The sequence below is a fragment of the Biomphalaria glabrata genome, chromosome 1, assembly GCF_947242115.1.
Source record: "Biomphalaria glabrata chromosome 1, xgBioGlab47.1, whole genome shotgun sequence".
NCBI lineage: Eukaryota > Metazoa > Mollusca > Gastropoda > Planorbidae > Biomphalaria > Biomphalaria glabrata.
The window spans coordinates 1151318-1295496 of record NC_074711.1 but is presented as its reverse complement, the minus strand read 5'-3'; the positions used below and the strand labels follow the sequence as shown (position 1 = coordinate 1295496).

Here is a 144179-nt window from a genome sequence, read left to right as displayed (position 1 = left end):
TTAAGACGAGTTCAATCATTAGATTAAGACGAGTTCAATCATTAGATTAAGACGAGTTCAATCATTAGATTTAGACGAGTTTAATCATTAGATTAAGTCGTTCATGATTTCAATCATTAGATTTAGACGAGTTCAATCATTAGATTAAGACGAGTTCAATCATTAGATTAAGACGTTTATGAGTTCAATCAACGGCATTGCAAGTTAGTAGATAAAGACGTTCACGAATTAACCCATTGTCTACTAGTTAATAGATGCAGGCTTCAGTTGGGCTGATGGGTCATCATGTCCTTCAAGTCATGGTGTGAGGCAAGGGTTAAAAGGTACTCTGTGAAACTTGTGGCGTCTTTTAGAAGTTTACCCCCCCCCCTTTTCCCAATCCTATTCGCTCCTGCAGGCCTCTTGGCGCGCACATGTCCACCCTACTCCACCTGAGGCCTATCTCACTCCACCCTTTCACTGGATGGTTTGATTAGCTTTTGAACTTCAATCCCCCCCAAAAAAATGTCAGATTTTATTTTTAAATGAGAAGATAGATGAAGATAAATATTCTCTGAGTTCATTCAATAAGAGCAAACCTTTGTAAAATGTTTTACATGTTTCGGATGTTCCTTCAGAGTTGAAGATAGTTTACTTCCTAGTCCAAACCTCCTGCAGGACGACGGGGGGATGGGAGCGGGCAGGATTTGAACCCTCGACCATCGATAAATCCGAACGACAGTCCAGCGCGCAAACCGCACGACCAGGCAGGTGGGTAATCAATAGTAATTACAAAAGTTATGTATATCAAAGACTTTTTATTGATCCTTAAGAGGTCGATTGGTCAACGAATTTTTATTGATATTTAAAAAATCGAAATTAATATTAGATATGACTTGGCATTCCACGAAGTCCAACCAGTAAGAAAGAGTGTACAAGTCACGTGGCCTACCACTTTTGGGTTTCGGGTCTACACAAAGGGTCCATTGAAAGATGATTAATTGGGGCTGGTATTTGAACTATCTGGCTTAATACCAACTAGATCTACTATATTAGAAGTACTTCCGCCTTCTGTGTATAATTACGATATCTATCTATCTATATACCCATATATCTATCTATACCATGGGCGTAGCCAGGATATTTTTTCGGGGGGGGGGTTTGGGGGAGTGAATTTTTTTCTCCCCCCCCCCCCGAGAAAAAAAATTATATGTATTTATGTGTGTGTGTGTGTACATAATCTTTATTACATTCTGACCCTTCATTCTTTCGGAAGACGTTAATTGTGCCCTAGAATAGGTTCTTCCATGAGTTAGTGGAAAAATTGTAGATTCCCCGACATTACTAGCAAAGGGGTCTAGTGGAGTGCTAGGAGCTCCCCCAGCGGGGCGAAGCCCCGCTCCAAGCACTATTTCTGATATTGAAAGCCAACAAAATGCATATTCTGAGGTATCTACAGTGCATTTTCCTGATATTAAAAAGTTTTATTTCAAAAACCTAATGTGCTATTCTTACTGACTTAGACCCTACCGCGCCGTTCGGAGCATTTGACGTCATGCTGTTTCCATAAAAATCTGTCACTGGTAATGTCTGAAGCCTCATCCCACCTACCATGAGGACCTCCATGAATGTGTGGCGTCAAGTTGTACTAGAATATCATTGCAACTCTTCTTATGCGTAATTCATTTTGTCGGAGAACATGTCCCGCAAACCTCATGCGTCGTTCTCTCACAATCTTACTAAGGGGTCGACTCCCAGTTTGGCATAGGATTTCCTTGATTTAGACCCGATCTCTATAACTGACTCCTAAAATCTGTCTTAGCCATCTTTGTTGAGCTACATTTAGTGTTTTTCGATTTCGGTAGATGACTATTCACTGCAGTTTATTAATGGAGCCCTGCCACTGGTAAAAATGTGTAACCTCTCTTGAATACACTCTTGGAATTAAGTGACTGTAGTTTGCTTTAGATTTTATATCGAAAAGAGAAGTTTTATCTTCTGTTGGGGGTTTTCCACCTCAAAATGCTCTGTAGGGGGATCTTAGACTCAAAACCATCTGGAGGGGTTTTAAACTTTAAAAAAAAAGCCATCTGTAGTGGAAGGGTTTAAACTCAAAACCTCCGATTGGCTTGGCTACGCTCAAATAATTTTAGTGTGTAATTTGCTTTTTTTTTATATTGAAGATGTATTTTTAGCACCAAACCCCTCTGAATGGGGGTTTAAACCCAAAACCCCTTTCGGCAACGCTCATAGCATTTTGAGTGCGTAATTTTTTCTTACACTGAAGATGTATTTTTTATCCTCAAACCCCCCTGGCGGGGGGTTTAAACTCAAAACCCATTTGACTACGCTCATAGATTTTAGAGTGAGTAATTTTCTTTTATTTATATTGAAGAGGTACTTTTTAGCTTCAAACTCCACTGGAGGGGAGTTTAAACTCAAAACCCCTTTGACTACACTCATAACATTTTTAATGTATAATTTGCTTTGTTTTTATTATTAAAGAGGTATTTTTTACCTTCAAACCCCGCTGAAGTGGGGTTTTAACTCAAAACTGAGTCAAAACCCATTTAGCTACGCTCATAACATTTTGAGTGCGTAATTAGCTTTTTTTTATATTAAAAAGGGGGTTTATCGTAAATTTTAGACGGGGTTTTAAAATCAAAATCTTCCTTAACTGTGCTCTTGGAATTAGGGGATTTTCGTTTGCATTTTTTTTTTGTTTTGTTTTATAGAAGAGGGGGAGTTAACTGCAAAAACCCCAGGTAGGGAGTTTAAAACTCAATACTCCTGGTAGGGGGTTTTAAACTCAAAACCCCTAGTAGGGGTTTTTAAACTCGAACCCCTCTGGTAGGGGTTTTAAACTGGATCCCCCCGGTAGGGGTTTTTAAACTCGAACCCCCCTGGTAGAGGGTTTTAAACTCAAAACCCCTTTAGTTGTGCTGGGCAAGTGATGGTTTAGTATTTAAATCTCACCTAAAATAAACAGAATCAAAGCAAAAAATCAGTCACTAAATTCCGACTCCCCCCCTTTGGGGGGGGGGGATTTCATTTCCGGGGGGGTTTGAACCCCAAACCCTCCCCCTGGCTACGCCCATGATCTATACAATATATAGTTTGTAAACAATTTCATTTAATTTATAAAAGTATATATTAAATCATCATAATGCAAATTAAAATATTTTTCTTTTGTTAATAACTGATCTTGTCAACAATATTTTAATCCAATTTAGTACACCTCAAACAAATGCACAATAACATTGAACATTTCAGCTGTTTGTAAATGCAGGCGCAGACAGATCTGTTTTAGTTTTTCATAAACCTTATAAAACGAGCTTCGTGGTGTCACTAACACGGGACGGGGGGGGGGGATAATGTAGTTAAACAAGGAAGGGAACTACAGAGCGTATAAAATGAAAATAGCCTAGGGCCAGAGATGACCACCGGAAAGAAGTAATAATCTCTTCCTACTTCCCCCCTCTCCCCATCTCCATTTGTTTTATTATGTCAACGCCCATGAGAATCAGCAACCATTACAAGAGAGAGAGAGAGAGAGAGAGAAAGAGAGAGTACTTGGCTAATGCCTATTATCCAAACACTCAACTATTACATTTCGACACATAATTAAATTCCTCCCGGGCCAATAGAGGTAGAACCTAATTTAATCCAGGCTGCTGTCCAACCATAGCAGTGAGTCAAGGGGGAAAAATCTCTCTCTCTCACACACACATTCACTATTTCATACGAACACGGTCGACAATATTTTTGTTGGCATCTCATTTACCTTCCTTTAAAAATATCAGAATGTGCCAAATTTCTAGACAGTTCACATATCGAGGCATTAAAAAGCCAATGATATAGACAACGATTGATATAGACGCTCATGATGAATAGCTGTGATGGACGGCTGTGGTGGACGGCTGTGATGGACGGCTGTGATGGGTGATACAATGTTCAAGGATTTGTATTACATAGTGCTATGTGGCATAGATAAGATCTTCCAAAGACATTCTTACACATTTGAGAACTGCTTAGATTATAACCATAATCGAAGTCCTTACAAAGATATCTCTTGGTTTACACCCTTACAAAGACATCTCATGGCTCACATCCTTACAAAGACATCTCATGGCTCACATCCTTACATAGACATCTCATGGCCTCACATCCTTACAAAGACATCTCATGGCTCACATCCTTACAAAGACATCTCATGGCTCACATCCTTACAAAGACATCTCATGGCCTCACATCCTTCCAAAGACATCTCATGGCTCACATCCATACAAAGACATCTCATGGCTCACATCCTTCCAAAGACATCTCATGGCTCACATCCTTACAAAGACATCTCATGGCTCACATCCATACAAAGACATCTCATGGCTCACATCCTTCCAAAGACATCTCATGACGCACATCCTTACAAAGACATGTTTTGTAAAATGTTTTACTTATTTCGGATGTTCCTTCAGAGTTGAAGATAATTACTTCCTAATCCAAAACTCCCGCAGGACGGCGGGGGATGGGAGCGGGCAGGGTTTGAACCCGGAACCATCGATAAGTCCGAACGACAGTCCAGCGTGCAAACCGCACGACCAGGCAGCCATCCTATGACATCTCATGACGCACATCCTTACAAAGACATCTCATGGCACACATCCTTACAAAGACATCTCATGACGCACATCCTTACAAAGACTTGTAGCGGTATTTATGATAATTTATGTTTGAGTTCCTAATTCTTGAACTGAGGGATAACCATGGCAACACGTGGTGTAGTTTAAAATAGATACCCATCTTCCCCCCCCCCCATCCCACACACACAGTCCAAGCAGGTCCCTCGTTTCCATGTTGTAATCATTCTGTGAACAAGCCCGCTAGAGAATAGTTCTAAATTTAGCTGCCAACTCTTAGCGGAGATCCGATATTGAATTTTGTGTTGACATTCGTCTGAGTGTGGGCTCTACGTTGGGCAATAATGTCTTGGGGCAACTCATTCAAGGAAACCAAATTTTGGGCTTTTTCTCATCTGAAGTGATAACAAGTACACTGAGGAACCCAGCAGAACTATTACAAGCTCGATCATAGACACAACGTGCTGCAAAGGCAAATCTTGATTTCAAATAGTGCCAGGGTGTTGCGTGGACAAAACAACGCTCTGGATAGTATGCTTTGTTTCTAAACTCATAAAAATTCTCAACATTGTGCGCAAGAGACTTGAGCCTTTACAAGGTCGTAACTGAATCGCAATTCGGGGCAGAAACAGTGGCGTAGCTAGGGTGGGGGGAGGAGGGGGGAGAATTTGAAAATCCCCCCGGGCCCCCACTTGATGGGGGGCCTAAATTAGTGTTTTTTTACATTATAAATTAATAATTATTTCAAAAGCAGGGTACCCCCCCAAAAAAGGTCAAGCCCCCCCCCCCCGGGCCCCCAACGATGGAAAATTCCTAGCTACACCCCCGGGCAGAAAATAGAAGGGCATAACTCCAGTCATTCGTATGCGGGGTCCTCAGTATTCATATGTGTTGGTGAGGCCAAATGCGATTGAACTTGGCTTGGCTACCTAGAAGGGGCTCGAGGTTCGACACCCGACTCTGGCAGAGTTGTGTTTACTGAGCGCCCAAAGGCAGCACGGAAAACCAACCCCTAGATACCCCCCCCCCCCACTGGTCCACAAATGAGATTGGACCAAAGCGCTCTAAGCATGCTATAAGCATGAAAGTAGCGCTATATAAAAGCTATAAATATACACACCCACGACGCCACAACGTTGAAGGACTTGCCAGCTTCTAAAGTTGTACAAGTCGGCATTATTGTTATACCTAATGCAGTTACCATTGTCCGCTTGATTGCTTCTTAAATGAACGTGTTCTTATCTGACCCAAGTGTCCTGGGACTCGAGCCATTGATTATAGGGATGCAATAATTTACTTCTGTAGCTAAACCTATGTAGTAACCTTAGAATACTACGAAGACATGTCACTTTCATAGGCTTTATAATAAAAGAATGACAAAACAGTTTATAATAACACAGTACACACACACACACATTGCTGTCCTAGACACCAAGCCAATTTGACACACCAGTACAGACCACACACAACAAGAAACATAAATACACATGTCAAGAAATAGGACACTCACGCACTGTTGACAGTAATACATATTTCTGTTTCACTTAACTAGCTGTGGACCGAATTTCGAAACCAGATTAATGAGTTACAAGCACAAGACTTGAGACTATTTCTTGGAGGCCGTGACATCACCAAATTCATCTATAAGCTTGAAACGGGATTTCCAAGAGTTGAGACAATGGAAATAATTCGGCGATATCTGCAGAGTATTACCGTTCCCTTGTCTGCTGACTAACTAGTCAGTGCGAATCCGAAACTAACTGGCAATCTGGCATAATTACATGTATCACAGTATTTTAGAAATAAAAGACACAGTTGAAGGTGACAAACCAATTCCCTGCCACTGTTGCCGCCCCGAAAAAACACATCTGATTGGGCGAGGATTTAAAAGGTAGTAATAGGATTAAAAGACAATATTCTAGAGTTTGGTTTAGTGACATGCCTACAGATCTAGACTTAGACTTAGACAGTGTGCAAAATGTTCCTGAACATCTATTTATTTCATTCTTTAATTCCTGGGAATATCAGCTGACGTTCAAGATAAAGATTTTCTAGCCAAATTTAATTATGAGATGATACTATAAAAAAATCAAACAAAGCATTAGGATTTATTAAAAGAAATTTCTATAAATCAAATAAGAACATAAAACTAAAATGTTATTTAACCTTGGTTAGGCCAATAATAGAATATGCATCCTCCGTTTGGGACCCCTCAACCCATGATAACATTAAGAAACTGGAACAGACACAAAATAGAGCAGTGAGATTCATAACAAACGAATATTCACACTTAACCAGAGTAACAGCTGTAGTAAAATCACTAAATTTAGAAAGCCTTCAGGACAGAAGACTCAGAAGTAAAGTAGTAACTATACATAAAACACTGAACCATTATCTTCAAATACAAAAACAAAATTTAATAAAATACTCTGAAAGACACAAAGATAAAGGCACATTCCTCGTCCCATATGCTAGGACAAATTTGTACAAATACTCCTTCTTCCCTAGTGCTATTAGAGCATGGAATGGGTTGCCTGAGCTAGCCAGGAAAACCAGTGACTTGGCAGAATTTAAGTCATTGGTTAATTTGCATGACTAAATGCATGACGCGTAGGATGTAATCATCTTCTTTTTTGAAGTAACGTCTGCATTATATAAGATAAGATAAGATTGCATTATTATTATATATTTTTCCAGTGTAGCTGGTAATTCTTTTCCCGAAGATATACATAAATAGTCAAATTTCTAGGAAAATCGTAATAGAGTCGTATTCGAGAACCATTTCAAGGTTCCAGGTTTTGCCGATGAATTTGCAAGCTGAATAGAGGAATTGTAATGATAAACTATTGACTACTGGACGTTGTATTTGTTTAATCTTAATCTGGTTAATAGAAAGACGGGGATGTCTGTAATCTGTACAGACAATTACACCGCAACGAAAGAGACGAGTTCCTAGTCCTGTAATTTTTCCGACATGAAATGAACTCAATCTAAAAGTTACCCGAGATGTCAATGAACGACAAGACCGTCGTCCAACATACATAGATGGATACACTCCTCATCACACATGGATGGCTACACTTCATTTACACATGGGTAGCCACACTCCGCATCACAAATGGATGGCTACACTCCACATCACACACGAATGGCTACCGTTCCTCATCCCTCCTTCTTTATTTTCATTTTCTCCCTCCAATTTTCCAGCAAACGCCTATCCTCCGGACAAACTGACCCTCTCCCTCCTACTCCTGGGTCCCAGTGCATACATAAAGCACTGCCCAATCGATACAATGGGAGCATGGCCAGAGCTCTCCACCCAATACCCCTCTTCGTTTCCATCCATTTTTCTTTGGTTCTGAGTAGCGGTTATAGAATTTCAGCCGAAACTAGTGGACATTATTAGCCCCAATATACGTAATACGTTTCAGAAGTAGCTGATTGATAATTGAAAGCGTTTTGTCCATCAACACTGAGGTATTAGTTCATCTACAATGAACATGGTTGTGTTTACGAATGAAGAGAGAGAAAGAGAGAGAGAAAGAAAGAGTAAGAGAGAGAGAAAGAGAGAGACAGAAAGAGAAAGAGAGAAAAAGAAAGAGAGAGAGAGAAAGAAAGAGAGAGATAGAGAGTAAGAGAGAGAGAGAGAGAAAGAAAGAAAGAAAGAGAGAGAGAGAGAAAGAAAGAGAGAGTAAGAGAGAAAGAGAGAGAGAAAGAAAGAGAGAGAAATAAAGAAAGAGAGAGAGAAAGAAAGAGAGAGAGAAAGAAAGAGAGAGTAAGAGAGAGAAAGAGAGAAAGAAAGAGAGAGAGAAAGAAAGAGAGAGAGAAAGAGAGAGAGAAAGAAAGAGAGAGAGAAAGAAAGAGAGAAAGAGAGAGAGAAAGAAAGATAGAGGGAGAAAGAGAAAAAGAGAGAGTAAGAGAGAGAGAGAAAGAGAGAGAGAGAAAGATAGAGAGGGTGTTGGCTTATTATAATATGTGTCTGATCAAATAATGTCACTAACACTTGTTATAGCCTGTCCAGTAAAGTTAATAGTACTAAGTCCATCGAATGACACTTACACTAGTCACAGTTGAAATGTCACTGTCACTAATCACAGTTAAGATGTCACTGACGCTAGTCACAGTTCAAATGTCCCTGGAACTTACCCCACTTTAAATGTCGCTGACACTAGTCACAGTTCAAATGTCACTGGCACTAATCACAGTTAAAATATCACTGACACTAGTCAGTTCAGAGGTCACTGGCACTAACCGAAGTTAAAGTGTCACTGGAACTAATCACAGTTAAAATGTCACTGACACTAGTTAGTTAAAATGTTACTGGAACTAATCACAGCTCAAATGACACTGGCACTAGTCAGCTGAAATGTCTCTAGCACTAGTGTGTAATGTCGCTAAATCGAGGCCCAAAGAGTTGGGTTGCTTAGATGGAGAGAATTACATAAAAGAAAACACTGTGCACATTCTGAGTATTTAGCGGAACACTTGCATATTTTAAGAGATTAACTCATGTGGTGATTTACTAGTTGAATTATTCAAGCAGTTCGTGGAACACCTATTCAGGCCTCGTGGAACACTAAGGTTATCTTATATCGCCCTCACATTTCTTCATATTGGTTTCTCTTCTTTTCCTATGTTGCAGTATTTTATTGATTATAGAATGTAGATTATGTAGATCGTGTCTTAATCATGGGACTTAATCCCCACTATCGCTAGACAGCATTGTATCCATTAGCTTTACTTATTAAAAAAACAACAACACAAAACTAAATTTTAAAAACCTAAACAAAATACTCAAAATGTCAAAAGATTAACCAAGAATGATCCCCAACATGTGACGTCATAATATTCTTACTACGTCATTAATCCGCCTTTTGGCCACACTTTGAAATCCAGTCTGTAAACATCTCCAATAACAAAACAGCGACGAAGCACGGCTCAGAGATATCCGCTTATCCAGTGCAAGCGAAATCGATCCGCATCAACGAAAACGATACAGAGAATCCTTCAGCTTTTAAGTGCGAAGTATCGATCCTGATGGAACACGCCAAGTCGATTATATCTAGTCCCATAACACCGATGGTTAATTTCTTAAACAACTATTTGTATTTGTCGATGCCTAAAAGGAGTTCGACCTTCATTAAGATATTAACCAATAGTGTAAACAAAGTGCAGGTTGAACTAGGTGCATGAGTTGTAGCAGCTTTGGGACATGGGAGTTACCGAAATACAATTTACAATGCAGAAACTGACTAATGCTAAAATCTGATCCACAGTATTAAGTCTTGAAATACTATTTACAATGCAGAAACTGACTAATGCTAAAATCTGATCCACAGTATTAAGTCTTGGACCAACAGATCTTTTTACTTTTCCAAGATACCGGTACTTTGCTTTGGGCCTACATAGTTTTATACTCCAAATATATTTACAAAATATTCTCAAGACCTAAAATAGGTTTGTATAGTTCTCTCATGCCTTGCAGATGGTTAATGAGTGTGTGTGTGTATGTGTTTATATATACTGACGGTGGGAAGAGGTTAGCGATTGGTTGTGAATGATGAAACATGGGTGTCATTGTCGTCATTTGGTCTTAGTTAGGGGGGAGACGACTCCAGAACGTGAGACTGAAAGGTGTTATTGTAGTGAGTTAGATTTTTGTTAAAGATTATCATTACTAAAGTCTGCTACAGTTATTTTATCTCATTTCAACTTGATTTTCTTTATCTTATAAATGCAGTTATTATTTAGTGATTTAGTGTGTTCACAAAAGGAAGTTATTCAAGTGATTCGAAGTTTTATTAGATACATAACGCCTATGGTTTAGTTGTCTACGAGCAGTTTGGTGCTACAGGTCAACTTCCGGTAACAACACAGATGATGAAAGGTCATCTGTTTCTGTGGCACACGGTCAACGAGGGTGTCGTAAGGGCAGCACAACGACCAACCACCTTTACTTTTCCTCAATTATTGGTTAGGTACCCATTAGAGATGGGTGGACTCAAAGGCGCCCTAAACACCACGAAATTAAAAATCCCAGTCTTCATAAGGATTCGAACCCCGGACCTCTTGGTTTAGAATCCTGGCGCTTTACCATTCAACCACCGCGCGTCCATACATTCGTAAACTTCGAATGCATTTTGTCTTCGACAAACAGGTCTTTCTATATTAAGAATTCTCTCAGGCTTCTATTTTTTTTAGTTATTGCCCTTTTATTTCAGTTCTTTTGTTATGGTTGTGTCTTGTCCGTTTCAGTAGCTGTCCTAAGCAAAATATGAAGAGAGTGGCCGGTCCATTCTATTACGTTGTCCAGCCAGCTTTTCTTTGGACAGCTCCTTCTTCGTGCTCCATCTAAGCACCTTGCAGGATGACTTTCGACAGCGGGTCGAACCAGCTCAGCTTTCATCTCCTCGCAATATTGAGAGGTCCCTCCTTTTCGCCAGCCAGCCTTGACGTGTAAAAGTACAAATTCTTTTTGTTTTCATTTCCTGCTATCTGATACCCAGCCAGTTTTCTGTAGCATTTACTCTCAAAGGTTTGAAGTCTTCTTTCAGCCTCAGTGTTCAGTGTCCAACTTTCACAACCATATAGAAGTGTAGAGACCACTAAAGAAGAATACAGTTTTAATTTTACTTGGAAGCTAATGTTACTCTTCCAGATTTTACAAAGTTTACTCAATACGTCAAATTCTAAACTCAAATAGGCTTTTATCTTTTAGTGTTTAACCAACTGTTTAACTCGTTTAACCGAGTCAACTTCTAATGTTTGGCCATTCAACTGTATGCAATCTCTTGTATTATCTCCACCACGAACAAGTATTTGTCTGAGTTTGGTTTCTGCACAATATCTAGATCACAGCTAGGACTGTGTAGCCACGTGAAACAATGCAATACTTCACAATCTTCGGGGACTCGAACACAAGCCTTGTAGTACTGCAGGTTAGAATGGTCTTAACAAAAGACTCTGTATGAAAAAAAGATTGGGAGTCGCAATGCAGGGAGTTGCTCTGCGTCGTGACTGACGCATGGTTTACAAAGTATAACTGCCTTTTTCGTGTAATGTTTAATGAGGTACTTAAAAGTCTGCACCCAAACTCGATTTGCCTAACAAACATTCAGTGACCATATTAAAATACTAGATCTAGTTCAGTGATTGCCAGGTTTATATGACTCGATGGCTATAAAAATGACTGACACATGAGTTGAGGGCCTCATCGCAACCAAATATAATCGAGTCAAATGGAGTCTCTGTGACTTGCCGGTTTTATTATTCATGGTCCACAGGAGTATCGAGGTGCCGGATATCAGTTGACCAGATAGAACGCTTGCCGTAGTTTGTGTTTCACTAATCTTGTATGCTAAGTCTAAGCAAGGTCCAATTTGAAATTCATGTGTAGTTGAGATTACTAAACAAATTAAAACATTAACCACAGTATTCAGAGAGCCTTAATAGACCACCGGAGCTCAACGATTATGTCTGCTCTGAGTGTGGCAAAATATGTAGGTCGCAGCTGGGACTGCTTGAAATGCAGCTCACCTCATTATCTTAGGACTCGAGGACAAGCCTTATTAATTGTAAAAACAGTATTTTAAGAAGTTTGAGTTTTGTAAACTGTGCAACCCATCGGTTGTTCTACGGGACGATTCCATTACAATCACTTCCAAGGGAATTAAGTTTCAATTTGATGTATAACTTATGAATTAAAACTTTCTTTTAAAATCAAGAAGCGATTTTTAAAAAAATCGACTTAGTAGAGCCAATCAACCAAAAACTAACAAATAAATATGTTTAGCACTTTACTTGTTTTAATTTATATTTAAAAAACCCAAATTTGTTTTAAGATGACGTCTTTCCATTGCTTGAAACAAAAAAAAAAAAGAGATTTTAGTAATTATCCCGCTTAGCTGTATTTTTAAAATTACTCTTTTTTTTTTTTTTTTTTTCACTAGTCGTTATGAGATGAAGTTGTAGTATGGTGTCAAGTTTGCAGACGTCTGGGAGCTCATTTGCCGCCAACTTTTCATTTTTCATAATAAAAGTAAAACTATATCTATATATATATATATATATGTTAAATTAAAATAGAATTATTAGTTGTCAAGTTTTATTTTGGATTTGAAATATTTTTTGGCCCATTGTAAACAATCGAATAGTGGTTTAAATGACCAGCGATTAAATGACTTTTATTCAAATGCTATTCCTTAGTAAGCGCTGATTTAATAATACATTTTTTATGTTTATGTTATATGATATACAATATTACAATAATACATTATAGACGCCAAAAAAAAAAATAAATAAAAAGTTGAAAAGCAAAGAGAAGATAATCGGTGGATACCATTGTGATACTAAAAATAGAACCACGTAGGTGGATACTAAAAGAATACAAAATAAATACCCTTTTTTTTTTACTAATATTATTTTATTTACTTTAATATTTATTTTACTAATATATTACTAATATACGCAGTAACAATGGTCTTCAAAGTTTAGGTTATATGACAAATGGTCTACAGAAAGTATGCCTACTTAATGTTTGTTTGTAAAAATCCATGTTTTGGATGTTCTTTAGGATCTGTAGATAATTTCATCTTAGCCCAGAACTACCGCAGGATGATGGTGGATGGCCGTGGGCAGGGTATGAACCCTTGGACAATCGATACCACTTGAACGACAGTCCACTGCACAAACCACACAACCATGCATTCTTCCAGGCAGTCATATTAAGGTGATCCTCAAAGTGTAAGCGTATGACAGTGGTCCCAAACGAGGGCGCATTATAGTGGTCCCAAAACGAGGGGGCATTATAGTGGTCCTCAAATAAGTAGGTCTATTCCAGAGGTCCCTAAAGTGTGGTTTAAGTAGTTCCCAATATGTCTACAGCTAGTAAATTATTTCTTTTAATTCTATTGGCTGTGATTTCATTTTCTTTAAATTTGAGCGCGAAAAAAAAACACGTCACAGCTTTTCCCCGCCTTCTGCTTGCATTGATTGATGCTTGCGCAAGGGAGACAAGCGCTTTTTTTTTTTAAAACCTCAAGATCTAGATCTAATAGATCAATTCAAAGCGCGCAGAAGTGTCAACCCAAACGATGTCCAGACATGATAAAAAAAAATAATTTCAAAGCCTGGCGAGTTTTCAAAAAAATTTTTTTTTTCACAGAGGTTGATAAATGACAATTCGCTTTCCTACCCATCCCTTGAACCTACATGCACGAACACACACACAGGGCGTAAGCACAGACTCACACACACAATGTGGTGATAAGCTTAATATAATTATATAGCCGCCAAAGATAGATAGTCCTATAATATCATTTTTTTTAAAGAGATGGAAAGTCCACAATCCAATATGTACCGATCATACACAACAGCGTCAATTAATTTTTAATTGATAAAAAATCAAGTCAACAAAAAAAAAATGGCATTCATTGTTAATTTTATAAACTTAGCTGAGCTGGGTCTTAGTAAAGTTTCCCTTTCAGACCTTGGGATATATGGGGCAGATGATGGTAAAGGCTAATGTGTTGCCAATGAAAATAGAAGATTGTATAGTTATCTTTTGGTTGTCACAAACTTACTTTAAAGCGGTGACCTAGTTCAGCTTACACCAAGTACAATTTCTTCCCTTGTTTGAGATACTAAAAACAAAAAATTAACAATAGTTAATTAATTGGTTAACTTTTTTTTCTTGATTCTTGATTCAGCTTCATCCGAGAGAAATAACGTGTACAAACCTTTTAACAAACACACAGAGTGAGTTGATAATAAGCTTTGAAAAAATATACGCAAATATTATATATAAGCTGTCACAAAATGTGACATTATCATTAGCAGTTTGACAGGTTCGCACAAAGGCGCTAAAACCGAAAAAGAAAGACAACAAAATGTTAAAATCTTGCATGTAACAGAATGGAAGTATCGTATTGTGTCTGGATGTCTAGACAGCAACCATTTAATTTACTTACATTTCACATAGTGGAATAACTGAAGGGAGGCAACTCAACGAGACATAGGTGTCTATTTACATGGAGACATGACAAACACATAGGACAACTGCCTTGAATACAGCATCTTGATAGCAGCTCTAGACTTGGGCGGAAATCGTTCTCTCATCTTCTACTGTCAACAACCTTCCAAGTACTTATAGTGCGCACCTTCTGCTCTATCTTGGATGGCGGTGTGCATAGCAAGGTTATAACAATATAATCAATGGAAACAAAATACTATGTCGGCAAACGACAAAGAGATTATATCAACTCTTCATGGAGTCTTCCGTTTGACCATATTGATTCATTTCTTTACTCACTTTATAAATAGATCCTAGTTTCATGCCATACCATAACTGTTAAGTCCACTGCTTACACGGAAAAACGTTTTCTCAGAGAAGTTGAGTCTAATATACGTATTGAACTAAACGCAGGATACAGCATTTTTGGATCACGATTACAGCATTTTTGGATCACGATTACAGCATTTTTGGATCACGATTACAGCATTTTTGGATCACGATTACTGCATTGTTGGATCACGATTACTGCATTGTTGGATCACGATTACTCCATTGTTGGATCACGATTACAGCATTTTTGGATCACGATTACTGCATTGTTGGATCACGATTACTGCATTGTTGGATCACGATTACTGCATTGTTGGATCACGATTACAGCATTGTTGGATCACGATTACAGCATTGTTGGATCACGATTACAGCATTGTTGGATCACGATTACTGCATTGTTGGATCACGATTACTGCATTGTTGGATCACGATTACAGCATTGTTGGATCACGATTACTGCATTGTTTTATCACGATTACAGCATTGTTGGATCACGATTACAGCATTGTTGGATTACAGCATTGTTGGGTCACGATTACAGCATTGTTGGGTCACGATTACAGCATTGTTGGATTACAGCATTGTTGGGTCACGATTACAGCATTGTTGGGTCACGATTACAGCATTGTTGGGTCACGATTACAGCATTGTTGGGTCACGATTACAGCATTGTTGGGTCACGATTACAGCATTGTTGGGTCACGATTACAGCATTGTTGGATTACAGCATTGTTGGATCACGATTACAGCATTGTTGGATTACAGCATTGTTGGATCACGATTACAGCATTGTTGGATCACGATTACAGCATTGTTGGATCACGATTACAGCATTGTTGGATTACAGCATTGTTGGATCACGATTACAGCATTGTTGGGTCACGATTACTGCATTGTTGGATCACGATTACAGCATTGTTGGATCACGATTACAGCATTGTTGGATTACAGCATTGTTGGATCACGATTACAGCATTGTTGGATTACAGCATTGTTGGATCACGATTACAGCATTGTTGGGTCACGATTACTGCATTGTTGGATCACGATTACAGCATTGTTGGATCACGATTACAGCATTGTTGGATCACGATTACAGCATTGTTGGATCACGATTACAGCATTGTTGGATCACGATGACAGCATTGTTGAATCACGATCGGGAGTGTGGTAGTTTAGTGATAAAACGTTTGGCTTCTAAACCGCGGGGTCACGAGTTTGAATCCCGGTGACGACAGGAATTATGAATTTCTGGGTTTTTAGGGCGCCCCGCGAGTCCACCTAACTCTAATGGGCAGCTGATATTAGTTGGGGAACAGTAAAGGCGGTTGGTCGTGGTGCTGGCCAAACGACACCCTCGTTAGCCGTTGGCCACAGAACAAACTACATTTACATCATCTGCCCTATAAAGGTCTAAAAAAGGACAGGAGGAAATCACGGTTACAGAGTTGTGTCAAAAGCCTTAAAAGAAAATGAATAAAGACTGGACATTGACATCGTCTCTTTGTTCTATACCAGTGGTTCTCAACCTTTAAAGCTCGGCGACCCCTTTTTACTATTCCCCACTCTGCCGCGACATAACATACACAGCAATAGAAGAATACACTAAATACAATCCATATTTTCGATGGTCTTAGGCGACCTCTGACAAATCGTCAATCGACCCCTCAAGGGGTCGCGACCCACAGGTTGAGAACCCCTGTTCTATACAATGGGAAGCAATGATCTATTTTTTTTTTCTGAAACCAAAGTTTTATAAGGAAATACGTCAATGCATTCTTGTCAAGAGTCGAATACATAACAGAGAAACACATTTGGCAAAATTTGAGACATCACACTGCTTAAAAAAAAAAAAAGTGGTTTTAAAGGTTTCTTCTTCTTGGGGCACAATCCAACTCTCAGTTTAATGCCCACATGCCCCACACTGCTTTCAATGTAAAAATCATGCAAGTCACAGAAATTTTTTCCCAGGCGAGAACACATTTCACTCCTGCCCACAATCGCATATAATTAATAACATCACGGTTGTCCAGAGTGTTGATCTGAAACCCCGTTTATGTTTTTAATTAACCATTTACCTTGAACTTTGTGCGGTTAAAAACATTTTAAAAAAAAAAAAACTAAGAGATGCCATGGAGTAGGCCTATGCCCTTATTTCCAATAGCCCTTATTAAAAGAAAATGGAGTCGAGTTCCTATTGATAGAATTGAGATCAAGATCTAGATTATATCACTTACCTGGGGTGACAAAATCTTTGATCTGAAGATGGACACCAACATTGAACATCTAGATCGAAATAATTTAATTTATAGATCTAGATACCTAGATCGAGATTCTGTCAATCTAGCTAAGCACAAAACAGCCAACGCTGTTCGTTGTTGTATTAGTGTCTAGATCTAGATCTATGATCTAGAATGCCTCACATAAAAACAAATGTTTTCAAATATTTGTTTCGGTAAATTGTGAAAAGGCGAATCAAAACAAACACACACTGGCTCCAGAAGCGGAAACTTACATGGACTTGTCACATTCGGTGCGTTTCATAAAAAAAAACTGTAAACAGACCCGCGTCTAGGGAGTGAAGAGCGAATCCTCGCACGGTGAGAGTCAAGACTGAAGAAATTGGAAGAGGGGTCAAAGTTCAAGCGTAGCAGACAACGAAAGGATAAGCGCGGGGTGGCGCGTTTGAAGCGATTGGCATTGGACAAACTGTAAAGGTGGCACCCGGGGGGGGGGGGGTAAGGAAGGAAAAGAGGTAAACGGGTGGAGAAAAAAAAAATAAAAGGGGAAAGGGGGGGTGCTTGAAGAAGGTGGCGTTCAAATGAGAAAAAGTTCAGCACTGAAGAATTAGTGTAGATCTAGATAGCATGAGGAAGATTACTAATCCAGTGAATAAGTAAGGAGGCTTAGTGCGCAGATAGGACGCGGAGTGATTTGTTAGCCGGTGATCAATTGAGGTTTTTTTTATAAGAGTTGAAAACAGGGTGAGGAGGACATTTGGTAGGAGGGAAGATTGTTGATGTTAATTATTTTAAATCTCATCAGGCAAGTTGATCGGGAAAACCAGGAGTAGATTTTATCCTGTTATAAAATGCTGGGTGGTTTTGCCTTTCAAACAACGTCTGCTGCCCAGATTTTTGCCAGAGCTGCCAGTTTTAGCACCCACTTTTTTTTTTTTTTGTGGGGCAAAAGGGAAAAATTAAAAAAAAGAGGGGGGGGGGGCGTAACCATGCAATGATGCAGTGTACAAATTAAAAGATGCAGTTTGATGAACACAGTTTGAGTGTGTGTGTTTGTGTGTGCTGTAAGTCTGGTGAGTAAGGTGAGTAAGGAGTATGAGAAAACCACGAAAACTTATGAAGAGAGAACTAGATCTATGTTAAAATACAGAATGTGACGACGTGTGTCTGTGTAAGTGAAGGAGAAGGTGAGTGAGAGAATACGAGAGAGAGAGAGGGGAGATAGAGAGAGAGAGAGAGAGAGAGCATTGAAACATACTGTCACATATTTTCAATGGAAAAATAATCTATATCTTATCTTATCTTCTATAATACAGACGTTACTTCAAAAAAGAAGATGATTACGTCCTACGCGTCATGCATTTAGTCATGCATATTAACCGATGACTTAAATTCTGCCAAGTCACTGGTTTTCCTGGCTAGCTCAGGCAACCCATTCCATGCTCTAATAGCACTAGGGAAGAAGGAGTATTTGTACAAATTTGTCCTAGCATATGGGACGAGGAATGTGCCTTTATTTATAAATATAACAAGCAACAATGAGTGTATTTAACAGTGTAACTGACAGAGAAAGTGTAACTAACAGAAAAAAAAGTGTATTTAACGGAGAAAGTGAATTTAATAATGAAATTGTATACGAGAAAGTGTATTTAACAGAGAAAATGGATTAAACAGAAAAAATAAAAAAACAGAGAAAGTGGATTAAACAGAGAAAGTGTAACTAACAGAGAAAATGGATTAAACAGGAAAAAATGTAAATAACAGAGAAAGTGGATTTAACAGAGAAAGTGGATTAAACACAGAAAGTGTAACTAACAGAGAATGTGGATTAAACAGAAAAAATGTAAATAACAGAGAAAGTGGATTAAACAGAGAAAGTGTAACTAACAGAGAAAATGGATTAAACAGGAAAAAATGTAAATAACAGAGAAAGTGGATTTAACAGAGAAAGTGGATTAAACAAAAAAAAAGTGTATTTAACAGAGAAAGTGTAACTAGCAGAGAAAGTGGATTAAACAGAGAAAGTGTAACTAGCAGAGAAAGTGGATTTAACAGAGAAAGTGTATTTAACAGAGATTGAACGTGAAAGATGGAAATAGAAAAAAAAAAGAGATATGTGCTTGTACCGTATCTGTTTTTGCCTCCAAACGGAAACGGGGAGAGAGGGGGGCCTAGACATTTGGTGTGATGATGCTGTAGTTCTCCGATCTTACTGAGAATATTCCTACTGCATTAATTAAACTACGTGTCGTGGAGGGGGCTGAAAAGGGTGTAAAGGGCGCAGGGGGAGAGAGAGAGAGAGGGGGAGCACTCGCGAGAATTGCAGCTGGCAGAGATATGCTGGATATCACATCTGTAAGTTGTCTATGGGAGGGGGGAGTGACCAACAGGGGGGCGCTTTAAGTTCTGAACGGGGTAGGCCGGAAGTGGTTTGAACGTTTCACATGTTGTTGCAAATTTAGAATTTAAAATACCAGAGCAAGCAGTTTAAAATGTCTGTCTTTAGTCACTGGTACCAAATCTGCCAAGAAGTAACATATAGACCTTTTTTTTTACACAATAAAATTTTTAAAAATGTATATAATCGATAACATCTGCATAGTTATGTAAAAAAAGTTAAGTAAATTATTTGTCTATTGCCGACGGTTAACGAGGGTGTCATGTGGCAAGCACAACGACCAACCGCTTTAATTTCCCCAACTAATGGGTACCTGACATTAGTTGATTGGGCTCAGGGTCACCCTTAAAATCTAGAAATTATAAAGCCCAGTCTACGCCGAGAACCCGGGACTTTTTATCCAAGTATTCTTGCGCTAGAAAACTTATGCTGCATCATGTCTATGGAGAATTTTTTAAAAAATTTCACCGGTGTACAGAATACGAAAGTATTGATAAGCGGTTTCATAAACTATTTTGACCAGAGAAAAGCCAAGCAGACGATTGCATAATGTATAGAACAATAAAAACAACACAAGATACAGAAATTTTACAAAGAGAATTAGACGAATTACAGAAATGGGAATCAAATTGGAGCATGTCTTTCCATCCAGAAAAATATCAGTTATGAAGAGTAACAAAAAAGCTCAAACAAATTATTTCCACTTATCTTATTCATGGCAAACCAGTAACACAGACTAAAAACGCAAAATACCTAGGTGTTATAATAAATGAAAAACTGTCATGGAATCCCCATATTGATGAAACTATAAAAAAAAAATCAAACAAAGAATCAGGGTTTATTAAAAGAAATTTCTATAAATCAAATAAGAACATAAAACTAAAATGTTATTTAACCTTGGTTAGGCCAATAATAGAATATGCATCCTCTGTTTGGGACCCCTCAACTCAAGAAAACATTAAGAAACTGGAACAGACACAAAATAGAGCAGTGAGATTCATAACAAACGAAAATTCACATTTGACTAGAGTAACACCTTTAGTAAAATCACTAAATTTAGAAAGCCTTCAAAAGTAAAGTAGCAATCATACATAAAACACTGAACCATAATTTTCAAATACAAAAAGAAAATTTAATAAAATACTCTGAAAGACACAAAGATAAAGGCACATTCCTCGTCCCATATGCTAGGACAAATTTGTACAAATACTCCTTCTTCCCTAGTGCTATTAGAGCATGGAATGGGTTGCCTGAGCTAGCCAGGAAAACCAGTGACTTGGCAGAATTTAAGTCATTGGTTAATATGCATGACTAAATGCATGACGCGTAGGACGTAATCATCTTCTTTTTTGAAGCAACGTCTGTATTATATAAGATAAGATAAGAAGAAAGCTGACAAAAATGTCGAGGACTAAACCTTTGTCTGTACAAATTATTTTGATTGCTGCTGAGTTCTTCTGGCCAGTAGTTCAGGTTTTGGTTCTTTCATCTGAGACGATCGCTCCGAGGTATTTAACTCTTTATCTCCGTAATTATTTTCCATGTTCTGACAGAATTGTTAATTTTTCACATGTGTACATTCTACACAGTTATGATCAAACTTCAATTACATTTTTATTTGTTACCAGAAAACGTTAGTTTTGGTATAGAATTGTAGGAGAATGCGTGCTCTTTTTATATAACACAAATACATCTTTGGCCAACGGTGTAATGTGACCAGCACAACGACCAACCGCCTTTACTTTCCCCAACTAGAGTCAGGTACCCATTAGAGTTTGGTGGACTCAGGGGCGAACTAAAAATCCCGAAATTCAAAATCCCAGTCTTCAACGAGATTCGAACCCAGGACCTCCAGGTTCGGAAACCAAGCGCTTAACCACTTATCAGCCGTGCCCACGGTCCTCGCGAACTGCTAAGATGGCCGCTGAATCGAGTTATGTCGCGTTTAATTACTTGACTATATATACCTTGCGGCTGATTTTTATATGGAAGAGGCTAAATAATACAATATTTGAATAGATAGCAAAATATACGATTCTGAATAGTTAAGACGAGTGCAGTGTTTTTCATAAAGCCACGCATACCTAGTTGCGACCTGCATAGTTTCCCACACAGGATGAAGACAAAGCCGTTGTCTTTACGTCTACTTCGCTTGTCTTCTAAAAGGGCTTTTCTTTGGGCCTCAAATGTGGGACCCGCAGCCTTCGTGAGAGCTTTCCAACCGTCTCTTTCTGCTCCTGTCAGCTGCTTTCCTCTATGCCAGTGAGGGCAAAATGGCGCAGAAGTGGTTCTTTTTTTAACGTTTAGGTCTGTCATCTAAGTCATCCTCCTTTCAGCTCGCCAAAAAAATATCGGCTTTGGGCATGCGGGATAAGTGTCCTAGCGGAGCTGTCGAATGGTAAGTAGTGAAGTAGTGCTTCTATACTGTCCTGTCTGCCTGGTCATGCGTTTTGTGAGCTGGACTGTGACTGTCGTTCGGACTTAAAGATGGTCGCGGGTTCAAACCCTGCCTGCTCCCATCCCCTGTCATCCTGCGGGAGGTTTGGACTAGGAAGTAAATTATCTTCAACTCTGAAGGAACATCCGAAACATTTTATAAACAGTTTACTGTCTAGACCAGCCTTTTGTGTAAGATATTCTTGCCAGCGTATGCCCCTTATAGAGGCGTTCGAAGAGCCTTAGATTCCTATTATACAGCAACCAGGCTGTTTAGAAATCTAGGTATTAATGTAGTTTGAAAATGTGTTTTTTTTTCTAAAATCCTTAAAAAAAAAATATTACACATTGATGTCCTATATTTTCGAATTCATTTTTTTTGTCCGGTTCCCACAATTTTTTTGCCCTATATTTTTTTTCCTACCCATTTGTAGATAAGCACTTGATGTGAAGTGGAGATGAATCAGTGTGACTTTGTCTAAAGTTGAAAAAAGTTTTAATTTCAAATTGAAATCTCGGTGAAATGTGACGAGCTCTTTGATGGAGTGAGGAAGATTCAAGAGGAAACCATTTTGAAACTCGTGTATATCAGTTTGATAGAAACTTGGGAAGGAAATCCTGTGTCCAGGAAGTCGTCATTGGTTGTAATGGATGTTCAGTAAGTGTGTGTGCGTATGCGTGAGTGTGTGTGTGTGTGTGAGAGAAAGAGTCTGTTGATCTCGATCCAATGAGATTATAGACTAATTTTTTGTTGGTAGATCTTGATCCCACGATGTCACTTACGGGCACAGTTTTTAGATCTCACAATGTAACTTATTGACACATTGTTTATTTGTAGATCTAGATCTAAACTGTAACTTATTGACACATTTTTAGCGGCCCCCGAAAGGGGAAAAGACGCTATTAGTTTTGTGTGGCCTGTCTGTCCGTCCGTCCCGTTTAGATCTCAGAAACTAGAAGAGAAAATGAAAATCTGAAAACATGATATTTTAGATCTTTCAAAGTTCTAATGCAATGGCTACTTTTATCTTTTCCTAAAGTGAACCATCTAATTTTTAAAATTATAAATGCAAGCAGATTTTTTCAAAAAAAAATACACAACTTTTCAATTAAAAACTTCAGGGGAAGTAAGTCTTATTAAAAAATTCATTCATAGATAAAAAAGTGCATCTAAGGTCACGATTGAAAAGGTATCAATGGATAATTATAAAATAGATCTTCCATTTATAAACTAACTCATGGAATAGAATACTGATTCAAATGTTGTTTTTAAAAAGAATTTTAATACAAACTTCGTTTCAATTGTAAGTTAAAAAAAAAAAAAGAAAAAAAAAACCTACTTTATACCGCGCAGTTTTCACACGTCCTCATTAGGCTGTACACTTGACAACAATCTAAATTACAATGACGTGTGTGAGGGGTAAAGCACTTGGAACTGGAAGTCCCGTGATCAAATCCTGGTGAAGACTCTAGGTGGACAACTTCGGGGGCCGATTTTGAGTTTGTGTTTCACACAAACTGTCTTTGTAACCTTGCTATTTGTATATCTAGATCTAATGCTGTAGCTTATTGACACAATTTTTATTTGTAGATCTAGATCTAACGATGTAGCTTATTGACACAATTTTTATTTGTATATCTAGATCTAACGATGAAGCTTATTGGCACAATTTTTATTTGTATATCTAGATCTAACGATGAAGCTTATTGGCACAATTTTTATTTGTATATCTAGATCTAACGATGAAGCTTATTGGCACAATTTTTGTTTGTAGATCTAGATCTAACGATGTAGCTTATTGACACAATTTTTTGTTTGTGTATCTCGAGCCAACAATGTAACATTTGTCGACAAAACAGTCGAATGCAAAAAGAGGTAACACTGTCATTTGCTTAGACCAATGAGACTCAAACTAGGACCCGCGGGGCATGTCCGGCCACTGACGTGGTGCTGTCCTGTCCATCAAGGTTTGAAAGTCCTGTTTAACAAAGACGCAGCCCGTGGCCCGTGTGTCGGAAGTGTACATGTTCCTTCAAAGTTGAAGTTAATCGACTTCCTAGTCCAAACCTTGTCCAGACCTCCCTCAGGACGACGAGGAATGGCAGCGGGCAGGGTATGAACCCGGGACCATCGAGACAACCAAACGACAGCGGGCATACCGCATGACCAGGCAGCCATACATGGCTTCACAGAGATGGACAGTCTGAGCACTGCAAGCCTAGACCTTGCAACTAAATCCGCTTTAGCTTAGATTCGAAAATTTCGAAGTAGCCAATGACCAGTAATGACTAATTATAATCATATTTGTTTAAATCCTATATTATCTTCTTATCTTATAAATTACAGACGTGAAATCAAAAGAGAAGATAATTACGATATATCCATGTGTCAATCTAGTTACACGTGTCAATCAATGACTTTCAACTCTGCTAAGGCGTTGGTTTTCCTGTCTGATGCAAGCAACCCTTTCCACGTTCTAACTGCAGTAGGGAATAAGGAGCCTTTTGACTTGTGACATCTATAACTCATAACAGATTCACTAATGTAAATCCCTTGTTAGAGTTCGACATTTGTCTAGATAGATTTTTACTGGTGCAGTATGTCTAAGACTTACAAGTGCAGTATGTTTAAGAGTTACTGGTGCAGTATGTCTAAGATTTGCTAGTGCTGTGTGTTTAACTTTGACTAGTGTATGTCTAAGATGGACTAGAGTTGTGTGTTTAACTTTGACTAGTGTATGTCTAAGATGGACTAGTGTTGTGTGTTTAAATTTGACTAGTGTATGTCTAAGATGGACTAGTGTTGTGTGTTTAACTTTGACTAGTGTATGTCTAAGATTGACCAGTGTTGTGTGTTTAACTTTGACTAGTGTATGTCTAAGATGGACTAGTGTTGTGTGTTTAACTTTGACTAGTGTATGTCTAAGATTGACTAGTGTAGTTTTGTCTAGGTTAAGTAGATACACGCTTAAAAAGAGGATATCTATAGTATGATTATCGTATCAGTTTAGATGCCTGCGCTTCGTGTGGCAAAATATGTAGGTCGCAGCTGGGGCTGCGTAGGTACGGGAAATACTGGATCCCGTATTAATCTTCGGACTCGAAGAAAAACTTTATTAGATGTCAGGAAACGTTTAGTTGATATAGATGACATCAAAAATGTAAGTTTCTACAACACAGATGTCATTACAGCATACATGACATCGTTAGTGTAATTGCCATATCTGTACAGATGCCATGAGTGGTGTAGATGTCATAGCTGAACAGATGAAACTAAAGCACATATATTTTTTTTAGTAATGTAGATGTCATAGGTAAAAGATGTCATAGAGGGAAAGATGGCATACAAAGTATAGATGTCATTGAAACAAAGATGTCAAAATTGACATTACTTCCAGTACAACCGTTGATATAAACACTAGAGCTTGCAGCAGACTAGCAGGGATAGATATCTCACCTAAGCCACACCTCTACCCATTAGGTACCATACTCAGGTGTGTCTCAGGTGCTACAATCCTCTCAGTTTGACTGATTGCCACCCCCCCTCCTCCTTCACACGCCTAGCAATCTCTCACAGGTGTTCTAACCATTAAATGTGTTTACAGTCTCAGTCGGTAGAGGCGTTTTTACTTAGATGAGGTAACAAACAAATTAGAGGGCATCGATGGGGGGGGGGGAGAGAGAGAGAATAAAACTGTACATATAGAGGGAAACAGTCAAGAGAGAGAGAGAGAGAGAGAGAGAAAGAGTGGAGAGAAGAGGAGAGGCAATGGTGTAACATGCTTTAAAAAAAAAGACCTATAACCAAAACTATGTAATACTGTGGTGACAGTGGAGAGTTTTGAAATCACGGACATGTGGTCATTGATGTGGCCTGGTGACAGTGTAGAGTTTTGAAATCGCAGACATATGGTCATTGATGTGGCCTGGTGACAGTGTAGAGTTTTGAAATCGCAGACATATGGTCATTGATGTGGCCTGGTGACAGTGTAGAGTTTTGAAATCGCAGACATATGGTCATTGATGTGGCCTGGTGACAGTGTAGAGTTTTGAAATCACAGACATATGGTCATTGATGTGGTCTGGTGACAGTGGAGAGTTTTGAAATCACAGACATGTGGTCATTGATGTGGTCTGGTGACAGTGGAGAGTTTTGAAATCACAGACATGTTTCTAAATCACGGACATGTGGTCATTGATGTGGCCTGGTGACAGAGTGGAGAGTTTATAAATCATACACATTTGGTCTATGTTGCGATTGTCTGGACAGGTATAGATTCATTATATCCAGTCAATAAAATAGCCCCGAGGTCATATTGTGTCAAATATTTATAGTCTTTAAATAGGGGTGGTGTGTCGTGGATCAGGATATTTTCTAACTAGCCAGGGCTGGAAGACACTCTTCAACTGGTCAGAGCTGGATACTAAGTCAGGGATTAAGATGCTCTTCAACTGGGCGTGGCTTCTCGTATATCTGTATTTCAAAGTGGACTAAAGATTTATGGACTTTTAAAGAAAAGGTCATTTGGTTTAAAATACAATCTTGTCCCCCGCCCCGTCTATTGCGCCACACACTAAAAAAAAAAAAGTAACATGTGCAACTGACCAATTTAGTCCTCTATTGCACAGTCACGTGACTTATTCCTACTGCTTAGGCTGCATTCTCTTTGGAAATGTCCTTAAAAGAGGATTGTTTGAGAGTTCTCTTCTCACTGACATGCACTTTTCCTAATATAAGAAAGCCGTACGGCAGAGATACCAACATGCTTTTAGTTTTCAGTTACTGAAGCCAGTGCCCTACTGTTTGAGGCACACATGTTGCCCTAGGCACACCTCCTTCTCCCCCACCCTTCCCCACCTCTCTACTTGCCCCACCCCACTCCTTCGAGAGAAAAAAAGTTATTGGCTCAGGTGCTTGGTTGAGGTCGCTGTGGAGGTGTCGCCCCGCGAAGGTGTTAAGAACACTTCAAATTCCAGCACCCCCCCCCCCTCTCCAGCCTCCCCCCCCCCCAACCGTGTATCCGCCAATGTTGACATAAACAACCAGCAAGTTAAACATAGGGTGCTGCCGCCCTGCATAGGCTGCTGCCTCCCCCCCCCTTTCTATCTACCCAGTACAACCCGCCCCGCTAGCTAAAACTAAGGTAAAAAATATCTAGCCCCTTCCAGTTATAATTCAAACCTGATCATTTGATTTCAAGATGAAGGTAAAATCAAATGAAACTTTTTCCAGAGGAAGGTTCTTCTAGTAGATCTGTATTCAGCCTATCCCCTCCTCTTTTTCTAATTTTACCCCCTCCCTCCTCCCGATGGGTCTACCTCTCCCCCACCCTACCCGAACTGCTAGATACAGTGCAATATTGAGGGGATCTACGATGTATTGAAGAGGGAAAATAAAGACACGAATTTAATTGAAGAGAAACTGAAATAAAATGAATGAAACATTGGCGCATAGACTCGTGAAACAAATTCAGGGATATATGGACATGAGAGAGAGAGGGAGAGAGAGAGAGAGAGAGAGGGGAGAGAGAGGATATGAAAGAGGCCCTCTTCTTCCTTCCTTTTAATCAGATCGCTTGCATGCCTTATCACACTGTATTTCAGGGGCAATAAATCCAATCCAGCCAACACAAGGGACAATAATAATATACTACAGCACGAAGTCGAGTGATCTTCCCCTGCCCTCCCGTTTCCCACCTCCCAATCATTTACAATTAGAGTGGAGAGAAAGAGAGAAAGGAGGAGAGAGAGAAAGGAGGAGAGAGAGAGAAAGGAGGAGAGAGAGAGAAAGGAGGAGAGAGAGAAAGGAGGAGAGAGAGAGAACGGAGGAGAGAGAGAGAAAGGAGGAGAGAGAGAAAGGAGGAGAGAGAAAGGAGGAGAGAGAGAAAAAAGGAGGAGAGAGAGAAAGGAGGAGAGACAGAGAGAAAGGAGGAGAGAGAGAAAGGAGGAGAGAGAGAAAGGAGGAGAGACAGAGAGAAAGGAGGAGAGAGAGAAAGGAGGAGATACAGAGAGAAAGGAGGAGAGAGAGAGAAAGGAGGAGAGAGAGAATGGAGAAGAGAGAAAGGAGGAAAGAGAGAAAAAGGAGGAGAGAGAGAAAGGAGGAGAGAGAGAGAAAGGAGGAGAGAGGGAGGAGGGAGAGAAAGGAGGAGAGAGAGAAAGGAGGAGAGAGAGAAAGGAGGAGAGAGAGAAAGGGGAAGTTAGCGGGAAAGAGATGGAAAGGGAAAGAGAAAGAGGGGGAGAGAAAGAGAGAGAGAGAGGGAGGGAGAGAGGTGGGAGGGATGAAAGAGAGAGAGAGAAAGAGAGAGGGACAATAGAGGAAAATGGAGAAAGAGAGAAAAAGAAGGAGAAAGAGAGAGAGAGAAACAAGGATAGGGGAGGAGAACTAAAAAGGAAGCCTGAGGAGGTGAAGAAAAACTATATAAAGTAAATAAGCTCGTTCTACTGTCAAGTGCGCTGTAAATAGAGGGCACTGGCGCTCACGTGACCTGCTGTAAAGTCTAACCAACTACATGTCTTGGTTGATGAAAAAATATCTTATAAAATATCTTTCAAATATTTCATATTTCATCTAATTATGCACACACGCTCAGACACACACACACACACACACATAGACACCAATATAGGCCATACCTACATAGAGAGAGATTATTTATTTATATTAGGCTAGATTAGATTAGATAAGATACATAGACACAAACAGACAGTGAGACAGACAGAGAGACAGACAGACAGACAGACAGACAGATAGATAGATAGATAGATAGATAGATAGATAGATAGATAGATAGATAGATAGATAGATATAGAGAGATAGAGAGAAAGATAGATAGATAGATAGATATAGAGAGATAGAGAGAAAGATAGATAGATATATAGAGAGATAGAGAGATAGAGAGAGATATATAGATAGATAGATAGATAGAGATAGATAGATAGATAGAGAGATAGAGAGATGGATAGATAGATAGATAGATAGATAGATAGATAGATAGATAGAAAGAGAGAGAGATAGAGAGAGATATAGATAGATAGATAGATAAATAGATATAGATAGATAGATAGATAGATAGATAGATAGAGAGATAGAGAGATAGTGATTGTATGTTGTTGAAATACACCACAAAGTTAGGCAAACACACACACACACACACACACACACACACACACACACCTCAACGCCTCTTAAAAATATTCTTTTATTTATTTCAGCTCAAACAGGTTCACTTTTTTCATTTCTTTCAAAAAACACCCCATTCACGAATGGGACAAAAAAAATATAAAAAGAAGAATTAGTTGATAGATTGTATTGGGCAGTGAAGCAGACGGTAAAAAAAAAAGTGATGCCAAAGTGGAATTTTTTTTTGCTACCTTTTTTTTTTTTATTTGCCAAGAGTTTCTATTCAAGGGCGCCAGAAGGTGGCGAAGCGTAACACTTGTAGGGGCATTTATTTACTTTGAAATCAAACTTCGAAAAAAAAAATGCTTTGAAGAATGTTTGCCATTTATCGAATCATACAATAGTAGATCTATATATTATACAAGTGAGACAGAGTTGGGTGGGGAGGGGGGTGGATGAATGGAGATGAAAAAATATAAAAAGAGGGGGGGGGGGGGGACACATTGCAATCAAATAAAAAAAAACTTTAAGATCCATACGAGTGGGTGTGGCCGCCCTCGAGGAAGTTTGAACAAGGAGTACGACTGTAGACAAAGAGCGTAGACAGCCGGTGAATACCTTGCGGTGGAGTGAGGTCTAGATGAAAGAAGCTTGGATGGTGAGATGGATAGTTCGATTAATGGTTGCAAAGCTGGATGAATGGATTCAATGGATACATGGGTATACAAAAAAAACAACAAAAAAACTGGTCGTTGTGAATAGAAAACAAAAAGTTTCCTTGAGAAGCATTTTTTTCTTGTTGTTGTTATATATGATACTGACTCAGACTAAAATTTGGTGTCAGAAGCGGTAGTTTCTACATATTATAATAGATTTTCTTTTTCTTTTCAGTCAGACTAAGGCGACATTTTTCTTTACTTTTGTATCTAAATCAGCATTGTTGCAAGTGAAATTTGCTTAGAGTCTGTGGCATTTTACGTCTCAGGGGGGCAATTTATACACACACACACACATATATATATATATATATATATATATATATATGTATATATATATATATATATTATATATATATATATATATATATATATATATATATATATATATATATATATATATATCAGTCAGTGTCACAAGCAATGTTTGGTCAATTGCCACACTGTAAGCAGGCTGTCACATGTCACATAGAAACCGTTAAACTTATTTCTTTAGCAGCGTGAAAAGTGTTTTAGAGCAGCATGTGTTTTGCCCTAGATCCAAATCTATAATTTACAAGGGCGAGTCCATAACAACTATCAAACAGGCTAACATTACAGAGCTGTTAACGCGGACACTTGAAACACCTGCCAGCAATTAAACACCAAATGCCAACAAAATCTAGGTTTTTGTACCCTAGCCGCGAAACACCGCAAATGTGCAGCAGAAGAATCACTCGAACTTGTAAGCAAAGGGGGAGAGAATTGTTCAAGAACAATGCCGTTATAAAAGTTCAAACAGGGGGACTTAATTACAGGGGGACATAAACACAACGACACGCCAACAGGGGCAGGATATCAATCTGAGGGCTGTTTAATACGTGAAGGGGGCTAACTTCATGGTATTCGAGGGAGCAATCACACGGGGGGGGGGGGGGGGGGGTGAAAAGGGTGGGGGGGGGGGTTACCACAGTAACGGCTTTTAATGGAGTCCAGATTATCCCAGCAGATCTTGGTCGACCGTTAACTAATGAACTAAGCAATTTCGTCGCTTTTAGAGCCGTTCCGTTTGGTGAGCGTTCCACTCTGGGAATGTTCCACCCGATGATCTTGCTGTTGATTTTAACCTGGTTTGTGATCTGATAACTTTGATCTAGGTCACACGTATCTAGATGTAGGTCTACTGTGGAGTCAGGGTTAGTTAAAAGAGAATCATCTATTTACGCAAATATTAGGGAGAGGCAATGAGGTCAGCTGATCAGGCGGAGAGGTCAGCTGAATTCTCATTATTATGGTATTGAAAGAGAATGAATTATGGTACTGAAAGAAAATGAATTATGGCATTGAAAGAGAATGAATTATGGTACTGAAAGAAAATGAATTATGGCATTGAAAGAGAATGAATTATGGTACTGAAAGAAAATGAATTATAGCATTGAAAGAGAATGAATTATGGTACTGAAAGAGAATGAATTATGGTACTGCAAGAAAATGAATTATAGCATTGAAAGAGAATGAATTATGGTACTGAAAGAGAATGAATTATGGTACTGCAAGAAAATGAATTATGGCATTGAAAGAGAATGAATTATGGTACTGAAAGAAAATGAATTATAGCATTGAAAGAGAATGAATTATGGTACTGAAAGAAAATGAATTATGGCATTGAAAGAGAATGAATTATGGTACTGAAAGAGAATGAATTATGGCATTGAAAGAGAATGAATTATGGTACTGAAAGAGAATCAATTATGGCATTGAAAGAGAATGAATTATGGTACTGAAAGAGAATGAATTATGGTATTGAAAGAATGAATTATGTTATTGAAAGAGATTGAATGGACCTCATTCACCATTCGTAAACAAACAACATTTAGCCACGTGGTTCTCTATCTCTTCTATACAAATTACGTAATCCATGAAGGATGTCACGTGATACGTTTTTCCCCATTGTTTTATCAATATTATCACTTGGCTAAATGTTGTTTGCTTACGATTGGTGAATGAGGCCCATTATGGTATTGAAAGAGAATGAATTATGGGTTGTAAAAAACGAATATCTGATAAAATATAATGTAACAATAGCTCTAACACACCATTAAACATTGTACTCTATCCAGAAGAAATGAAGAAACAGTGAATAAAAAAATTGAGAAATGGACAAGCTCTCATCCAAATCACAAGAAAGATGATGCCTATTATAAATCTCGACAAGACCAAAGTCTAATTTTTCATCGACTCAGGACCGGACACAACAGAGTGAGACAACATATGTACCGGAATCTCAAATTGGAACCTGTGAAATCTGCCCATGTGGAGTGTCACCGGAGAATGCTGACCATGTACTTCAGGACCGCACTCTCTACCAAGAGACCTGAACAAGACACTGGCCCCAAAACACCCCAATAGAAAGAAAACTATATGGAGAGCTCCCTGATTTGGAAACCACTGCGCAGCTCATCTCATATATTGGTCTAGTCTTCTGAACGTTTCAACATACAAATTACGAGGAAGAAGAAGAAGAAGAAGCTCTAAGAAAACACGCAGGAATATGTCCCACTTCCCATTGGGATGATGGATTAATTATCGAACTAAATTTAAGAATTAAAAAAAAAAATGTTTGGAATTATATGTATATAAGCATGTGTCTTTTCTTTTGAGGTGAGGAGTTTTGTTTCAAATCCCTTCTGAAAGCATTTAAAAAAAATGTAAACACACACACACAGTCCTTAACACACACACAGACACAGCCTTTAAACACACACACACACATGCGCGCGCCAACAAACAAAACGTTTTCAGCGTCAAAGTTTAAAAAGAGCACAATAAATACTGCTTAAAGTCATGTGACAAACACGTGGTCTAATTAATGAAGGCACTGATCTATATCAGCAGTAAAACGTGTACGATCGACGCGGCGGCCGCAGTGCAGCCATCCTTGTCACGGCGATACGTCTGCCTGATAAAGATGTCAATTAAAACCAAACAATGGCTTCTAGAGTCTTGGGGCTAACTTGGCTTTCAAATTAGGGACTTCCTTCGTCAAAGTGTTTTACAAAATTCTTGTAAACAACCGACGATGTGAACAACATAGTAGAAGAAACCATGGCTATGTAAAATATGAAGTCTTTGATTAGCGAAATTTGTTATAATTGCTGACATCAGGGCCGGCCTTAGGGAAAAATAGAATTAGAGAAAAATTGCGAAACTATTATCAAATCTCAAACATAGTAGAGGACTTGTTGTTAAATCGTTGACCAAACTGCTGGTAGACAACTAAACAGTTGTAGGCGTAATGTATCTTAACTAATAACACTTCAAAAAGCGTAAATAACTTGCTTTTGTGAATTATCTAAATAGAACTTCATTTATAATATAGACAGAATCAACTTGTGATAAATGAAATAAATGTAGTAGACTTTAGTAATAATATCTTTTTTAACAAAAATCTAACTCACAACAATCACACAACATTTCAGTCTCATGTTCATGTAGTCTCCCCCCAAAAAAGACCCAGTGACGACAAAACCACCTATGTTGCATCATTCACAATCAATCGCTTATCTCTTCCCACCGTCACCATAGAAACACACACACTCCATAACAGGGCTAAGACTCTGTTACTAAGGAAATGACGATGTACGAATTTCAGTTTTTTTGTCGAGCCTTACCTAGCAGGTTTGTAATGAATTGCGTCATTTTATTTTTGCCGATTATTTAAATTTTAATTTGGGTCACCAAATTCACGTCACTTTTGTCCTTTCAATCATCTAAGGCGACCTAGTTAACATTTTGTGCTAAAATAAACTCTGTAAAGCTACGACCAAAGACAGATGAAGGCGAAGACTTTAATTCGACCTTCCATAGACAATGGCTAGATCTATGTCTTTTCAATCAGACAAAAAGTTATTTGGTGTGGAGAGTAGATCTCTGTCTTTTCAATCAGAAATAAAGTTATTTGGTGTGGAGAGTAGATCTCTGTCTTTTCAATCAGACAAAAAGTTATTTGGTGTGGAGAGTAGATCTCTGTCTTTTCAATCAGACAAAAAGTTATTTGGTGTGGAGAGTAGATCTCTGTCTTTTCAATCAGAAATAAAGTTATTTGGTGTGGAGAGTAGATCTCTGTCTTTTCAATCAGAAATAAAGTTATTTGGTGTGGAGAGTAGATCTCTGTCTTTTCAATCAGAAATAAGCTATTTGGTGTCGAGAGTAAGACGTGCCTAATGACTCTGGTCACCTGGAGCTAATCAGAACTTAATTTAAGATTAATCACTGTTAAGAGGAATGATTATTTCCAGGTTTCTTTCTGTTTCGTGTCTTATTAAAACCAGCAAGCTAAGAATACGTCTGCACCAAATCTTCCAAACTGGAGAAAATATTTGAAGCCAACATTCTCCGAGTTGTCCCATTTCCTTCCGCTTTTGGCCTATCGCTTGGTTAAGCTTTGCGAGATTGCGCGCTTTAAAAAGTAATCCTTCTTTTATAGCGTAGCTGAGCAGAGCTCTGTGCGCTTTATGCGTATTGTATGCATGGTTGATTCGGATCTTTTTTTTTCCCTATCCTTCAATGTCATGTTATTGTCATTATTTTGTTAATTCTAGGTTTCAACGGTAGAGCCTTGAGTTGGTAGGAAGTTGGATTGAAATTAATTAAATGTATTAAGATACGCTTCAGTCGAAGTCTAATTATCTTATCTTGTAAATTACAGACGTTACTTCGAAAGATAAGATGATGATGTCATTCGCGTATCATTAATCTAGTCATGAATGTTAATCAGTGACTTAAAGTCTGATGAGTCGTTTTCCTGACTGATTCAGGCAACCCGTTCTATGCTCTAATAGGACAAAGAAAGAGGGAGAACTTGTACGAATTTGTCCTAGTATGAGAAGAAGAAATAATTAGCAAAAATTGGCTTTGTGGAGCATCACCAGAGAATGCTGACCATGTCCTTCAAAGCTGCATACTTTATCAAGAGATAGAAATAGATGTAAACAGCTGTGTTGTCTATTTGTTGTGCCATTCACGGCTGCAGTGTCTCTGTGTCACAGCTGTATTACGTAAACAGCCGTGTTGTCTAATTTGTTGTGCCATTCACAGCTGCAGTGTCATTGTGTCACAGCTGCTTTGCGTAAACAGCCGTGTTGTCTAATGTGTTGTTTCATTCACAGCTGCAGTGTCTCTGTGTCACAGCTGTATTACGTAAACAGCCGTGTTGTCTAATGTGTTGTTCCATTCACATCTGCAGTGTCTCAGTGTCACATCTGTATTACGTAAACACCCGTATTGCCTAATTTGTTGTGCCATTCACAGCTGCAGTGCCATCGTGTCACAGCTGTACTACGTAAACAGCCGTGTTGTCTAGTGCGTCGTCTCCTTCACGGCTATACAGAGCTACGAGACGTTTATGTTTTAGTTTCGAGTTTCTGGGACATTGAAGTAAACTTCGGAACGAAACACACGAAACAAAATGGCGCTGCCTCGTTGTCCCGAACTGCACAAAAATCTTTCGCGATCCACACAGAATCAAATCTTTACGAAACAAGAAGCGAAACAAAATTTGCCAAATTTTGGAGAAATCAACTGCTCACTGAAAAGAAAGAAATATTTTTCCCCCATTTTTTACCTCCCCCCCTCCCACCACCCCGCCTTTTATTTTTCTTCCAGCATGTTAAAATGATCAGGGCATTACTGAGAGGTAGGTAAACATAGTGCACCCCTTTCACTTCCCTCCCCTCATTAAAAAAAAAATTCCCTCCCCCCTCCTCCTCCTCACCCTCCCTTGTTCTTGGTGAATATACCTTCAGAGAACAGAATGTCGATATTTTCTACATATGTTCAAATCATTAAGTAGTTGGTGTCTTCCCCCCCCCCGGCCCCCCAACCCCCATTCCCAGCATGCCTGCCACAACTCCCAGAAATACACCGAGTCAAACTGAAGCCTAGTACATAGCAGTCTCTCTGGTATTCAACTCAACTAACTGCTCAGAATACTGAATGTTACACTGCGGCCGTTACTATACAGATTTTTTACCATTTTACTATTGCAAATATAAAACACGAAGTCTGTACTAGTCTACGAGACTAATACTATTCTATTGGTTAATATATGCATGACTGAATGCATGACGCGTAGGACGTAATCATCTTTTTTTGAAGTAACGTCTGTATTATATAAGATAAGATAAGATAAGAAGTACTTGTCCAATTTCCACATGGACGACTCAAGGGTAAAAAGACCATTAACTCTTTCTCTCCGTAACTATTTACCACATTCTGGTGGAATCAACGCTGGTATCGTCAGTTAGGAGAGAGGAAAGAGTTAAGTAAGTCACGTGACTCTAGTATACATATGGATAGAAATAAAAACTAACGTTGGCCATTGTCAAAGCCAATAAGACATAAAAGTGAGTACAACTATTTAGACATATCGAAGCTTGTTGAGTTTTTAACAATTTTTCTTTGATCCGAAATGTATTAAACATGTTAATTTTTGGTTTAGAGAACTCATCTCATATGTCCCTAGGTCCCTTGACTTGTTTGGAGAAAAATTTTGTGTGAAATATTTTACGTTTCGGATTTTCCTTCAGAGTTAAAGATAGTCTACTTCCTTAGTTAAAGATAGTCTACTTCCTTAGTTAAAGATAGTCTAGTTCCTTAGTTAAAGATAGTCTAGTTCCTTAGTTAAAGATAGACTACTTCCTTAGTTAAAGATATTCTACTTCCTTAGTTAAAGATAGTCTAATTCCTTAGTTAAAGATAATCTACTTCCTTAGTTAAATAGTCTACTTCCTTAGTTAAAGATAGTCTACTTCCTTAGTTAAATATAGTCTACTTCCTTAGTTAAAGATAGTCTACTTCCTTAGTTAAAGATAGTCTACTTCCTTAGTTAAAGATAGTCTACTTCCTTAGTTAAAAATAGTCTACTTCCTTAGTTAAAGATAGTCTACTTCCTAAGTTAAAGATAGTCTACTTCCTAAGTTAAAGATAGTCTACTTCCTAAGTTAAAGATAGTCTTCTTTCTTAGTTCAAGCCTCCCGCAGGACGACGGAGATGGCAGCGGGCAGGGTATGAACCCGGGATCATCGAGACGACCGAAAGACAGTCCAGCGCGCATACCGCATGGCCAGGCAACCTTCCTACGTCTTTCGATGTAGAGCAGTGATTCCCAATGTGGTACATATAGACCCCGAGGAGTCTATGAAGACTTCCAAGGGGTCTACGAAAGTGAAAAAACTAATTGGGGGTCTATGAGATGTCCCTGGGGGGGGGGGGGGGGGCTACGATAATAGATTTAATTTAAGCAGGTCGTGAATTGCATTTTTGCTTTTAATAATAATAATAATAATTGTATTTATAAAACACTGTTAACAAACAAAATGTAGGCTCAAGGCGCTGTAATAACATTACAAACACAAACACGACAGTAGAGGTAAAAAAGTAATCTAAAAAAGTTATTAACAAGTAGGTCTTAATGTTCTTTTAAAAGTGGTATAGCATGTGGTCTGTCTGAGATCAATGGGGAGTGAGTTCATTAATCACTTGATAGACACATCACGTGATCATTAATGTAAATTTTTTTCATACACTAATATATGATTTAATTTTGTCTACGTATAACTAATGTTACTTGCTAGGTAGGTAGCAAGCCAAGGCCAATGAGCCCTTCCTGCTCGAAGCTTACTGGCTTAGGAGCCAGTTACTCGCCTTTACCCCTTCTGCTGTGTGTGAAAACAGTTCTGCCGACCCAATATTTGAGCCATATGTGTCAGATCAAGAAATACACGAGAAACTCTGCGAAAACTTTTACAATGATACTTTAAAGGCAAATTAATTAATTAATATTTAATGTTTGAAGGACTACATCATAGAACAACAAATTCCTATATGGAACATAATATCCGTAGCAACGGATGATAAACCTGCAAAAAAATAAAATAATTCCAGTCTGTTTGGTGACTCCAGTAATACATATTAATTATTATTTTAATTGGATTAAATTTCAATTTTATCAATAAAAAAGATACTCTATAGCTTACAATGCAGCTTAGAAATCAGTTTTAAAAATAAGATTGATGGATTTGCAAAAATGCAATACATGTTAAGCAGGGTCTACCGAAAACCAAAAAAAAAACATGGCAAGGGGTCTACGAGACAAAAATGTTTGAGAACCACTGATGTAGAGGCTCTGTGACGATTCACGAAACCGATTCCAAGAACTCTTTCCGGCCAGCATCTGTTCTCGGCAGAATATCAAGAGAGACACGGGTCTGTTCTATTACTTCTGTTCATCCATCTTTTCTGTGGGCGTCCTTTACTTCGTGGTCCTCCCACTGTACCTTGAAGGACTAGAACTAAAACAGGGATTCTCAAACTGTAGAAATTGAAGCGATATATTTTTGTTTTTCTAGTCACCGAGATCTTTTGTTTGTCACGTGGTGTGTTTGTCACGTGGTGTTTGTCACGTGGTGTGTTTATCAAGTGGTCTGTATATCAAATGGTGTGTTTATCACGTGGCGTGTTTATCAAGTGGTGTGTTTACCACGTGGTGTGTTTATCAAGTGGTCTGTATATCAAATGGTGTGTTTATCACGTGGCGTGTTTATCACGTGGCGTGTTTATCAAGTGGTGTGTTTACCACGTGGCGTGTTTATCAAGTGGTCTGTATATCAAATGGTGTGTGTATCACGTGGCGTGTTTATCAAGTGGCGTGTTTATCACGTGGTGTGTTTATCAAGTGGCGTGTTTATCACGTGGCGTGTTTATCACGTGGTGTGCTTATCAAGTGGTGTGTGTATCACGTGGTGTGTTTATCACGTGCTGTGTTTATCAAATGGTGTGTTTATCAAGTGGTGTGTTTATCAAGTGGTCTGTATATCAAATGGTGTGTTTATCACGTGGTGTGTTTACCACGTGGTGTGTTTCTAAAGTGATGTGATTACCACGTGGTGTGTTTATCTCGTGGTGTGTTTATCAAGTGGTTTTTGTAATGTTTTGTTTTACTGAGGTATCATATTGTTTCATATCAAACTTTGTAATATTGTGTTACGCTATAATGTTAAGAAAATCTTAATCGACCACCGACGGACAATGGTTAGCTTGCCCTGGATGTGGCAAAATATGTAGGTCACAGCTTATCCAAAGGGGAAAAACTCCACCTTTAAAAGTATATCGATAATGTACACTCTATTTCCCTTATTCGATATCAAACAAAATAGTTAATTACTACTAATTAATTGACTAGTTGGGTATTTTAAAAATTGATTCATATTTTGTTAGGTACAATAAATAATTGTTTAAAATATCAACTTGATCGAAGAATGCGCGTGGGAGAAAGCGTTAACAAACTATTTAAAGGGACTAAACCCAACAGATTTAGTCATATCTGTTAATACTGAATAATTACTTTCCCTTATTGGTATGAAACAAAATAATTAATTACCAATAATTAATTGGACTACTGGGTTATGTTTTTATTGATTCATGACTTGTCTATACCAATGAATACTTGTGCGAGGTTTCAACTTCATCCGAGAATGGGTGTGGGAGAAATAACGTGTACACACTTTTTACAAGACAGACATACAGACCGACATAGTTAGTTGATAGAAGCTTTGTAATAATGGCTCTAAAAATAGTTACGCTTCTTTATGAAACTCATCAGCTTGTAAGTCAGATGACGTACGACTGACTCAACGACCGATCGCCATTAATCACGTGACTTGACAAATATCGTCAGGGCTAGGTCTCATGTACTCCTTAAATCCAGAGGAAGAAAATATTCTAGCCTTTAAGAACCCGAGACATTTGGTTTTGAAACTGTATGTGTTACACCTCAGCCACTACACAGTAAAATCGTACACTACATAGTATTATGTTCTGTCGTTAAATATTTTTAAAAAGCTCTAGGACAAAAAAAAAAAAAGAAAATCTGTAAGTTTCACCTTCTCGATGTACAAACAAAAAACACACACACAACACACAACACACAGACAACTCTATGCGCATATATTTTCTATCACATGTTATACATGCAGCTACAAGCTTCAAACTTCATTTAAGCAGCTATAAAACATATAGCTACTAGCACATATAGTTAAAAACATTTAGTTACAAACATACATAGATACAAACATACATAGATACAAGCACATATAGTTACAAACACATATAGCTACAAACACATATAGTTACTAACACATATAGTTACAAACACATTAAGCTACAAACACATATAGTTACAAACACATTAAGCTACAAACACATATAGTTACAAACACATATAGCTACAAACACATATAGTTACAAACACATATAGTTACAAACACATATAGTTACAAACACATATAGCTACAAGCACATTTAGCTACAAACACATTTAGCTACAAACACATATAGTTACAAACACATAGATACATACACATATAGCTACAAGCACATTTAGCTACAAACACATATAGTTACAAACACATAGATACATACACATATAGCAACAAACACATATAGCTACAAACACATAAAGCAACAAAGACATATAGCAACAAACACATATAGTTACAAACACATATGGCAACAAACACATATTGCAACAAACACATTTAGTTACAAACATACATAGTTACAAACACATATAGTTTCAAACACATATAGCAACAAACACATATAGCAACAAACACATAGCTACAAACACATATAGCAACAAACACATATAGCAACAAACACATAGCTACAAACACATATAGCAACAAACACATATAGCAACAAACACATATAGCTACAAACACATATAGCTACAAACACAGACGTGCAGAAAGACACACAGACATATCAGCCAGAGATGAACAGAGTGATATTTGTTGAACGTGATGGACAGAACGAAGGAGGGAGTCACGTGACACGTTCACAGACGAAGGCTACGAACTGTTGGAGAGAATAAACTGAATGAAGAGAAAGACTGAATCAAATGACTGAATGAAGAGAAAGACTGAATCAAGAGAAAGACTGAATCAAATGACTGAATCAAGAGAAAGACTGAATCAAATGACTGAATGAAGAGAAAGACTGAATCAAGAGAAAGACTGAATCAAATGACTGAATCAAGAAAAAAACTGAATCAAATGACTGAATCAAGAGAAAGACTGAATCAAATGACTGAATCAAGAGAAAGACTGAATCAAACGACTGAATCAACGGAATGACTGAATCAAATGAATGAATCAACGGATGGTTGAATCAAATGACTGAATCAAATGACTGAATTAACGGAATGACTGAATCAAATGACTGAATCAAATGACTGAATTAACGGAATCACTTTATCAACGGAATGACTGAATCAAATGACCGAATCGAATGACTGAATCAAACGAATGAATCAATGGAATGACTGAATCCAATGACTGAATCAACGGAATGACTGAATCAGATGGCTGAATCAACGGAATGACTGAATCAAAGGAATGACTGAATCCAATGACTGAATCAACGGAATGACTGAATCAATGGAATGACTGAATCCAATGACTGAATCAACGGAATGACCGAATCAAATGACTGAAACAACGGAATGACTGAATCAACGGAATGACTAAATCCAATGACTGAATCAACGGAATGACCGAATCAAATGACTGAATCAACGAAATGACTGAATCAAATGACTGAATCAGATGACTGAATCAATGGAATGACTGAATCAAATGACTGAATCAACGAAATGACTGAATCAAATGACTGAATCAGATGACTGAATCAATGGAATGACTGAATCAAATGACTGAATCAACGAAATGACTGAATCAAATGACTGAATCAGATGACTGAATCAATGGAATGACTGAATCAAATGACTGAATCAACGAAATGACAGAATCAAATGACTGAATCAGATGACTGAATCAATGGAATGACTGAATCAAATGACTGAATCAACGAAATGACTGAATCAAATGACTGAATCAAATGACTGAATCAAATGACTGAATCAAATGACTGAATCAGATGACTGAATCAATGGAATGACTGAATCAAATGACTGAATCAACGAAATGACTGAATCAAATGACTGAATCAGATGACTGAATCAATGGAATGACTGAATCAAATGACTGAATCAACGGAATGACTGAGGAAAGGTAAGTTGAAAAGAGCATTATCGACAGCAATAGAAAGATCAAGTTAATTAGAACAAGAGGTGTACAGAAACGATCCAAAATTTGATAAGAAAAAGAAGAAAAGATATATCTAGACAAAAACAAAATAGACATAAAGACAATATAGACACAATGGCAACATAAACAATAAGGCAATATAGACATAAAAACACAACTAGACATAAAAACACAACTAGACATAAAAACACAACTAGACATAAAAACACAACTAGACATAAAAACACAACAATGTTGCTTTGATCATAATGTCACCAAGGCAATGTAGACACAAAGGCAACATAAAGGCAACATAGACACAAAGGCAACAAAGAGGCAATTTAGACACAAAGGCAACATTGACGCAAAGGCAACATAGACAGAAAGGCAACATAGACACAAAGGCAACAGAAAGGCAACATAGACACAAAGGCAACAGAAAGGCAACATAGACACAAAGGCAACAGAAAGGCAACATAGACACAAAGGTAACAGAAAGGCAACATAGACACAAAGGCAACAGAAAGGCAACATAGACACAAAGCAACAGAAAGGCAACATAGACACAAAGGCAACAGAAAGGCAACATAGACACAAAGGTAACAGAAAGGCAACATAGACACAAAGGTAACAGAAAGGCAACATAGACACAAAGGCAACAGAAAGGCAACATAGACAGAAAGGCAACATAGACACAAAGGTAACAGAAAGGCAACATAGACACAAAGGCAACAGAAAGGCAACATAGACACCAAGGCAACATAGACACAAAGGCAACAGAAAGGCAACATAGACACCAGACACCAAGGCAACATAGACACAAAGGCAACACTGACACCAAGGCAATATAGACACAAAAACACAACCTATTCGAAAAACAAAATGTTCTATTGATCATAAAGCTAAAAATAGAACACACAAAAAAAATAAAATCTTTGCGGGGAAAAAAAACAACAGCACGTGACATAGACGAACGAGATAACTCCCAAACTGAGGCTATTGTAAAAAAAAATAAAAATAAAAAATGCTACCACCTGTAGAAGAGAGAGAGACCATTCCACTTGAACACCTGTAAGCTACCAATCAGAGAAATGTCTGATACCTCCCACCCACCTTTTTTTTTTTTTACAGCTGAGCTGTGCATTGGACAGGTGTGACAACAGAAGGGAACAGACCCCCACATACACCGGGTACTGGCCTAGTGTTACTTTATTTGACTTGGTTACTGTCCAGAGTTCATAAAAACAGTTTTCAAAGGCTTGCGAAAAAAAAAAATCAATAGAAAGTAGCACATCCGTTATGTTTTCGCCCTCTCTAAGCATTAGTTAGAAATTGTGTAAGATCACAAATCACAACCTAGACAGAACTATAGATCTATAGACTGGTCAAAAGGAATTGATTTCATTTGGTGAAAGACACATTATTAGGAGTATAAAAATTATGATCGTCAATTTTGAAAATACAACAGGGGTCAAATAGTCCTACCAAGAATAACTTCAAGGCAATATGCTAAAGCTGTCCAGTATAAAACCAAGAATCATCCAGGACCGCAAAGAGTACAGCTTGTCTATCAATGGACCTCATTCACCAATCGTAAACAAACAACATTTAGCCACGTGGTGCTCTATCTCTTCTATATAATTTACGATCTCATGTTTAATTCATGATGGTTGTCACGTGACAGTTTTTTCCCCGTTGTTTTATCAATAAGATCACGTGACTAAATGTTGTGTGTTTACAATTGGTGAATGAGGTCCATTGCAATGAGGCGAAAACGCACCACAAAATAAGAGCTAATAAATTACGTCACTCTAAATTATGACGATGTCACAAGGAGGAAAAAAAAAATACACAAAAAAAAAAAATACGACAAATGACGTCATCGCCTTTAGAAGAAAGCGGCGCTACCATCTCTTGAAGAGCTTTTTCATGAAAGATGCCTTTCCAAAACACTCACGATTCTTAAGGACAACCTCCACCCATTAAACCCCTGTTACATAAGATCTGAACGAAGTGGTCGTCTCCTTTCCATTAGGACTAAAACAGAAAGATATAAAAATTCCTTTATCCCACTTTCGGTCAGAGTGTTACAAGTTCATCTGTCGTCATCGAGAAGTTCATAGAAGTCTAATTCATAAAGCGCTGGTTGTGAATGTGTATGTGTTTCGTGTGTGAATGTTGTTCGTATTTGCATCTATACAGTAATTGTACAGTAGTTACGCTGATATTGTCAAACTGAATTTCCATTTGATTGGATCAATACAATTTTCTTATCTTATCTTATTTGATTGTGTACATTTTTACACACATATTCCACAACAAAACCAACTGCAACAGCCTGACAACGACCAATCGCCTTTACTTTCCTCAACTAGTGTCAGATACCCATCAGAGTTGGGTGTCTCAGGGGCGTCCTAAAAATCCCGGAATTCAAAATTCCAGTCATCACTTAGATTCCAACCCGAGACTCCTGGGTTCGGTAGCCAAGCTCTTAACCACTCAGCCACCACGGCCCTTATCACTGACTTTAACTTGACTTGGCCTCTGTTGATGTTCGATGTGTTGATAAATGTAGATGTTGGACGCGAGTTTGAACTAGATACAATCAACAGAACAGTTAATAGATAGATTGAATAACTCCTGCTGGTAACTTTAAAACAATTTAATGAATAAAAATGGGGCACAGTCTTAGTCGGCTCTCTATCTCACTCGTCCGTCCTCCTTGTCCGTTGTTTCTCTATTTCTGTTCTTACTTTTTAATGATTCGTCACGTCACTACGGAAAAACCCAATAAAACCCAAACTTCTACGCGTCTTTCTATTGTGTCATTACATCTTCAGTTGAGGGGCGGCTATAATTCATAGAAATGTGATGAAAACCTGGACACACGAGGTCAGAACGATGTCGCCCACAGCAGCCCCCTCACCCATCACATAGCTGATGTGTCCAAGAGAAGTAAATAAATTATAACAGACCAATTGAATGTTTCACGGATACAATGAGCAAGATGGACAACAAACGTCACGAAGATATTGTGTAACATAACAAACAAGAAATTTTTTTAAAAAGTTATTAAAAATTCTTCTTTTTGAAGTTGGTTATCAATAAGAGCAACTATTTCTCTCCTAATAACTAATGTCGGATAACAAATTTTTTAGCCCCCCCCCCCTTCCTTTTCGAAAATTCCTGGTTTGTTTTGTATTTGATAAGTTGGACTAAAAACTAAAGTCTTACCTTTGCGATGTGACTATATCCATTACGTTTCCTTAGCAGAAAAAAAACAACTATCCACAGCGCTAGTCTCCACAGAATCTTTTCAGACTCTATCCAAATAAAATCAGTCATCTGGACATGTTCGGTTAGGGTGATGACGTCATTTATCCAACAGAATCACACATCCGGTAGACCACCAATACTCTCCAAAATGAATGTTTTCAGATTCTATCCAAATGAAATCAGTCATCTGGACATGTTCGGTAGGGTGATGACGTCATTTATCCAACAGAATCACACATCCGGTAGACCACCAATACTCTCCAAAATGAATGTTTTCAGATTCTATCCAAATAAAATCAGTCATCGGTATGGTGATGACGTCCTTTATCCACCAGAATCACACACCGCCAATACTCTCCAAAATGAATGTTTTCAGATTCTATCCAAATGAAATCAGTCATCTGGACATGTTCGGTAAGGGTGATGACGTCATTTATCCAACAGAATCACACATCCGGTAGATCACCAATACTCTCCGAAGCCTTTTTTTTTTTTTTTCTGCTACAATGTTCACAACGCAGATGTCTGGCCACTCTTCTGTGTCATTGTATTCCCTCCCAAGTAACTTGTCACACGTGAGCAAGGCAAGAAAATCAACTTAAGCCTGTGGCAGAAATATATTAATAAAAACATTTTAGTCACGAGTTTGAATGGAAATACAGGGGGGATTATGGAAATCATTGATTTTGTCTTTCAAGAAAACTGAAGAAAAGGAAAGCATTTTCTAAACAGATCGGTGAATGGTTGAGATCGATAGTGTCTATTTAGTGCTTTTAATGATCAATAGACTGTTTACAATTCCTACCATCTGTTTCTCCGTTTTTTTTCCCCATTTTTTTTTTTGTTTATCGGTCCTTATTTTGAATACATTTTAGATAACCCTACCCTGGACAATAGTTAGTGTTGGTAATGTCAGCGTGACATTGTGATTCCAGCTACACGCAGACAGCTCATTGCTCTAATTTAGCAGAACAAAGTAACTGAGAAGAAATTCAATATAAGATCACAGGGGCACGTTCTGATTCTCAGTGTTGTCGAACTTTGCTGAAGACTTAGCTTGCTGGACAGGGTCGTGTTTAAAAGCGTTGGGCAGTCCTAGACAGGTGGACACAGCAGCGTGTTAAGTGGTGGTCAGTCAAAGTGGTAATACTGGGCCGGTGGATTGTAGCTCTAAACGGCTAGTGGGCTAGTGTTTTTTTTTTTTTTTTCATTTTAGAACTTTATATTACACAAACTTCTTTTAATAATAAATTTTAATAATAATTTTAATAATAAATTTTAATAGTAATTTTAATAATAATTTTAATAATTAATAATAATTTTATTTATAAAGCGCTGGTTAACAAACAAAAATGTAGGATCAATGTGCTGTGATAACAGTACAAACATAAACACGACAGCTAAAATGACAAACTAATCTATATATTCATTTCAAGAGAGACAACTCTAGATAACTTCTATTAAGAATATACACATATTCAACTTGAGAAGAGTTATAGACCTAATGGTTACAAAATGAAATGAAATTTGAACAAAATGTCACTGCAAATACAAGTCAGTACTCACTTACGTCCCTTGCTCGTCTCCCGTTCACCCACCAGACTTCCTAACATAAATGATGACAGACCAGCTCATGATTTCATCATTCTACACAGCTAAAAAACGAATTCTGCCTTTCATTTACCCCGAAGACACACACACACTCTATAACACAAAGACAGGCGGACACAGCAATAACTGAAGTCAATTAGCCGGTATCTTTTCGCTCACATTTTTATTTTATAGTTTGAATTTTAAAAAAATCACTAAGTAGTCAGTAAATTCGCTCTGCGACATAATTAATCTAAAATATATAATTCCACATTTCCAATATTTTAATTAAGTATATTGAAAAAAACAAGGTTACAAAGTCAGTTTGTGTGGAAACACAAACTCAAAATTGACCCCCGAAGTGGTCCACCCAGGGAGGTAAAAAGGCAGGTTTCAATATTTTCAGAAAGAATATCAGTATGAAAATCTATCAAAGGCAAATGACAGGGAAGAATGGAGAAAGAAGGCTGACAGATCCTGTGTGGTGCCCCAACGGTTCAGCAGACCAAGGGATAGGTGAAAGTAAAGGGGAAGCTATATGTGAACCTGGCCTAACTGATGTCATAAAATAATTATCTAATTGATCTAATTGTTTTGTAAAGGGTCAATCTCTTATTCAAAGTCTCAAGAAAAAAAAAAGTTAAGTTTCCTCATGCATTTCTAGACGTAGTGCAGTTCACGCGATAATATGAAAAAACTACTTAATCATTGTTGTTTAAATTTTTCCCCCCACTTATTTTTACCTATCCCTTAGTCTGTTGGACCGTTGGGGCACCAAGCAAGACTTGTCGACCGTCTTTCTCCATTCCTCCCTGTCTTTTGCCTTGTTTAGAACCTTTTTCAAGGGCAGGCCCGTCCATTCTTTTATGCTGTCCTCCCATCGCTTTCTCTGTCTGCCTCTTCTTCTTTTTCCTGGTACGGTACTCTGAGGGAAGGTGTTTGCAATCCCCGAGGATCTAGTAATATGGCCATAGATTTTGAGCTTTCCACTTATATGCATATTAAATAGATTCTTTTTTCTTTTTTTTTTTTTTTAAAAAGTAAAAATGTTTGGAAATGTAATAGTTAGTATGACGGACTGTACTTCATTTTGCAATACATTTGTAAAAAAAAAATTCTTGGCAAAAAATCTAAAACCGTTTGAATAAATGTGTTGAAAATATGGTGAAAAGTCATCTCCCTTACTAAATAGCCTCCAGTGTTTGTAACTATTAATAGTGAATAGTTTGTAAAAATGGTGTATTTTTATGAAAATAAACGTCTTGCATAGTTGTTTAAATATTAAATTTTTCGCTTTCAGAAAAGAAAAAGTAGCCGTCGGTCGCATCAGAACTTTGAATGGTCTAAAATATCATGATGTCGGTTTTTCAATATCTTTTCTAGGGTTCCACGACAATTCGTTCACTGACATTTCGTTCACGCGACTATTCGTTCACCAGACATTTCGTTCACCAGACATTTCGTTCACCCGACATATCGCTCACTGACAACTTGCTCACAGACAACTTGTTCACCGACCACTTGTTCACCGACAGTTGGTTCACGACAAATCGTTCACACGACAATTCGTTCACTGACATTTCGTTCACCGACAAATCTTTAAACAAAATTAAACACGCAACGAGAATATGCAATATTAACAACATGTTACCATCCAGTGAACGATTTGTCTGTGAACAATTTGGAAAATTTGGAAAACTCAAAGCATCAAATGAATTGATGATAATTATTTGACTTCACAAATACCAGCAATAGCATAAACCTAAGAGCAGGCTGGTCGTGACAGTCGTGTGGTAGTGCTTCGGACTGTCAGCACGACGGTACGGAGACAAACCCTGCCCGCAGCCCTCTTATAGGACGTATCTTCGTTATTAACAAGAACGTCCGAATCGTATAAAATAAGATTATATTATATAATAAAAATATAAGAGCATCATACAATAAGAACATAAGTAAATGAACATATATAACACCATAGCATAGAAGTATAGAATGAGTGCATGTCATTAATTCTGATCTGTGTAGGCACGCATAGACTAAACGAAATTAAGTTAAAATAACAGAAAACATATCGAAGCCTATTTTGTAATGATGAGTAACAGGCAGCCCGGTTTATGGTTGGCAAGCAGTAGTAATTATACAATTAAAAGCACACAATTCTATGTAATCTAATATGTATAATGTCAGGAATGAATGCCGGTACCTACCCTACGAGAAGAGCTATAGCAACAGGAGAGCGAGGCGGACCAAGGGAAATAACACGGAAATAACCATCTGTCAGGCGACATATACCACCCGTCAGGGCTTGCAGGGGGGGATAACTTTTAAAACCGTAATCGCATGATCTATCAGACACCCCCACCCGCTTTCCTTTCTTATGATACTGGAGCTGGCGCAAAAAAAAAAAAAAGAAAAAAAGGGGGGTGGGAGGGGGGTACTTGTATTTCTCGAATAGTATGATGAAAGGGGGGGGGGTGTCGTCGAGACGGGCATCTAGTAAGAGGCACCACTCTATGAAGGTGTCGCTGAGGGTTAGCAGGCAATCAACGCGACGTCTGGTCGTGGTGTCATGACTTGTGTAGATGAACCAACGAGTCTAGAGCCGAGGGCTTAGCGGCTGTTTGTGGTTTACTGTTCCCCCCCCCCTCCAGTTCTTTTTCCCCACCGTCTCCCCCCCTCCCCCATATCCTCCCCTCCCTAGCTATGTTCGGGTGGGATGTCGCCCTATATGTCTTTAAGGTAGTGTTACCTCCTTTCACTTAAAGCAGGGGCGGATACGCGGAATATTCCTTAGGGGAAAAGTGAAACGTCGCTATTAGTTTAAAATGTGTGTGTGTGTGGGGGGGGCGCAAACTGTGTTCAGACACCTCCGCCCCTGACAAGGCTCTCTGTTTCCTGTCTTGTTTGTATCACGGACCTGCCATCCACAACAGGAACACGTTCAACTTGCTCAGTTGAACTTTACATGTAACAGTGGCGGAACAAGTCGTGCGATTAGCTAACAACAGGGGCGTGCAAAAAAAAAAAAAAAAAAAAACATTATAAGGAATATGACGCGAGATGGGCTGTATCTAGACTACTCTAGAGTAGTGCACCCCGTGGTGGATGGTTCAAGTCTCTGGTAGTGGTGTTCACTGTCAGACGAATAAGAATATTGAACTTTGAACCAGTGAACTTTGGAGAGGTCATGCTTAGCAATTTAGAGCCACTTGACCAGACAAGGATGCATGGTGCATGATACATAATGGACCTCATTCACCAATCGTAAACAAACAACATTTAGCCACGTGGTGCTCTATCTCTTCTATATAATTTACGATCTCATGTTTAATTCATGATGGTTGTCACGTGACAGCTTTCCCCCGTTGTTTTATCAATAAGATCACGTGACTAAATGTTGTTTGTTTACGATTGGTGAATGAGGTCCATTTATATGTGTAAGTGTGATATATCGGTGAGGTGCCCTTTGTGTAATTTATAGACATAAAATGGAGTTCTAAGCTTTCGTCCTGAAACAAATGATCAGTAAACATATAACGACAGTACCGAGACCTTTGTTATAGCAGGCCTGAACACTGACCTGCAGCGTCACAACCTGTAGGCAGTTTAGACCAATAGCTCGTTGCCTATTTACAAGGTCTGTACGACGTGGCAACGAGCTATTGGTCTAAACTGCCCACGTGTTGTGACGTTGCAGGTCAGTGTTGAGGCCTTCCTTGACGAATGGTCTCGGCGACACTAGGGTACCATAGTTATAAAGAAAAGGAAGAAAATGGTGTACCCCTGATAAGCTCCGGCGAGGATTCGAACCTATTGTACCCAGTGTTTTAACGTTACATATCATGTTTATTAATCCATATCAAGACGTGTCTCTAAAAACAATGTTAGGGTCAAATTCAAAGTTACGTGTAAAGTTTTTACAAAGTTTATATTATCTCCGCACGTCTGGTAAAAAGTTTGTACACATTATTTCTCCCACACCCCTTCCTGGATCAATCTGAAACTTTACATGATTATCCATTGGCATAGACAAATCATGATTCAATTAAAAAAAAATTAGAGAATTAATTTATGGTAGTTAGATACCAACGAGGGAAATTAATCCTTCTGTATTCACAGATATGACTAAATATGTAGAGTTTTGTCCTCTTAAATGTTTGTTAATGATACTTACCTACAGCCATTATCGTATCAAGTAAATAGCCTACTATAAACAATTATTTCCTGAACCCAACAAATTTGAATCCATTTTACTAACATATTAAATAGTCAATTAATTATTGGTAGTTAATAATTTTGTTTGATATCGAAGAAGGAGGGAAATAAGTTCTACAATATTGAAAGATATAGTTGTAACAACTGAGATCTTTGCTTTTTAAAAAAAAGGATTTTCCTATTTTGTTTGTTTCAGAATTGAAGACTATTTCGCACTCGCCCAGAACTGTGGCAAGGGTAGGGGCGGGGGCGGTGGGCAGAGTTTGTTCGAACTGTGACCATTCGTTATAGAGGCATAGTAGTATAGTGATGTATAGTGTGTGGTTTGACCTCGGAGTGTGGTTCAACTTCGTAGTGTGGTGTGATCTCGGAGTGTGGTGTGACCTCGGAGTGTGGTGTGACCTCGATGTGTGATGTGACCTCGATGTGTGGTTTGACCTCGGAGTGTGGTGTGACCTCGATGTGTGGTTTGAACTCGGAGTGTGGTGTGACCTCGATGTGTGGTTTGAACTCGGAGTGTGGTGTGACCTCGATGTGTGGTTTGAACTCGGAGTGTGGTGTGACCTCGATGTGTGGTTTGAACTCGGAGTGTGGTGTGACCTCGATGTGTGGTTTGACCTCGGAGTGTGGTGTGACCTCGATGTATGGTTTGAACTCGGAGTGTGGTGTGACCTCGATGTGTGGTTTGACCTCGGAGTGTGGTGTGACCTCGATGTGTGGTGTGACCTCGATGTGTAGTATGACCTCTACGTGTGGTTTGACCTCAGAGTGTGGTGTGACATCGATGTGTGGTTTGACCTCGGAGTGCGGTGTGACCACTAGCGCTGCTGTCGAAGCTTTAATATGCAGTTGGCCGTTCAAGAATAAACACCAAGTTAAAAATAGAACACGACCGGAAGTCAGGATGACGTAAAGGTGTGAATCCACTGAGACCTGGTATGAGAGTAACTCCGGTCAATCTGACCTCTAATTACTTCCCTTTCTTTGACTTATCCCCCCCTTCCTTATTCCATCCGTTGGAGTATTTATTTTCAAAGTGTTTTTTTTTAAGTAACAGATATCAATATGTTTTTAAGGAGAATCAATTAATAAACAGGAATTTCAAATTAATAACTTTGTTGACTTTCCTGGTCTGTCTCTACATACATGTATACTTTTAAAAATCCCACAGTGATTTTAATGAAGCCAATTTAGCGCAGACGTTTAGGAAGTGTTTTACTGCGCAAAATTATTTCCATTCGTCTTTCTCTCGTCTATTTCGTTGCATATACACACACACACATATACATATATATATATATATATATATATATATATATATATATATATATATATATATATATATATTGTTGTAACCCTGCCTTGCACCAGTGCTTGAGGTGCGCACTAGTGAACGTAAACAGGAAGACACTAGGACAGAGAGAAGAACAGTGCATCAGGGATTGTGAAGAGTCTGAAGGCTTGGGAAACTAAGAAGCCAGCTTTTGGTGCTGCCTGAAGGTTGTAGAAAGGGACCTGGAGCGAAGCGGGGAAGGCTGTCGTTGGTCCACATTCGGGTTGCTGTCTAAAGGACTGGTCAATTAGTAGCAAGACTCTGAGGAAGTTGAAGGATGTTATGTGTTTACCCTAGTGAATAAACACCTGTCTTTATTTCCTGTTAAACTGTGTTGAGTTGCCTGCCTTTACGTTGAGTGCCTAACCTAGAGAGTTGCAACAATATATATATATATATATATATATATATATATATATATATATATATATATATATATATATATATATATATATATATATATATATAAAGGCACATTCCTCGTCCCATATGCTAGGACAAATTTGTACAAATACTCCTTCTTCCCTAGTGCTATTAGAGCATGGAATGGGTTGCCTGAGCTAGCCAGGAAAACCAGTGACTTGGCAGAATTTAAGTCATTGGTTAATATGCATGACTAAATGCATGACGCGTAGGACGTAATCATCTTCTTTTTTGAAGTAACGTCTGTATTATATAAGATAAGATAAGATATATATGTATATGTATATATATATATATATATATATATATATGCTATGTAATATAGTTATAGGTGGATTCTTACTGTGGGTATTCATGACTGAATCGATACTAGGACCACGTGAAACATATTTGTGGTTACTTCAAGGCGCCCCACTCATTTCGAACATCGAGATACGCCTCTGTCTCCAAACACGCTCCCTACTCCAGGACCACGGATACAACTCAGGCAAGGAGATATGTTGATACTTTTTCCACGTGAGTTTGTCCGTCCGGGCCACTCGAAACATCCCGCCATAATTGATTTCGCAGAAGGGATTCCACGCCATGTTCTCTTTCTCCCCCTGCTACGTGTAAAGGCGATCAGGAGTTGTCCTCCCCTGGATGAGGCCGAGCTTACCGATTGGGAGAAAATGGCACCTCCATCATTGTAAGCTCAATCAACGTGTCGGCAACCGGAGATCAGGGAGAGATAACCACGTATCATTAAATTCTGTGCACCATCAGTAGATCTACTTTCTAGCAGCTCAAGGACAAGATATATATAGACGACTATCTCTCTCTCTCTCTCTCTCTCTCTCTCTGTGTGTTTTTTCTATTAAAAACCTGTATGCAAAGCCTCTGAAAGTCTAAATGACAGCAGAAGAATTTTGTACCTCAGCAGATATGATTTAAAACCTATGGCCACATTACAAGATCTACGGGGCTCGCAAAGACCTTCCTTCAGGGAACAGTGCCAGGAAAAAAAGAAGAAGAGGCAGACAGAAAAAGCGATGGGAGGACAACATTAAAGAATGGACGGGCCTGCCATTGAGAGAGGTTCTAAACAAGGCAAAAAAAAAAAAAAAAGGGAGGAATGGAGAAAGACGGTCGACAAATCTTGCATGGTGCCCCAACGGCCCAACAGACTAAGGGATAGGTGAAGGTAAAGGTAAAAAAGATATTTTTAAAAATATATTTATTCTTAGAATTTAGAAATCCTTGTTATCTAGACAAGTTTTCGTACCTTTTTATTTGAAGACGCTCATTAAATAAAAAAGAAAATTACCGCAATTAGGCCTAATCATCTTCTTTTTTATTTTTAAGTAACATCTGTATTTTTATAAGATAACAGATACACCGTACGGGACTACGGGTATCTATTTGTGAGGCTAGTTCAATTCAATTTAGAATAAGAATTAAATCAATGTGTAGACCATTTAAGAAAAATCTCACTAATTTGACGCAGTTCTTAAATTTTCACACAAAAAAAAAATTAAATCTGAGAACTTCAAAAAACTATTTTAAAAAAAATTAATTCAGGATGTGGAAGATTGTGCGAAAAATGATGAAAACAAACAAAAAGTTATTGTGTCGATTGGGACACTCTATGTAGGGCCGGATTTAAGTAAGTGGAGGGATGGGGGCCTCAGGGCAGGTTTTTTTGTGTAGGCCCCTACAATTTTTCGAAAGCTTTAATAAAGATCCACTTATGAATGAAAATATTTTATATGAATATTTTAATTTTAAAAAGTGTAAATTTTGTTGAGTTTGTGTTGGGTAAGGCCCATGGTCAGAGGGCGTAGTTAGGGTGGGGGAGGGAGGGGTAAAATTTGAAAATCCCCCCCCCCGGGCCCCAACTTGAGGAGAGCCTAAAATGAGTGGGTTTTTTTTTTACAATAAATATTAAAATATTACTCAAAATGCAGGGGCCCCCCCGAAGAGGTCAAGCCCCCAAGGCCCCCAAAATGATGGCAAATGCCTAGCTACGCCACTGCCCGCGTTTGTAAATCCGGAGATTTACGTATTCCGAGCATGCTACAAACGTACACCATGGTCCACCATGGTAATCATTCGGAAATATTTTGTGTCTCTTTTGTGGAAGCCCCTTTCTTGTGGAGGCCCACAGGGGCTGTAGGCCCGGAATGCCCTCCCTTAAATCCAGCCCTGAGTCTATAGAGTCAGAGTGTCTACTAAAGTGTTATCGAAATTATGTTAAGTGGAAACATCACATAATGCTTGCCCTTCTTTTAATGAAGGAGGCAGGCGACTCAAAGGCAGACCCCGAATGCGATGGATAGATGACGTGGAAGCAGATCTGAAGCAGCTTGGGGTTAGGGCGCGGAGACGAAAGGCCCAGGAGAGATCTGAATGGAAGGAGGTGTTAAAGCAGGCCAGAGCCCTCCATGGGCTGTAGCGCCACTGGGATGGATGGATATATCTCAAAATGGGACAGGGAGTAGACCTCGATCAACCACAAGTAAAAAAATATAAAAATAAAATCTAGATCTTTAAAAGATTCGAATAGTGGATCAAAATCGTACGATAATTATCATATCTCCATTTTTTTCGTATCAAATCAACACATTCTTCTCTTTCCAAGGGTTAAAATAAAACAAAAAAACAACCAGTTGTAGTATTGTAGATCTAGATTTTGTTTGATTTAAAAAATTTGATTCGACTATACAAATCTAGATTTAGACTTCACAAGCTAAATAAAGCACTTTATGATTAAATGGAAAAAAAAGAAAGATTTCAGATGATAAACATGGGACGCCATTATATCTAGATAAGATTTGCCGTTAGATTGTTGAAATATATTTTCAGATTTTGACGTCTGCTAACTTTCTGCTACTTTTTTTTCTTACGTTACCACTTTCATTCATTGGACAAATTTGATTTGCCAGATTTTTAAAGACATTTAGGCCAAGAGAAAAATTGCAGAATCGAGAAAACTCACTCAGCTTTTAAAAAAAAAAAGGTTCTTGAGGAAAAAAACCAACATTGGAACAGGGACAAGGGGAGACGAGGATGGGTTAAACATATGTTGCAAATGTCCCCAGGGGCAGTCACCCAGAGGGTAACGATGCGTGGCAAAGTCGCTTAGGAGCCGAGATCGACAAGTTGAAAAAAAAACAAATCTTAAAGTTATTTTTGTTTCCACGTTTGCAATACTAGATAAACCTTGTCGACTACATCGAAATTTCGTTTATGTTTCAAATCAGGAAGTGCTATTACCAAATCCAAGTTTTACAATCAGCAGCGAAACAAAACAAGGATAAAGATCTAAATTCCAAATCGGAACCTCAATCACAGGGGTATTCAACCTGTGGGTCGCGACTCCCTTGGGGGGTCGATTGACGATTGGCCAGGGGTCGCCTAAGACCATCGAAAATGTGGATTCTTATTGTCAACTCTTCTATTGCTGTATGTGTGTGTGTGTGTGGGGGGTCACGGCAGAATGGCATATTGTAAAAAGGGGTCGCCGAGTTTAAAAGGTTGAGAACCGCTGCTCAAACAGATAGGTCGTTCATACAGCCACCAACGTTACGCTGCTACTCAACTCAAACGGAACAGCCAGAAATTTTACAAAGAGAATTAGATGAATTACAGAAACGGGAATCAAATTGGAGCATGTCTTTCCACCCAGAAAAATGTCAGTTATTAAGAGTAACAAAAAAAAAACCTAAAACAAATTAATTCCACTTATTCATGGTAAACCAGTAACACAGACTAAAAACGCAAAATACCTAGGTGTTTATAATAAAGGAAAAACTGTCATGGAATCCACATATTGATGAAACTATCAAAAAATCAAACAAAGCATTAGGGTTTATTAAATGAAATTTCTATATGTCAAATAAGAACATAAAACTAAAATATTATTTAACCTTGGTTAGGCCAATAATAGAATATGCATCCTCTGTTTGGGACCCCTTAACTAAACATTAAGAAACTAGAACAGACACAAAATAGAGCAGTGAGATTCATAACAAACGAATATTCACATTTACACCTTTAGTAAAATCACTAAATTTAGAAAGCCTTCAGGACAGAAGACATAAAAGTAAAGTAGCAATCATACATAAAACACTGAACCATAATCTTCAAATGCAAAAACGAAATTTAATAAAATACTCTGAAAGACACAAAGATAAAGGCACATTCCTCGTTCCATATGCTAGGACAAATTCGTACAAATGCTCTTTCTTCCCTAGTGCTATTAGAGCATGTTTGTTTGTAAAATGTTTTACATATTTCGGATGTTCCTTCAGAGTTGAAAATAGTTTACTTCCTAGTCCAAACCTCCCGCAGGACGACGGGGGATGGGAGCTGGCAGGGTTTGAACCCTGACCATCGATAAATCCAAACGACAATCCAGCGCGCAAACCGCACGACCAGGCAGCCGACAAGCGCTTTAAGCATGGAATGGGTTGCCTGAGCAAGCCAGGAAAACCAGTGACTTGGCTGAATTTAAGTCATTGGTTAATATGCATGACTAAATGCATGACGCGTAGGACGTAATCATCTTCTTTTTTGAAGTAACGTCTGTATTATATAAGATAAGATAAGGAACCAATGCATTTAATTAACGATTAGATTTCTAATAGAAAGCGGAAGTACTTTTGCAATACAAGTGAACTCGAGTCACATGATTAGAAGAGAGGCTGGATGGTTGAGGTTTTGTCTGGGTTTCTCCTTCTATCCACGTCCTTTGGGATGGTTGAGGTTCTGTCTGGGTTTCTCCTTCTATCCACGTCCTTTGGGATGGTTAAGGTTCTGTCTGGGTTTCTCCTTCTATCCACGTCTTTTTCTAAAATGATTGAACTTGTTGAGGTTTTAATAATTTAAATATGTTGAGACTAGAACAGAAAGATTTTAAAACTTTAACCTACTTTCAGTCAGGGTGTTTCGAGAAATACATAGAAACTTAAAGCGCTTGTCGTGTGTGTATATATGTTACACATGTGATGTTGTTAGTGTTTGCATCTAGATTGTTGTTGTTATAGTAGTAATGCTGAGGTGGGCAATTGTAGTCAAACGGAACTTTCATTTGTTTGGACAAATAAAATGATCTTATCTTTTATTGACATGATATTTTAGTTTTGGACGTTACATAAAAGATTGAAGGTTATTACGCCCTAGCCCAAATGTCCTGCAGGACAGCATGGAATGGTAGTGGGGCGGGGTTTGAACCTGGGGATATCCAAGCAGCCATCTCCAGTTAAGAATCATTGAATATACTCCATGTAAAATACTGATCTCTTGAAAAAAAACAAACTACGCCACTGAGTAAGCGCACTGAACGAATATAACATGATGGGTAGTTAGTGTTTTTTAAGTGCGTATGTGTGTGTGTGTGTGTGAGTGTGTGGTGAGGTGAATCATGCACATAAACTGAGATGCTGCTAATACAGACCTCCATACTCACCTCGTCATAATAACAAAGTGAACAGAATTTCACCAGAATCTAGAAATGTTCTTTTGGCTTAGAAAATTGCTGACAAAAAAATCTGGCAACGAGCAGACGAGCGCTGTGTTTGTGTGTTTTAGTCATTACTCTCGAGTCGTTAAGTCGAAATACAAGTTTGGAAGAAAATAGAAATGGGAGTTTGATTTTGAAAATACCTAGATTAATATTTATATAACATTATAAAAGAGTATTTTGGATTTTTTACAGCTCTGATTTTGCGAACCTTGAAAACAAATCTCCTTAAATTCTGGTAACTATAACCTGGCAAAGTCATTTTTGGCTGCCAGGTAAGCTTGTAATAGACTCTTTCCAAACTTTTAAAAATATATGTAGCACTAGCTAGTATTTCTGTATTTTTATTTAATTTTTTCCCCAAGTAGTCTAAACATTGAATTTTTATTTTTGTCGAAAAAAAAGAAAAAAAAAAAGGGGGGGGGGGTATTTTTTGGTGTATAAATTATTTTTTCATCTATTTTTTCTTACCACATATTTCACACTCTGAAAAAAAAAATTAGAAAAAAAAATAATAAAAAATTGGGTTTTGGTATCTTTGAAATCAAATGTACCCTGTAAGAAGAGAATGGCGGGTTCTGGTTCCAATGGACTCAAAGGATACCAGCTCCTGTAGTACCAACGTGGCATCGTCTTTGTTTGTTTGTTTGTTTGTAAATATGTTTTACATGTTTCGGATGTTCCTTCAGAGTGGAAGATAGTTTACTTCCTAGTCCAAACCTCCCGCAGGACGACGGGGGATGGGAGCGGGCAGGACGACAGTCCGGCGCGCAAACCGCACGACCAGGCAGCCATCCATGTCTTTGGAAACGTCCGTTAGTGGCAGTGGATAGGCGAGCTACGGGTAATGAAACTGGAGCAGCGTGGACGACCCCGGTGACGCTTCTCAGAAGTCGAGATGATTATTTTAAATTATAGATTCTACTGAGTCGATATCTCTGCTAATTATTCTCCGTTATAAGCTTAACATTCGTTCACGGTACTGCCACATTTCTCCTATTGGTTTGACGATTTAGCCAGGGCTCTACTGTCTTCTGAGTATCAATGCTGGTCTCAGTTTAGGAGAGAAAATACCATGATAGCTTTAACTACGGAAAGAAAAACAAACTACACCTCTGGCAGATTTTCATAAATGGTGACAGGATCAGTGCTTTTTTTTTTTTGTGTGATGGTACGCACCGGTTTCTGTTTGTTTTACATGTTTCGGATGTTCCTTCAGAGTTGAAGATAGTTTACTTCTTAGTCCAAACCTCCCGCAGGACGACGGGGGATGGGAGCGGGCAGGGTTTGAACCCTCGACCGTCGATAAATCCGAACGACAGTCCAGCGCGCAAACCGCACGACCAGGCAGCCATCCAATATAATCACCGGTACGGCGTACCTCACCTTTTTTAATGTAGGGAAAAATATTCCTTTTCTTGTATTTTAACATTTATTATTAATTTATTAGTAGTTAAAAGTTAGGCAGACAATCACTGAGTACCGGCACCTATTTAAAAAAAAAAAAGCACTGGACAGGATAATTTATAGTAAGTCTTTGTTTGGGTAACTGTCTTGACCAGGATTCGAACCCAGGACCCCTCGGTTCAGAAGCCAAGCGCTTTACCTTGTTTGTCTTTTTCGCTTGTTTGAATTCTACGAAGGTCTTGTGGCTCAAACGTCCGGTGTTATTACTTTGGTCTATCTTTGAATTCTACGAAGGTCTTGTGGCTCAAACGTCCGGTGTTATTACTTTGGTCTATCATGGTCTCCTATTATATTTTTTTTTATATAGTTGCTAATCCCTGAAGCAGTAAATCTGTTTATTTTCCATTTATACCGGCACCACATTTTCAATATCGCTTTATCTTTTTTTTATTGCTAAGGTAATTTAAATTAGATCTTCAAAATTAAACCGTAAAAAGTAGCGCAGACTACTGTGATTAACTTAACTAAGAAAAGCGTGGTCGAGAGGCCAAGTACGCTTGGACTTGGCTTGGCTTGGCTACCTAGAAGGGGGCTCGAGGTTCGGGCAGAGTTGTGTTTACTGAGCGCCTAAAGGCAGCACGGAAAACCAACTCCTAGATACCCCCCCCCCCCACACACACACTGGTCCACAAATGAGATTGGACCAAAGCGCTCTGAGCATGCTCTAAGCATGAAAGTAGCGCTATATAATAGCAAAATAATAATAATTCCTTTTTGGATTTGTTTTTCAAATATAATCACCAACGGATTTCGCTAACAGTTTAGAACTACAGTTCAATAAAATAGAGGAACAATAAAGGAAGAAGCAATTTAATAAAAAAAATATTGTAGGTCCTATTTGTATTAGTGCTCCTTCTTCCCTAGTGCCATTAGAGCATGGAACGGGTTGCTTGAATCAGCCAGGTAAACCATTGACTTGGTATATTTTAAGTCTCTAATTAACTTGCAAGTCTAGATTAACCTATATGGCTATGGACAAGCATCACACGTAGGATGTAATAATAGTCTTTAAAAAAAGAAAAGAAACGTCTGTGACTAATATAACATAGGCCTTCTCCTTGAAAGGGGGGGGGGGTGTAGTTGTAGTTTGCTAGAAGCTAAACATTCGCGTGACAAAAAGATCTAAATTTGGCGGGAACTAGATTGATGTCTCCGCAGATAACAAAAGCTGGGGACTAGAAGAAGGGGGAAAAAAAAAAAAAAGACCAAGCATGCGTGTCTAGACAGCGTTTCCTATTCACTGACCAAACCCTTTTTTCCTTTTTTGCCACTTGAGTACAATGTGGCAATCCTCTTTTACCTGGCATGCCTCAATAGGCTTTGTCGCCATCTTGTATCGCTGCTTGCTCGGGCAGACTTTGCCAGGGAGGCGTTCAGCCATTAAAATCCAATTAAACTTCTATTCAGACGGCCAATGCCTGTCTTCTTCTCAACGAAGTACAATTTATAGGAAAAGTAAGGCCTAGCAAAGAACTTCAAGTGGGGCCATAGGGAAACCTGGAAGGGAGGGGGGGGGGAGAGATGCAGGGGAGCAAACACATACACACATTCACTCTACTCAAGAAATGTATCAGCAGTGATTAAATAAAATGTGTTTGTATTGGTCACAAACGAAGGGTTACTACAGCGACTGGACCCCACGATGGCCTGCTCACTACTGTAAATTAAAACTCTATGGCCATATTACAAGGTCCTTGGGGCTCGAAAAGACCTTCTATTAGGGAACAGTACCAGGAAAAAGAACAAGAGGCAGACAGAGAAAGCTATGTGAAGACAGCATAAAAGATGGACGGGCCGGCCATGTAAAATAAAAAGGTTCTATCCAAGGTATAAAGACAGGAATGGAGAAAGGCGACAAATCTTGTGTGATGGCCCCAACGGTCTAACAGACTAAGAGATAGGTGAAGGTAATGGTCATTTCTAGACTCGTCGCAATCCAGCTTCAAAGTTCTCATTGAATATTCAAAGTTATTTGTACAAAGCTTCTATCAACTCACTCTCTGGCACACATTTTGAACACCTTATTTCTCTTATTAATTTCATAGTAACAGATATTCTGTTTTTATATCTTATCTTATCTTATATAATACAGACGTTACTTCAAAAAAGAAGATAATTACGTCCTGCGCGTCATGCATTTAGTCATGCATATTAACCAATGACTTAAATTCTGCCAAGTCACTGATTTTCCTGGCTAGCTCAGGCAACCCATTCCATGCTCTAATAGCACTAGGGAAGAAGGAGTATTTGTACAAATCTGTCCTAGCATATGGGACGAGGAATGTGCTATCTTAAAGAATATCAGTGCTACTGTAGGCTTCATCCTTTTAGGGCCTACACACTTAGCGATGAAAAAGCAACTTAAGGACTATATTTCTTATAAAGATATAAAGCTTGCGTACAGTTATCGATACATTATTAAACTTAACATAATGATTTTGAGGAAAGGGTAGGCCTATAATTGGAGGCCCATCGTATGATATAGAATTTATGGGCCGGTATGTATAGAAATGCTTGGGCCGATTTTGACACCCAGCCCGATCCTGCTGTAAACTTTACAGTATGGTTTTCCGTTATACAGTAAGTCAATACATTAAATTAATAGGCTAGTGTGACGTCACATAAAGAAACTCTGTAAAAAATCTGACCGCTTTGGATGCGCAGAAAAAAAAAATATATCAGAAAAACATCAATTAGTAAGTTATTATTGACAATAAAATAAAAAGAATAATATAATCATTTTCTGTAAATCAAAACAGATATTATATCAAAAAAATGTCAAAACCATCGGAATTCCCCTTTTAATGAAAGGCCTACTAAAATAGGGGTTTGGTGGCCGAGTGATAAATCGCTTGGGTTTTGAACTAAGGGTTACCAGGGGACATGTAGATCAATGTTGTGCGGCTACTTAGCGACCAACCGTGGGACCAATTGGCTTCCTGGGCGTATAGCACGCGCTACGGACTGGACTCACAAAAATACCGAATTGTAAGCCAGCCCCGTCGTCTGCTGGAGAACTGGTCTAGAACGTAATAACTATTGAAATGCGCCAAACATCTAAAATCTAAAAATTATTTATTTACAGGTAGCTGCTACCTAACGATGGTGTCTTGGTAGAGAAGTTAAATATTCAAATGTAATCAAAACATTCACACTGAAAAAAAAAATATCGGTTCAAGTTTGAAATTGCACCGGTAAGTTGTAACTTCGACAAATATAAACCTGTTGAGATATGAACGTGTCGTCTGCTAATTCAGTTTTGGCGATTTTTTTTCTTCTTCCTTTCCTATTTATTTTAGCCTCACTTTGAGAATGCATTTTTTTTTCTTTGTAAAATTGGCCTCGTTGTGGAAGAGATGACCTCAAAATGTGCCAGTTAGGCAGACGATTCCGCCATTTCTGCCATCTGAATAAACATGAAACTTGTTATTAAAAATAAAAGTAAAAATGTCCGGGACTAGGCTTGGTAATTTTTTTTTTTATTGCTCCTGGACAAAAGAAAAAATAAATAAACGAGGGAGAGGGTGGAGAAAGATGGTGTGTAAGATTGAACATTGGTAAGAATTAACATTTTTGTCTTCTCCATCTCAATGTGGTGATTTGTGTCTGTAGGCTTAATCATATATGTCTATGTGGTGGCTTGTGTCTGTAGACCTAATCATGTATGTCTATGTGGTTATTTGTGTCTGTAGGCTTAATCATGTATGTCTATGTGGTGATTTGTGTCTGTAGGCCTAATCATGTATGTCTATGTGGTGGCTTGTGTCTGTAGACCTAATCATGTATGTCTATGTGGTGATTTGTGTCTGTAGGCCTAATCATGTATGTCTATGTGGTGATTTGTGTCTGTAGGCTTAATCATATATGTCTATGTGGTGGCTTGTGTCTGTAGACCTAATCATGTATGTCTATGTGGTTATTTGTGTCTGTAGGCTTAATCATGTATGTCTATGTGGTGATTTGTGTCTGTAGGCCTAATCATGTATGTCTATGTGGTGATTTGTGTCTGTAGGCCTAATCATGTATGTCTATGTGTTGATTTGTGTCTGTAGGCCTAATCATGTATGTCTATGTGGTGGCTTGTGTCTGTAGGCTTAATCATGTATGTCTATGTGGTGATTTGTGTCTGTAGGCCTAATCATGTATGTCTATGTGGTGGCTTGTGTCTGTAGGCTTAATCATGTATGTCTATGTGGTGATTTGTGTCTGTAGGCTTAATCATATATGTCTATGTGGTGGCTTGTGTCTGTAGACCTAATCATGTATGTCTATGTGGTTATTTGTGTCTGTAGGCTTAATCATGTATGTCTATGTGGTGATTTGTGTCTGTAGGCCTAATCATGTATGTCTATGTGGTGATTTGTGTCTGTAAGCCTAATCATGTATGTCTATGTGGTGATTTGTGTCTGTAGGCCTAATCATGTATGTCTATGTGGTGGCTTGTGTCTGTAGGCTTAATCATGTATGTCTATGTGGTGATTTGTGTCTGTAGGCCTAATCATGTATGTCTATGTGGTGGCTTGTGTCTGTAGGCTTAATCATGTATGTCTATGTGGTGATTTGTGTCTGTAGGCTTAATCGTGTATGTCTATGTGGTGATTTGTGTCTGTAGGCCTAATCATGTATGTCTGTGGTGGCTTGTGTCTGTAGACCTAATCATGTATGTCTGTGGTGGCTTGTGTCTGTAGACCTAATCATGTATGTCTATGTGGTGGCTTGTGTCTGTAGGCCAAATCATGTATATCTATGTGGTGATTTGTGTCTGTAGGCTTAATCGTGTATGTCTATGTGGTGATTTGTGTCTGTAGGCCTAATCATGTATGTCTGTGGTGGCTTGTGTCTGTAGACCTAATCATGTATGTCTGTGGTGGCTTGTGTCTGTAGACCTAATCATGTATGTCTATGTGGTGGCTTGTGTCTGTAGGCCAAATCATGTATATCTATGTGGTGATTTGTGTGTGTAGGCTTAATCATGTATGTCTATGTGGTGATTTGTGTCTGTAGGCCTAATCATGTATGTCTGTGGTGGCTTGTGTCTGTAGACCTAATCATGTATGTCTGTGGTGGCTTGTGTCTGTAGACCTAATCATGTATGTCTATGTGGTGATTTGTGTCTGTAGGCCAAATCATGTATATCTATGTGGTGATTTGTGTGTGTAGGCTTAATCATGTATGTCTATGTGGTGATTTGTGTCTGTAGGCCTAATCATGTATATCTATGTGGTGATTTGTGTCTGTAGGCCTAATCATGTATATCTATGTGGTGATTTGTGTGTGTAGGCTTAATCATGTATATCTATGTGGTGATTTGTGTCTGTAGGCCTAATCATGTATATCTATGTGGTGATTTGTGTCTGTAGGCCAAATCATGTATATCTATGTGGTGATTTGTGTCTGTAGGCTTAATCATGTATGTCTATGTGGTGGTTAATGTCTTATATGATAATCTTCGTTTCACTAAGAAGGCGCGGTGGTTGAGCGATAAAGCGCTTGGCTTCCGAGCCGTGGTCTTGGTTCCTTGTGAAGACTAGGATTTTTAATTTCACTCAGCTCTAATCGGTAAAAGTAAATGCGGTTGGTCGTTGTGCTTGCCACATGTCACCCTCTTTAATCATAGAATCATCAGCCCTATAGACCACAAAGTCTGAAAGAGGAACTTCTTTTTTACTATGTCATCACTATGATGGTGTGTCTAGTAAAGTAAAGTTCCCCTTTTGGACAATGCGGTCTATAGGGCAGATGATGTTAAGGTCATCTGTTTCTTTGGCCAACGGTTAACGAGCAGGGTGTTATGTGGCCAGCACAACGATCAACCGGCTTTACTTTCCCCAACTAAAGTCAGGTACCCATTAGAATTGGGTGGACTCGGTGAGCGCCTTAAAAATCCCAGAATTCAAAATTCTAGTCTTCACCGAGATTTGAACCCAGGACCTCCAGGTTTGGAAGACAAGCTCTCAACCATTCAGCCACCGCGGTGTCTAGTGATGGATCTGTTTCTTCTTAAGAATGTTTCTTTAGTGTGATTTGTGTCTATAAATAGATCTAGTGATGATCGATATTGTGTTATATTTACTTGTATGGTGATGTAATAAGTGCAGACTCGATCCGAGTAGGGTGAAGGCTTGGGGGGGGGGGGGATGAGGGGGCTCGCAGCCCTAGACACTGGAGCGTAGGGCGCGGCAAAATGGGTATCAAAACACTACATAAATATTATACATGTATGTTTTTTTACACAATATTCGTTCGTTACCTTTTGTTTATATTATATGTAAGTTTGTATTAGCGGTGAGTGTTATTGTGTAAATATAGATTACGTACACTATTGGAAATGTGGGGTGGGGTGGGGGGGGCTAGAAAGGCACTGGATATGCTTATGGGTATTCTGGGTACAATAAATTCCGGATGTGAAAAGAAGCGGGAAGGGCTTAATTCTATAATTGCCTAACGTATATCTATTCCATTCTCCTTCCTCTCTCTCTCTCTCTCTCTCTCCCTCTCTCTCTCTCCCTCTATCTCTCTCTCTCTCCCTTCCTCTCTCTCTCCCTCTCTTTCTCTCTCTCTCCCTCTCTCTCTCCCTCTCTCTTTCTCTCTCTCTCCCTTCCTCTCTCTCTCCCTCTCTCCCCCTCTCTCTCCATCCCTCTCTCTCTCTCTCCCTTTCTCTCTCTCTATCCCTCTCTCTCTCTCTTCCCCTCTCTCCCTCTCCCTTCCTCTCTCTCTCCCTCTCTCTCTCTCCCCCTCTCCCTCTCTCTCCCTTCCTCTCTCTCTCCCTCTCTCTCTCTCCCCCTTCCTCTCTCTCTCTCTCTCACTCCCTCTCTCTCCCTCTCTCTCTCTCTCTCTCTCCCTTCCTCTCTCTCCCTCTCTCTCTCCCTCTCTCTCTCTCCCTCCCTCTCTCTCTCTCTCTCTCTCTCCCTCTCACTTCTGTTCTCTAAAGTAACAAAAACATGCGTTCAGATTCCAAGCTCCAAAAACCTCTAGCCCGCCGCCATGTTTAAACAAAGCACTAACACATTGGAAGCAAGGGCAAGGAGGTTCCTCGGCATCTGGTGTCAAAGAGTGTTGTTCAGGACCATGTGCTCTCCTCTGGCTTCATTAGCGCAGGAAAACAACAAAAACTGCGCAGTATGTCGCTCTTCTGGTTGTTTACTTTCGCGCCTCTCTTCAAAGTGGCGCGAAATGTTTAAAAAAAAAAAAAAGAAAGAAAGAACTCGCTTTCCAGATCTAGCTCCTCCATGTATTTGTTCTTCTTGACGTTTCTTTTATTGGAGAGTTCCACAATATGCTCAATGTCAAGGACGCTAAACTGAACTGTTGCCAACTAAATAAGAGAGAATTTCAGCTTTAATTTTTAACGATATCTTCAATGCATGGCAGACGACCTGCGTATCAAATCTCCTTTATTGCCGTTAGTTAACCATTTGTTTTTAAATAAAACTAAGTCTGACGTCATAGATCAAAAGTCAAATGCTTCCTTCATGGTGAAACTATTTAGTGCTAAAAAAGGAAGAGCTTAGTCAATTTGATTTCGCAGTGGTAAAAAAGCAGGGCCGGCTTTAGACCACTGCAGCCTTTACGGTCGCAGTGGGACCCGCACTCTCATAGGCCCCGCGCTATTTCTAAATCTCCTGAAAACTCGTGAAAATCTCCAGGAAAAATAGACAAAATTGGCGTTTTGGCGTTCAAAATTGAAAACGACAATTCTACACGCGATATAAAAAAAAGTTTTGTCAGTTTTCATTTAATAAAATTGTAATAATAGGGCTAATTTTAACCAAAACCAGAAGTTCCATTACCTTTTTTTTTTTAAATATAATAGTCACTGGCATAAAAATATAGATCTAAATCTATCTCGATCTCTTTTTTTTTTTAAATCAAAAGCAATATTTTTTTTTATTTGACCGTGATTTTGTAAAGTAGTAAAGAATGAATAAAATGCAAAGACGAATTTATTTCTAATACAAAATCATAGTTTTCACTTATTAACCTTATTCCTACACAGACTTGGGCCCCGCTCAATCCGTTTCGCATAAGGCCCCGCAATTGTTAGGACCGGCCATGCATGTTCGTATGCTTTAAAAAAAAAAAAAGGCTTAACGTATCAACCCTTCTATTATTTTCTACACCGGATGTACCAAAACGTTAGCTATTTATAGTTTTTACGTCAATAGGTTTACATGGGAGAACATCTCTAGACGTTTGCATGGGCATCTATAGGTTTAAGGGGAACTGGTTAGAAATTGAAGTTGAATATTTTTAACTATCGTCTGCTCTTACAAATTAAACTTTCCTTTAAGACTTACTGTATAACGGAAAGCGTTACTGTAAAGTTTACAGTAGAATCGGACTGGGTGTACACACTACCCTTTCCTCAAAATCATTCTGTTAAGTTTAACAATGTATCGATAACTGTACGCAAGCTTTATATCTTTATAAGAAATATAGGCCTTATGTTGCTTTTTCATCGCTAAGTGTGTAGGCCCTAAAAGGATGAAGCCTACAGTAGCACTGTCTACTGATGTAGGCTATTAAATTATGTTGCTTTTTCATCGCTAAGTGTGTAGGCCCTAAAAGGATGAAGCCTACAGTTGCACTGTCTACGGATGTAGGCTATTAAATTATTTCGGAAAATGTGTTAAGTTAGTATTTTAGGACCTACAATGTAGAGTCTGTAAACGATTTTTTAAAACCATGACGCTCAGAGGGCCACTTTATAAGAGAATATCATAAAACCTTTAACAATTTAATACGTGCCTTAGTTGCACTGATGAGGCCCTTTAGGTCGCCCTACGCCCATTTGGGTACCGCCCCACTGGGCATTTGCCCGAATGCCCATATAGCCAGTCCGCCCCTGGTTTACAGTCTCGTAAAAGAAATAGACCTAGGTCTATGCAGTAACAATGCAGTTAGATCAAGATTTTGTAAGCAAAGAAAAACAAAAAGGCATGTTAAGAATAGATCTACACGCTTGACTAACTAGGGCGGTGTTTATTTTCTCGCCTGACCACTCAACACACAACAAACACTATCCCTTGGATGTCGTGTCATGACCGACTACACGTAGCCTAGACTAGCCTTGCACTGACCGGTTTGTTAGCATCAATCAGACACACTATATAGTTACTTTTTCTGACAGGGAGGGGTGTAGGTGACAACGCTATTTTATTTTTTTTCCTCGAGTTGCTTATCATAATGCTTTTAGATCTATACATGTACATAACTGTATCATAGCTATGGACTAGGCCGTCACTAAGCCTAAAAGCTACTGTAAGAATGAAGCGATACGATTGGTTAGTTGTCATGTGGCCAGCACAACGACCAATCGCCTTTACTTTTCCCCAACTAGTGTCAGGTACCCATTAGACCTAGGTTGACTCAGAGGCACCCAAAGATCCCGTTATTAAAAATCCCGGGATTCGAACCCAGAGCTATACCGCTCAGCCACCGCGTCTCCCAATCGTAAATATAAAATGACCATTAAATTTGGCACATAAGAAAAACAGAAATCCTTCCAGCTTTGAATTCGATTTGCATGGAGAGAAAAATTGAAGTTCTCCTGAAAGAAAAAGTCTTTGTTTGGGAGTAAAAAAATTATAATAACTAAAATGTTATTTAACCTTGGTTAGGCCAATAATAGAATATGCATCCTCTGTTTAGGACCCCTCAGCTCAAGAAAACATTAAGAAACTGGAACAGACACAAAAATAGAGCAGTGAGATTCATAACAAACGAATATTCACATTTGACTAGAGTAACACATTTAGTAAAATCACTGAATTTAGAAAGCCTTCAGGATAGAAAACTTAAAAAGTAAAGTAGCAATGATACATAAAACACTAAACCATAATCTTCAAATACAAAAACAAAACCTAATAAAATATTCTGAAAGACACAAAGATAAAGGCACATTCCTCGTTCCATATGCTAGGACAAATTTGTACAAATGCTCCTTCTTCCCTAGTGCTATTAGAGCATGGAATGGGTTGCCTGAGCCAGCCAGGAAAACCAGTGACTTGGCAGAATTTAGGTCATTGGTTAATATGCATGACAAAATGCATGACGCGTTGGACGTAATCATCTTCTTTTTTTGGCGTCTGTGATATATACCTTTACCTTTACCTATCCCTTAGTCTGTTGGACCGTTGGGGCACCAGGCAAGATTTGTCGACCGTCTTTCTCCATTCCTCCCTTTTTTTTGCCTTGTTTAGAACCTCTCTCAATGATAGGCCCGTCCATTCTTTAATGTTGTCCTCCCATCGCTTTTTCTGTCTGCTTCTTCTTCTTTCACTGGCACTGTTCCCTAAAGGAAGGTCTTTGCGAGCCTCGTAGATCTTGTAATGTGGCCAAAGGTTTTAAGCTTTCGTCTTTTCACAATAGTTAGCAGGTCGTCATGGGTTCCGATCGCTACAGTCTCTGATTTCTTGGTTTGTGATGCGGTCTTTGAATGTGATGCCTAGGATCCTTCTGTAGCATCTCAATTCCATTGCTAGGATCCTCCTCTCAAGCTCTGCAGTCAGCGTCCACGACTCGCAAGCATATACAAATGTGGCCATGACCAGGGAGCGCATCAGTCTGATTTTGGTGCCGAAGGCTAAGCCCTTATCTTTCCATATTATTTTAAGTTTTGAAAGGGCTGCTGTGGACTGTGCTATTTGGGCCAATAATTCTGGTTTTGTTCCCTCATCTGAGATAATAGCTCCGAGGTATTTGAAGCTGTTAACACTAGTTAGCTTTTCACCTCCAATACTGATGCCCATTTAAAGCCCTGATGGCTATTGGTCATAATTTGAGTTTTTTCGGCATTTATGTGCATGCCATATGCTGCGGAAGTCTAGTCAATGCGCATCACCAGGTCAGCTAGTTCTTCTTCTGTCCCTGCTAGGCCATCAATGTCATCTGCGAAGCGCAAGTTATATAAGATAATAATTATAAAACAATAATAATTTACAAACAGAAAAACAAAACCTTGTAAAATACTCAGAAAGACACAAAGATGGAGTCACATTTCTTATTCCATATGCTAGAATAAATAAATGTAAGTGCTCGTTCTTCCCTAATGCCATTAAAGAATGGAATGGGTTGCCTGAATCAGCCAGGAAAACCAATGACTAGATTGACAAATGAAATGCGTCTGAAATCTTATAAGATAAGATAATAATTGGAGATGTTCGTACTCTATTCACAGAAATCTGTTTATAGTTTTTAATTGATCTCCGTATTCTGTACACCGGATGCACCATTAAACTTGCTATTTATAGATATGCCTCCATTTTATGAAAATCTCCAACAGCTAGCTCAAAAATTCTGAAACCGACAACATTTTTTTTTTCTTTGTCTGTTTTTCTAGGTCTGTCGTCTATCTTTCTGTCGGCCTCTCTAGCATTCTCTTCGCGTATCTATCTTACGTTTAGACTCTAAAGCACTCGATCAATCTCGATCTCGAATCACGTGACGGCAGCCATGATGTTTACTATATAAACAGGTTCGATTCAGTATCAGGCCAACGGCGTCCCTAGAGATGCACATTTCGTTTCATGGCATCCATTTCTATAGAGGATTGTGGGCGCCGGGGGAGTGGATATTTTTTAACTAACTTCTTTCTCAAGATGTTTTCTTTGCAGAGCAAGGGGAGCCAATTCTCGAAACACCCAGGGGAGCTAATTCTAGAAAGTAACAAAAACACACAAACATTCAGGCGTTTGGGTTTCAGGTGAATTCGTTGCAAGGGTTCTCACATTATAGAGCTCGGCGTCACGAATCTTATGTCATTGTCACGATTGGTCCACTAGGTCCAGACCTACTTTTCCTGTAGTCCTGTTGTGCGCATTATCACTAAAACCAGTGATGCACAAACTAAGAGCCATGGGTCACACTCGACCGGCACACACTGTTTTGCAGCCCAACATACCTCCCCTCCCCCCCCCACACACACACATCGAAAATTCTGCCCACAGGGCATAATGAAGCCGGAGAGACAGAGGCGGCAACAGCCCAGTCCCGCGCTTTGGGAAGGGGCACGATCATGAAATTCTTTGGTCTCCTTCAGCCTATCGTACACATATTCGAGGCCCTGATAGGACACTCGCCCAGGCGAGACCATTCGTAATAGAAGGCATCAACACTGACCTGCAACGTCACAAACTGTGGGCAGTTTAGACCGATAGCTCGTTGCCACGTCGTACACACATTGATTAATTTATAAGTTAATCAAGGTACCGGCCTTGAATGTATTCATTGCACTACGGTGTCAAAGAAAGGGTCAAAGCAAAGCCTTTTCAAGATCACTGACCAATAGAACACTGGAAAGACTTTCTCCTAGATTCCAGGAGTGAGAGATCGTCTCTTCGCCTCTATGTCATAGCCAGATTTTTTGGATTCAGTGAAAGAAGAATTCAAACCCAAGCAGAAGTCAATCTTACACTTCATTAGATCTGACTCCAAGCAACAGATGGTGCCATACATTTTACCACGAGTCCTCCACAACGGAGTATGCAAGGTTTAACCCTGCGCACCAACTTCGGAATTTCCCGATAAATTTGTATTGTACATTTTGTATGATGAAAGTAGCAACTCCCAAAGGCGAAGTTTTGTTCAAGCAAAGAGATAATATGAAAATCCAAACTTAGATGATATAATCGTTTTTGTCTAGATTATTTAAAGTAAGTTTTACAGATTACGTAGTTTAATCCACCGATTAGTGCAATTAGAGCCGGATGGCTGCCTGGTCGGGATGGCTGCCTGGTCGTGCGGTTTGCGCGCTGGACTGTCGTTTGAACCCTGTCCGCTCCCATCCCCCGTCGTCCTGCGGGAGGTTTGGACTAGGAAGTAAACTATCTTCAACTCTGAAGGAACATCCGAAACATGTAAAACAAAACAAACAATGGGTTGCCTGAGGCAGCCAGGAATATTAATGACTTGGCAGAATTTAAGTCATTGATTAACATGCAGGACTCGATGCATGACGCGTGGAACTAATCATCTTGTTTTTTTAAAGTAATGTCTGAATTTTTATAAGATAAGGTAAGACTAGAAATGGAACAAACCAACGCCTAGATGTAAATATGATCTTTGTTTTAAAACCTATCAGCCTTAGAAGTTAGACATGCCACCAAATCGTGTCTTAGTCTTGGCACTACGTTGTGACTAAGCTACTTGCGTTTGTTAGCACTAGGCTACATCAGTACATGCATGTGTTAGCTCTAGGCTACATCAGTACATGCATGTGTTAGCACTAGGCTACATCAGTACATGCATGTGTTAGCACTAGGCTACATCAGTACATGCATGTGTTAGCACTAGGCTACATCAGTGCATGCATGTGTTAGCACTAGGCTACACCAGTACATGCATGTGTTAGCACTAGGCTACATCAGTGCATGCATGTGTTAGCACCAGGCTACATCAGTACATGCATGTGTTAGCACTAGGCTACATCAGTACATGCATGTGTTAGCACTAGGCTACATCAGTACATGCATGTGTTAGCACTAGGCTACATCAGTACATGCATGTGTTAGCACTAGGCTACATCAGTACATGCATGTGTTAGCACTAGGCTACATCAGTGCATGCATGTGTTAGCACCAGGCTACATCAGTACATGCATGTGTTAGCACTAGGCTACATCAGTGCATGCATGTGTTAGCACTAGGCTACACCAGTACATGCATGTGTTAGCACTAGGCTACATCAGTGCATGCATGTGTTAGCACCAGGCTACATCAGTACATGCATGTGTTAGCACCAGGCTACATCAGTACATGCATGTGTTAGCACTAGGCTACATCAGTACATGCATGTGTTAGCACCAGGCTACATCAGTACATGCATGTGTTAGCACTAGGCTACATCAGTACATGCATGTGTTAGCACTAGGCTACATCAGTACATGCATGTGTTAGCACTAGGCTACATCAGTACATGTATGTGTTAGCACTAGGCTACATCAGTACATGCATGTGTTAGCACTAGGCTACATCAGTGCATGCATGTGTTAGCACCAGGCTACATCAGTACATGCATGTGTTAGCACTAGGCTACATCAGTGCATGCATGTGTTAGCACTAGGCTACACCAGTACATGCATGTGTTAGCACTAGGCTACATCAGTGCATGCATGTGTTAGCACCAGGCTACATCAGTACATGCATGTGTTAGCACTAGGCTACATCAGTACATGCATGTGTTAGCACTAGGCTACATCAGTACATGCATGTGTTAGCACTAGGCTAGGAACATTTGTTAGCACTCTGCTACTTACGTGTCTTAACAATACGCGACTTAGCAGAGTTTAAGTCACTGATTAACAAGCATAACTAGATTGACACATGAAATGCGTAGGACGTATTATTTTTTTGAAGTAACGTCTGTAATTTATAAGATAAGAGAATGTATAAGGTAAGTCATTGGTTTTCCTTGCTGATTCAGGCAATCGATTTCATGCTCTTATAGCACTAGGGAAGAAGGAGTATTTGTCGTAGCATTATAACGCAACAAGGAATATGCCTTTATCTCTGTGTTTTTTCTGACTGTCCCATTGGGTTTGTTTTTGTATTTGAAGATTCAGATATTCAGTATTTTATGTATAATTACTAAGTTTGCATGGCACGATTTGCATTAAAAAAAAAAAAAACCAATTTGAATAAATGATTAATTATTTCTAGATACACTTTCATGATTGAAACAAAAAAAAAGGGCAAAGGTATCCGGTATCCCAAAAGACCTTGGTGTAGCAAAGGCGTTATGTGGCCAGCACAACGACCAACTGCTATTTCTTCCCCTACGTATGACTAAGGGGCTTCCTAAGTCTTAACTCTTTCTCTCCTAACAGACGATACCAACGTTGATTCCACCTGAATGTGGTAAATAATTACGGAGAGAAAGAGTTAAGTGAGTTTGAATTCGAGACACCTCGCTTCGCAAGCAAACGCCCTAGTATTCAGCCACCCCTAAAAAAAAAAACAAGAAACGCTTCAAGATGTGCATGTCATCGATTAATAAAATAATTGTTTTGACGTTAAAACGTGATACTTTTCTATGGTGGGTCATTTATCTTATCTTATATAATACAGACGTTACTTCAAAAAAAGAAGATGATTACGTCCTACGCGTCATGCATTTAGTCATGCATATTAACCAATGACTTAAATTCTGCCAAGTCACTGGTTTTCCTGGCTAGCTCAGGCAACCCATTCCATGCTCTAATAGCACTAGGGAAGAAGGAGTATTTGTGCCTTTATCTTTGTGTCTTTCAGAGTATTTTATTAAATTTTGTTGTTGTATTTGAAGATTATGGTTCAGTGGTTTATGTATTATTGCTACTTTACTTTTGAGCCTTCAGTCCTGAAGGCTTTCTAAATTTAGTGATTTTTACTAAAGGTGTTACTCTAGTCAAATGTGAATATTCGTTTGTTATGAATCGCACTGCTCTATTTTGTGTCTGTTCCAGTTTCTTAAGTGTTTTCTTGAGTTGAGGGGTCCCAAACGGAGGATGCATATTCTATTATTGGCCTAACCAAGGGTTAAATAACTTTTTTATGTTCACCCTCCTACTCATTGTGTATTATTTTGTTTGTACAGCTCTGTCTGGTACAATTTTGGAGAACGTTATTTCCCCCCCCCCCTTCCATTCTCGGATCAAGTTGAAACTTAACACAATTATTTGTTGTACTTAACAAAACATAAAAATAAATAAAACATAAAAATAAATAACCAATTGGGTAATTAATTATTTTGTTTGGTATCAAACAAGGGAAATAAATGCTGCTCATTGAGCTTTGTGACTGCTTATGTGTCTTCCGAGATAGAAGGAGCTATAATGTGGAGTTATCCCCCTTAACACGTTTTGTATACGTTGAATTTCAACGTCCCATTCTCGGATCAAATTAAAATTTTGCAGTTATTCATAGTTGATGACAGTACACGAACCAATAAAAAAACAAAAAACAACAAACAATAAGTTAATCAATTAGTTGCAATTTATTTTATATATAGCAACATAGGAGCTTATATTCATACAGTATTGAGATATATACCAGTGATTTTTGCGGTTCTTTCCCTAATATAATGGTAATTTTTTAAAAGTATCATTCGATTTTGCTATAGACCGCAAGGTCTGAAAGGGAAAAAAAAAATTCGATTTTGCTTGTTAGAATTTCTTCTCTAAAGCTTTCGTCCATGGAAATGTTTTAGCATTACCCTTCATTTAATTACAATCTAAGGGCAATAACACAGAAAAAGTACTCCGTTGATTATGGACATTTATCTCCCTGTCTTTGTAAAAAAAAAATAATGTAGGAAATGTTCTCTTTGCATTTGACTTTATTTTTAAGGTTATTATTATTATTATTCATTTAATAGAGACCATTTTTTTTTGCTTTTTTCTTTTATTTAGTGTCAAATACTGCATAACTGGCCAGTCTCCTATACACTCGTTGCGACCTCTTTGATGTGGCTGCATGCAAGTCAGAGCACTCTTGCTTTAAATGGCGGTTCTTCTTCTTCCTTCCCCTGACATTCATTCTCTGTAACCCATCAGCTGTGCAGGTGTCCCTTTGAAAGACAGTGAGTAATTATTTGTGGCTAGCGACATGTTTGTTTTGGACTTTTTTTCTTCCATCTCCTCAAGTGCAATGGACTCAGTGCTTAGGCGCACCCCCCCCCCCCCTTTCCCAACGCGGGTTCTGTTTTGCTTCTCCTTGATCTAATCGTCTTCTCAAGCGACCGTTTCCACTCAAGCGCCAAGTTAAGGTTGAGAAACAGTGCCAGGGGAGATAGGGGTTACAACTTAAAACGTGATATGTGCATCAAAAACAATGTTAAATGCAGGGGAAGCAACAAATTTCTAAGGGCGTTTAGCGATTCAGAGTTCTTTCCCTTTTGTTTCCTTTAATACGAATGATCCACCTGGAAATCTCCTCACATCTCAAACAAGACTAAACTAAGAATCTTCAACTCTAATGTCAAGGCTGTCCTACTGTATGGTTCTGAAACATGGAGAACAACTGAAGCAGCAACAAAAAAGTAAAGACCTTCATCAACAGATGTCTGACAAATATCAAGCAGTGTGTCAGGTGGTTAGCACAACGACCAGCCCTCTTTACTTTCCCCAACTAGAGTCAGTCACCCATTACACTTGGGTGGACTCAAAATGCCCCGAAAATCCCAAAATTCGAAATACCAGTCTACTCCGAGATTCAAACCCCAGAACCCCAGGTTCAGAAGCCAAGCGCTTAACCACTGCGCCCCCCCCCCCATATATATATATATATATATATATATAATTATATGTTATATAACTTTTGTTACATATCTCAGACGGGCGGCAGGGCGGCATGGTATAACAGCGGGTAAAGCTCAAATGCAGGACTATCAGATGTCAATCGACCAGAAATATAAAAGCTTATCACAAATAAAAAAAATACACATATATATATATATATATATATATATATATATATATATATATATATATATATATATATATATATATATATATATATATATATATATATACAAGTACACTTTTCAGTTTTATAATATTAAAATATAAAAAAAAAAAAAAACTAACCCTAATTGTTCGTTCTCCCCAGGAGTTAATTCCCTTGGCTGCTTTAACCTAAAGAGTGAGTCAACACATCAGCTAAAAGTAAACCTGGTTCATTAAACGTATTTGACTAATTGAAAAAAATATAACTGAGAATTGTTGAATACAAATATGGGAGGCAGAATTAAGACCAAGGTTATCAAGTCTTTGAGGGATTGTGATCCGAGCGACGCCGAAGAAAATGGACCAGAGTCAGCGCGTGATCAGAATAGCAACGCCGGTCCTAGGAAACCGAGCGACAACAAAGGTGGCAGACAAACGACTTCCGGCAGAGGAAGCCAAGATGAAGACCCAATGATTCTGAACGTGGAAGAGTTCATCAGGCAGATGGTTGGAAATGCCCAACATCGCTTGCTGGCCCCAACTGACCCAAATTTGGACCTTGAAGAAATCAGGAGACTGATAACGGAATCTCAGAATGTCCAACCCAGGGACCTGTCTGACCAGTCTACCATGTCCACTGAGTTGCCAATCTACGAGAGTGACACTCCGGACACGTCCCCGAGAGGAAGAGATGCTAAAATGAAGAAGAAAACACTTCGACGAAAGCGGTTTGATCCCACCCACCAGCGACGCCCGCTCTATCGGCCTTCACCTTTTTTGACCTACATAAAACCGGAAGACTACGTCTGCGTCCCTAACAACCATAACCTTCCCACCTATTGCCATAACGCTCTACCGTTTCCTTGGGGAGTTCGTCTGCCGCTACCAAAGTCACAGAGGAACTCCCCGGATCTTCCAGTCTGTTCCCCGCTGCCCCTGTTCCCATCAGAAAACATCATCGCGTTCTCTTACCAACATTCTTCCAAACATTACCAGATCTGCGCGGACAGCAAGGCCGAACAGAAGCTGGAGTGGCTCTGACGTAGCTGTCGGCTGCTGATGAGATTGACAGTTGCCAACTCAAAAAGCAGTATACATCATACTGAAATAGCAACTAAGATTTATTTTCATTTCTTCTACGACCCAATGTTCCCCCCCACACTTCCCCATGACATTCCAAGTGATAATTAATGTATTGAATGTTAGTCTGAAAACTAAAAAAAAAATATTATAAAGAAGTAATAATAATATAATTTAATATCTATTTGTAATCTAACATCATAAATTGGTTAATTCTTTCTTTCCCGTTTTAACCCCCCCCCCCCACACACACACAGAAAGTTAAAATTCAGAAATAGTTTTTGTAAAGGGTCCTCCACAAGTGGGGTTTGAAAACTATAAAAAAAAAAAAATCTTAGTAAATCCTCTTGAGCTGACGTGAACACACCCAATATTAAGAAAACAGTTGGCACAATGTGTAGGTTTACGCCCAAGTTTAGCTGTATTCGAATATGAGTTGTTGTTTTTATCAATATGAGAGGCAAAAAAAAGTTTTATAAAGTCATGTAGACCTACGCCCTTTAAATTATTTTTTTTACTATACCTCTTAACCAAGACTTCTTTAGCAGGGTGCCTACATTGAGAATGACTTAAATATGTAGGCCAGTGATGTGTCCAGTTTTCCTATACATTATGTGCCTACTAAAAACATAGGTTGAATCTATTAAATTTGTTAACAAAAAAAAAAAAAAAAGGTTTCTTTGGTTTTCTTTCTTGCAATTTTTGTTTTTGCTTTAAAAAAAATTACTTGAATTTTTACAGTGACGAAAAAAAATGACTCTATTAGACCAACTTAAAAAAAAATGACTCTATTAGACCAACTTTAAAAAAAAATGACTCTATTAGACCAACTTTAAAAAAAAATGACTCTATTAGACCAACTTTAAAAAAAATGACTCTATTAGACCAACTTTAAAAAAAATGACTCTATCAGACCAACTTAAAAAAAAATGACTCTATTAGACCAACTTTAAAAAAAAAGACTCTATTAGACCAACTTTAAAAAAAATGACTCTATTAGACCAACTTTTAAAAAAATGACTCTATTAGACCAACTTTAAAAAAAATGACTCTATTAGACCAACTTTTAAAAAAATGACTCTATTAGACCAACTTTAAAAAAAATGACTCTATTAGACCAACTTTAAAAAAAAATGACTCTATTAGACCAACTTTAAAAAAATGACTCTATTAGACCAACTTTAAAAAAAAATGACTCTATTAGACCAACTTTAAAAAAAAATGACTCTATTAGACCAACTTAAAAAAAAAATGACTCTATTAGACCAACTTTTAAAAAAAATGACTCTATTAGACCAACTTTAAAAAAAAAAAGACTCTATTAGACCAACTTTTAAAAAAAATGACTCTATTAGACCAACTTTAAAAAAAAATGACTCTATTAGACCAACTTTTAAAAAAAATGACTCTATTAGACCAACTTTAAAAAAAATGACTCTATTAGACCAACTTTTTAAAAAAAAAAGAACAACTTAGTGAGAACCAATAAGCTTAAGTGATATTGTCTCCGAGTCGTTCATTTTTGCCCATGTTCTTTTGAAGAAAAAAAGTCATAATCACGTTCTTGTGATGTTGATCTAAAGTAAAAGTTCCTCTTTCATAACCTGCGATCTACGGGGCAGATGATGTATGTTGTGTTTTTATGTTCTTGTTGTGTGTTGTGAACTGATCTGTTCTAATGTGTCTAAATGTCATGGTGTCCAGGTCAGCTTGTGTGTGTGTGTGTGTGTGTTCTGTGTTATGGTGAACTGTTTTGTCATTTTTGTTCAATAAAGCCTAGGATCAAGACATGTCTTCCTGTAGTGTTTCACTAGGTTACTACAATGTAAAGGTAATCTATTTCGGTGGCCTAATAACGAGGGTGTCATGTGGCCAGCGCAACGACATTACTTTTCCCCAAACTTATGTCAGGTACCCACTAGAGTTGGGTGGTCTCAGAGGCCTCCTAAAACATCCCGAAATTTAAAATACAAGTCTTCACTGAGATTTGAACCTGGGACCCCTTCAGTTCTGAAGACAAACGCTTTACCAGTCAGCCACCATGACCCATACAGTACTAAGCAATGTCTTTAATCAAGTAGAGTACTACTCTATGTCTTTGTGAAGACAAAGCTTAATGTACAGTAGTATATTTCATGGGCGTAGCCAGGATTTTTTTCGGTCGGGGTGAAATTTTTTTCTCCCCTCCCCCCGCAAAAATGTGTGTGTGGGTGTACACACACACTTAATTAATCTTTATTACATTCTGACCTTTCATTCTTTCGGAAGACGTTTATTGTACCCTAAAATAGGTTCTTCCTGGAGTAAGTGGAAAAATTGTAGACTCCCCGCCCTTGCCAGCAAGGGGGTCTGGGGGAGCGCTGTGAGCTCCTCCAGCGAGTGGCGGAGCCCCACCGCCAAGCACTATTTCCGGTATTGAAATCCAACAAAATGCATATTCTGAGGTATCTACAGTGCATTATCCTGCTTTAAAAAGTTTTATTTTAAAAACCTTATGTGCTATTATTACTGACTTAGATCCTCCAGCGTCGTTTGGCGCATTGGGCGCCAAGCTACTTCCACAAAAATCTGTCATTGGCAATGTCTGAAGCCTCTTTCTGCCTGCTCTAAGGGCCTGCATGAAAGTGTGACGCTAAGTTGTACTAGGATACTAGGATGTCCCTGTTTGCGCTTTCCTTGTTATGGCCTTCATGTCATCGCAACTCTTATTATGCGTATTTCATTTTGCTGGAGAACATGTCCCGCAAACCTCATGCGACGCTCTGTCACAACTTTACTAAGGGGTCGACTCCCAGTTCAGCATATGATTTCCTTGATTGAGACCCGATCTCTATAACTGACTCCTAAAATCCGTCTTAGCCATCTTTGTTGAGCCACATTTAATCTTTTTCAATTTTGGCAGATGACTATTCACTGCACTTTATTAATGGAGCCCAATCATATAATATTTAATGGATAATTCGCTTTTTTTATATTGAAAAGGTGGTTTTTAGCTGCAAACCCCGCTGGAGAGGGTTTTAAAGACAAGCCCTCCTCGTGACTACGCTCATAGAATCTGGTGACTTATGTATGGATAGTCTTATATTTAGAGGGGGTTTTATCATAAATTTTGGAGGGGTTTCAAAATCAAAATCTTCCTTAGCAAAGCTCTTGGAATCTTGGAATGTGGGTATTGTTGTTTGCATTATTTTTGTTTTGTTTTATAGAAGAGGAGATTTTAACTGCAAAACCCCCTGCTAGGCGGTTTTAAACTCAAAACCCCTTTGGCTGCGATGGGGCAAATGATGGTTTAGTATTAAAATCTCACCTAAAATAAACAAAATAAAAGCAAAAAATCAGTCACTAAATTCCGTTCCCTCAACCCCCCCCCCCCCTGGCTACGCCATTGGTATATTTACCATGTAATGGATAGGTGGTCGCATTGTCTGGCAAAGTCCCACGCCTGGCATTGGTGGAAGCCCTGGCATTCCTGGAAACAAACATATGCTGCTGGTTGCCATACTAGCTCAGAGGCGGCCTCAAGATCCAGAAATTCGAACCCAGACGTCAGATCTGTGACGTAGCTACGAGCTCTTGGTCTAAAACCAGGGGTTCTCAACATGTGGGTCGCGACCCCCTTGGGGTCGATTGACGATTTGTCAGGGGTCGCCTAAGACCATCAACAATATGGATTGCATATTGTCTACTCTTCTATTGCTCTGTGTGAGTGGGGGGGGGGGGTCGCGGCAGAGTGGGGGATCGTAAAAAGGGGTCGCCGAGCTTAAAAGGTTGAGAACCGCTGGTCTAAACTGCCCAAAGGTTGTGACGTTGCAGGTCAGCGTTCAGGCCTTCTCGGACGATTGGTCTCGGTTTGACACAAGAATAAATTGAAGACACGAGACACGACTGAGCTGCAAGTTTCACATTAACTGACTTTTAAATACGAGCAGCAGTGTTGATAAGGGAAGTTGTTAAATCAATACTGGAAATAAGTTAAGTTTGTAAATAAGTTAAGTTTGTAAATCTTGTCTTATATAATACAGACGTTACTTCAAAAAAGAAGATGATTACGTCCTACGCGTTATGCATTTAGTCATGCATATTAAGTTAAGTTTGTAAATAAGTTAAATTTGTAAATAAGTTAAATTTTTAAATAGGTTAAGTTTGTAAATAAGTTAAATTTTTAAATAGGTTAAGTTTGTAAATAAGTTAAATTTGTAAATAAGTTAAATTTGTAAATAAGTTAAATTTGTAAATAAGTTAAGTTGGTAAATAAGTTAAATTTGTAAATAAGTTAAATTTGTAAATAGGTTAAATTTGTAAATAAGTTAAATTTGTAAATAGGTTAAATTTGTAAATAAGTTAAGTTGGTAAATAAGTTAAATTTGTAAATAAGTTAAATTTGTAAATAAGTTAAATTTTTAAATAAGTTAAGTTTGTAAATAGGTTAAGTTTGTAAATAAGTAAATTAAATTTCTAAATAAGTTAAATTTGTAAATAAGTTAAATTTGTAAATAAGATAAGTTTGTAAATAAGTTAAATTTGTAAATAAGTTAAGTTTGTAAATAGGTTAAGTTTGTAAATAAGTTAAATTTGTAAATAAGTTAAATTTGTAAATAAGTTAAGTTTGTAAATAGGTTAAGTTTGTAAATAGGTTAAGTTTGTAAATAAGTTAAGTTTGTAAATAGGTTAAGTTTGTAAATAGGTTAAGTTTGTAAATAGGTTAAGTTTGTAAATAAGTTAAGTTTGTAAATAGGTTAAGTTTGTAAATAGGTTAAGTTTGTAAATAGGTTAGTTAAGTTTGTAAATAGGTTAAGTTTGTAAATAGGTTAAGTTTGTAAATAAGTTAAGTTTGTAAATAGGTTAAGTTTGTAAATAGGTTAAGTTTGTAAATAAGTTAAGTTTGTAAATAAGTTAAGTTTGTAAATAGGTTAAGTTTGTAAATAGGTTAAGTTTGTAAATAGGTTAAGTTTGTAAATAAGTTAAATTTGTAAATAAGTTAAATTTGTAAATAAGTTAAATTTGTAAATAAGTTAAGTTTGTAAATAAGTTAAATTTGTAAATAAGTTAAATTTGTAAATAAGTTAAGTTGGTAAATAAGTTAAATTTGTAAATAAGTTAAATTTGTAAATAAGTTAAATTTGTAAATACGTTAAATATGTAAATAAGTTAAATATGTAAATAAGTTAAATTTGTAAATAAGTTAAATTTGTAAATAAGTTAAATTTGTAAATAGGCTAAGTTTGTTTTACTTATCTAACCTCTTGACATCGTTTACACCAGCATCTCAATCCTTTAGGTAGGCACGACAGCAGGGCTACTGTCTACATCATTTATAAGAGTTTGTGTGTTTTAATACAAGCGGAAAATATTTAGAATCGAATTTGCTGGAAAATAAGAAAAGCCAGATATTTTCACTTATCTTATCTTATATAGTAATAATAATAATAATAATTTTATTTATAAAGCGCTGTTAACAAACAAAATGTAGGCTCAAGGCGCTGTAACAACATTACAAACAAAAACACGAGAGCTAAAATGACAGTTAATCTAAAAAGTTTTAAACAGATAGGTCTTAATGTTCTTCTTAAAAGTAGTGTAGCATGTTGTCTGTCTGAGATCAATGGGGAGTGAGTTCCAAACCTTTGGTCCGTGAACTGAAAAAGCACACAGACCGTAGCTTTTGAGGGAGAAACGTGGCACTACTAAAAGCGTTGAGTCCATTGAGCGCAGGGCTCTCTGGGGGACATATGGAGTAATCAGTTCGCTAAGGTACAAGGGCGAGTACAGACGTTACTTCAAAAAAGAAGATGATTACGTCTTACGCGTCATGCATTTAGTCATGCAGATTAACCAATGACTTAAATTCTGCCAAGTCACTGGTTTTCCTGGCTAGCTCAGGCAACCCATTCCATGCTCTAAACTCTAATAGCACTCGGAAAGAAGTTATTGCATGCCGGACAGAAAGCGACCTCAAGACGGACATGTCCTACTTTGGCCGGACGTCTGGAAACCTTAAATGTGAGCTAAATAAGCTTAGTCATTTAGATGACAAGACGATGTCTTCAGTGTGAATGGATTCCAAATTTGGATTTTTTAATTTTTTTTTTTGTAAGTCAAGGGAAATGACTCCAAATATCGGCTAGCTGAATTGTTTACAAAAGATGGCGGACGTTTCTATCCTGGCCCTATTCGAAATATTTAGAATCTATATTAATTATAATTAGTAATATTATCTAGATCTATTGTTCAGATAACTTTTAAAGGTAGAGACATGAGTCTATATAATAGATCTATTATAGATGCAGTTATCTACATCTTGTATTAAAGTAGTATGATCTAGACTCTACTAGACTCTAGAGATCTTTCAAATCTTTGTAAAAAACTGTGTTCTTCTCTAAGTCCGAGTCTAAGTAGTCTAGATATAAGTCTAAGTCTAAATGACTTACTTATAATCATAATGAGTCTTACTCTTAGTACTCTTAGACTTAGTCTTAGACTCTTAGACTAGCAGTCACTCTAACTGTCTCAGGCTCAGATGAACTCAGATCAGTGGACAATTTAAAACTATTCTATATATTTATTCGATTTCATTATTTACTTAAACTTTGTCACTTCACTTGAGTTAGATTCTAGTCACCTAGTCCTATTCATTGATTCAGTCACTGATCTACTCGAGTTAAAGTTAAACCTTAGCAGTTTTACACTCTGGACTGTCATTTGGACTTCTCCATGGTCCGGGGTTCATAATCTGCCAGCTCCTATCCCCTATCATCTTGTGGGAGGTTTGGATTAGGAAGTAAATGATCTTCAACTCTGAAGAAACATCCGAAGCATGTAAAACATTTTAATAGCCAAAAAAATAAAGATCTCATTGATTAATAAAAATGTGCATTTGGTAACTTATAAATAAAACTCTTTATTTTAAAAAACATAAATGTTTTTTTTATTTTGAACCAATCTTTTATTTATTGAGCAGCTTGTCTGCCAGTTCAAAAAGTGAGAATGTCTTCAACTAGTTTGGTTACTGATGTGAGAGTTACCATCTTAGACAAGGTAAGCATCTCTAAAATACTTTTAATTTTTACATAGTGATAATACTGTTACGATTTTCTCTGTAAACATTGCTCAACACAGCACATGTAATACAAGAACTTGACAACAAGAATTTCAAATAACAATGTGGCGGTTTAATGACAAATACATCATGATCAACAACCAATACAACACAATTGGCTACACTAACTACAAATGCTTTCTTGTATTTAACAGAACTGCCTACTAAACATTACTAGTCTCCCTTGACTTGTATAACTACATTCTCGAGGACTCACATTGTAAAGCACTGACCTTACTGGACTCTACTGCCTTTTTTACACACCATCTCTGGTATGTGAAGGCTTTTTGATCACATGACCACAACACGGGTCATATTTGTGTCTACTAGCAATACTGTCCCTTGTCCATTGACAGACGTTGACCTGTTGTTTTGCCTGAGTCATGTGTCTCAGTAGGTCACACACACATTTGTCAATAATAATACTGGTTAAAATAGTACACTGGTTAATACACTGGTTAAATAATACCGGTTGTCTTAGATCCACTTAAATATGTCAAGGTAGTATCTCGTTTGGCTGATCGAAGGGACAAATGATAGGTAACAGGTACAACGATACCTGCCCGGACGAAGCCTCCAGATGTCAGAGGTTCTATTTATATATATATACTGCTGCTTGTCTCTTGTTATTGTTGTGTTTCTTAACTTGGTTCCTGTGGCTCACTAGGGGTTTCTTGAATATTAAATAATACTTGCTTGGTACTTTCTTGGTTACTCAATTATAATTCAATATTTGCTTAACTTAAATACGAACACTTAAATACATCAACTCTAACTCCTTGTATTCACGAATATCGATAATACTTTAATACTTAATAAAGCACACAATTATATCACTCTTATGAAATACACAAAACACCAGTCCATCAACTTATAAATATATAAATGCATAAATACCAGTCCAGGAAGTAAACGTCCAACCTTCCTGGACCGGGAGCAAGACCTTACTGACTAACACATTCTCTCGCACATTCAACGAAGACTTAATCACTCAGTTCACAACACGTGCAACACTTCGCATTCATAACAAGGGGATATACAATCATATCAAAATATCTAACTAACATTCATTCTCGCCATACCTCTCCCTGACAACATTAACCCTATTAGTCCGCCACTGGAGTTACAACAATACATAAGATACTTTTATTTTTTATATTTACAATAAATTTATCAGACTAAAATACCACTAAATTATCATAAGTTCATTAGTTTTTTAGATGTATAACTGTAAACATTACTATTCTTGAAACAAATGTATTCCAGGAAATGTTGACTAGTCAAATGAGAAAATTAAACTTAGAAAATTCTGCTCTTCAAATGGAAAATAAACTTTTAAAAGATAAAAACAACAGGGCTGCGGGTAAGTTGATGATTATCATTGAATCATTTATCATAATCCAAAAATTGTTATTTCAATATAGAAAATATTGAAACATTATTGTATTGATCAATGAGTTATCTTATATTATAAAATACACTACATCTTATCTTATCTTATAAAATACAAATGCTTCTTCATAAGAGAAGATAATTAATTGTCTTGTGTGTATCTATGTGTCTATTTAGTCATGCATGTTAATCAGTGGCTTAAACTGTGCTAAGTCGTTGGTTTTCATGGCTGACTCATGCTGTAATAGCATTTGGGAAGAAGAAGAAGAACTTGTACTAATTTATCCTAGCATATGGAATAAGAAATGTGCCTTTATCTTTGTATTTTTCTGAGTATTTTATTAGGCTTCTTATATTTGTAAATTCTGGTTCAACGTTATATGTAAAATTGCAACTTTACTTTTTAGTCTTCTGTATTGAAGAGTTAGCAGATTTAGCCTCTATCAAAGAAAAAGTGCTGATTAAAAACCAGACTTGTTGACTTCATTATCATCCCTTCAATTATCTACAAGTCTGAGTTAGATCAACTGATAACCACTTATAAACTTATTTTGGTCTTTGGTATCTAAAGCCTTAAGGCCAACAAAAAACATCAAGCAAATTCATCATTTTTAGTTGTCAAGCAGTGTCAATACAGTTTGGGGCCAGCGGTTGCGCATGCTCTGCCAAGGTGTTGCACAGAGTGCTGCAAAACTGCCAAAGGCACTTGCTTCTCCTTTGAATACATCAGCTGTGAGGAGAGGGGGGAACTGATGTGTGGGTGACATGTGCCATGCTAATGCCCAGGCATTGGTCTTATTTATATGAGATGATCCATAGTCGCTTTGTGACTGAAGGAGGTCATAATTTCCGATTCTACAGTTCTGAGAAGTCACATTCTCTTGTCTTTTAAGGAAACAAACTTACACCACACACAACTTCAGGGTTTGTGTCAACATTGGGATATGTTTTCAGTAGCTGATGCATGCAATGTTCTCAAATCAGATACTTAACAACAGACATTCCAGTGATGATCTTAACTAGATTCCAAAAAGACATCAGAAAGAATCAGGCTTGCTTCATGATCACAAAAAGGGCAAATTGAAAGAAACGCTAAACATGAATAAAGGTTGTAATGGTTTGTTTTATATTTTGGGATATTCCTTTAGAAAGGAATACTAAGCTCTAGCATTAACTTCCACTAGTATGGCAGCTGGCAGTCTCAAAACTCAGGACCTTCCTGATGACAGTCCAATATTCAAAACCACATAAATTTGATCAAACTTGTAATATTTATTTTTGAAATTGAAATTATTTGAAGTCTGCTAAGATATTTTCTCGACAATTCTGGTTTTCACATTTTAGTCAGAGTTACAGAACTTGAAACCAAGTTACAAAAAAGCCAAGAAGAAATTTATGAAATTCAGCTGAAAATGGATCAAGAATCTGGCCGAGCTTTACTTACTGCCAGGCTGGAAATGGAAAGAGAAATAGAGCAATATCAAACCAAAGCTACCAGTGCTGCCAAACAAGTTGATTTACTGAAGTCTGAGGTAAGGATTTGAATCATTAAAATACAAAATATTCATTAATTCTGAATTTCGATGTAGGCCATTAAACAGCTCATTAAAAAGTATGTGTGTGTGTGATGTGTGTGTGTGTGTTGCTGTAACAACCAATGAACTCAGTTTGTAATGATTGTTGGCAGATCTCGTATCTGGATGAACAGTTAATCACTTTACAAAGAGAATTGGAGGTCACTCGACAGGCAGCGGACAGAAGTAAGATCTATGAGACTCACCAACAAGAGGTGGAAACATTCAGGGTAAATTTTGTTATCAAGTCAATTGAATGTGACTTGAATATATCGATTAATGCTTACAATGTAGCTAGGAATGTGTTGTACATTTTTGAAAGCCTTTAAATACATTCTAAAAAGTATATTTGAAATTCATTCTAAAAAGTATATTTGAAATTCATTCTAAAAGTATATTTGAAATTCATTCTAAAAAGTATATTTGAAATTCATTCTAAAAAGTATATTTGAAATTCATTCTAAAAAGTATATTTGAAATTCATTCTAAAAAGTATATTTGAAATTCATTCAAAAATATATTTGAAATTCATTCTAAAAAGTATATTTTGAGATTTTTAGTGCACCCCTGAGTCCACCCAATGCTAATTGGTACCTGACTTTAATTGGAAAGGTAAAGGCGGTTGGTCATTGTGCTGGCCATATGACAGCCATAGGTCCAAGAAACAGATGACCTTGACATAATCTGCCATATAGATCGCAAGGTCTGAAAGGAGAACTTTACCTAGTTATACTAGGTATAGAAATTACTTTTTAAGTACTTTCCCATACATTTACACTCAATGAACAGGCAAGTTCAATGACCAGTGAGTGGTGTTAACTAGTACTGTACATATCTAAACAAAATAACTAAAAGAATTTTTTTTTTTTCAGAATGAAATTGAAAATCTTAAAAGTCTGCTGGAGCAGACGGACCACTCTTTAGAAAAAGAGATTTCAAAATGTGTTGATCTGACCAATCAGGTTCATAGACTTACAGAAGAGAACCAAATCCTGAGGTCACAATTAGAGGGAGACAATGATGATGTCAGTGTGGCTGAGAAGCAGGTGTGTGAATATGTATTTTTTTTAGTCTCAGTTTCTGCACCTGCTGCAGTGTGTGTAACTTAAGTCATAAATTTCTTAGTGGCTTAACAGTTTTGTATTAACAGTCTGAACCATGACCCGTGGCTGAATTATGAATGAATAAACTATCACCCTAGACTAAACTATGACCTTTGACTGAAATACGACCTATGAATTTTAACCTATGATTATCTTATACTGATATTATATTGCTACTTATTTCTCAGATTACATCACTTCTTTTGAGGCTTCATGTGACTGAAGAAAGATTGTCTCAAGAAAGAGCTGACAGGGCTGGCAATTTGTCACAAATTGAGGAAAAGCTTCTAACAGACAACGCCAAACTTCAGGTTTATCTTCTTTCTAGCGATGTTTTAAAAATGTTAGCATATTTTGGATGTTCCTTCAGATTTGAAGAAAATTACATCCTAGCCGAAACCTCTTGCAGGACAATTGTTGGGCAAGACATTGGGAGTTCAAACAGTGACCATTAGACAGAAGTCCAGGGCACATACCACATAACTAGGCAAGACAATCGTGGTCATTATTATAGCACAAAATTTAAATAAGACTTGATAAAAAAAGTTCACCATTTCTTAAAAAGTATCATGAAACTAGCACAAAGATTGGATATCAAAAGTATCATGAAACTAGCACAAAGATTGGATATCAAAAGTATCATGAAACTAGCACAAAGATTGGATATCAAAAGTATCATGAAACTAGCACAAAGATTGGATATCAAAAGTATCATGAAACTAGCACAAAGATTGGATATTTTTATTTTCCATAAAAAAAAAACATGGTGCTCACAATAACTTGGTAGGCTGAGTGGTAAAAAGCTTGGTGAAGACTGGGATTTTTAATTTCGGTATCTTTAGGGCATTTAATGTGTACCTGACATTATTTGTGGAAAAGTAGAGGCAGTTGGTTGTTTTGCTGGCCACATGACACCCTCATTAATGTAGGCCACAGAAACAGATGACACTTACATCATCTGCCCTATAGATTACAAGTTCTGAAAGGAGAACTTTTATCATGAAACTAGCGACAGGACTGGATATTTTTATTTCCCATTAAAAAAAATACATTGTGCTAATAATAACTTGATTAATTCAGAGATGTCAATACGCTTCATGTAAAAGAATTATTATTGTATATTTCCATTACATTCCATCTTTGGATTTATCATTGCAGACCAAGTCCAAGGAATTAGATCGTCAACTGAAACGTGAGAAAGAGAAGACAAGAGTATTGGAACAAAGACTGAAGGAGTTTCGTGAGGAGAATCTTCACCTCCGACTGTCTGTACCTGATGAGGATGAGCAAAGCTATGACCTCCCTTACATCAGACAGTCCAGAGCAGACGCTAAGAAAGTGAGTTCCAAAACTTATTTGTTTCAATGGTGCTTTCTTTTCACTCACAAGTAATGTTATTTGTGATGGGCTGTAATTAGCTTATAAAAGTAAAGTTAACCCTTTCAGACCTTATGATCAATGACAGCAGATGATGTAAAGCTCATATGTTTCTACAGCCGAGGGTTAATTATATTGAGAATACTTTATATTGTATGTGTCTAATATTAACCCTATGTAATTATAATAACTGTGAAAAGTGTGGTCGAGAGGCTAAGTACGCTTGAACTTGAACAAATTGCATGGCTACCTATGAAGGGTGCTCAAGGTGTGACATCCGACTCTAGCAGAGTTGTGTTTACTGAGCGCCTTAAGGCAACATGGAAAACCTTCTCCCAGATACCCCCTCCCACTAATGAGATTAGACCATAGCGCTCTGAGCATGAAAGTATATACAAGCTATAATTAATCACTTAGACTTCTTTTGGGTAGTTTAGTGTTTCTCAACCTTTCTCATAAATACCTTTTTGTCCTTTGCAAAATCTTTTACCTCTCCTGATCTTTTATAACAGGGGTTCTCAACCTGTGGGTCGCGACCCCCTTGGGGGTCGATTGACCATTTGCCAGGGGTCGCATAAGACCATTGAAAATATGGATTGTTATTGTCTACTCTTCTATTGCTGTGGGGAGGGGTTTCTTGGCAGAGTAGGGGAATTGTAAAAGGGGGTCGCCTAGCTTAAAAGGTTGAGAACCGCTGTTTTATAAACTGAAATAAACCTATTTATCTCTTCTTCATAAGTGTTGTAGCTATTTACCTTCTTGTGATGGAGAGCTGGGAAGGAGAATAGGGACTTGTACCTCTGCTGAAAAATGCTGAGCCTGTTGAATTTTTGAGTTACTTCTTTGTTTGATTGTCACATATCATGCTTTTTTTAAACATGTCACGTTTCATATTTGTTTCACTTGTCACATTTTAATTTTAATCACATTTATCCGTCACATATTTTTGTTTGCATGATTCACCAGCATGGGAATGACTTGACAAATATTTTACACGAGTTAGTTAAAGAGAGTGGTCTGTCCTTGGAGGAGGAAGGTCCGGACGGACTTCTGGTGTATCTCTGGCAGGAAAGACAACTCCTCCAACAAAATGTAAAGGCTTGGAGGATATGTCTTGACCAGTGGAAAAAGGAGTTAGATCAAAATGGTCACTCAGTTGAGGAGGATAGCTTTGGAAACTTGCAGGTAGAGCAAATAAAACAATCAACTTCTTGCGTCTGATTTTCAGTCAAGTTCAAGGTCATAAGCTTAAAATGTGCAATTCACTTTTGATATTGAATTTTTAAAAAATTAATAAATATTATTGCCATTTTTTGTAGATATGTAATTTCTATGTTATTAGTTCTTAAAATGGCATAGTAAATACAATGCATTCAATTAATCTTTTTTATTTCACACGTATGAAATCTCTCAATACTACAGTTTTATTTTTATTATTTCGTCTAGATGGCATTAAGCATCACCAGAGAGTCGGAGTCTCGAATGTTGAAAACAGAAGAAAACTATGAAGACATAAATGCCGAAAAAATCTCTTCAGAACAAGTTTACAGGCAGTAAGTTAGAAGCTTATTCTCATGACTAGTCATCTCCCTTAGTAGTTGGTAGCTTCAAAAGTAAGTTAGCAGCTTGTGAATATTGAAGTTTGAATTTTGTTTTGACATTTTTTTTTACGTTATGAATGAATCTCTGTGTAAATAAAGAGGAGATAGATTACATAAGTGTAAAGAAAAGATTCCAAAGATATAGTTGTTTGAAGTGACCTGATTTTGAAGATGTAGGTTAGTGAAATATTTGTTTTTTAGTTGCAAATTAATGTATATGAGGCTTCCCTTGATGCACAGATGTTATATATTGTCTATGGAAAATATATGTGATTGAAAAAAAACGTTTGACAGTGTAATCATTTAAAAGAGTTGAGATTCATAATCAGAACACAAGTTTGGAAGGATACTGAAATACATCACCTTCTTCCCTAGTGCTATTAGAGCATGGAATGGGTTGCCTGAGCCAGCCACGAAAACCAATGATTTGGTAGAATTTAAGTCATTGAGTAACATGCATGACTAGATTGACCTAAGAACATGCATAATCATCTTCTCTTTTGAAGTAACATATGTATTTTATAAGATAAGATCACCACACTCCCAAATTTCAGACCATTTAATTTGTAATTATAGGATTAACTTGTCACATTTTATTAGATCAGCCAATAATGATCTCTGAACTCTAGCGTAGACTTCTTTTATCATTATACACACTTTTTTTCAGCTTAACAAAATATTATTTATTTAATAAAGTTTATGTTGAAAGTTTACAAAATCTTTGAAATGTTATTTTTATTTTGAAAACTTAAAAAAAATCAAACTAATGTACAATAAAGGAACTCTAGTCAATAACCTTAATTTGATTTTACAATATTGTACAATAATGCATATTGTATTACCAGGCAGTTGTCAGAGCTAGTTAAAGACAAACACAGTACACATGCCAGACTGGACACTTTACAAGATCTAATGGATGCTTTAAGAGCAGAAAATGAAATCCTTCGCCAGGGATTGGCCATGACCTCAGGCCAAAAAGATGTCAAACCAAAAGAAACAGAGTCTAAAGAAGGTTAGCTCAAAGATGTCTTTGTACACATTATTTTGTGTAGAAATAGTTTTGATAGCAAACCTGGAGCATAAAGTGAATATTGAAATTTTGTTAATAGAATGTTGATTTTGGGGGTGACTGCCTGGTTGTGTGTCAAGCACTTCGGACTGTTGTCACAGTGGTCTTAGTTCAAACCCAGCCAACTTCCATTAGTACTGTCCTGCTGGTTTCTGGGCTAGGATGTAATAATAGTCATTTCTGAAGGATTGCAGAAACCTGTTAAACTAACCTGGTTATTTATTTAGCTAACTCACTATATTGGCTTTTTTTTAGACTGACTGTTAAAATTAAATGTTACTTTGGACTGAATCATTCACAGACGTACTGCTCGGGGAAATCACAAGTCTGGAATCTAAGCTGGCTCAAGTGATGAGGAAAAATAAAGTCTTGACCTCTGAACTTACCACCCTACGCAGCCAGCTGTCCTTGCGAGATTCAGAACTGAAAGAAACTATTGCTGAGTATAAACTGACCCAATCTGTGTCTCCTTCTCAACAAGCTGATGAGAAGGTTAAGGGTCATCATCTGCAGGCTTTACAAGAAGAGGTCAGTGCCATAACTAAAGCAATTGGTAGGGTTACAGATCAACATGTCTAAACTCTTGCTGTAAAATGTTTTGTAAAATGTTTTACATGTTTCGGATGTTCCTTCAGAGTTGAAGATAATTACTTCCTAGTCCAAACCTCCCGCAGGACGACGGGGGATGGGAGCGGGCAGGGTTTGAACCCTCGACCATCGATAAATGTGAACGACAGTCCAGCGCGCAAACCGCACGACCAGGCAGCCATCATGTATAGAGTAATGCCATACATCAACAGGTCTAGACTAATGCTGTAAATCATGTATAGAGTAATGCCATACACCAACAGGTCTAGACTAATGCTGTAAATCATGTATAGAGTAATGCCATACATCAACAGGTCTAGACTCATGCTGTAAATCATGTATAGAGTAATGCCATACATCAACAGGTCTAGACTAATGCTGTAAATCATGTATAGAGTAATGCCATACATCAACATGTCTAGATTAATGCTGTAAATCATGTATAGAATAATGCCATACATCAACATGTCTAGACTAATGCTGTAAATCATGTATAGAATAATGCCATACATCAACATGTCTAGATTAATGCTGTAAATCATGTATATAGTAATGCCATACATCAACAGGTCTAGACTAATGCCATACATCAACAGGTCTAGACTAATGCTGTAAATCATGTATAGAGTAATGCCATACATCAACAGGTCTAGACTAATGCCATACATCAACAGGTCTAGACTAATGCTGTAAATCATGTATAGAGTAATGCCATACATCAACAGGTCTAGACTAATGCCATACATCAACAGGTCTAGACTAATGCTGTAAATCATGTATAGAGTAATGCCATACATCAACATGTCTAGACTAATGCTGTAAATCATGTATAGAGTAATGCCATACATCAACATGTCTAGATTAATGCTGTAAATCATGTATAGAGTAATGCCATACATCAACAGGTCTAGACTAATGCCATACATCAACAGGTCTAGACTAATGCTGTAAATCATGTATAGAGTAATGCCATACATCAACAGGTCTAGACTAATGCCATACATCAACAGGTCTAGACTAATGCTGTAAATCATGTATAGAGTAATGCCATACATCAACAGGTCTAGACTAATGCCATACATCAACAGGTCTAGACTAATGCTGTAAATCATGTATAGAGTAATGCCATACATCAACATGTCTAGACTAATGCTGTAAATCATGTATAGAGTAATGCCATACATCAACATGTCTAGATTAATGCTGTAAATCATGTATAGAGTAATGCCATACATCAACATGTCTAGATTAATGCTGTAAATCATGTATAGAGTAATGCCATACATCAACATGTCTAGATTAATGCTGTAAATCATGTATAGAGTAATGCCATACATCAACAGGTCTAGACTAATGCCATACATCAACAGGTCTAGACTAATGCTGTAAATCATGTATAGAGTAATGCCATACATCAACAGGTCTAGACTAATGCCATACATCAACAGGTCTAGACTAATGCTGTAAATCATGTATAGAGTAATGCCATACATCAACATGTCTAGACTAATGCTGTAAATCATGTATAGAGTAATGCCATACATCAACATGTCTAGATTAATGCTGTAAATCATGTATAGAGTAATGCCATACATCAACAGGTCTAGACTAATGCCATACATCAACAGGTCTAGACTAATGCTGTAAATCATGTATAGAGTAATGCCATACATCAACAGGTCTAGACTAATGCCATACATCAACAGGTCTAGACTAATGCTGTAAATCATGTATAGAATAATGCCATACATCAACAGGTCTAGACTAATGCTGTAAATCATGTATAGAGTAATGCCATATGCATCAACATGTCTAGACTAATGCTGTAAATCATGTATAGAGTAATGCCATACATCAACAGGTCTAGATTAGTATGTAGATCAACTTGTCTAGGTTAGTGTTGTAGATCAACATGCCAAGACTAGTGCTATAGATCAGTATGTCTAGACTAGTGCTGTCAATCATGCTTAGAATAATGCCATAGATTAGTGATGTATATTGTCATATCTAGATTGGAGCTATAAATCTAAATATAATAGTAACCACTTCCTCTATAGATAATAGATCCAGAACTGAGTGAATTTATCCATGACTTTTATTAACCTTTTTTTGGTAAACTTTCATACTGCAAAGGTTTTTTATTTCATATTCCTACTGCCTGTCACATCTTACAACCATGACATCACTTCACTTCTTTTATCTACACTATACATGACATCACTTCTTTTAAAACACAATTATCTCTTCTGAGTAGAGGTATGTTGACTTTAAAGGTTACTTTTTTTTTTTTGATTTACTGACAATCTTGTCTTCATAATTATTTAACTAAGATCACATCTGACTATTAAATGACATATTTCATAAAGTGCTTGCAGTGTCAGATCACAAAATTACTAAATCCTTCTTATAAAGTCAAAAATTTGTTTTCAAAATAGAATGCTGTTTAAGAATTTCGTTAGTTTATAAATATGTAGGTCTAGAAGTGAAAAGAAAATTATTTATTTTTAAAAGAATTAATTTTTTTGAGAAAACATTGTTTTAATGCCCTGCATCAAGGATCTAAAGGACTAGCTTTGGTAGAGTCCAATTTAGATCACTGTGTATGCCAAGGGTTTAGACATAAGTTCCTGCAAACACTAGATGGTCTATATTCTCATTACCAAATAATTTAGAATTTGGTCATGTGTACGCAGTTGACTATTGAAACCAAGGATCTTGAGTTTAAATCCTTGTGGAGACTGCTAGTATTGATTTTGATCTAGCGCTGATACCTGATGTTACCTACAAATCAAAGTTAGCTGACCATACAACAAACAGAACGTATGCATTAAGTTTGAAACCATATTGCACTACTTTCCTAACAGGTGGCAGGATACAAGGAAGAAATTCGGTGTTTGAATGATCGCCAGAGTGTAACACTAGCAGAGAGGCAAAAACTGGAACTTGAGTTAAGTGAGGTGAAAGGTCAGCTGAGATCACTCCAAGCTGAGTACAGGCAACTGGAAGCAGGGAAAACTCAGGTTAGAAAAGAAAACAGTTTTTAAATAATGTACACAAAGTTTTAAATCAACCAGGTAATAGACACAGCTACACCTAACTCTTTCTCTCCTAATTGACGATTCCATAGTTGATTTTAATCCATTTGTATTATCTAAAAAAAAAAGCTGTGTATTCTCCTTTAGTTTTATACCAAATTTAACATTTTCTGATAACAAACAAACTAAAGTTATTAAAGTTTAATCATAACAGGGTAGTGAAATACATATGAGCAAAATGAATAATTCAGTCGGAGCGTGGAAAATAATACGGAGAGAAAGAGTTAAATTAACCAGGTAATAGTCACAGCTACACTTAATTCATTTAACAAATTGACTTTGTGCATGACAGAATGGTGATGTGAACTCTTTTGAAGAGGAGATCGAAAAGAAAACTGTACAAATACTTCAGCTGACGTCTCAGTTGACTGAAGCAGAGATCAACTTGAGTCAGGTGCGGAATGAGTTAGGGCATCAACGTCAAACCCATCAAGACATAGTGTCTCAGGTAAATGCTAGAAATGTTTGTATGGTATCACAGTAGGAGTCAAGCAGCTCTCATGCAAACCAGAGCTGCCCACATAACAAACAGCACATTATTTAACCTTATTTTCCATTGCTATGCTCTAGCTCTCATGAGGCACAATGCCTGAAAGAGTTCTTGTTGGAGTTGCATTAAATTAAACATTTCTGATGCGTACCTTTTCTGAGTATTACTTCCATCTTTCACACATCTGTGAATTAGATTTTTGTTATCTTATGGCACTTATATCCAAAGTGTGGCCAATGTCTTGAACTGATGTTATAGTTTGCTTTTTAATTTTTTTTTGGTTAAGATAAAGGAGTAAATTATTATTATTATAGCTTTTATATAGCGCTACTTTCATGCTTATAGCATGCTCAGAGCGCTTTTGGTCCAATCTCATATGTGGACCAGTGGGGGGAGGGGGTATCTAGGAGTTGGTTTTCCGTGCTGCCATTAGGCGCTCAGTAAACACAACTCTGCCCGAGTCAGGTGTTGAACCTCAAGCCCCCTTCTAGATAGCCAAGCCAAGCCAAGTTCAAGCGCACTTGGCCTCTCGACCATGATTCCCAAATTGTAGAGCTGCCATATTTATTGAATGGAATTGTCAGTGAAAGTTGGCAGCGTTATTAATCAGACCTGATGAATAAGTATCTATATTCATAAATAATTTTAAAATCTCATTAGTGTTATAAAAATGTGCTATGTTAATAACTCTTTTTTAATAATTGAAAAAAAAAAATCTACATCAATAAAAAATTTACAGTAATTTCTCTGTTGCATCTAATAAAAAAGATTTTTTTCCCTCTACCAATGAGTGTGCATGTCTGAATGGAACTTTACCAGAGACAAAAACTAAAGGCTAGATCTAATGCATTTATGCTGTGAATTGCTTTGATATGCTGATAGTCATTAGTTTCTTGTTACCACCAGATGGACCAGCTCAGATCTCAGCTTGACCAACGCTGCCAGATGTTGGATCAGATCAGCTTGAGAGAAACTGACCAGTTAGAGCAGCTAGAAATGGTCAAAAGCATGTTACAGACTTTGACCCAAGGACTGACCAGCAAAGAAGGGGAGGTAGGTTCCAGGACTAAAAACAAAATAGAGAAAACTGAAAAAATGTCCAATGATAGTGTCCCTTGTCCAGTAAGATCAGCTGACTTGTGCTGTGTCCAGTGTACAGTCCTGTGATTTAGTTAATTATTATCTTAAATGATTTAATTCTGTAGTACTATATTAGTTCATTAACCTCACCTAATGATTGAAGTCTGTGTTACTGTAATCTCCTCACATGAAGGCCAGTAATATGATGGTCTCACATGATGTCTGGAGGCACGGTAGCTGATCGGTAAAGCGCTTGACTTCCGAGCCAGGGTCCCAGGTTTGAATCCTGGTGAAGACTGGGATTTTTAATTTCGGGATTTTTGGGCAACTCTGAGCCCACCCAGCTCTAATGGGTACCTGACATTTAGTTGGGGAAAGGAAAGGCAGTTGGTTGTTGTGCAGGCCACGTGACACCCTCGTTGACTGTATATCATCTGCCCTGTAGATCGCAAGGTCAGAAAGGGGAACTTTGCATGATGTTTGAAGATCCCATTTATTGCCCAATACTTCCTCTGTGTTTCAGGTGGAAATTCTAACATTAAAACTGCAACAGTCTCAAGATAAAGTATTGGCTTTAGAAGAACAGATTGCTGCAGCACAGGGTAAAGGTCAAGTGAAAGGTGAAGGTCATAAATTGAGTTCAGCTGCTAAGGAAAACTTGAGACACAATGAATTACAAGAATTAAAAACCCAGGTTTTGGTAAGGATGCCTTTAATAGCAAAATGCATTGATTTTATTTTAATACAAGCCTTTGAAAAAAAAAAAAAGTGGTATTTGAGCATTTGAATGTTTTAACCCAAAGTTTATCAAGCTTTTATAAACCCAGGTAATACTTGAAAAGATTTTCACTATTCCATCATATTTGTTTTTTATTCACATTTACCCACACTAAAAACTTATTAAAAAAAACAACTTAAAAAATGTATTGAAAACTTTTTACCATAACCCCAATTTCCTTAGAGTGCCCGCAACAGAATATCAGCTGATTTTTTCTTTAGGTTTACCTGTTTAAATTACTTAACTTAAAAGGTTGTTACTATTTATATTATTATTATGATTGCTTTTTTTTCAAACATCTCTCAATGGGAGAAGGCTTCCATATTGTCTTCAGGCACTCATAGTTAGGTTGCTAAGTGGTTTATGCTATTTAGCAACACATCTCATTATAGCTTCTGATTATTATGGCTGCTTGGTTATTTGATATGTATTTTAAATTATCAGCAGAATGGACGTGATTTTCAACCATTCCTTCCAAGAGCTTTCGGCTGGGATATAATATATTTTTAGAAGGAATGGCTGAAATTTAAAAATCAAGATTAATAGATATTTTCATTATTTGATAAGAGCAATTGCAATAATAATATTTGTTGTTTTTTTCTTCCTTTTGAAAAAAATGTAACTCTTTAATGTGTTAACAGCAAGCTGTGACGTCTGCTAACACAAGTAAACTAGAATGTACTGAGCTTACACAGGAAGTGAACAAACTCAGGCTAGAGCTGTCCACAGTGATGTCCAGTAATGTCCAGCTGGTCAATGAAAAAGGTTTGCTGGAAAGAAAAATTCAGGTGATTTTATTCTGGACAAACTACATGTCACTATTTACTGGCTGCATGAATCTATGTAACCTTTTTCTGTGACCCTGATCATTTTGTCTGAATTTATTTTATTTTAGGCTCAAACCATGTTTCAATTAATGATCTTTATAAAAATGATTTAAGTTTCTATCATTATTGGATTGGTTAATCTTGTGTGTTTTTTTTGTTAATTTTTCTGTTGTATTTGTTGATATGTTTTAGTTGTCAATATTGCGTCCTGTATTTGTTGATATGTTGTATCAATATTGTATCCTGTTGATCTTGTATGTTGTATCCTTTTGATCTTGTATGTTGTACTTGTTGATCTTGTATGTTGTACTTGTTGATCTTGTATGTTGTACTTGTTGATCTTGTCTGTTGTACTTGTTGATCTTGTATGTTGTATCCTGTTGATCTTGTATGTTGTACTTGTTGATCTTGTATGTTGTACTTGTTGATTTTATGTTCCAGATTTTAGAAGAAGAGAACAATCTTGTTAAAACAGAACTGGATGTTGGTCAAACCAGTCTGAACCAGCTGGAGAGTTCTTTGCAAGAAGTAGTGGAAAAAATTGGAGGTCAGATAAGTCATTTTGAGCCTGGGAATGAGGAAAATATGGTGGAAGTTGACCAGAAGGTTGGTCCCACTCTGTTGCATTTTGTTTTGTGATAGATTTTACATTAATAATTCTTTTTGAAAATTATAAATGTTTATAGTCAACCAATAAATTGAACCCAGTATTATCCTGTGTTGACTTGACATGTCTGTAAGCGAGACATGAGAAACTCAGGAATCAATGTAAGTATGTGGGAGGAGATTCAAGATTGGACACATGGAGACAGACTACGTGTTGGTACGAACTGCGCCGAGAGCAAAAGAAACTAAGCTGTCTTAGTCAAGAGAAAAAAAAAAAAAGAAAGCTGCCCTATCAGCTAACCATAAAACAGATGCATATATACATGCACAAACTGTGGCAAACTCTGCTGCTTCAGAATTGGCTTGATTAGTCACACCAGATTCTGCCCCGTCTCAAGATTAAATCAAAACCAGTGAATCATCTGGGTGCATACATTGTCTTCCAAGCCAGAAGGAACCATATAGAGGGACTCTATTGAAATTAATAGTTTTATCTAGTTGTGGTTATATCAAACATCAGATATAGTGAACAAATTGAGTGGTTATATCAAACATCAGATATAGTGAACAAATTGAGTGGTTATATCAAACATCAGATATAGTGAACAAATTGAGTGGTTATATCAAACATCAGATATAGTGAACAAATTGAGTGGTTATATCAAACATCAGATATAGTGAACAAATTGAGTGGTTATATCAAACATCAGATATAGTGAACAAATTGAGTGGTTATATCAAACATCAGATATAGTGAACAAATTGAGTGGTTATATCAAACATCAGATATAGTGAACAAATTGAGTGGTTATATCAAACATCAGATATAGTGAACAAATTGAGTGGTTATATCAAACATCAGATATAGTGAACAAATTGAGTGGTTATATCAAACATCAGATATAGTGAACAAATTGAGTGGTTATATCAAACATCAGATATAGTGAACAAATTGAGTGGTTATATCAAACATCAGATATAGTGAACAAATTGAGTGGTTATATCAAACATCAGATATAGTGAACAAATTGAGTGGTTATATCAAACATCAGATATAGTGAACAAATTGAGTGGTTATATCAAACATCAGATATAGTGAACAAATTGAGTGGTTATATCAAACATCAGATATAGTGAACAAATTGAGTGGTTATATCAAACATCAGATATAGTGAACAAATTGAGTGGTTATATCAAACATCAGATATAGTGAACAAATTGAGTGGTTATATCAAACATCAGATATAGTGAACAAATTGAGTGGTTATATCAAACATCAGATATAGTGAACAAATTGAGTGGTTATATCAAACATCAGATATAGTGAACAAATTGAGTGGTTATATCAAACATCAGATATAGTGAACAAATTGAGTGGTTATATCAAACATCAGATATAGTGAACAAATTGAGTGGTTATATCAAACATCAGATATAGTGAACAAATTGAGTGGTTATATCAAACATCAGATATAGTGAACAAATTGAGTGGTTATATCAAACATCAGATATAGTGAACAAATTGAGTGGTTATATCAAACATCAGATATAGTGAACAAATTGAGTGGTTATATCAAACATCAGATATAGTGAACAAATTGAGTGGTTATATCAAACATCAGATATAGTGAACAAATTGAGTGGTTATATCAAACATCAGATATAGTGAACAAATTGAGTGGTTATATCAAACATCAGATATAGTGAACAAATTGAGTGGTTATATCAAACATCAGATATAGTGAACAAATTGAGTGGTTATATCAAACATCAGATATAGTGAACAAATTGAGTGGTTATATCAAACATCAGATATAGTGAACAAATTGAGTGGTTATATCAAACATCAGATATAGTGAACAAATTGAGTGGTTATATCAAACATCAGATATAGTGAACAAATTGAGTGGTTATATCAAACATCAGATATAGTGAACAAATTGAGTGGTTATATCAAACATCAGATATAGTGAACAAATTGAGTGGTTATATCAAACATCAGATATAGTGAACAAATTGAGTGGTTATATCAAACATCAGATATAGTGAACAAATTGAGTGGTTATATCAAACATCAGATATAGTGAACAAATTGAGTGGTTATATCAAACATCAGATATAGTGAACAAATTGAGTGGTTATATCAAACATCAGATATAGTGAACAAATTGAGTGGTTATATCAAACATCAGATATAGTGAACAAATTGAGTGGTTATATCAAACATCAGATATAGTGAACAAATTGAGTGGTTATATCAAACATCAGATATAGTGAACAAATTGAGTGGTTATATCAAACATCAGATATAGTGAACAAATTGAGTGGTTATATCAAACATCAGATATAGTGAACAAATTGAGTGGTTATATCAAACATCAGATATAGTGAACAAATTGAGTGGTTATATCAAACATCAGATATAGTGAACAAATTGAGTGGTTATATCAAACATCAGATATAGTGAACAAATTGAGTGGTTATATCAAACATCAGATATAGTGAACAAATTGAGTGGTTATATCAAACATCAGATATAGTGAACAAATTGAGTGGTTATATCAAACATCAGATATAGTGAACAAATTGAGTCAATCAATCCCCTGTTGTTTTATTTGTTTCAAATTTCAACATTGATTAACTCAGGTTCTAAACACCTAGCAAAGTGTGTTGGTGATATTGCTTTGTTATTTCAAACTTGTAACTCTAGACATAAATCTGGTGACATCAAAATGTATGCCAGAGATAAGTGCAAGTTTGAGAATAAATGTGTAGCAAAACAGCTTCCAATGTTATTAGTGACAAATGACATGTTTTATCATGTAACTAATAGTATTGGATTATCTGTGGCATTTTACGTCTCGAGAGAAGATCTTTTCCCTTTGCAACTTCTTGTGTGACTAAAGAGGCCAATCCTTGATACACAGCTGCAATCGCAGGTTGGGCATATATAATCACCAGGCGCCGTTGCATTTTCACCCTTCTTTCTGCTTCTGTTGTGTATGACATCTGCAATCTGTGACCCTTCCTTTATGCTCTCTCTCCATGTGGATCTGTCCAGTGCCACCTCTTACCAGCTGCTAGTGTCAATTTTGAAGAGCTTCATGTCGTGTTAGCATACATCTGTATAACGTAAAAGTGGGCGACCAGCGGCTCTCCTGCCTTCTATTAGATCGCCATACAGGATGTCCTGTGGAAGTCGACCTACTGGCATTCTACGAACGTGGCCAAGCCAGCCAAGGCGTCTGCTGCTGATAACAGAGCAGATGTCCTGGCATCCTGCTCTATGGCTAGAAAATGTGCTAACAACTTTTGGAGGGATACCTGCAACAGAATCCAAGACAGTCTCCACTCAGGAAATAGCAAAGCTCTATTTGATGTCATTAAAGCGGCCCTGGGTCCAACAGTGTCTAAGCCTGCCCCCCTTCTATCCAAATCAGGAGAAAAAATTACAGATCAAACCAAGCAGCTAGAACGATGGACAGAACACTACCTCGAAGTCTATGCCACACAGAATACAGTAGACATTGTCGCTCTGGCTTCTCTACCAGATCTTCCAGTACTGGAATGCCTAGATGAGCTTCCGAGCCTTAGTGACCTCAAAAAAGCAATTAACTGCTTAAAAAATATTGGATTATAACCTTTTGATTTCTATCTCTATTTCACAGGTCCTGCTCAACAAACTTCAGACTTTACAGTTGAATGAATTAGCCAGAGAAAAGGAAAATGAAGTCATTGTGGAAAAAATTAGGTCATTTTTTTTTTCTTTTTTCTCTTCTGATTTAGAGAAATATTATTAAAAGCTAAACAAATATTTTAAAAACTTGAAATAAATATTTCATAGTAACTGTTAATATTTTTTAATCCATTAACATATGTCTATGCTTTATCTTAGTTTATACAATTCTATTTAAAATTATTGTTGCAGACGTCAGGAGCAGGAGAAGATAACTATGTCAAAGCACTGTGATATTTTACAACAGGAAGTCAACCAATGTCATCAGGATGTGAGCAGAATAACCAAAGAACTTGTTATGAAGGTGAGTGCACTTTGATAAATTAATATTTGTAGTATTTTACTTGCAGTGATATTTTGATGTAAAATGAATGGCTGCTTATTGGTCAAGTGGAATCCACTTTGGACTGTCATCTCATGGTTCAAACCCTCCTTGCAGGCATCTCCTGCCGTCTGCTAGAGGAATGGGTCTGGATGTAATAATCTCCATTTCTAAAGGAATGTCCGAAATTTGTAAAACATGTAAAAGCTGATGTAAGACTGGAGTGGCAACAGAAAAAGGTTTGGGGCCGAAGACGTTGAGGTCAAACTAAATCTTAACAGACAGTAAGGACACTATAAACAGGATATTTTTTTAAAGTTTCTGAATAGTACAAAGCCACTTTATTTATTTACAATTTTCTGAAATAACAAAAAATATTTACACTTTTCTTCTAACCAAATTCAGATGAAAGAAAATGCTGCAACCACAGAAATTAATCGAATGCTACAAAAAGATCATCTGAGTTTGCAAAAAAAACTGGCCACTTTAGAGACCAAAGTTGAAGAAAAAAGTGTCATGGCGGACAAACAAAAAGCAGAAGTAATTGAAGTTATCAAGCAGGTAATAAAGTTATATAGGCTAGGGGCTTGACTATTGTGAATGGAAGGAAAAGAAAAGTTGGTCTGGATGCTATGTCTGGGACAGTTGTTTTTTTCATTGTATACAAATTAATTGGGGCATGGGGGTAAAGCACTTCCAAACCAAGGTGGTCTGATGCTTGTTAATCAGTGACTTATACTCTGCTAACCGTCTGCAGCAGCTAAGTCATTGGTTTTCCTGGCTGATTCAGGCAATCCATTTCATGTTGTAATGGCACTTGGATAGATGGGGCACTTGTAGGAATTTATCCCAGCATATGAAATAAGAAATGTGTCTTTTTAAAATCCTTTGTGAAGACTGGGATTTTGAACTTCAGGATATTTGGGCACCCTCAAGTCCACCCAACTCTATTGAGTACCTGACATACATACATGGGGCTGGCTTCATAACACTTTCATTTAATCTTGGCCATAGAAATAGAAGAGGTTTGTATTATCTGCCTGATAGATAACAATCTCTGAAAGTGTTATCTTGATCCAAAGTAAAAGTGTTTTTCTTGTCATCCTACTATTTCTTATCTTTTAGTAATTTAACTCTTTCTCTCCGTAATTATTTACCACATTCTGATGGGATCAACATTGGTATCGTCGGTTAGGAGAGAAAGAGTTAACACTTGCCAGCATTAAATTTGAAATGAAATGAAAGCAGTTTCTGCACATCTAGTTACAGACTTGTCTTTCCGCAGATGGAAATGGTTGAGCAGAAGCAAGACTCCACATTGTCAACTATTCAGCAGAGGGAGAGCACTCTTGTTGACTATGAGAAGCAGATTCAACAGCTGAGTCTCAACTTGACCCACATGGAGAAGTTACGTGATGAGATGCAGGCTGGGATTGATCACCTGACAGAGGAAGTGACCAGTCTGAAGAATGTTATCTCTGTCTTGGAACATAAAGTGCAAGAGAGAGATTCAAATGTAAGTGTCTGCTTTGATTTTACTGTCTCAAATAGGTCAAGTGATTCTTAGTTCTTTTACCTTAGAAGCTTGACAGAGCAAAAGTCCATTTGATATATATTAAATGAATTGTCAGAAGAAAAAAAATAAATGTAATTATCATAGCTTAATTTTTTTTCATTAATCTATAAAAAAAAATGGTTGAAAAATTATTTCACAGAAAAGTTTCTTTCACTACTTTTTAAACGGACATAATCCATCTCAAATTAATGAATACAACTTAGTTACTCAATGACATTGTCACCTGGGCAGACTCAAGGGCATCCTTAAAATACTGAAATTCAAAATTCTAGTCTTCATCGAGATTTGACCCAGGACCTCTTGGTTAGAAAGCCAAGGGCTTTACAACTTTGATACCATGCCCCTTAGTGTAAAGTATAGATGATAATTATTTATAGATTATGTCAAGATAGATGATTATAGCTATAGATGATTATGGAGGGAAAATATTTTATTTCCAGATTCATGAACTGAAAGCCAAATGTCACAAACAAAAAGAAGAAATCCTGTCCTTGACCCACACTGCTGAACTAGCCAATCAGGAACAAGATGTCTTGATGGCTAATATTAACTCTGACAAAAAAGTTCTGGAAACTTTAAAAGTAAGTTGTCTTTCCTTTAAAATTTTCATGCTGATCATTGTATTTAATTTTCTGGAAGGTTTCTAGGAGGTTAAAGCAACAGCTTTACATAGGTTAGTGTTGTTGTTTTTTTTATAACGTTTGAGTTGCTTTGTTGTATGCCATCGTATTGGAATGATTGTTTTATCCAAAAACCCTAGACCATTTCCCAGCCCTGGTGTTTAGTGGAAATATTTAGGCAATAGTGAGGAAATATTTAGGCAATAGTGAGGAAATATTTAGGCAATAGTGAGGAAATATTTATTCAATAGTGAGGTTGTATTTAGGCAATAGTGACGAGGAAATATTTAGGCAATAGTGAGGAAATATTTAGGCAATAGTGAGGAAATATTTAGGCAATAGTGAGGAAATATTTAGGCAATAGGGAAACAGAAGTCTCCCAGTGGGATGTAATATCAAAACTAGTTCTTTGCACTTGATAGAGATGAAAGAATCTACCACACATCATTTCTCAAAGGGGCAGTTTAGCCCTTGGAAACTCCCCATAGTAGTTGTAGTCTATACAACAAAAATGAGCCCCTTCTGTCCAAAGTTTACTGGTTTAGGCCCTAACCCTACTGCCTTTGCCCCCTCTTTGTCAGTGAAAACAGTTCCACCAGACTTAATATCTGATGCTATTTGAGACGCATCCCACTAGGAAGCTTTTTATAGGTATTGGAGTGCTTATATACATTACCACTTGTGCATATCACATGACCAGGCAAAAAAAAAAAAAAATTATATCTTTTATATAGCGCTACTTTCATGCTTATAGCATGCTCAGAGCGCTATGGTCCAATCTCATTTGTGGACCAGTTAGGGAGGGGGTATCTGGGAGTAGGTTTTCCATGCTGCCTTTAGGTACTCAGTAAACACTACTCTGCTCAATTGGGTGTCGAACCTCGAGCCCCCTTCATAGGTAGCCAAGCCAAGTTCACGCTTCCCAAGTAGGTGTTATACATTTGCATCTGCGTGAAACTATCTCAAGTAAGATTCATGCCAATGTTGGGTAGTATTGAGTCTTCATAGACAAACTATCATGGCAATCACAAATCTGAAAAAAAAAAAAAAAGATGCCAGATTTATGGTCTGTACTTGTCAAACACTTTTTTTTTTCATTTAGGAAGAAATCAAAGTTCATGAAGAAAATGAGAAAAAACTTTCAGACAAAGTGGCACAGTTGACAGGTGAGCTGGAAGTTCAGAGGAGTCATCTTATAGTGGCTAAAGAAACCATTCAACAAACTAAAGCAGAAAAAGAAATCTTTATGAAAGGTAAAATAATTTAAAATGTTTCCCATTTTGTTTTCATACACAGTGAATTCAAATGCTATGCCCGGATACCAACACTGACAAGAAAATGTTAATTCCCTCTGGCTGAAATATGTATTTGTGTATTTTAGCATCTTAATGTGTCTTTTGTCTTTTAAAAAAAAAAATGGTTAAGATTTAAAAACCTAATTAAAAAATGCTTTCAGAATATTGACATTAAAAAACAAAAGCCTAACCTTTTGAAAGACAATAAATAGCCTTGCATCTGATTCAAGGTTGACAAAATTATAGGAACAACAGGATTTTTTATACCAACTCTATGTATTCAAAATACAAGCTTGATTAGCATAACAGAAACTGTTTTAAAAATGGTTAAAATATATGTGCCTACATTACAATTTGCTTAATTTCCAAAACATAAAGGTGTAATTTTAAAAGACTAAAAAAAAACAATAACATTCAACTTATAACCGTTATGGAGTATGGTTAGGGCAAGAGTGTAATATTTTTAATAGCAATTTACTGTTTTTGAGATGATGGACAGACAGACAGCTAAGAAAAAGTGACTTTTTCCCTTCCTTTGCCTTTACCTATCCTTTAGTCTTTTGGACCATTGGGGCACCATGCAAGATTTGTCGATCGTCTTATCTTATAAATTAAGACATTACTTCAAAAAAGAAGATGATTACGTCCTACGCGTCATGCATTTAGTCATGCATATTAACCAATGACTTAAATTCAGCCAAGTCACTGGTTTTCCTGGCTAGCTCAGGCAACCCATTCCATGCTCTAATAGCACTAGGGAAGAAGGAGTATTTGTACAAATTTGTCTTAGCATATGGGATGAGGAATGTGCCTTTATCTTTGTGTCTTTCAGAGTATTTTATTAAATCTTCCTCCATTCCTCTCTGTCTTTTGCCTTTGTTTTCCCTTCAGAGGCCAATAAAAACATTTTTTATGGATAATGAATATTATCCATTCAAGAAATGAAATAATGAAAATCCATTAAAACTATTCACATATTTTCCTGGTTACTTTCACATGATGTGCACAAAAGTTCACTCTGTTCTAGTTAATATAGAGACGCAGCGTAGTTGACAGACTTTGATGTTATTATTAGTCAGTTGGTGTTAGGACTTCAAGGTGACAACATCTTATTATGGACAGAGACTCAACTGTGGCCTTGTTGCATTGAACTTTATTCAAGTATCTAACGGTCTGGACTTAGTTCTCATGTCTTGTTAATGTGTAGGTCTTGTTCATAAGTAGGTTACTTTAAATACATCTAAGAAACCATACAAGAAACCCAACATCACTTGAGTAGTCTGTCCAAGTCAGACATCATACTACTTCAAAATCCAGGCCTATCACAGTTTGATATGGCTGATATTTTACCAGAGACATACTGAAGATGAATGATTTGAAATGTGTATCATATACATACTAAAGGTGACTGAGTGATATTTGTATCAGTCACACACATTTGAGGGAAAAGACTGATAGTTAGAAAAACCTTAGTTTTTACTCACATATTGCTATTGATTCGTTGATAATGTTTCGCAGACTATCAAGATGTTTGCCGTCGACTTGGTGAAAAAGAAAATATTCACAAAGAGACAGAGAAAAAAATAGAAGCTGAGTCAGCACTAGTGAAGGAGGAGTCTCAACGACAGAAAGAAATGTTTCTAGATCTTAGAGCTGCTTCTGAAAAAGAGATCAATCAACTCAGGTAAGTCATGAATGAACTCAGTTATAAATCAACTCATTTCATATACAAATTATTTTATTTATTCAACACTAGATGATCTAATCTGGTAATGCACTGGTTATTTTTTTTTATAATGACGGCAAAGTGGTGTTACTTTGTTATGGAGAACCTTCAGCTCCTTTATCTAGTTTTATTTTCTTTTTTATATATAATGAAATGCTAAATAAATCTTTCATGCTTATCATAATAATAATAATAATAATAAGGCTTGTCTTCGAGTCTGAAGATTAATGAGGAATGCAGTATTTCCCATTTCTGAAAGTTTATATCATGAAATAAAAAAAAATCATCTGAATGTATAGTTTTGAGCATCTTATCAGTAAAGTCAATATTTCAAAGAGATTCTCTTTTCAAAGTATAGCTAATGTTGATTAAATGCATTATAAACCAAACATTGGGTTAGAGATTTTAGTGTTTCTTTTTTAAAATAGCATTACAGGATTGTCAAAAAAAAAGAAATATATATGGTTATTTATTTTGTTTGTATATCATTTTGTTATGTTTCTTGTTCCAGTTTTTATATTTTTGCATTTCCCCACAGACAGGAAAATGAACTTTTAAAGCAGCAACTGCAGATAAAAAATGAAGAGATATCTAAAAATATGGAAAAGTTTAAAGAACTGGAAGAAATACAAAGGTAGTTGAAGTCTTATCATTGATAGACTTTTAACTTCAGTACTTTAGTTCTCAAAACCTTCATTACTAAACATTAGAGACCTTCCAGTACATTCATAGAGTGACATAGACTTGAACCAACCATAGAATTACATCAAACCCAATTAATTCTTTGACTGACATATAGTAGAGACAGGGTACTGCTTGTAATGTGACATAATCCTACAGCCTAGTTATCTTAAAACAAATTCTTCACATTTATTGCTTACTTCTAGAAAATGCGATATAATTTTATACTATCTATTTAGGGACACCTTCAAAGCTTCTCTGAAAGTGTGCAGCCGAACATTCCGGGCTCACATAGGTCTCACCAGCCACATGAGGAGGCACAAAACCCCAGTGCAACGCCCTCGGCCCCCTGGATGACAAAAGTGCTCATGATTGAACCGCAATGAACAAACCATATATATCTATTAATTCATCTTTTTTCTGCTCTTTTCAATCAAAATCTTTTGTGCTTTAATTACTAATCTTTATCCACAGGATCAACAAGTCACTGGAAGTGTCCATTCAGGAGAAAGAGGTGCGGTCAGGCCAGAGCAACATGCTGGTGGACTCCCTGCGTAAAGAAGTGATGAGTTTAAGAGAAGAGAACTCCCAGCTGCAGGACACAGTGGCCAGAAAGGTGGTGAGCATTTTGGACCTCCAGGATCAGCTACGAAGCAGCTCAGAGATGAAAGAGACCCAGGCCATAGATATGAAGCACACCATGGAAGGGATGAGAGCCCATCATGAGTATGAACGCAAAACTTGGAAGGAATCATTGAACAAGGTCAGTGTAGTAACCTAATGAAACGCTACAAGAAGACATGTCTTGATCCTAGGCTTTATTGAACAAGAATGACACAACAGTTCACGATAACACAGAACACACACACACACAAGCTGACCTGGACACCAAGACATTTTGACACATAAGAACAGATCAGTTCACAACACACAACAAGAACATAAATACACAACAGTCAGAGGTCAGATTACTCTTATCTGATAGACTCAGAGAATCGCAAGAAGATGAATGTCTTGGGGGCATGTTGAGTAGTTAAGCCCTTGGCTTCTGGATCAAGTGGTCTTGGTTTCAAATCTTGGTGAGGACTGGGTATTTTGACTGGATTTTTTAGTCCATTTAGCTCTAATGGGTACCTGACTCTAATGGGTACCTGACATAGGGAAAAGTAAAAGTGGCTGGTTGTTGTTTGGCCATATGACACCCTATTTTTACCATGATCCACAGAAATAGATCACGGTGCTTTTCACTCTGTCTGATTAATACATTTTTAAAATGATTTTATTGATTTATTTTTGAACAACTTTCTTTTTATTTGAACTCTCTAAATGAATGTCTCTGTTTTAAGGTGGAAGAAAGTGCAAGAAACTCAGCAGAGGAAGTGTCAAGACTGACAGCCAAAAGTGACCAGATTTCTGAGCAACTTCAAAGCAAAGAGAAAATCTTGGTTGAACTGAACCTGAAACTAAAAGAAAATATGGCATCTCAGAAACATTTCGAAGATAAGATTCTCCATTTGAAAGAAAGTCTAGAAGAAATGAAGCAGAAAAAGGTGAATGAAAAAGGTTCTGTGAACAACTGTTGTATTAAGCTAGGATTTTTTCTCATTATTGTTCAGTTCACTTGCCAGGTAAGTCTGGCTATAACAATCTCACTTGACTCTTTAACAAATATTTGTGCAAGAATTAAATTGGCTTGAAAATGTAAAAAAGGATTAAAAAGATAAAGATGACTTTTGACCTAGTTCCTTCTTTTGCAAGAATGAAAAAAAAAAAGATTTTGATATTGTAAACATTTTGCACTGAATAAGAAATGAATTTTAAATATCTTTGATCAAAGTAATACACAAATTCTATTTAGTGTCATCTTTTTATTTAAATATGTGTCCACAGCAAAAAAAAAAGAATGTTGTAGACTATAGCTACGATATATAAAGAGAATTTTATTAACGCCTTATTTTATAGATTACAGACATTCCTTCGATAGAGAGGATAATTATATCCTTCATGTATCCATCTAGTCAATTATTCATGCATGTTTGAGATTTAAACTCTTAAGTCATTGGGAAGTGTGGTCAAGAGACTAAGTATGCTTGAACTTGGCTACTTATGAAGGGGACTCGAGGTTCGACACCCAACTTGTGCAGAGTTGTGATTACAAAGCGCTAAAGGCAGCACAGAACTGTCCTAGATAACCCCTCCCCCCTCCACCAGTGGTCCACACTTAAGATTGGACCATAGCGCTCAGAGCATGCTATACGCATGAAAGCAGCGCTCTATAGAAGTTATCATTTATTTATTTCATTGCTTTTCCTGGCGGATTCAGGCTACCCATATTCTATGCTGCACTGGCACTACAGAAGAAGGAGCACTTGTACAAATTAGTCCTAGTATAATGAATAAGAAATGTGTTTTTGGACTGTTACCTACTGTTCTTGTGTGGATAATGGATATCAGTTAAACATTCATTGATAGATAAAATAGATAAAACCTTTTGAATGATATCATAGACGGGAAAAGAAAAAAAATCCTGTGCTAGTTATGTTGACTGATAGAATTGTGGTTGAAATTGTTTTTTACTTGCCTGGTATTAACCAACTCATTTTTGTTTTCATTCTGTAGCTCAGCCTTGAAAATTCATTACATTCAACTCAATCAGAATGCACATCATTCAAAGAAAGGATTATGAGTTTGACCAATCAGATAAAAGATAAGGAATCGGCTTTGAACATTAGCCAGAAAGCTGTTCGATTGGGCGAAGAAAAAATTGAATTTCTTTCGGTAAACTTTGATTGATATTAGCCGACATCCCTCATGACTTTTTATTCCTATTTGTTGTTTTACATCTTGAAATATTTTGTCACTTTGATTAATATTGGTTGAATGCTGCATTGCATATGTCATGAAATCTGTGTGGAGTGTATGTGTAATATACTAAATCAACTCATAACCTTAGGAACAAGGCTTTATTCCAATTAAACATGACTGACACACACAGTAACACAGTACAGACTGATCATGATCCACAGACTACGATAATACAAACAGTATTACAAATATTAGCATGATTACAAGCACGGGTAACACAGAAGTTCAGTTAATGATTACTCCAGTATGGTTGAGTAGGATAACTGCTTTGCTGCCCATCAAGAGACTTAGAGCTCAAATCCCTATGAGGCAAGAAATGTTAAATTTGGATTAAACTTCAGCTGAGTTGTGTTTTTCTGTGCAACGCAATGACAGCATGGAAATTTTCTCCAAGATACGGAACCCTCTCCCTCCACATGTCCTCTGAACAGATTGGATCAGAGAAGACTGAGTATGCCATAGCATAAGTGGATGGCTGCCTGGTCATGCATTTTGTGCGCTGGGCTGTAGTTTGGAATTACCAATGGTCCTGGGTTCAAATCCTGCCTGCTCCCATCCCAGTTGTCCTGCAGGAGGTTGAGACTAGGAAGTAAATTATCTTCAACTCTGAAGGAACATACAAAACATGTAAGACATTTTACAACATGAATGATGTGCTATACAAATAGCAATACAAAAAAATGTAACAATAGCTCATAGGACAATGATCTGTTTTAGAAGTGATTTTGTTTTTAAAATCAGTGTTACAATCTTTTTTAATCAGCTGAAATCAAATTGCAAATGATGTTGACATGATATTGAGTTCATGGCAAGAGTTCATAAGAACAAGTGAACAGAAAAAATCTTTTGTATGGTTCCTTATTAAATCTATGTATTTTCAAGATACATTTTTCTTGGAGATGAAATGGTCATGGGGGTGGGGCGGAGGGAAAGTCAAGTTCACCTATGAGACAATCATTACATTTCAAAGTGAAGTTCAGGTGAACTCAAGGATGCCAGTAAATCCCAAACCAAAGCTCTAACCCTTAAAGGGTTTTCAGCTCAAGATTCTCATTTCCACAGCCATGCAGTTTATCACTAGGCCACAATGCCTCCTCTCATAGTTAAGAAATTTAAATTTGAACTAAAATTCACTCTCATGAATGAAATGATCTCATATAGACTTGATCACATTTATAGATTTCATTTGTGGAGAGCGATTGACACACAATTTAATTTCTTTTTCTTACAGTCAGAATTGTTAAGACATCAACGTCTGCTGGACAGCCATAAACAGCAAAGTACGGCTAAACTTCAGCAGCTGAGGAGTCAAGCGTAAGTTTTTCTATTATTTCTACAGTAATAAGGGGGAAGTAAGCAGATTCTTCTACTTTCAGAGCTTTGTATGCACCATTGTAGTTTGGGCTGCTTAAAACCTTGTAGGCACTATTTAGCAATAGGAAGCTCAAGATGTTTTGAATCACATTGTAAAGTAGGTAGTCATGATTTCACTTGGGAATGGTACATAGTACCATGAGGGGAGAAGGAGAGTGACTTACTTACTTAGACTTAGCCCCTCCCGCGCCGTTCGGCGCATTGGGCGGCAAGCTGTCTCCATAAAGGTGTGTTGCCAAGTAATACCAGGACGTCCCTGTTTGCGCTTTCCTCGTATTGGCTTCCATGTTATCGCAATTCTTGGTGTGCGTAATTTATTTTGACGTAGAACATGTTCTGCAAACCTCATGCAATGCTCTGTCACAACCTCACTAAGTGTTCGACTTCCAGTTCCTTGTTTGTGAGTGACTAGGCAGTTTTTAAAAAAGTGGAAAAATACTGAATTTAAAAACGTTTATTTCCCATTGATGCCATCAGCTCATATTTTGTAAAGTTCAGGCCAACTTTGCTGCGAGGAGAAAGAGGAAACCAAATCTTTTTTTCATTTCTTGATCATTCCACACTTGCAGAATTCCAGTTTGACTTGTCGAGGAAGCCACTTGCTCTTGAGTGGTATGAAAATATACAAGCAGTACATGCAAACATCAGGGTCTGTACCCAGGGCTTTTAAAAGAGAGGACTTGCATCTCTCAAGCCCTGACTCATATTGAATTTGAGGAAAACAATTTCCTTCTAGAACAGGGGTTCTCATCCTGTGGATCGAGACCCCCTTGGGGGGTCGATTGACGATTTGCCATGGGTCGCCTAAGACCATCGAAAATATGGATTGTTATTTTCTATTCTTCCATTGCTGTGTAGGTGGGGGTCGCGGCAGAGTGGGGGATTATAATAAGGGGTCGCCGAGCAAAAAAGGTTGAGAACCGCTGTTCTATAATGTGTCCTTAACCATTGACCTGTCGTTGTGATCCCCAGAGAAACAGAAAGTAAAGACCAAATCAAGGTCCAGCAACAAGCTCATGTCCTGTCTGTGGAACTGGAGCAAGTCAGAGAGACCTTGACCCTCAAAAACAAAGAGAGTTTAAAGGTCAGACTGACACAGAATAGTGCCATGCAAGTCATAGCTCTCTAAAAAAAATATTATTTTTTGGAAATAGTAAAACATAATTTTGAAATTTTAAACATGTATATATTTTTCATAAATTATAATGTTTATGTAGATTGTGTTTTCTGTTCTAATGAACTAGCTTCAAGAAACAGTTTTGGAGTTGGAACAAAGAGTTAGAGAGTATGAAATCAAGTTAAGACTAGGGGAGGAAATGCAAACAAAGTTAGGCTATAGGTGAGTTATTGTTCCTTATGGCTAACAGCACCAACAACATGAGGACCTTTCAATCACTAACTATATATTTGCTTCCTAATTGCATTATAGTAAGTAACATTGTATGACTGTGATACATTAAGATATTAAAGTATTGCATAACAAAATGTGTTTTTTTTTTTAATTCTGTGGAATTTTACGTCTCGGGAGACGATCTTCTCCCTTTGCAACTTCTTGTGTGACTAAAGAGGCCAATCCTTGACGCACAGCTGCGGTCGCAGGTTTGGGCACATATAATCACCAGGCGCCGTTGCATTTTCACCCTTCTTTCTGCTTCTGTAGTGTATGACATCTGCAATCCGTGATCCTTCCTTTATGCTCTCTCTCCATGTGGATCTGCCCAGTGCCACCTCTTCCCAGTTGCCAGTGTCGATTTTGAAGAGCTTCATGTCGCGTTTGCATACATCCGTATAACGTAAAAGTGGACGACCAGGGCATTCTACGAACGTGGCCAAGCCAGCCAAGGTGTCTGCTGCTGATAACAGAGCGGATGTCCTGGCATCCTGCTCTTTGTAGCACTTCCTCATTGGTTATCTTATCTTGCCACCTTATTTTAAAGATCCGCCTTAGGCATCGGAGGTGGAAGACATTCAGCTTTTTTTCCTGCCATGAGTAGGTCAACCTACTCATGGTTTTTGAAATTAAAACTGTAAATACTCTGTACTTCTAATTAGCTATTAATATTAACAATGATTACTCAAATTCAACTCTTTCAGGTTTGAAGAACAAGAAAATGAAGTCAAGAAGCTCAGAAACTTTTTGTCTAAGAAAGCCGAGGAGGATGGTTCTGGAAAGAGCATGTGGTAATGGCGGAGTCTTTTTTTTTTCTTCTTTAATTTGACTACTAAAAATACTCTTTTGTTAAATTAAGTTTAAAAACTTTTTTTTTCATGGACATTTTCAGGCAGGAAATGAATCGAGTCATGTCCGAACTCTCTCACCAGTTACAGTTTCACTTTGAGACTTCCAGAAGCATGGACCATGGGGGCAGAGAGGAGGATGAGTTGGTGTACAAATTGAGGAAACAACTCCTGGAGACAGAGTCCCAACTCAATACAGAGAGAGCTTTACATCAGATCACCAAGGGCTCCATGCAATCCCTTGAAGAAGATTGCAACAGACTACGTCAAACAATCATGGCTATGAGAAAACGTGCCGTCAGTTCTGAAAAGTAATGTACATTTTCTAGTATCTAAAACTTTTCAATGAACTTTGGGATTTACAACAATATCTCTGGACATTTTTCTTTTTAAAGTAAAGTAAAAAACCCCCGTCAGATCTAAAGGACAAAAGATGTAATGGTCATCTTTTTTAATGGCCTATTGTTAATGAGTGTGTCATGTGGCCAGCACAATGACCAATGGCTTTACTCTCCCCAACTAATGTCCAGTCCCCATTAGAGTTGTGTGGAGTGCCCTAATGATTCTGAAATATAAAATCCCCGCCTTCACCGAGATTCAAACCCAGGATTCCTCAGTTTGGAAGCCAAGTGCTGTAACACTCAGCCACCTTGCCCCATCACATTTTTCTTTTTGTGTTTATGTTTTTATCTTGGGATTATCTATGTTTTTACCTTGGGATTATCTATGCTTTTACCTTGGGATTATCTATGTTTTTACCTTGGGATTATCTATGCTTTTTGTCCCTTTTTATACCTTGTACTAACAAGATTTGTTAGTGTCCAACTAAGAAGTAGAGTAAATGAAAAACCAAAAACATTGTTGATGTGTATTCATGATCTCTTCTAAGTGAAGAACTATAGAGTCAAACTAAAGTTCCTCTTTCAGACCTTGATGCTATGATGTAAAGGTCATCTATTTCTATCGCCATCAGAATGATCAATAGCATTTACTTATTCCAAATTATGTCCTGTAGAGTTGGTTTGACTCAGGGGTATCCTATAAATCCAGAAATTCAAAATCCCAGATTTCACTAGAATTTGTACCTGAGACCTATGGTTTTAAAGTAAAGCGCTTTACCACTAAGCCACTATGCACCAGTTGAGTGACCATGCTTGTCTAAAAATGTGCCATTGAAAAAAAAGTTAAATTCCACAAAAAATATTACAATATCTTTATTTTTATATTAATGTATATGTATTTTGTTTTATTTATTATGCTCATAAACTCTCCTTACACTAAAGATACAAATGTCGTAGTTCTAAGAATTTTTTTCTCTTTCTACAGGAAACAAAAAAGCCGCATGGAAGAGATCAATGAAATCATTGCCAGGTCACAGACCAGAGCTCAAGCTCTACTGTCAAGTGGAGACTACAGTCTAGATACTTCTTTTAGAAGTTTGAATCCATCCAGAGATTACAATCTGGCTGATGTAAGCTTTTCTTCTGATACTTCCCTGGCCAGTGAAGCCCATCTTGCCAATTTGTCCTTCCTCAATCTGTCTTCTACCTATCCAGGCCTTTCACCAAGGAAATAGTTTTAGTGTTTAGAATATTTTAGAGTTTTTAGCCATTTTGGGAATCACTCATTCAAGCTGACTTCTTTTTTTTTTTTGCACAAAGTAAGGCTCATTGTTGTTAAACAGTTTAAAACCATTTGATCATTGTTATAGAATATCTAGTAAGCAATGGTAAAGTAGTAACTCAGCAACTGACCTTGTGGTATAGCAGAGCATACTGAGATTCAAGCTCTTGTCAAATTATTACAAAATCCTCAAAAGATCTCAGTTGGCCTCCCTGTAACTGCCTAGCAAGGAAGGCTGGCTTCTCAGGTTGTGAAACCAGTTTATGCACCCACCCTGTTGATTGTACAAGCTGCAGATGAATATTTTTGTTCTTCTTTTGCACAGAGATTCTTGTGTAAACTTTTTTTTTTTATGTGTAAACTTTTGTTTTTATGTAACCTGCTTTGAGGTCAGAATTAGAATTTTAAAAAACATTTGCCTAGAAGGCTTGAGCTCATGTAAAAAAAATTATAATCTTGTTCTTTTGATTTAGTCTTTGGATTATATTTTTCAAGGCAAAATAATAATAGAAATGAAATTGCTCCAAGAAAACATTTAAATCTTTAGGTGCTAAGAACTTTTTCAAATCTGGCATAATATTCTGAGAAATAGATTGTTTTCACTTAATCTTTATTTTTGTATATTTTTTTTTGTTGACTGATTTCGTAAAGAAAGATGAAAAAGTCAGAATCTAGTCTGACTTGATGTCAGTGCGTAACTTGGTTCTGTTGGTCATATGACCTAGTTGGTTTCTGACTCTTATGACTGATGAGTTTTTCACTGTGATATTTTTTGTCCGTCCAGATTCAAATAATTTATTTATTGTTTTACACTCGACTTTTTGTACAGCAATATTTTATTTTAAAGATGGCAACATTCCATTTAGTTGATTATCATTGGATATTTTTGTATTAGTCCATGGCAGTCAACACGATTTTGCGTTTGCTACAATCCTAAGTGTTTAACTGAAACAGAAAATAATGTCTTAGGCGTATAATATATTAATGTCATTGATTCTTATTCTTGATGACGCCCTGATTCCTGTCCAGACAGTAGTCAGTTACAGTTTACTTGAGAACTTTTATCTGGCTGTGAGACATTAGCAATCGACCATAAATTGAACCCTGACCATTGTATTACCATGCCGTCTCGCAGGAGGTTTGGGCTAGGATGTAATATCTTCATTTCAGAAGAAACATCCAAAACATATTAATTATATGAATACAATATAAAGGTCATAACATATAGATTATAGATTCAGGACATAATCCATAGGATTTAAAATTAAGTTATAAGGCACTCATGTTGCAATGCTAAATGATAATATATTTTGAATTTAAATCATAACTCTTTTTTTTTTACCTGCTATTGTGTAATCAATTTATATAGTATTTTATTTATATAAATGTTAATCAAAATATTTTTGTGAATTTGCTGATATGGTTTGAATGTTTTTTTTAGTTTTCCAATGTAATTCAATAGTCTGGACTTAAAACATTTTTAAGAAGAGTATAGACCACTCATATTGTATCTAATAGTTAAAAAAATAGAATCCATTCACCATTTTGATTCCTATTGTCCAAAAGTTCACCTACGATCATTGACTTCACCACTCAGGAATATTTTAAACTGTCCAGTTCTGTCTCACATATTGTGTCTAATTTAAATTTCTATATTTCAGTGACATCACCTACCTTATACAACATCACCTGCCTATACAATAACCAATGTCTCTATGAATTTGATTTTTTTTTTTCACTAAATTTTGGATTTTTATTTTAACAAATCACAAAGTCTGGATTCTAGATCTTCTTTTTGAGACTTTTTTTCTTGGATAAGAGGAGACTTAGAGTTGACAAGGTCGTCTGCTGTTTTCTATTCCTGTAAATGCAATAATTGAATAAAGTTCAACTGAACATTTTTTCTCAGGTGACTTTCTTGTCTCATAAACGCCAGGCTCTCAATACAAATATTGTTGTGTGTTCTTTTTGTATTACATAGTAATTCTATATTATTTTAAATCTGATTTGTTCAATTGTTTTCTAAATATAGATGTGTGATCTTCTCAGAATCTAGATGATATCGGCTTTAGTGTATTGATGTCAATCAATTGTTTGATTTAAATAGAGATCTGAATGTAGCCATATGTTTAACCTGTAACTGTAGATAACTGTATTTTTGTTTACCTTTAAAAGCATGAAGTTAGACATACTTTAATTATATGAGTTTAATTATATGAGTTTAATTATATGATCACAGTAGTTCATATAGTTTAATTATATGATCACAAAAGTTCATATAGTTTAATTATATGATCACAGTAGTTCATATGATCAATACTGGATTTACCTATAGGCAATGTAAGCTACAGCTTAGGGCACTGCTTGCACCTATAGGCAATGTAAGCTAAAGCTTAGGGCCACTGCTTGCACCTATAGGCAACGTAAGCTACAGGTTAGGGCCACTGCTTGCACCTATAGGCAATGTAAGCTACAGCTTAGGGCCACTGCTTGCACCTATAGGCAACGTAAGCTACAGCTTAGGGCCACTGCTTGCTTGGGACACCCTAAAAATTGTTACAGGGATATTTTCAAACCATTTTGGAGAGATAGTGAATGAAGAAAATGGCCTTACAAGGGACCCCATATCTATAACATTTGAGGGCAGTGTTTCCCAAACTTTTTCCTTAATGGAACACTTCGCACATTCTGAGTATTTAGCGAAACACCTTGATTATTTTTTTTAGAGAGATTAATTCACGTGGTGGCCTACTAGTTAATGATGAAAGTGCAGATAATTTTTTTTACGAAGCTTATATCAACTCATTGTGTCTGTTTGGAATCACATAGGTCAGTGATTGTGCAACCCATTCCCTCATATAACCTTTTATTTTTAAAAGAGTATTTTTTATATTTCATTCATTTTTAAAATTGGAATTTAGCACAATTCATGACTGGATCAGTCACCTGTTATTTCCCTTTAGAGCCATGACTTTGTAGTTTTGAATGTTTTTTTTTTTGTATTCTTAAAAGAAGTTCAATTTGTGTGCATTCAGAATTGTATTGGGATAGAACAGCTTCTTATATTGACTCTCTTGTATGGCACTCTACATATTGATCTATTCATTAACTTAATCACAGGTATTTACAGAATTATTGTGGACATTGTACTGGAAATAAAACTATTTACAAAATGAGACCATATTGTATGTTGAATTAGTTCACTTAAAATTGAACAAATTTTCCACTTGATACCTAAGATTTCTTCGTCGTTTGGGTGAAAGCGCGAAGATTAATTTCTTATATTCCTCCCTTCTGAAACCAAAAATAAGACAATAATAAAACACTGAAGAGACACTTTGATTGTAACTACTTTCAACCTATATGAAAATGATGATTATATAGATATATATATATTATCAGCATTTAGTCATTTCTGAATTAATTTCTCTTGTATTAACTATTCTTCAGTCGTAAGATGACTATAGCTCATCTGTTTTATAATGAGAGCCTGGGCACTTGCTATGGTTAGAACATTGTCATCCACACAGAAATTCCCACCCCCCATCCACACAGCTATTTTCATTGGCCTCCTTCAGTCGTAGAACGAGTAAGTGAGATGAAAGCCTGGGCATTTTTTATGGTCGGAACGATGTCGCCCACACAGCAGTTCCCCCCTCTCCACGCAGCTGATGTAACCAAAGGAACGGAGTATCCAATACAGTTTGGGATCAGTAGCGCAGCAGGATCTGCCAGGCTGTAGCATGGTGTGCCAAAGTACACAGCTGTTAGGTCCAAAGGAACAATAATAGAAGATACAGTTTGGGGTCAGCTGTGTCCTTGGGTCTGCCAGAGTGTAACACAATGATTTTCGGCTCAGGGTTGACTCCCAAAGACTTGTTTGGGTTCAGCAGCAATGCTGTTAAATGTTTATATGTATGTTTGGGAAGTCAACACAATTACATCATTTAGATCTTGGATCCTTTCCATGGCTATTCTTTCAAAGACTTGGCATTTCAGTGGTAATCAATAATCAATACACAAATAGCAAGTATCGAATCTGTCTGCTTTTCAATGACACTAAAGAAAGTACAGAATATTACTAACACAGATTTATAAGGTGGTGTATTTATATATATATAATTATCTTTGTGGCTAAACCATGCGGTACACCATGATGAAAAGTCATGGAAAGATAACTCTATTATTTCTGCAAGTCGGACTAGAGTTACCCCATGTAACTTTTTCAGTGACAGAGAGCAAGGCTCAGAAAAAAAGAGGAGGGGAGGGATGCTACGCCACGGGTCAGCTCATTTCTATGTATTATTTGTATGTATTATCCCTTTAATCAATAAGCTGTAGTATATAATCTTTTAGGTCTTTTCTCCATCTTTTTACATGACCTTCAGCTGAATTTGCAAGCTTAAGACCTAGTGTCTCCAATGTAATGTTATATCAGTTAGAAACGTATTGTTAATTCAGCAATTAGAAGCACACTGAGCAAGGAACATTCACTCTATACTAGGATCAAAATACTAATAGACATACAAGAAAACAATTCCCAAAAAATGTTTAATGTCAAACAAAAAAATTTGGGATAATAAAAAAAAAATTGCACAAGAAAATCACAACATTCCAAAAAAAAAAAAAAAAAGTTGACAACTTTTGTAAAAAAAAAAACGTTGGAGATTAAGCATGATCTCCCTTGACAACATTAGTCTGAACACAAAAAGAATATAAAAAATGTGGATGTTCAAGATTGAAAGAAACAATTAAAGGTACATATCATTATTAACAAACAGTTCTAGTCATTTGTTGTCTTTGTGTTATGTAGTTAGGTCTAAACTAAAGGCACCAACTCAAGGCAGACATGACACCAAAATCACTCTGATCTTGTATCCTCATTCATAAAATTCTGTCAATTTCAGAAAAATGAAACTTGCGGAATAAAAAATTCCTGTTAAGAAACTATTAATCTCGGTAATCTACATTTATAAAAAATTATATCAGTAATTTTTTTTTTTCACATTCTGAAATATTTTTTTGTTTCCAATGTTGGTTGATCAATACATTTTTGTGAATTAAATGTTGCAGCAATAACCAATGCCCATCTTGATTGTCCTACCATCACTGCAGTTCAAGGTTAATTGTTAGCCCAGAATATGTCATTATTATTATTGCTGCCAATTGCCAATGAATTTCATTTCAGTCTTGCAATATCACTCTTCAAATAATAAATGTGTTTTTTTTTTTTTCAGTAATGAGCATTTTGGATATTTACAATTAAAATCAAATGTGCTGACTTTAGTTATCAGTTTTAAAAAATGTCTTTTTATAAAGCGTTATAAAAAATGCTAATGGGGTATGCATACTATTGGCTGAGAAACACTGGTCTAGGGCATAGAGGATTGGGCGAAAAAATTTTCTATAAAACTTTATGATCTACATTTGGTAAACACTTGAGCTTTAACATTCAAAGTTCAAAAAGTCAAGTTACTGAATCATGGGAAATGCGACAGAGTGGTACACTAAAATCAATGAGTGTTGCAATTCAAAACATGAACACATAAAATTTAGGTCACAAAGTTTTACAAAGGAAAAATTTTTTTTACAAATAAACAAAGCAAAAAAAAAATAAATAAATAAAAAAGGAGAGGGGAGAAACAAATAAAGGCACTTGAAAAAAACAAAAAAAAACTGAAAGATACATAGAACATCTGGTTCTCAAATGAAAAGAGAAACATACAATTTAGATTAATGCAACAGATGACACTCTCAGCTGAATAGAATTTTTTTTTTCTAAGTTTTTCCCCTCGCTTAAGAAAAAAAACTATGACTAGAATAAATATTAAAATCAAATGCATTTCCACATCCAGACTTGGGAAAATAAAATTATTGGGCTTTTTCAAAATTAATTCTCAAAAAGACTTGAAAAACTAAACGAAATGTTAATTATCTTCTCTTGTGATATCCCAATTCACATACAGATAGATTAGTTCCCTTTGAATGAGTAGACAGTGTTGATATGAGCAATGTTGCAAAAGCTTGCGATGATTAGCTTCTAGCAGTCCACTGTAGCATTTGCTACGCTTGATCAAAGCAATAGGTGAACATTAATTATAAATTACCTGATTTGTTTACCTAGTGATTAAATTATGCATTATATCTACTAATTTATGCAATGGTACAATAATTACAATGTAAAACTGCGATACCGAGAATGTGATTTTAGTGTCAGTAGCTGATGAACACTTCATTTTTCAGTCAATATCCTGGTAATGGTTTTAATTATCGATATTATAAGTCTTGGAGAAATTTCATTAAGTGACAGCCCATTTCATAGACATAAATAAATATAGACTGGCCAATTAAAGAGTTTTATGAAACGAAAATTTGTGACTTGCAATTTTGTGTACTTTATTATAAAGCATTTATGAGCAGTATAAAAGTTAAGTATTCATATCTATACACACCTATATATATTGTAAATAAGGAGGCAGTGTAGTTTTGTTTAATCTCTAAGAATGAAGATCATGCAACTTTTCATATTTTGGAAATCCGAATACAATAGATATACATGTTTTCAAGTTACATGAAGTTACTTCCTTCGGCCAGTCTATATTTATTTATGTCTATGGCCCATTTATTGGAAACTAACTCTGGGAGAATTAATTTGTAAGAACCATAACTCTTGCTCTAGAACCAAACTGATCTGTATGTTTATAAGAAAAAGTGATTTTGGGGTCCTCAAACCAGACTAAAATATAATGAAAAAAAAAATTAAATTGAAAAACAGGAAAATATTAGAGTTGCAAATATTTTTCTTAATGCAGTTGAAATAGCCATGAATTTAATCTGAAGATAATTGAAGATATAGGTACTTAAACTTGTTCACCATCTCTTTAGGTTAATTAATGGGTCAGATTCAGAATAATATATCTACTTGCTGCACTGAACTATATTATAATGTTTATAGTAATTGCTTACACTTTTATTGTGAAAATGAATTATTTTCATTTTAACTAACCTTTATTTCAATCTCAAACCACATTTTTTGTAAAATGTTTTACATTTTTCAGATGTTCCTTCAGAGTTGAAGATAGTTTACTTCCTAGCCCAAACCTCCCGAAGAACGGCGGGAGATGGGAGCGGGCAGGGTTTGAACCCGGGACCCTCGATAAATCCAAACGACAATCCAGCGCCCAAACCACACGACCAGGCAGCCAAATAGCTTTTAATCAGCTTTGTCAACAAAAGTTGTTTGTTCTGTAGCCCATTGCCTTACAAAAAAAAAAAAAGATTAATATTAATATGACTAGATGTTGGAATTAAAATTTAAAAAAGAGAGAAAATTTGAGCATTTATGAGGAACACAGAGAATGAAAAGTCTCTTATGGTACAAATACAATATATTGGAATGTTCTTCCATAGTGTACAAGAGATATTTAGAGTAAACATCTCTGGCAATAAATACATAGGCTAGTGATTTGAAAACAAATATATTCACTTCCCTCTTAAAGTAATCCAACAAACAATGGTAACAGTTTCAGTCACAAAAGTTGAACCGAAAAAAAAAAAGAAGGAAAAAGCACAACCTGGTAATAAAAAATACTTAACAATAACACATTTTTTTAAAAATCTGGAATATATATCTTTTTGTTAAAAGATCTTTGTAAGGTTTAATATTTACAAATATTTGGAAATAAACAAAAAAAAAACAAAACAAAAAAAAAAATGACTAGCAAAAATAAAAAAAAAAGAAAACATAAAAAAAAAAAATTGTAATTGTGAATAAACATTTTGTAAGCCAGTCAAAAAGTCTTTAAATATCAATGATAAATCTAGAAACCAACTTTAAAGGGAAACTCTGATGGTTTTGACAATTTTTTATATAATATGTATTATTCTTTTTTTAGAATTAGCAATAATAACTTAGTAATTGATGTTTTTCTGGTGTAATTTTCTTGCGCATCCAAAACAATCAGATTTTCACCCGGTTTCTATGTGACATATCACTAACCTATTAACTTAATCTATTGACTTATTGTATAACGGGAGACCATACAGTAAAGTTTACATTCTCATAAAAGAAATATATCCTCGTCTATGCAGTTAGATGTAGATCTTGTAATCAAATAACAAAATATGTGTTGAAAGTAGATTTACATGGATGACTAACCACGGCAGTGTGTATTTTCTCACCTGACCACTCAACACACACAAACACTATCACTAGTCTAGACTAGCCTTACACTGACCAGTTTGTTAGAATCAGTCAGACACACAATCTATTTACTTTTTAGGACAGGGAGGGGCCTAGATGAAAATGTTACTTTTTTTCTCGAGTTGGTTATCCTAATGCTTTTAGATCTCTCTTTATATATAACTGTACCATAGCTCTGGACTAGGCCGTCACTAAGCCTAACAGCTACTGTAAGAATGAAGCAATAAGATTGGTTAAATGTAGTTTCTCTTTCAGTATTGTTGCAGGAAGTGACGTTTGACTGAGCTAAAAACAAAATCTCAAAGAACCCCGGGTTTTTTTTTAGATGTCAAGAATTCACTGACTAATTTATTAAATATAAATGTTTGTAAGCATTTAAATACAAAATGGTAAAATGTTTACTATTACAACTTTTTACACAGAATTTAAATATGTCAAGAACTCAAATTTGAAAAACCATCAAAGTTTTCCTTTAAGATTGGTCAAGAAGAAATGTGTATTATGCAGTTAAGTCAAACAGAGGTAACACTCAAGTAACGAAATCCAATAACACAGGTGAAAGGCCCACAATATAAGTTAGTCGACGCTGATAGTGAATGTCGAACAAGAAGTTTAATAATAATGAAGGGAACTGTAGAATGTCGTCAAGCTAAATTTATACGTTCATAAAAGCTGCCACTCTTTAAAGCCGTCATATGTAGTCTCTGTTTACATTTTGTCATTCTTCCTCAAAACCTAGTCTAATTTTTACTAGTCATGTTTTAGTCTCTAAGTCAAAACTTCCCCTGTTTACGAAACAAATTCCTAATCATGCCATAACAAATGTAAATGTGTTTGGTGTAAAGCAATGAATTTAATAAAAAAATTTGAAAGAAAAGTTGCCACAAATGTCTACCTCTGAGGAAATACATTTTGGAAGTGAATCTGTTTCACTTATCCTTTCTTCTTATTACTTACCAGCAATAAAAAAATAAAAAATAGATATTCAAAATATCTGAACTAATTTGACATCCAAAATTGTTCTTGTTTAAAGCACACAATGGTGATAATGACAACAATCCTCGGATTCAAAATAAAAATAAGTTAAAAAATGTGTATGTGTGACTTGAAGCACAATCAAAACCAAGATGGCTGACTAGAAGAAGTATCAACAAAGTGATCATTAATAACAGAGTCACAAACAAACTTAAAGTTAAGGTCATGTTGACAGTTGCTGGGAAACAAATAAAAAGGAAACAGGAAAAAAATGTTTATGAACAAGTTGAATGCAGAAAAAGTAAACAATTCAAATTATTTCACAAAACAATCAATATTTGTCAAATTTACATTGAGAAAATCTTTTAAAAATAAAACTTTCTGTAGATTTTCTTCCTTTCTTTCTTAAACGGGAGTCTAGTTTGTCATTCCATTATTAAAAAGACTATCCTAGTTCAAATGGATTATTAGCTCCAACCTCTAACTTCTTCACACAGGTGCCACTTGGAAGAAGATTGTTTTTTAATTTTAGAGAGAAATACTATGTAGGAAGGGTATCAATGCATTAGAATGAGGAGGGAGTGATAAACTCTCGATACAAACGATTACTACAAAATAGTTTTTACAAGCTAATTATGAACATTTCGATATAAAAAAGGGAGATCATAACCATGCTTCATTCAGAGATTTCTAATCAGTAATTTAAACATAAAAAAATGATGAGTCTAAAAAATGTTATGTCTAAAGTGGTTTTCAATAAATCTCTCGACAAAAAAGTCTTATATACTTTGCTAAATAATTTTAGAAGTATATTACAAAAATGAAGTGTAATAACTGATAAGGTCTAAAAATAAATTCAACTTTGTTAGAACTCTGCAGAAATGCCTTCATAAAAAATTGAGTAGTTAAAAAAAAAATATATCAGAAAGCAACAATTCATACATGAAAAAGAGCACTCTGTTAAAAATTAAAATTTGTCACTCCTTAAAGAATAACTAGACTTAAGATTCATTTCTGCTGGAACAGGTTACTAGCTTAGAGCAATGTTTAGAACATATGTACCTATAGTCGAAACTTGTATATTTAATACAAAAAAAAATTGAAAGTGCTTTGACCCTTGACCCCACCACAAATCAAGTGCATGATGTACACATGTGCAATGAAAAAATAATGAGACAACAAGAAGATAAAAGCAATGTACAAATTGAGACAATATTCTGAGCACCATGAAATATAAAAGTTTTACAGTAAAAAAAAAAGTCATTATCAAAAATCTAAAGCTCACCCCCTGTACAATACATATATACGTGTGATCATTGAGACAAGAATATAGAGTTAAGGCAAGTCTCCAATCTTTTGACTCTGGTGTAATAAAGCTTTTTTTTGTTGTGTTAATATAAAGACTCTTTAGAAACATCAACAGTTTAAGTTGAGGCCTATTTTATAGGTCAGGGAGAACATTAAAACACCCAGAGGAAATGTTTACTGCATTCATTCTAAAACATAAACATAAAACATAAGGTTTGGGTAGCGGCAATCGGATAGTCCAATGAAATAACAAAATTTACATCCATATAAGCTGAAATAAAGTTTTGAACTGGCTGATGTAACAGAATACAGGCCTTGTAATTATGAAAGAAAGTTTTATTTATTTTAAACTCCGAAAATTGTTGGGGTGAAATAATAAGTGAAAAAAACTAACCAGGACTTTGGCTAGCTTATCTCTTAACTGATCGAACTATTATGAATTTGTTGGATTCTGTAAGTTCATGAGCTGATGTCACATTTTAGACGTTAATTTTAAGTTACATGTATCGGTTCAAGAATGCACGCATAAGTATAATCTTCCTTTAACTGGGCCATTATCACAATAAATCTTTTGTTAAAACTTCGTAAAGATTAAAATAGAATTGATCCTCTGAAAAAAAAAGTTTTTTTGAACCCATTATGGCAGTGGTACAATACATACATCAAGAAATACATCAAACTAAAGTAAAATGTTGGCTTTAACAACAGTAAACTTAGTGCAACAAAAAACAAACAAACAAAACAGCCATACAGCTATAGACAAATATGAAAGCCATAAAGCTATAGACAACTATGACAGTCAATAGTTAAAGACAAACTTGAATTCTTGCAACAAAATTTGTTATTAAAAAATTTAATCAAGAAAAAAATATGTCCTCTGACAGAAGTAAATTACGCATACCAATAGAGTTGCGATGACATGGAGGCCAATACGAGAAAAGCACAAATGTCCTCGTATAACTTGGTGCCAAACTTTCATGATGGACCTCAGAGCATTGGACACAAGATGGGAAGAGGCTTCAGACATTGCCAGTTACAGATCTTTATGGAGACAGCTTGCCACCAAGTGCGCCAAACGGTATGGGAGGATCTATGTCTAAGTCAGTCTAATGGTAGCTATTTTTGTAAAAGTATTCCAGTTACAAGGCTCTCATTTCTTTAGCTTACTATAACATTCACATAACACTTTAGATGAGGATTACAACAAAAACATTCACTTGACAGTTTCCTAAGAAGTTTGCTACAAGAAAATTGTATTTCAAACAGCTCCTCCGGTTAATTAAAATTTTGTTTTTATTTTTAAATTTGTTTGTTGGACTTTATAATTTCAAATCAAAACATTAAAAACTCTTATTGTACAAATATAGATTTATATATAGGTCAGTTTCATAAAATATGAAAAGATTTAATTATTTACATGTTTTGAGCAAAATATACACAAAATGTTCTCAGTTGACAACAAACTCGATTCAACATTAGAAGAAATGGAATGTGTTTGGAGAAGTACAGGTAGATAGATACACACTTCAATGGATCCCAGGACAGATAGGCCTACACACTTCAATGGACCCCAGGACAGATACACACTAACAACACACCATACCATTATAGACAGCACATAATAATATGCACGTAAAAACAAGACAGTAACATATCAATGACACAAAGACCAATACAGAAAATCTCGTTGTATCTACAAATTTAAATACAACACAAAATGTGTTGAAAATTATCAAAAGCATTAAAAAAAAAAGCTAAGTTGGCATCTCTTGATATGAACTTGTGGAGAGAATCAAGCGCTTACAAAGAGAAGATATTTATAACATGCATGTTGTATGATGTAGAGAATAGAGATATCTTTTACTGTAACAATGACTAACACTGTTTACCAATTAGAATAATAAAAAAAAAGCACTTTGTTTCTTTAAAAAATAGAGTTGTACTTTTGAAAGAACTGTATCACATTCTGATGACAAAAAAAAGTTTATCGGGTTGATTGTAAAAAGTAAAAAGTGATTTGATCAGATAGTTTGTTTGTAAAGAGTGATTCGATCGGATGATGCGCTGCTGCTGGTGGAGCTTAGATCAAAGACACGATCTTTATTACAAGGCAAATCAAAAGCAGTGTCTGCTGGGAATGCCGCAGAGCACTTTGCTTGAACTTTATGTTGCAGCTGTATTAATAGCTCTGAGGCCGAGTTGTTGAGGGTGAGATTCGGGTGAATACCTAGCACTGTGTCCAGTTGACTGGGAGCAGTAGCCATATAGGGCTGGAACCAGGCCATGCCAGCTTCCTTGTTGACTGCAGGTAGACCTAAGGCACTCACAGGGGCAGGGGAGGAGGCTGGTGGGCTCACAGACTTCGATGTAGGTGCAACAGATGACACGGAAGGGGACATTTGACCATCTATTATTTTGGACATGCTGTGACTATCTTCATCTAGCAATGGGCTACCATTGGAATTATTAGGAAATGAGGTCACTGATGCCATCACTTCCTCTTTGCAGTTGGATGGAGAAAGTAGATCTCGAGACTTTTTCTGACGCAACAAATGCCGTTCTTTGACCTTGTACTCTAGCGTGGAGTGAGGCACCCCAAAATAGCTGCCAGCTCTGTGGACGCTCATCTCTCCTCGTTGAACGGCTTTAACAGCATCCATTAAAAGCTGCGAGTTATATTTGCGATACTGTCCACGTTTCGGCCGTGTTTTCTTACCAGCTGAAGAGTTAGATTCGGAACTGGGAGGATGGAGAGCTGACTTAATACAATCTTTTTTAACTCTTTTGGGTGGAGAGCAGCCCCCATTGGAAACTTTGCCCTCTTTTTTAGCCACATGTAGATCTAAAGTAAATCCTAGTGAACTACGCTCTGGCTGCTTAGCTGTAAAATGTTTGTATGTGTCAGGATTGGAGTGTAATGAGCTTTCATCGGAACTCCCATCCCGGAACTTGATTTTCTCGGACAAAGTTTTAGCAATAATGTCTTTGAGCGTGTCGCCAATCCTGCTGCTTTCATTGACCTTCCCAAAAGGTTTAGGGAGTGGATTGTCCTCGTTCATCATGTTCGAGTAGATACTTTCCATGATGTGTTTGTACATAGGGCCAGTTAGGTTCTCATCATTGTGACCAGTATTTAAAAATGGGGAAAAAGCTGGCAAGTATGGACCAAAAGAATTAAAGATATCTGAATCTGGCGTCTGCTGAGATTTAGTCTCGTAACTTTTTCTGCTGAAATTTTCCTTTATCTCCATCATCTTCTGCTGAACTAGCTTACGAACGATGTTGACCAGGAGTGGAAGTCGGAGTTGGTTAGAGTGAGCTGGCCGAGGATGGTTCTCAGTGAACCCATTTAAGTTGTGCATTCGTCTAATCTGGCTCAGACGCTGTTCAGCCACAAGGTCACTAACTGTGTGCTTCAGGCAAACAGGGAAGGGCATCGGTGGGAAAAATGACATCACAGACTCGCACATTCCAAACACGCCCATATCTGACATCTTCAATCCCGCCAAGGGACAAGGTTGAGCTGACTGGTAGAGTTCAAGATCACTAATATCTTTGAGGCCCTCAGCGTAATCCTCTGGTGCAGCGGAGTCTCGTTCTGGCTTGACCATCTTGCTTCTCAGTGTGGAACGAGGTATCCCATAAATCATGGCTGCCCTTCGAGTGCCCAACTTGCCACTTCTAATATCAGATACTGCAAGGTCAATGTCTTCTTCTGTATAATTCTGTCGGTTGCTCTCCTGCTTCTTGTAAGACCTAAAAGAAGCAAATTAAAAAACATAGAATTTTGTTCTTGAACTCAAATAATTGACTTTATTTTTGTAACCTCATGAGGTCAAAGTTCAAAGAGAAAATAATGAAACAGTTTAACATTAATTAACATTTGAAACTTTAAATGTGCGGTTTATTGTAGCATGTAACAGTCAGTAAGTAAACTATCAAAGCATTGATAAATGTGTATCTGGGTATCATTCTACTGTTTTCTCAATAAAATTTCTTGATACTTTTTCTGAGAGTTGGCATGTAGTAAATGAAATTTGTATACATAGAGTATATAAGAAAAATTACAAGTTTATTAAGTTAAGTTTGATGAAATATAGAGCAATGAGATTTATAAGAAATATTTGATTAAAATAACACTATTAGTAAAATTACTTCCGGACAGAGGAATAAAAAGTAAGTAGCAAGAACACATAAAACATTGAGCCATAGTTAACAAATAGAAAAACAAAACTAATAAAATATTCAGAAAGACACAAAGATAGAGGCACATTTCTTATTCCATATGCTAGGATAAATTTGAACAAGTGCTCCTTCTTCCCTAGTGCCATTAGAGAATGGAAAGGGTTGCCTGAATCAACCAAGAAAACCAATGACTTAGAAGATTTCATGTCACTCATTAACAGGCATGACTTGATTGACACACGAAATGTGTAGGAAGTAGTTATCCTCTCTTTAATCTATAAGATAAGAAAAGATGGACAACAGTTTTCTGAACATAGAGTTAGCAACTTCTGCCCCAAGAATGAAGTCAGAGAGAAAGAAATATTTTTCCGCTTGGCAAAGAATGAAGTCAGAGAGAAAGAAATATTTTTCAGCTTTGCAAAGAATGAAGTCAGAGAGAAAGAAATAAATAAGAAATATTTTTCATCTCTGTACAGAAAAAAAGAGACAAAAGTGTCAAGAATGAGATGAGGCTGCTGTTGCTAAGAATTTCTGTAGTAAAGAAATCTAGAAATGAAGTGTTATGCTTTTCTGAGAAGTTCATCCATGGTAGAGAATGACTTTATTTTTTGTATTCGCAGTCCAGCAGTATGTGACACAATACCAGAAAATTGTTTGGTAATGGTAAAAATGGTATAGATACAGACACATGACTGTAGAGGAAGACTGAATGGCTGTGCACTGTGTGTATTTTTGCTTACTTATCCTATATTCATTTCGCTGAGTTACAATAATATTAAATTTAAAGAAAAAAAAAACTACCAGGTTATGAAACCAGCAAAATAAAATAGCTTATCAACCTACTGATGCATAACAAAAAAGTTGACACTATGATTGCAAAAGCTCACCTTCCTGATGCCAAATGAGGTATTCTTAATCTAGCTAGGTCAGTGCTTGCTGGGGGGGATTCTAATGGTTCTGGCTCTTCCTTTACATCTACTTGTGGGACAATCGTTAAAAAATGAGATTTCACCAGATCGCTAAACAGTTCTCGACCAAATCCTCGAGTATAAAAATCTAAACAGAATGGCATCAAGTCTTGTAGAGACCTCAAACCTATCAGAGGAAAAACAACTGTTAAACAAGATATACTGACTGAGCCAAACAAAAATTAAAACATTAAAGCTACTCAAATAACATTGACAAAAAAAAAATTAATTAAAAATCACAAAATTCTTGGACTATCAATGAAACAATCTACAAAATGTTATAGATATTTAATGTACATAATGCACTTACAAATTTTCCCACCATTTTCTTTTCCCTTTTTAGCATCTTCAATGATTCTCTTAATACGTTTCTGTGATAAAAATGAGAGAAAAATAGATTAGCTTGAGAAGCTGAAAGTTCAAATTATTTCCTTGACTGAAAATAATGTTTCTGTCATAGGGAAAATGATCATACAGAAAAGTAATTGAGCATATAAAGTTCAAACTGTCTCCAAAACTAAAAATGAAACACCTAACGTTTCTCATTAAATAGTAATCAATATAAGGAATACAACTTCACTACATGACGTGAGCCTTTAGAACTCTATGGCCACCATGGGTTGGACTCCTTCTTCCCTAGTGCTATTAGAGCATGGAATGGGTTGCCTGAGCTAGCCAGGAAAACCAGTGACTTGGCAGAATTTAAGTCACTGGTTAACATGTATGATTAGATGCATGACGCGTAGGATGTAATAACCTTCTTTTTTGAAGTAACTTCTGTATTATATAAAATAAGTGTGGTATCCCCAAAAGTCTTTTGTAAACAGAAGGCTATAAAATGAAAGAAACTCTTACCTGTCTCAAATAGAAAAAAAATTACTTTTACTTTACTGCACTACTTTGTAGATAAAACCAAAGCTGTTTTAAGTACATTATCTCTCCCTTTATTTAACAATAATTACATAATATTTTTTAAAAGTAAAAAATAAATAAGCGATATATTAATTTCTAAGCAGAACAGATAAACTATTGTTGTCCTTATTTAGTTATGTATATATAGAGAATAATAACTTTGCTAGCGAGTCTACATGAAGACTGTAGAAAGTCTACAGAATAAGTAAAACTAAACAAAATGCATGTCACATCTAGAAACTCACATAAATATTTGGCAGCTTCTTCTCACAGTGAAAACATCTTTGACTGGGTTGAAAATCTTGTTTTATTTCCTTTTCCCATTCTGAAAGAGTTGGAAAAAAAAACAAGATCCATCAAGTTTTAGCCAAGGAGGTGTCTGGAGATGTCTGGTGAACAGGTCTCAAGCCTTGGGACTCTTGACACTAGAACTTTGTTAGTTATTGGGCTATGAGAAGTGCTCTTAGCCGGTTAGCATTACATCTCTCAGACTAAGAATTAAGCCTATTAGCCATGAGGCTCTGAAACTTTATCGTAAACATATTACCATTAGGACTAGATCTTTAACAAGTTAGTCATGAAGTTCTAGGATTAAGTTTTAAAATTAAGTGACGCTGGTCCATAATGATCCAAGGCCAGGAAATGCTATGAAAGTCTGAAAATTGGGATGTTGAATGATCTCAAAGTGATTTCAATTATTGTAACAATGGTGACAACAAAACTAAAGCCATTGAATTAACTGAAGCAATAAATTTAATTAGAGTCAGTAGAGTCTGAAAAATAACTAATATTTTTTTTTTTAAAGTTGTTTAATATATGTGTAATAAATGAGTGTGCTTACATTATACAAGGCAAAAATGGTTTCAAGTACCAAAGGAACAGAAGACATAGGACCAGACACCTCAAACAACATAGACTTTTCTCCAGACAGAGAAAGTAATTGTGTTGACATTTTCCCAGACGTAGAGAATGAGTGTAGTAACAGTCCACCAAACACCCAAATCACTCATCAGTACTCTCTGCGACCTAGAGCTACGCTCCAGATTCCCTCAAGATATGGGGAGTATGTTTAAAAACTGCACATATTTACTGTTTTTAAGGTTTTGTTTATTTGATTGTATTTTTTAAATTTTGTTTTTCTTTTTTTTGTTAGGGAGGAGAGGGATGTTGATGGAATGTTATAAAAAAAAAAGTAAAATAAAATTCAATCGAAATTAAATGATAATATAAAAAAAAAAAGCATTACTGACTTTTATCATTTTTGTAGGGTATCATGATGCATTTGTTGGTAAACTCATGTTTTATACAGAACTTCAATTTATGGTTGACACAAGTGTAACACAAGTTAAACACTCATGTGCTCATTAATCATTTTTTTAAATTCAGTAGCATAAGAGTTAACTTCTAAATGAAATTGCACAGAATTAGTTACCTGGAAATGGGTCCAAAAGTTTTTGTGCAGTTTCCTTATCAACATAATCTGCTGCTATTCTTTCCAATCCTGTAAAACACAAAAAATATAGTGGATTGTGTAGTGAGTACCCTTTTCAGACCTTTCCATTTATAGGGAAGATGATGTTAAGGTCATCTGTTTCTTCAACACAGTTAACAAGAATGTCATGTGACCAGCACAATGACCAACCGCCTTTACTTTTCCCCAACTAATAACAGATAACCTTTAGAGTTGGGTGCACTCAGGGGCCACCTAAAAATCCTAAAGTTCAAAATTCCAGTCTTCGAAGAATCCAAACCTGAGACTCCACAGTTCAGAAACCAGGGGCTTCACCACTCAGCTTTCACTCCCCATTATGCAGTAAATGATATCCACAAGTTATGACCAGAATGAGGTGCAAGAGTCTTACAAAAATTGTGAGCATGAAGTAAGAGATATAACACCTACATTAATCTAGTAAGTTTAACCAGTACACCATCCCTCTTATCCCTGCTTCATTTAATTTCCTAGCCCTTACATTTGATCTTAATGTGCATACAAATATGTAGTCTCGCAGGTGACACTGATTTCAGCTTGAAGTGTTCAATTTCACATCAATAGATTTTTTTATTTTTTTTTGTAAAAACCTCTAGAAAAAAAATTGTCTTCATTGATTACTGTTTGACTTATACTGGATGAAATTGATATCACCATTTTTTTCTTGTTAAAGACATACAGGAGTTAAAATTATATAATGTGTATCAATTCAATAATTAAAATCTGAAGTTGATTTACCATGACATCACCATTTTATCTATAATAATTGTGTGTAAATATTTTGATTGAAACTTTTATGAAATAGAAGAATGATTGACAATTGAGTAATATCAATTAGATTTTTGGGGGGTTTTCAATGGAATGGGGAGAAAGTTACATAGATTACAAGCTGGGAGAGTAATTTAGTCTACAATAATAAGCACAAAATGTTTTCAATTATTCCTATTTCCTAATAATAATAATAATAATAATCAGCAAAAAAGGGCAGCAAAGATTACGACTACTAAGAAAACTGTCCTCGTTTAATGTTAGCGAAAAGGCCTTGGCTATGTTTTATCATGCTCACATCTGCAATATTTTCAGTTTCAATATCACGGCCTGGTGTGGCAATCTGAGCATTAAAAATAGGAATAAACTTAATAGAATCCTCAATGCTGCTGGCAAAATCATTGGCAAAAAACAAACCCCATTTGGGCAGTTGTTTGAGACAAACATCTATAAAAAAGCTAACAAGATCCTCGAAATAAAGAATCACCCTTTGTGTCAGGATTTTGTGATTTTACCATCACAAAAGAGATACAAGACACCGATAGCAAAGACAAACAGATACAAACACTCTTTTGTTCCCCTGGCAATCAAATCATTAAATGAGAACAATCTGGTATAAACTTTGTCACATGTAAATTATGAGTGAGTCTGGTGTGAATGTACACTTTGGTTTCTTATAGTTATAATGTTTTTTGTTTGGTGTAATGCACAAATTGTAAGACAAATTTCATTACGGATAATAAAGATTATTATTATTATTATTATTATTATTATTTATTGTGCATAAGGAAATTTGTCTTACAATTTGTGCATTACACCAAACAAAACATTATAACTAAAAAGGGTAATTTTTAAAAAATTATTATTCATTATCTTATCTTATATTATAAATTACAGACATTACTTCAAAACAGAAGATGATTACGTCCTTACTTCCTATGCCTCATTCATCTAGTCATTCATGTTAACCAATGACTTTCATTCTGCCAAGTCATTGGTTTTCTTGGCTGGCTCAGGCAACCCATTCCATGCTCTAATAGCACTAGGGAAGAGGAGCATTAGTATATATACGTCCCAGCATATGGAACAAGGAATGTGTCCTTATCTTTGTGTCTTTCTAAGTATTTTTATTACATTTTGTTTTTGTAGTTGAGGATAGTAAAAGTTTATATTTTGATAATGTTAAACTATTATGCTAAATTTAAATAGAACTGATGTGTGCTTTCCCAAAGAATACCCTGTGAACTGATATATATTTTTACCGAATGAGGTACAAGAGTCTTACAAAAATTGTCAGCATGAAGTAAGAGATATAACAACACCTAAATTTATCTAGTAAATTTAACCAGTACACCATCCCTCTTATCCCCACTTAATTTAATTTCCTAGTCCTTACATTTGATATCAATGCACATACAAATATATATATTGGATTATTCTCTCCCTTTGAAATCTCATTGATTTACTGATTCTAGTTACTTTTACAAAACAAGAATATTTTCAATACATGTAGGTACTAAATGTCTTCATCTTAATTACAATTTTAGAAATGTTAAGACAATAATTTAGATTAATAGTAATTTTTATTACTTTGACTGAATCTACTTGCTTAAAACTTTACAGGGTAATAAACAAGCAAAAAAAAAAAAAAAAAGATGCCCTTATTTTTATATAAATATTTTTCTTAATAAGTGTATTTAATTCTAGATCTAGTAGATGTAGGCTACTATTCTATGCTAGCCTAAAAGGAAGAAATAGTAAAAAAATAAACATTATAAAATAGGCCAAAAAAAAAAAGATTTAAATATTACAATAAATAAAATCAATATTATTTGAAAAATAGCTCTGTGACTTACAATTTTCTGAATTCTGGATGGATGTGTCAACTTAATCAGTTTTCATCTAGATCTAGATTAGAATCTAGTCTAGATTATACCAGTCCAGATCTTTATCCTATTTCGATCTATTAGACTACAGATCGACTAAAACTAGATCTAATCTTTGGATAGAAATGATTTTTTTTTTTAATTTTGCGAATTAAAATCCACATGTGTTTTACCATAGCAACCAAATGCATTAGATCGTGTAAACACTTTTTAAAAAAAATTTTTAGCATCAACGTAACAAGAGATTCGCAAACAAACAGATCTACATCTAGATCTAGACTAGATACCTGGTCATTACAAGTGGACACGATAGCTGAGCGAAGAAAGACGCGCACGGAAAGCTAGAGCACTGACAAGGCGGTTATAGCGGTGCTGAGTTTATCGATTGAATTTTTCGACGGTAGGCAGGATGGCCGAATATTGGTGAGAAAATTTGACACAAGCACGCGACACAAGATAATGAAATATCATAACACAGATCGAGCTCTAAAAGACACAGAACACACCACGAATATAGGTCCGGCACATACCTAACACGACTGGCAGTTTTTTGCTCCAGCATTGAAGATCTCTCCTTAAAGAACGCCTTTCTTGAGCACACCGAGGGCTACCACAGTCAACCATGTTGACAGACCCGTGTCGCTTACGTCACCAGCCAGTGACCCCGAATTCGGTGACGTTGACGGCATACAGGTGAAAAAGAAAGTTGAGTGACTAACGGTTCTATCTACCTGAAAAGGTGAGCGCATTGCGAGCAACCGAAACTAAAATGCGACGGATTATTTCTTTAGCAGACGTGAAGCCATGCATTGTGGTTCTCGCGTTAAAAAAAAATAGACTAGACTGTAGGCCTATACTAGATCTATTATATAGTAACCTGTTATAAAAAAGATAGGGTCTGGTATTAGTGGTGTTTTTAAAGGAAAGTTAACAGCTACTTTGTAGCAATAGATTTGAAGGTTTGACCTTTTTTTTTTTTTTTTTTTTGGACCTCCAGGTTTCATTGTTTCAATATGAGTCATGCATCGATTTACAAATAAAAGACTTTAATGACCGCTGCTCTCCCAAAGCCGATTTTGTTTTTTCAAAAAATATTCCTACATTTTTTTTTAAATAGTTTAGGCTTAATAGTTATGAAAAAAAAATCATGTCAAATATATTATGCCTACATAGGTAAAGTCATATTTTCATATAAGTGTAATGTAATGAGAGATGTAGGCCTATAGGTCACGTGCTTTAATAGAAAGCGTAGAAAAATCAAAAGCTTTTATCCAGAGGCGTAGTGGGGGGGGGGGAGAAGGGGACACGGTGCCCCGGGCGCCACCCTCATGGGGGAGCTCCACACGTTGAGGCACCAAAAAAAAATATTGTAGATAATTTAGTTGGGCAAGGCATTCTAAGGTTATTTGTATTATATTATATTATTATTAAATAAGATTTCAGTAGATGGAAAAAGAAGAAGAGGCAGACAGAGAAAGCGATGGGAAGACAACATAAAAGAATGGACGGGCCTGCCATTGAAAGAGGTTCTAACTAAAACAAAAGACAGAGAGGAATGGAGAAAGACCGTCGACAAATCTTGCATGGTTCCCCAACGGTCCAACAGACTAAGGGATAATTAAAGGTAAAGAGGTAATTCATGATAGTCCCTTTAACATTGAGATCTTGCAGGTCTGCGGCAGTACTGCTCTCTGAGATTCTGACAAGTGCGCTGATGTTGGAGATCTTGCAGGTCTGCAGCAGTACTGCTCTCTGAGACTCTGACAAGTGCGCTGATGTTGGAGATCTTGCAGGTCTGCGGCAGTACTGCTCTCTGAGACTCTGACAAGTGCGCTGATGTTGGAGATTTTGCAGGTCTGCGGAAGTACTGCTCTCTGAGACTCTGACAAGTGCGCTGATGTTGGAGATCTTGCAGGTCTGCGGCAGTACTGCTCTCTGAGACTCTGCCAAGTGCGCTGATGTTGGAGATTTTGCAGGTCTGCGGCAGTACTACTATCTGAGACTCTGACAAGTGCACTGATGTTGGAGATCTTGCAGGTCTGCGGCAGTACTGCTCTCTGAGACTCTGACAAGTGCACTGATGTTGGAGATTTTGCAGGTCTGCGGCAGTACTGCTCTCTGAGACTCTGACAAGTGCGCTGATGTTGGAGATCTTGCAGGTCTGCGGCAGTACTGCTCTCTGAGACTCTGACAAGTGCGCTGATGTTGGAGATTTTGCAGGTCTGCGGCAGTACTACTATCTGAGACTCTGACAAGTGCACTGATGTTGGAGATCATGCAGGTCTGCGGCAGTACTGCTCTCTGAGACTCTGACAAGTGCACTGATGTTGGAGATTTTGCAGGTCTGCGGCAGTACTGCTCTCTGAGACTCTGACAAGTGCGCTGATGTTGGAGATTTTGCAGGTCTGCGGCAGTACTGCTCTCTGACAAGTAATGAAAATCTTCCTATGTAATATTCATGGTTACGAAGATGTAAGCTGGGTCATTAGTTATTACCATTGCCCCTTATTATTATTATCATCCACATTATATTAAAAAAACGAACTAATATTCATTCTCTGGCACTGCCAGGGTTAAGCTTCGTTAGAGAGAAACAAAATTCATTGTAGTCCCTTAAACAGTGTCCACTGCAAAACAGGTGTTGTGTCAGGTGCCTGCCTCTGTCAGGTAACGAGAATCTTCTTAGGGATGTTCAGGACCTTGAAGGTATCTGTGATGTCAATTGTCATTATCTCCTAAGTTGATTTAACTACAGGATAATTGTTATTTAAGAAAACTTCCATCACAGCTTTAAGCGCCACGCTTAGGTTTCCATTTTTCTTTGTTTTTAGCGGCCCCCGAAAGGGGAAAAGACGCTATTAGTTTTGTGTGGAATGTATGTCCGTCCGTCCGTCCGCCCCGTTTAGATCTCGTAAACTAGAACAGAGAGTGAAAATCCGACATCATAATATTTTAGACCATTCAAAGTTCTGATGCAACGGCTACTTTTTTTTTTTTCCTAAAGCGAAAAATCTAATTTTTAAAATCACAAATGCAAGCAGTTTTTTTCCATAAAAATACACCACTTTTAAAACTATTCACTATTATTAGTAACAGACACGGAAGGCTCTATAGTAGGAGGGAGGCAGGACTAATATTTACTATTTTTAAACAGATTTATACAAAAGGTTTTAGATTTTTTGTCAACAAATATTTTTATTATATTATATGACATCAGTTAGGCCAGGTTCACATCGAACTTCTCCTTCACTTTCACCTATTCCTTTGTCTGCTTGACCGTTGGGACAACACACAATATCTGTCAACCTTTTTTTCTCCTTTCTTCTCTGTCATTTGTCTTTGATAGAATTTCATTCTGATGTTCTCTCTAAAAATATTGAAACCTGCCTTTTTACCCGCCTGGGTGAACCACTTAGGGGGCCGATTTTGAGTTTGTGTTTCCACACAAACTGTCTTTGTAACCTTGTTTCTTTTTCGGTTTTGCTTAAATTATGGGGTGTCAATGATGGTAGAGGCTTTTTCTTTTTTTTTGTTTTGTCATTATAATTATTATTATTATTATTATTATTTTGATGGCTAACGTTTCAACTTATGGCAATGTCTTCGATTCCAAAGATTAAGGAAGAGTGCAGTGTTTCACATGGCCGATACTTTTTCACGTCTGATACAAAGCCGTTGTTCGCCTGGGGCTTCATTTTATTTCTCTCTACGACTCCTGTACTGTCTTCTACAAGGAGTCTCCAACGCGTGTCCCGGGCCTTCTTCAGGGCTCTCCAGCTGTCTCTTTCAGAAGCCGCCTGCTGCAAGCTACTTTCCTCTATGTCAGTGAGGGCAAAATGGTGACTGACTTGATCTTTACAATGCTTCCGGGGATAGGGGGGGGGGCCCATTATTACGACGTCATCCTTTAACTCTTTCTCTCCGTAATTATTTACCACATTCTGGTGGAATCAACGCTGGTATCGACTGTTAGAAGATAAAGAGTTAAGCTTGCCAAAAAAAAAAAAATCACCTTTGGTGCTTATATTCTGTCTACACCAGCCTCCAGCAGAACATGGTCATGTGTCAGGCAGTCTTGCCAGCGTAAGCCCATTATGGAGTGATTGCACTTTTGATTGAAGCGTTCGGGAATCTTAGAGGCCTTCTCTAGAGCACACAGGTCTCAGAGCCATACAAAAGTGTGATTAGATTCACTGCTTGGTAGGAACTGATTTTCTAGGCGGGTTAATGTCATGGGAAAAGACTAGAAGATCCGTGGAAGTTGTATCATGTTTAACTAAAGCCAAAGGGGCACATATTTTATTGAAGCTTTTCCTTTATGCCAGATAAATATAAAAATTGTGGGTTTTTTTTTTTTTTTTTGTGTGCATCCGGTGTACAGAATACAGGAAGTCTCATGTATTGAAAATGTAGATAATTTCTTTATGCATGTTTTAACCATAGACATA

At 36.9% G+C, this 144179-nt stretch overlaps 4 protein-coding genes across 8 annotated transcripts in view; 2 read left to right on the top strand and 2 right to left on the bottom strand.

Moving 5' to 3' along the window:
• Positions 1–45784, bottom strand: part of LOC106050679 (repulsive guidance molecule A-like) — an 81769-nt gene extending 35985 nt beyond the window's left edge. Inside the window, exon 1 of one of the 4 annotated variants that reach the window (XM_013205712.2) lies at positions 45231–45784. In XM_013205712.2, the coding sequence (XP_013061166.1) occupies positions 45231–45253 (23 nt within the window). In that variant the 5' untranslated portion in view covers positions 45254–45784. The other 3 variants (XM_056041863.1, XM_013205720.2, XM_056042054.1) reach the window with 3 other exon arrangements.
• Positions 45785–72332: 26548 nt separating this feature from the next.
• On the top strand, positions 72333–78978 carry LOC106050940 (uncharacterized). The gene is made up of 3 exons (XM_013206032.2): positions 72333–72456; positions 76191–76360; positions 77389–78978. The coding sequence occupies exon 3, from the start codon at positions 77514–77516 to the stop codon at positions 78264–78266; it is 753 nt and encodes a 250-aa protein (XP_013061486.2). The 5' UTR covers positions 72333–72456; positions 76191–76360; positions 77389–77513; the 3' UTR covers positions 78267–78978.
• A 5451-nt stretch (positions 78979–84429) lies between these two features.
• On the top strand, positions 84430–122213 carry LOC106050704 (putative leucine-rich repeat-containing protein DDB_G0290503). Of its 2 annotated transcripts, XM_056041521.1 has the most exons (35): positions 84430–84550; positions 85264–85340; positions 86668–86764; positions 88138–88325; positions 88481–88597; positions 89240–89413; positions 89659–89781; positions 90629–90808; positions 91814–92032; positions 92294–92400; positions 93294–93460; positions 93819–94045; positions 96970–97125; positions 97493–97648; positions 98597–98743; positions 99294–99470; positions 100190–100336; positions 100817–100981; positions 104650–104732; positions 104910–105021; positions 105445–105600; positions 106325–106555; positions 107056–107196; positions 108338–108488; positions 110049–110214; positions 110795–110890; positions 111412–111700; positions 112284–112487; positions 113557–113715; positions 115034–115116; positions 116149–116260; positions 116421–116515; positions 117271–117357; positions 117459–117725; positions 118741–122213. In XM_056041521.1, exons 2-35 carry the CDS (start codon positions 85290–85292, stop codon positions 118988–118990), a joined length of 5280 nt encoding a protein of 1759 aa, XP_055897496.1. In that variant the 5' UTR covers positions 84430–84550; positions 85264–85289; the 3' UTR covers positions 118991–122213. The 2 variants fall into 2 exon arrangements, with proteins under 2 accessions (XP_055897496.1, XP_055897565.1); XM_056041590.1 differs by lacking the exon at positions 91814–92032.
• A 1095-nt stretch (positions 122214–123308) lies between these two features.
• LOC106050717 (uncharacterized) lies at positions 123309–140440 on the bottom strand. The gene is made up of 6 exons (XM_013205750.2): positions 140262–140440; positions 137021–137089; positions 135834–135913; positions 134987–135047; positions 134596–134803; positions 123309–133279 (listed from the first exon to the last, which is right to left on the bottom strand). Exons 1-6 carry the CDS (start codon positions 140353–140355, stop codon positions 131545–131547), a joined length of 2247 nt encoding a protein of 748 aa, XP_013061204.2. The 5' UTR covers positions 140356–140440; the 3' UTR covers positions 123309–131544.
• Positions 140441–144179: the final 3739 nt, after the last annotated feature.

Excerpts from the sequence above, each read along its gene's own strand:
- LOC106050717 (XM_013205750.2), bottom strand. The coding sequence starts at position 140,355 with ATGGTTGACTGTGGTAGCCCTCGGTGTGCTCAAGAAAGGCGTTCTTTA. Across the intron at positions 137,090-140,261 it reads AAAACTGCCAGTCGTGTTAG|GATTGGAAAGAATAGCAGCA; the intron begins GTATGTGCCGGA and ends TGTGTTTTACAG. Across the intron at positions 134,804-134,986 it reads AGAAAATGGTGGGAAAATTT|GTTTGAGGTCTCTACAAGAC; the intron begins GTAAGTGCATTA and ends TTCCTCTGATAG.
- LOC106050704 (XM_056041521.1), top strand. The coding sequence starts at position 85,290 with ATGTCTTCAACTAGTTTGGTTACTGATGTGAGAGTTACCATCTTAGAC. Across the intron at positions 92,401-93,293 it reads TCAGAACAAGTTTACAGGCA|GCAGTTGTCAGAGCTAGTTA; the intron begins GTAAGTTAGAAG and ends TTGTATTACCAG. Across the intron at positions 111,701-112,283 it reads GGAAGGAATCATTGAACAAG|GTGGAAGAAAGTGCAAGAAA; the intron begins GTCAGTGTAGTA and ends CTCTGTTTTAAG.
- LOC106050940 (XM_013206032.2), top strand. The coding sequence starts at position 77,514 with ATGGGAGGCAGAATTAAGACCAAGGTTATCAAGTCTTTGAGGGATTGT.